Source organism: Mesoplodon mirus (assembly GCF_964341445.2).
Source record: "Mesoplodon mirus genome assembly, chromosome: 15".
Taxonomy (NCBI): domain Eukaryota; kingdom Metazoa; phylum Chordata; class Mammalia; order Artiodactyla; family Ziphiidae; genus Mesoplodon; species Mesoplodon mirus.
This window is the reverse complement of record NC_138991.1, coordinates 50,811,709-50,938,740: the sequence shown is the minus strand read 5'-3', so window position 1 is coordinate 50,938,740 and position 127,032 is coordinate 50,811,709. Positions and strand designations below refer to the sequence as shown.

Sequence of the window (127,032 nt, the reverse complement as noted above, 5' to 3'; positions counted from 1 at the left end):
TCTAGGTCAGTTCAGCTGGCCTTAGATGTGGTGGCTGAGAGGATTACTGAGGGAAGTCTGCGTGTGGATGGGCTAAGGGCTGTCTCACTCAGAGGGAGGAGGCCCCTGGGAGGGGTGCAGCAGTGGGGGCAGCATCTGGCCACCCATCTAGGAGACTAGACATGGTGTGTGAGCCCCTCAGACCCAATCCAGGGCAATTTGGGAATGGCTTGGTTAAGAAACAGGAATTTACCTCCCCAAGGTCAGACCCCAGTGTGGCTTCTACACAAGCTGAGAGGCCGTGAGAATCCAGTGAAACAAACTGGGACTGAATCCCATTCAAATCGGCACAGCCTCAGGCTCTGCTTCCCCAACCAGCAGGTCTCCGCTGAGTGCCAGCTCCTTCCTTAGGTGCTTTATGTGAAAGAGTATAATCTTGAAGCTCCAGGGCAGGCTTTTATAGAAAGACACTTACACCCATTTTTCAGATGGGGATCCTGAGGCACAAAGCATTAACCTAGCTGCCTGTGTGAATTCCACCACACGGTTGGCACTGGAAGTCTGAGCAGGCTTCTCTTGAGATTTACAGGGAGCAATAAGTTTTGGGGGGGTTACACTAGAGCAGGAGTCAGCCAACTTTCTCTGTCAAAATCCAGGTAAGACGCTATTTTAGGCTTTGTGGGGTGGGTGGTCTCTGCCACAATTACTCAACTCTGATGTAGTTGAGTAGTGGGAACACAACATGTAAACAAATGGGCATGGCCATGTGCCAATAAAACTTTATTTACAAAAACAGGTGCTAGGCCAGATTTGGCCTGTGGCTCATAGTTTGCTCCCTGCACTGGATGGTAATCATGAGACAGGGGACGGAGTTAGTGACATTTTAAAACCTTTTCAGGACTTCTCTGGTGGAGCAGTGGTTAAGAATCCGCCTGCCAATGCAGGGGACATGGGTTCAAGCCCTAGTCCGGGAAGATCCCACGTGCCGCGGAGCAACTAAGCCCGTGCGCCACAACTACTGAGCCTGCGCTCTAGAGCCCGCAAGCCACAACTACTGAGCCCACGTGCCACAACTGCTGAAGCCCACACACCTAGAGCCTGTGCTCCGCAACAAGAGAAGCCACCACAATGAGAAGCCCGTGCACCGCAACGAAGAGTAGCCCCTGCTCACCGCAACTAGAGAGGGCCCGCGCGCAGCAACGAAGACCCAACACAGCCAAAAAATAAATAAATAAATAATAATAATTATTATTATTATTATTATTTTTGAGGTACATGGGCCTCTCACTGTTGTGGCCTCTCCCGTTGCGGAGCACAGGCTCCAGACATGCAGGCTCAGCGGCCATGGCTCATGGGCCTAGCCGCTCTGCGGCATGTGGGATCTTCCCAGACTGGGGCACGAAGCCGTGTCCCCTGCATTGGCAGGCGGACTCTCAACCACTGCGCCACCAGGGAAGCTCCCAAGGACTCTTGATGGGGGCAAGATGCGGTCCTGCCCTTCTCTAAGAAGACTCTCCTGAGGCTGCAGTTACTCTTCCATGTTTTCAACCCTCCCCCCCAGTTTGAAATTTAAACTTGGCTCCTCCTTGCCTTCTTGTAACAGAGATGTTTTGTTTTCAACATGGCTTTCAACATTAGCTCTCTTTTGATAAAATAGCACCTCCAATTCCTTTTGGGAAGCCAGCTCTCAGCCTTGATTGCACAGAACCTGATTGGCTAAAGCAATCAGGCTCGTCTTCTGGCCAGAGTGATTGGTTAAAAGTTGGCCAAGTAACCTGGTACAGCCAGTGAGGCAAGAGGAGGTGACTGCAAGGGCTTCTGGGAAAGAAAGGCCCCTCATTCTCTTGAAGGGTGTAAGATTTAGAATTACCCTGGCCATTTTTGCTTCCCTAAGGGGAGAGACTGGAACTTCAGGATCAAGCCAACAGCATGGAGGCAGAGCGTGGACACAATGCCTTTGGTGACATCACTTAAATTCCTGGATCAAGCTGAGCCTGAAGGTAGATACCTCTGGACTTCTCAAGTCTATGAGTAAAGAAAAGCCCTTTTGTGTTTAAGGCAGTTTGGGTTGGGTTTTCTGTCACCAGCAATTAAATCAGTCTCAATGATGCATTTGCCAACAGAATGCCCCTGAGGGTTGCCAAGGGAGTGGAAGGAGTGTCCACCTGCTCACTGGAGGTTCAGTTTGAAGGTGGGACCAATGTGTTGGCAAAAGTGCAGGTGAGGAGGGGCTCTCCTACACTGCAGGTGGAGTGTAAATTAGGGCAGACTTTTGGGAGGGCCGTCTGAATACACTGTATGTATTAATCTGGGTCCTTTGAGAAGCAGGTGCCAAGATAAATTAAGTATATGCAGAGATTTTATTAGAGGAAATGCCTGTGTGAAAGAAAACAGGAAGGGAGCCAGGGAAGGCTGGTAAAGTCATCAGACTTGGATGCAAGTCTGACTCCCAGTGAAGGAGAGAACGTGGAGGCGTCCTAGACTGTCCTGCAGTCTAAGGCGAGTTCTCTCTCTCTCTCTCTCTCTCTTCTCCCTCAAATTATTCTCAGGCTTGGTTGCCTGGCTTCCCAGCCCACAGCATCTCAGCAGCAACAACCTAGAAAAGACGGGGGATTCTGTGGGCTGTCAGAGACTGGCACAGTGACACCCAGATATGATAAGAGGAGACAAAAATACCTGAAGTTGATGCAGCCCACATGACCCTGAGTCATCAAGAAAAGACTAATCCCCTTGAGTATCTTCTGTTTAAGGAAGCAGGAAAATGTATAACATAGTTTAGAAAGATTTCTATCCAAAGTGGAAGAAGTAGAGATAGTTGTGATGCTTGAGGAATGAATTTTAGTTTTCTGGAAACGTCACCTATGCAGAGCTCTTCATTTCCCAAAGCTGCCTGATAAATCAGTTAGAGCTGGAAGGGACTGTGTCTCCATGTTACAAAGGAGAAAACTGAAACTCAAGAGAGGTTAAACCACTTCCATGAGATCACATGGTAAGTGGCAATGGTGAGATTTGAACCAATGTCTTTTTTTTTTTTTAAGATTTATTTATTATTTATTTAATTTATTTTTGGCTGTGTCGGGTCTTAGTTGTGCACCCAGGATCTTCATTGAGGCATGTGGGATCTTTCGTTGTGGCGCTTGGGCTGCTCTCTAGTTGTGGCCTGTGGGTTTTTCTCTTCTCTAGTTGTGGTGCGCAGGCTTTAGAGCATGTGGGCTCTGTAAGCCCTGGAAGCCTGAATCCCATGTCCTTCTGATTCCAGATGTGGTAACACTGAGATGTACCACCCAGATCCCCACCTTCAAGGAAGGGGGCAGAGTGGCTTCCAGCTGTCAGCTCCTACAAGGTCAGCCTCAGCTGCAGAGAGCTGCCTTAATCAAAGTCAACTCCTTGGGACTTCCCTGGTGGCGCAGTGGTTAAGAATCTGCCTGCCAATGCAGGGGACACGGGTTCGAGCGCCGGTCCGGGAAGATTCCCACATGCTGCAAAGCAACTAAGCCCGCGAGCCACAACTACTGAGCCTGCATTCTAGAGCCCGTGAACCACAACTACTGAGCCCATGAGCTGCAACTACTGGAGCCCACGCGCCTAGAGCCCGTGCTCTGAAACAAGAGAAGCCGCTGCAATGAGAAGCCCGTGCATGGCAACAAATAGACCCTGCTCGCCACAACTAGAGAAAGCCCATGTAGCAATGAAGACACAACACAGACAAAAAAAAAAAAGAAAGAAAGAAAGAAAGAAAAGTCAACCCCTTTCCAGGGGAGCCCACATCAGTGACTGAGTGGAGTATGTGGCTAAAGGCCTGGCCATTTCAGTCCTATGAGGTCCACTCTGATTGCCTCTATTTGCCCCAGATCTCCCTGCCAGGTGGACCGATAATTTGTCAGGCTGCATCTCAATTCCGCTTCTTCCTCCGCCTTCCCTGCACAGGTACTTATCCCTAATAAACATCTTTTACAAACCCTGTCTCAGCAACTGCTTCCAGAGAACCCAGTCAGGAGCAGTCGAGGAAGCAAGTGACAAGATGGGGCTTAGAAGCTGGATCGTTCACCTCCAAGCTGGCGATCAGTGGTGGTGTGTGGAACAGACAGCCCCTGGCACGAGGTGGTGTTCAACTGTTCAAACTTCCATGGAGTGAACTGGGAGGGTGTACGGGAAGGGGATGCACTCGTAGGAGCGAGGTAGCAGGTAGTTGACGAGCAGAGAAGAGTACCTATAAACATAACTAGACTGTGGCTATTGCTAACACTTTGATATTCTACAGAAAGATAAAGCTGAGGGGCTTCCCTGGTGGTGCAGTGGTTAAGAATCCGCCTGTTAATGCAGGGGACATGGGTTCAGTCCCTGGTCCAGGAAGATCCCACGTGCCGTGGAGCAACTAAAGTCCGTGTGCCACAACTACTGAGCCTGTGCTCTAGAGCCCGCGAGCCACAGCTACTGAGCCTGTGAGCCACAACTACTGAAGCCTGTGCGCCTAGAGCCCGTGCTCCACAACAAGAGAAGCCACTGCAATGAGAAGCCCACACACCGCAACGAAGGGTAGTCCCCGCTCACTGCAGCTAAAGAAAGCCCGTGGGCAGCAACGAAGACCCACCGCAGCCCCCCACCCCCCCAAAAAAAATATATATATTATAATAATAATAAAATAAACAGCCGAGGACAAGTAACAGGTTCTTGCTCCAAGAGTGAAAGCCAAAGAGCCTCTTTGGTTGCAGACAAAGAAGTTCTCATCTCTTGTGGCAGGAGGCAGATCAAGCCTGGGACTCAGAGTGTCCGAACTTCAAAGGGAGTTGAGCTCTCAACCAAGGCAGCGTGTTATGCTACTGTCAAGGCCCTGGTTGGGATCCTGACAATGGGATGGGGTCATCTGGGTGGTGCCCCCAAAGATGTTCCCACTTTGGGGGCCATTATGAGTAATGCTACTATGACCATTCATATTTGAATACCTGTTTTCAGTTCTCTTGGGTATATACCCAGAATTGGAATTGCTGGGACCACATGGTATTTCTGTGTTTAACTTTTTGAGCAAGTGCCAAACTGTTTTCCAGAATGGCTTTACCATTTTACATTCCCACCAGCAACGTATGAGTTCGGTGATATTTTCCTTTTCCTTGGGGAACCACCTTCCTCCTTGGGCCCATGTGGTTCAGGTGATGTTGACCCCACCCCTCCTGCCCAGCCATGTGCATCTAAGCAGGGTCTAGCCGACCAGCATATGCCAAAGAGATTGCTTCAAGAATGGGCATGTGCCCTGAGCCAGGCCAGTGAGATTCAACTCTGAATCTAGAACAACCCCTGGACTTTTATTACTTGGACCAATAAATCCACCATCCTTCATTTATCAAGCCAGCTGAGTTGGTTTTCCTGTCACTCGTCACCAAGTGATCACTCTGTATCTTAAGATTTGCTTGTATAAAATCTCTGTCTGAGAGATTTGTCTCCTCTGTGTGTTTTACGTTTATTGAGTGTCGACTTTACATTAGGTACATCTACAAGTCGATGCTGGAGTTGGGCTTGCTCCGAGAGGGCGAGACTGGATCAGTGAATGGTCAGAGCTGCGATCTTGCAGACAAAGGGGAACTTTCGGCTGCAGGTGTTATCATTCCATGACCTCAGAGCTGTGATGGGAAAAAGCAGAGACTCTGCGTGAAGGTCCATCCACCACAGTAAAAGTAACCCTGCCATCCCACCAGAGTAAAAGTCCTCTCCCGTAGGCCTGGTGTCTACACTGGCATTCCTTTCTGCAGATGCTTAATGAGGCTGCTGTCCAGACTTACTCTCTCATAAGGCTAGTGTTGACTTGCCACTGTGGAGGAACAGGACAAGCCTCACCCAGAGTGGCCCAGCTCTGGCTCCCGGGATAGCAAGTCGCTGTGCCATGCCTCCCTCCCCTAATCAGAAAAAGAACAAGGAGCAGAGTGGGAATGGCAGCAGTTCAGCACTTGCATCTGGAGTAGATATAGGCTTGAAACCCAGCGCCATATCTGCTTGCTGCACAGACTTGAATAAATCACTTAACTTCTCCGAGTCTTGATTTCTTCATCTGCAAAATGGAAATATTAATAGTTTTTACTTCTTAAGATTGGTGTGAGCAGTGACGTTGTGGTTCACGATGATGGTGGTGATTGCTGATACCACATGCAAACCATTGCAGTCACTGTATGTCTCTTATCTTCTTTTTCCTTCACATCAACCCTGTGAGTTGTGTCATTAGCCCCATTTTGCAGATGGAGAATCTGAGGCACCAAGAGGTTAAGGCACTTACTTTGGGCTACACAGTTCATAAGTGGTTGAGCTGGGGTTCAGACAAGGACATTCAACTCCAGAGTCCATGCTCTTACCACTGTGCTGTATCAACTGTATCTCCTTCAATGCTCAGAACAGCCCTGTGGGTAGCAACGATTTTTTTTGCGGTACACGGGCCTCTCACTGTATTGGGCTCTCCTGTTGTGGAGCACAGGCTCCGGACGCGCAGGCTCAGTGGCCATGGCTCATGGGCCTAGCCGCTCCGCGGCATGTGGGATCCTCCTGGACCGGGGCACGAACCCGTGTCCCCTGCATGGGCAGGCGGACTCTCAACCACTGTGCCACCAGGGAAGCCCGCAACGATTTTTAAATCCATTTACAGAAGAGAAAAGGGAATCTCAGAGAGAATAAGTAATTGCCTGCAAGGACACAGAACTAGAAAGCAACAGGGCCAGTACCTGTACCCATCTGGGTACTCTTTTCACTACTACACATGGGCGCTCCTCCAGGCATCCCTTTGTTCTAATGTCCAGGGGCACGAGCCACCTCTGGTGCGTTGGTGAGATGACATAAAAGCACCATCCTCTGGTCTCTGTACAAGTTTCTTTCTTTTTTTCATGCTTCTATCTCTAATGTCTTTCCATCCAAATCACAGTTTGCATATCAACAACGCACCATTAAACATTGTTTAAAATGCATCCACCATAGGGAACTGCCACGCCCCTAACACCCCCTCACCCCCCTGTGACCTCTGGTCATTCTCCAAGGTGTTGAATAATTCACAGTTTCCTGGCTATCCCTGGCACCTCCCCAGCACCCCTGCAAGAGCCCTGGTCTCGAGGGCACCCACCGCTGGTGGGTCGGTACCATATTTGCACGCAGTCCTCCTCTTCTGGGTCCGCATGGATGCCATCGTCCGGCTGGCTCCCATCCCAGTAGCTATAGTCATAGGATGAGCCGTCTGTCCATTCAAACTGCCCTTCCTGGGGGGTTGCACCCAGAGGAAAGGAAGCAAGCCAAGGAGAGAAGGATCAGGCATTTGAGCCAGCTCCAGCTTGGGGTAACATTCTAATACCACCATATCTAACAGTGCAGAAGCCCTCACTTTTATCTGATATACTATTATTATTATTATTATTATTTTTTTTTTTTTTGCGGTACACGGGCCTCTCACTGTTGTGGCCTCTCCCGCTGCGGAGCACAGGCTCCGGACGCACAGGCTCAGCAGCCATGGCTCACGGGCCTAGCCGCTCTGCGGCATGTGGGATCTTCCCGGACTGGGGCACGAACCCGTGTCCCCTGCATCTCAACCACTGCGCCACCAGGGAAGCCCTGATATACTATTATTAACCACCATTACTGAAACTGAGCAGGACCCTACAGGGCCCTCCCAGGTACAAAAGCCCCTCCATGTTCCCTGCCTCTTGTTTTCAGAAAAGTTATAGTCTCCCAGACCTTCCCTGAGTCACAAAAAAGCAGGCTCAAACAGTTAATGATTAGGACAATAGAGTCACAGAATCTTTAGTTCCTTCCTGAAAGATATAGATCACAGTGTCCTATGCACATTCCTGAGTTGTTTTGCAGATATTATGACTGCCATCAGAGGGAAAAAGCTAACTGCATGATGACCAGACTGCAGCCATGACATAAGCTGCTCCATCTTGAGCAGTACTGAATCTATGGCTAGCTCAGTGCCAAGAACTGGCCTCAAGGAAGTGAGAACAAACTGACCCTGGAGTTGAAGATTATGCTTAAAACAATCAAAATGATGCTGATCCAACCACCGCATGACCAGTTTCAAGGTGATTGTCGGAGCTGGCTGTGCTGTTCTGCTCATAGCCCCCCTGCCTATGCACCCCTGAAACTCCCCTTTAAAGCCTTTGTCTCCTAACCAGCAACTGGGAGATGGTTTTGGGGATGCTAGTCCGTCATCTCCCCAGGTTGCCGGCTTCTGGAATAAAGTATCTTTCTTGTTCTACCAACCCTGTCTCTCGAACATTGTCTTTTGAGCAATGAGCAGCCAAACTTGAGTTTGGTTCTGGCTCTGGCTGGTAACATTACTAGCTGCCATTTGTTGAGGGCTCTGAGCCTCAGTTTCCACAACTATAAAATAGAGCTAATATTTCCCTCAGAGAATTATTGAGAGAATTGAATGAATTAAAAGCATTAAGAGACTTAGCTAGTGCCTGGCATGTGGTGCCTAGGCTTGAAAAGAAAACTATAAAAACAAGTCCTTTTACTGTATCATTTGTTATTATTATTCTTAGGTCTTGTTATACAAGTTCCTTAACTCTAAGTATATTCATAAGCCAATTTTAAAGTTACTATTATAATGGGACATTTTGGTTTTTTAATGTTACAACTTCTATACAAGTTTTTGCCAGATGAATTCTATTGATTTTTAAAAATATCTATACTGAGTCTGGCCACTATTGATATTTCTGCTACTTTTTTTTTTTTTTTTTTAATATTTGTTTATTTGGCTGCACCAGGTCTTAGTTGTGGCACGCAGGATCTTTGTTGCGGCATGCAGAATCTTTAGTTGTGGCATGCAGAAGCTTTTTTTTTTTTTTTTTTTTTTTTGCTGTACGCAGGCCTCTCACTGTTGTGGCCTCTCCCGCTGTGGAGCACAGGCTCCGGACGCGCAGGCTCAGCGGCCATGGCTCACGGGCCCAGCCGCTCTGCGGCATGTGGGATCTTCCTGGACCGGGGCACGAACCTGTGTCCCCTGCATCGGCAGGCAGACTCTCAACCACTGCGCCACCAGGGAAGCCCCATGCAGAATCTTTTAGCTGTGGCATGCAGGCTTTTAGTTGCAGCATACATGTGGGATCTAGTTCTCTGACCAGGGATCGAAACCCAGGCCCCGTGCACTGGGAGCACGGAGTCTTAGCCACTGGACCACCAGGGAAGTCCCACTTCTGCTACTTTGACAGCAACTTCAACCACCCTTAATGAGCTCTCACAGTGTGCCGAGCACAGGCTAAGTCCTTTACATACCTTGGCCCATTTACTTTTTACAACCAGGCACTATTATTGTCATCCCATTTTACAGCTGAGGAAACTGAAGCTCAGAGATGCAAAAAAAAAAAAGTCCCAGTCACCTACCATCCAGTAAGTGGCAGAACAGGAGCTGGAACTGGAACCCTATCTGAGGCAGGGCTGGAGGCATACATGCAGGAGAGATGCTCAGGATACAACTTCTCCATGGTAAGTGTGGAGACCAAATCTCCAGGTGGAGTGTGCCATGATATTGCCAGGTATGAGCTCTGGCCCAAGCCAGCCTCTTTGGCCTTATTCTCCACCATTATTCCACTCACCACTGCGCCACTCTGCATCCCAGACACACTAGTCTTTAATGTCCTTGAGTGTGCCGTGATCTCTCCCACCTCAGGACCTTTGCCCATGCTGTGCCCTCTACCTGGAATGCTCTTCCTCCGGCTGATTCCTATTTATCCACTAGATGTTAGCCTAAATATCTCTTACCCAGGGAGGCTGTAGCAGCTGTAGATGTGCACTGCTCAGAGCTCCTTCAGGAGGACCAGCTGAGGAAGCATGGCTGACTGAAAGCCCCTTGGACCCAGCACTGTATTCACAGTGAGACTGTGCTTCCTCCATGCTCTTCCCAGTTAGTGACTTAGCATGTCAGGGGTATTAGTGCTGGCTTGCTCCTGCCCAATGAGGGACTCCTGGAATGGGCATCCTTTGCCTGGGGACACCCCACTGGCTTAGCTAAGACTTTCCAGGGTGAGCTGTGATCTAAGGCTCTCCCCACTCAGCTGTTCCCTCCCCCTCTTCTTTCACAGGGCTCAGACCCACATCGTGGCCTGAAGGTCTTCCCTGCCTCTTCAACCCTCCCGTCTTTTTTCCTTCGCCAATGTTTTCCCTCAAAAGCCTCTTACCCATCCAATCACGTTTTTGTGTCTGCTTTTTGGAGAACCCAAACCTAAACAGAGGCCATCCCTGGCCATCCAATATGTTCCCATAATACCCTCTTTCACAATGATTATCATATTCTAACTGGGTATTATCGTGTCTGATCTCTCTGTGTGCTGGGCACATAGCAGTGACCTGGCACACAGGTTCCATGTGAAAGGCTGGTTAAATCAAAATGGAATCTTGGCTGGAACTTCCAAAAGGGCTTGATGGTCGGCACTTCCTCACCTGCCTGTGATCGTGAAGCCCTGTCCAGATGTCAGCTGGGATCCCAGGAACACAGCTGTTCACGAGGTCATACACAAAGACATTCTCCTCCCAGCTGCGAAGGTAAGAAACCCGGTAGCATGTTACTCATTGCCTCTTGCCATAGGATTGAGTTGAAAATGGACAGAAGTCTTTGTTAGCCCTCCCAGACCAAAGTAAATAGAGGATGTGATGCAGTCCTGCTTTCTCTTTTTCCTTTTTAAACTAAGGCACCCATATGGGCTGTCCTCTCAGGGGCATCTCTGGATTTGGTCCAAAGCAGGACTCAGCATACACTGTTACTCATCCTAGAAATGTAAAAACACTAGCAAACAAGGTGGATTATATTGAAGAGACAAAGAAAGGAGCTGACTTTGCATTGTACACATCAAATAACGAAAATCTCCACTGGATGTTTTTGCTCTTTCTCAAAAGCCCTCCTTACGGCGCCAGTCCTTACATAGCCTCCTCCCTCCTAATCCTTTCTCACAGAACATCTTCAAGATCTTTTGTTTTGCTGGAAAATTCAGCTCAAGGCCTGAAGCTGCATAGACGACTCAGCAAAACCAAATCCTGCAATTATCAGTCCACCCTCTTCAGCAGGTATCTTAGGCCATTCAGGCTGCTACAACAAAATACCACATACTGGGTGGCTTATGAACTACAGGAATTTATTTCTCACAGTTCTGGAGGCTGGGAAATGAAAAATCAGGGTGCCAGCATGGTCAGGTGAGGGCCCCTTCTGGGTGCAGACTTCTTGCTGTGCCCCCATATGGCAGAAGGGGGCAGGGGAGCTCTGTGGGGCCTCTTTTATAAGGGCACTAACCTTATTCATCAGGGCTTCACCCTCAGAACTTAAGCATTTCCCCAAGGCCCCATCTCCTAATACCATCACATTGGGCATTAGGATTTCAACATATGCATCTTGAGGGCACACAAACATTCAAACCATAGCAGAAGGCACTGGTGTCTTCTTGGGGGATTCTCACCTCCTATTTCAAAGAGCTTATAAAGTAATTCACCCAACAAAAGAAATTGATGGAGGACCCTGGAGGCAGTCTGCTGCCAAAAACAACAGAGAAATAGGGATGGATGAATGGATAGATAGACAGATAGATAGATAGGAGCACAGAGATTTTTTTTCTTCAGGTCATTAAAATGTTTCTTGAGCACTGATTTCATGCCAGGTACTATGCCGAATGTTTTATATACATGAACTCATTTCATCCTCACATCAAACAGGCACAGCGGCAGATGCTACAGGTTACCTACCTCACAGTCATTCCTAATCCTTTTGCCCGTTGCCTACAACCAAATTTAGGAAGGTCAGATTTCACTTTCTCAGCCTCCTTTGCAGCTAACATTGGCCATCTGACCAAGTTCAGCCAATTAGATGTATGGGGGAATTGGTAGAGGACGTCTTGGAAACATTCTCCTCCCCTATAAATGGAGAGTGGTGTGTGGAAAAGGCCCCAGTTTCCACCACTGCCTCCCTTCCTGGGGTTGTAGCTGTGTGTAGACATGATACTTGGAGCTGCTGCATTGGAGGCCCTGGAGGGGGGCCAAGGCAACTGCTCACCTAGTGCCTCAATATCCATGAATCTGGGAAATGTCATTTGCAGAGATGAGAAGGGTGGGCAAGGGATGTGACAGAAAACGAACAAATAACAGGCATGGTTCACTCAAGCAGTTCACAGACCCAGAGGGACAGATCCCACTGGACAAGGGATTCCACATTTTTGGCTTCCACATGACACTAAAAGGTGAACATTGGTGTGTTGAAGAAGTCATTACAAAGTAATAATAATCAGCCCCAGACCTAACAAACACCTAACCAATAACTCACTTCAAAACAAGACTATGTTGAGGTACCCTTTACATTACAACGGTGTATATCTGCTCCCATTGGCGTCTTCTAAATCAAGGGTCTCCAACCCCCGGGCCCTGGACCAGTAGCAGTCTGCTGCCTGTTAGGAACTGGACCGCACAGCAGGAGGTGAGCAGCAGGCCAGTGAGCAAAGCTTCATCTGCCGCTCCCCATGATCCGCATTACCGCCCGAACCATCACCCCTGCAACCCCCGCCCTGGTCCGTGGAAAAATTGTCTTCCACGAAACTGGTCCCTGGTGCCAAACAGGTTGGAGACTGCTGTTCTAAATGACCACTCTCTACAGGCTGCCACCTTGTCTAGAACACCCACCACTAGATTTCCTTTTGCTTGAGGCGTTGGTGGCAAGTCAAAGCACACATATCTACTCTCCTTAATTTTGTGTTTGTGGAACACATTCTTAATCCATCCCAGAAGCACTCAGAATTCTGGCTCTCAGAATCCTTCTCAACACAGTGCTCTAGGCAGTCACATGCTGGGCATTGCTAAACAAATATTGTTATGAACTGAATGTTAGTCCCTTGCCCCACAATTCATATGTTGAAATCCTAACCCCTAATGTGATGGTGTTAGGAGGTGGGGCCCTTGGGGGTGATTAGTTCATGAAGGTGGAGCCCTGTGAATGGGATTAGTGTCCTTATAAAAGAGGCCCCAGAGAGATCCCTCGCCCCTTCTGCCATGTGAGGACACAGCATGAAGATGACCATCTGCAAATAAGGGAGTGAGCCCTCACCAGAACCTGACCATGATGGAGCCCTGATCTTGGACTCCAGCCTCTAGAACAGTGAGAAATAGATTTCTATTGTCTATCAGCCACCCAGTCTGTGATATTTTTGTTATAGCAGCCTAAAAGGACTAAGACAGATATTATTAGAGGCAATGGAAAGGAAAGAGGGTGGGTGAGTCAAGGCTTACTTGCCCTCGGAAAGATGATCTGACGTGCGCACGCTAAGTAAGCACTGACCTCTTGAGACGCCCATAATTATAATTAATAAAAATAATAACAGCTCCCACCATGGAGCATTGAGTTACCCAAGCACTTGTGTAAGAACTTCAGATGCATTTTTATCTCCTCTAAAGCCCCTCAACCTTAAAGTCAGTGTGACTACTTCTATTTCCCAGCTGAGGACTCTGGCTCAGAGAGTTTGTGGGACTTGGGCGAGGTCGCCCAGGTAGGAAGTGGTGGAGTGGGGACCAGCCTAGGGCTGACTGACTCTAATGCCCTCAATCAATGCACATAACATTGCACAGGTTTCTTCCTTTTGAACATCTGCTGCCCCCATTCCCTAAGCTTCCCAAGCCTTCAAGATCCTGATCCAGGCCTAGTTCTTCCAGGAAAGCCTCCATGAGCACCCTCTATCCAATTCTTGCCCACCTGTAGCACAAAGTTTCCATGCTCCCCAGGGCAGGCTGGTTGGTTTAGTTTTCTATTTCTGATGGGCTGGTCTCCCCAAAGAGAGAGACCAACACGGACCCACACGACGCCTTTTTTCTATTTGACATCTTATCTCACACCATCAACAGGCTCTATTCAATGCCGATGTTCCAAGATAGTGTGTTCTGTCTAATATCAGAGTGGTAGATTTCTGGGGACAAAGTGCACTCCAGTCCAATGGGTCTTTGCCATTGGTCCTACCCAGCTAGGCACTGGCATCCCCAAGTGCCCCTCTCATGCACAATTCACGGTATCCTACATCAACTGCTGAACATGCATGGTGAGCGGTCATCTGGGGGAGTGGCTGCCCAGCCAGTTTAGCACTAGTGCCATCTTTGCTCGGTGGCACCTGCTCAGGAAACTATTTCAATATTTTATTGCATTTTCCCCATATCTGGTCAAAATAACTGGGAGATAGAAAGGCCCAAGGTGCTACTGCAAGTAGTAAGCAGAGATCAAATGAACTTAATTCAACTGTCACTTGAAGCAAAGATGGAAATTATTAGGTAAGCTGAAAGTATGAAAACCTTAAACTTTAATCAGATGCTCCATGAACATAAGTTGATAGTGTGCTTAATTATGAAGGAAAAGAACAAAATTACAAAGCATGAAAAAATGCCAGAATTAGAAAATTGGATTGTGTCTCAAAGACAAGATGAAATTAGAGATTTTATAATATTGTCTAGCTTTATGGGAACTGAACTTATAACAGATGAATGCGTTGTGCAAATTCAACTTTTCTACATGTTTTTGGGAAAGTATTATATACCAAAGTGGAAAACTACCTGTATAAGATAGGAAATGCTGGTATAACATTTGGGAAACGTTAGTATAAGAGAGAAAAAGAGGGATGTCAGGACTTGAGAAGAGAAGAAGGAGGTAAGTTTAAGCAGAAAGGAACAGGATCTGGGTCAGGGGCTCTTGGAAAACCCCTGAATTTGGCTGGAATCCTTTCTAATGCCTATTAAACCAAGGATAGATTACATGCACTGTGAGACAGGTTGAGCCGTCCTTCCTGTGGACTGGCCAAAGGGAAATCTTCATTTGGAATCACGTTTAAATTTACTGTTTATTACATATATTTCATTTTCCTCTGTAGGTTGGTTATTTTTGAGAACTTATTTTATCCATCTTTATAAATGCCAGTCACGTGCTGTGCTCTGTATCATAGGGGATTTGACCCCCAAAGATCGCCTTTCCCAGGCTTCCATGTCAGCTGCCCTCCATGTAATGGGAGGCACTGATGGGATGGATGGGAGGGAGAGAGAAGCCAGGGTATTTCTTTCCCTCTCTGCCTGGGGAGGTGCTGGCAGGGGCTGTCTGCCTTCTGTGGCTCTAGCTCCCATAGGACTGGCCCGCCCTCCAGTTAGGGTTGGAGTTGGCTTCCTGCTGGTGTGAATCTCTAGATACACTACTGCTTCTTTAAGTTCTCAGAGTCCATCACTTGTGTATGTATGAAATTCTCTCTGTGTTAAATGTTTGTAGTTGTTCCTGTTTTCCTGGTCAGACCCTGACTACCTCACTATATTCTTCAGCACCACCAAGGATGCAGTGGGTGCTCAATAAATCTGCTGGATGAGTTGATGCAAGGATTCAAGACTTCTTTGGAAACTAAGATTGAGGACCCCTTCCCCACTCTTAACAAAACTCAGGGACTCTAAAGCATAAAGAACCAACCGTCATTGTAACTTCAAGTCTCTGAGATTCTTGAAAAATGAGGTAAGATTGTAAATTTGTAGTTTAGTGGCAATGGAACACATCACACCTGGCTTCAAAGAACCCACAAATCAGCAGGGAAGACAGATGTGAAAAGAAGTCACTAAAGTGATGAAGAAAGTGCTCCTGGAGAGGTGGGTGGTGAGTGCAGTCAGGTGCCGTCGAGTCAGGGGTGATTTCGGTGGAAAGATGGCAGAACTGAGTCTGGAAGGTTAAGGAAGTGTCTCCCTGGAGGAGAAGATAGGGACGGGAATTCCCAGCGGAGGGAACACAATGTGCAAAGTATGCAGGTGTGAATGGGCTGGACCACTTTGGAGAGCTTCGAGATGGTGAGCATGGCTGGGGCTTAGGAGGCATGGAGGAACACTGAAGGAGGCCTTGGTGGGTGGGCTATGGAACCCAACTGCTCAGGTTCAAATCCCAGCTCCACCACTTTATAGCAAGTTACCTTCTTGGAGCCTCAGGTTCTGTATCTGTGAAATGAGGATACTTACCTAATATGGTTTGCGGGAACTTGATGCTTATAAACTCTTAGCAAATAAATGTCAGTTATTATGTCTTATGTTATGTTCTTTACATACATATTATGTGAGTTATATCATAGGGTCAAACCCCCTGTGATACAGAACAGGGCACAGCACAAGATCGGCACTTATAAAAATGGACCTTCCAGCCTGCTGTTTGCTACCCTTGCTAAATGCTTTGTCCTCTACTGCCAAGGCCAGTTTCAATGAGAAATTGGGCTGAATAAAAGCTGCAATTACCAAAGGGAAACGCCAGTGGGACACACCATTCTCCACACCCCTTTCCAAAGGGGGTGTTTGGTCGGGCTACAGAGGACAGAGGAGTCCACTCACCTGTGGATGGAGGCCAGTTTGGCGGACTTCCTGCCGATGGAGAACTCAGAGCAGTAGAAGTCAGCCTCAGCCCAGGTCTTATTGAGAGGGAAAAATCTATAGCAGTGGCCTTTGAACTCCATCCAAAACAGTGGGCACAGGGAAGCCTGGGGCAGCTCTGGCATGGCTGGGGGCAGAGAGAATACGGATTGGGAAGAAGATTGGCCGTGCAAACGTTGATGCTACAGCTTATGACATCTTTTTAAGAATGAAAGTAAAAAGTGTCGCCTTATGATTAACACATACCTAAAGTTTACAAAATAATAAAAGTAATATGTGCTCATTATAGAATCCTTGGAAAACGTTACTACATTAGAGTGTTTTTCTTCTTGTCATGTTGAATGCAAAGATTTTTTTAAAAATGCAGTTGTGATTATATTGACCATACACCCCTGTCAGTATTCTGATTTCTAAAAATTAAGAGTATAAGCATTTCCCCTCATGTCATTATAAATTTTTGTAAACATTGTTTCAAATAGCTCTTTAATATTCCCTAGTGGCCCCCCTAGAGTTTATTTAATCATTCTCCAATTTTGGGATAATTAGATTGTTTTCTCTTTTTAAAAAACAATTAGAAATAATCCTGAGATGAAAAGGCTTGCGCATAAAGTTTTTGCAGCATTTCTGATGATTTTCTGGGGATAGATTTTTAAGGCTTTGATACAATTTGCTAAGTCGCCTCCTGAAAGCAATTTATACTCCCACGGTGATGTCTGAGAGTGCCCACCACACAGAGGCCTTGCCTGCGCTGAGTGTTATTTAATGGCAATCTTTGCAAATTTTATAAGCAAAAAAATGGTATCTTATTTCAATCTGTACTTCTGGGCTCTCTGGCCAAGGTGTATATTTCCCTACTGTAGTCAAGACTATTTATATCTTTAGCCCGTGGAACTACTGGGGCTCAGGATGTGTTCTTAATTCTGAAAAGGGACAAATAAAAACCCCATGTTTGGGCTTCCCTGGTGGCGCAGTGGTTGAGAGTCTGCCTGCCGATGCAGGGGACACGGGTTCGTGCCCTGGTCTGGGAGGATCCCACGTGCCACGGAGTGGCTGGGCCGTGAGCCATGGCCGCTGGGCCTGTGCGTCCGGAGCCTGTGCTCCGCAACGGGAGAGGCCACATCAGTGAGAGGCCCGCGTATCACACACAAAAAAAACAAAAAACAAAAAACAAAAACCCATGTTTGAGACACTAAAGTTCTCCAAAGTCTCAGCCCCTCTGGAGGCCTCTTAGCATATACTTTTTTTGGAAACCACGACTGAAGATGACTGACTGGGGGAGAAAGGCATGCTGAGAACCTGCCTGGAACTCAGTTGGGTGGCTCATCTGTGAGTGCAGGCACCGGGCAGTGGTGACATTGTTAGACTGGGATCCAGAAGCCCGGGTGCCAGCTCCAGCTCTGCGCCTGACATGCCATGTGATGCTGGCACATTCCTTCCCTTCTCAGCTGTCCGACTGGAAGATCTTTGGGGTCCCTTTTGTGATGCCCAGGGGTGTGAAATCTTGCCTTCAAAGCCACTGTAATAGCTGGCTGGGCTCATGAATAAGGAAGTAGTGGACCACCTTTACTGAGCATTTATGATGCGTCAAGCACGTAGAGGGAAACTGAGACTTAGACAGGTTAAGTGACTTGCCTGAGATCATCCTGCTGGTAGTAGGCAGAGTAGGGATTTGAACCCAGGCCTCCTGACACCAAAGTCTTTGATTTTAAAATCCACATGATGGGCTTCCCTGGTGGCGCAGTGGTTAAGAATCCGCCTGCCAATGCAGGGGGCACGGGTTCGAGCCCGAGCCCGGGAAGATCCCACATGCTGTGGAGCAACTAAGCCCGTGCGCCACAACTACTGAGCCTGAGCTCTAGAGTCCGCAAGCCACAACTACTGAGCCCGTGTGCCACAACTACTGAAGCCTGCATGCCTAGAGCCCGTGCTCCACAACAAGAGAAGCCATGACAATGAGAAGCCTGCGCACCGCAACGAAGAGTAGCCCCCGCTCACCGCAACTAAAGAAAGCCTGGGCGCAGCAATGAAGACCTAACACAGCCAAAAATAAATAAATAAATAAATAAAGTAATTAAAAAAAAATGTATTCCTTGTAACATAAAAAAAAAAAAATCCACATGATACTTCATCATGGGAAACCAATAAGGCTGAGGATGGTTAATCATGTGTCAGCCCCTACTTCATCAGGTTGCTAGGTCAACTCATTGGGTCAAATAAAGTCACCGAGTGCTTGGCATATATGGATGCTCCATAATAGTACGATTATTAACGATTAGCTCAGGGTTTTATCACTGAGGTTAATGGGCTTCAGGGGTCCAGTGAATCCCTTGAAATTAAATGCAAAATCAAAAGTCTGTATGCATGTATGTGCACACATACGCATCTATATTAATTTTTCTGGGGAAGGAACGGGACAGTTGCTTTAGTCAATAGAGCTATGCTGGGACTTCCCTGGTGGTCCAGTGGTTGAGAATCCGCCTTCCAATGCAGGGGATGAGGGTTCGATCCCTGGTCGGGGAACTAAGATCCCACGTGCCGCGGGGCAACTAAGCCCGCGTGCCACAATGAAAGATCCCGCATGCCGCAACTAAGACCTGACGCAGCCAAATAAATAAATAGATAGAATTTACTTTAAAAAAATAAATAAAGCTTAAAAAAAAATAGAGCTATGCTAAGCAGGCAGCTTCCATCTGGGCTACCTGTCCCTGATGAGAGCCATTGGGCTTTCCTGTTTGATCAGAACCAGCCCTTCCCCCATCCTAGGCAGCTGCGCTGGTCAGTCCTGCCTTGTCTCACCTCTCCCCACCAGTCCCGGCCAACTGTCTTTCAGTGTGTGCCAGTATCCAAACTGGAGCCAGCTGATTCAGAATTTGCTCTCTTAACCCTCCCTTACATGGCAAAGGGAGAGAACTCTTGCTTATGGAGTTAGGGGGCTCAGGACCTCGGCCCTTCCCTGCCCCTCCTTTGACTTCGGTCTCCTCCTTTCTCAGTTGAGAGCATTGGTCTAGGAGGATGTTGCCTCGATGCTGAGAGGGCTGAAGGACCCCTTGTGATGCTGGGCGTTGCTGAGCTCCCTGTGGGGACTTTTGCCCATTCCTTCCACACAGAGAGATTCGGCTGAATCATTCCCAGGGGTCTGCTTTTGGAGCAGTTCCCCCTTTGCATGGATGAGAAGCAGCAAATCATTTCCATCTGCTTTCCACCCATCACTTGTAACCGAGGACACTCATTGGTGAAAACGTGGCCACGTCTGTCCAGGTGTTGGCTAGAATAGTTAGCCCAAGAGTATCATACTTGCTGGTGCTAAACCACTTTCCCCACTCTCACCCGTCCTATAATTATCTTGCACCCTAACTATTCATATTAGAGATGGAAGTAGGGGATGTAACCACCCCAGTTTGCCCAGGACTGTTCCAGTTCTAAATCTGAAAGTGCCACATCCCAGACCCCCCTTAGTCGATCACCCTGGAGCACCGATTCTCAACCAGGGGTGATTTTAATTCTCAGGGGACATTAAACAATGCCTAGAGACATTCTTGGTTGTCGAAAATAGAAGTCGTGGTGCTATTAGCATCCAGTGGGTAGAAGCCAGAAATGCTGCTAAACATCCTACAATGACCAGGACAGCCCCACAGCAAAGGGTTTTCTGACCCCAAATGTCAATAGAATCCTCGCCCTAGATGGAAGGCAGAACTCCAAAATGTAAAATAACCGCACAGGGCAGCAACACAAAACATCACAGCAAACGTCCACATTTCTCAGCCTATCTGTAGTTTCTTTAACAAAAATTAAGCCACACAACCGATTAGAAGTAGAGTTTGTGGGGCCTCCCTGGTGGCGCAAGTGGTTGAGAGTCCGCCTGCCGATGCAGGGGATACGGGTTCGTGCCCCGGTCTGGGAGGATCCCATATGCCGCGGAGCGGCTGGGCCCGTGAGCCATGGCCGCTGGGCCTGCGCGTCCGGAGCCTGTGCTCCGCAACGGGGGAGGCCACAACAGTGAGAGGCCCGCATACCGCAAAAAGAAAAAAAAAAAAAAAAAAAAAAAAAAAAAAAAAAAAAAAAGAAGTAGAGTTTGTGTTATTTTTCTAATTTTGGAGTTAAAATATATAACTATTATAAACCCATGGCTTAAAAGCCCCGGGGCATTGCTAGAACACTGTGTCTAAATTTAATGGTACAGACTTCACCAAAGGAGCTGCAGAGGGGAAGTCTTGCATTTCCTCCCTGAGTTTGGGAGGAAGCTGACAAATTTCATCATCTCTCTGACAGAGGCAGGATTGCCCCCTCCCCACTTGGCGTATCCTTTCCTGTAAGGTGGGACTCTTCACGGGTCTCCTCTCTGTGAGAGGGCCCGAGTCTCATCACTCCCTCCCTGGTGTGGATGTGAAGCCCGAGCTTCTGTATTAGGGAGGCTGACACCACACCCAGCGCTCTGCCGTGCATGTGCCCACTGCTTTGGTTTCCATCTCTAACTTTGTTTCCCGCCCCTGGTTGCCCTCCTCACTTTCTTGGAAGCCCAGCTTAATTTTCCAAGGATGTTTGTAAAGTTTATCTGTATTTCTGGATGTCTATAGTGGAGACGTTTTCTGTTCTCTAATTTACCATAAGGTCTGATCTGGAAGTTTCCACCCTCTTTGTCCTCTATCTCTTTTTCTTTTCCTTCACTTAAAAAAAATTAAACTTTTTATTTTCAAATAAATTTAGATTTACAGAAAAGTTGCAAAGATATTATACAGAGTCCCTGTATAACCTTCATCCAGTTTCCCCTGATGTTAACATCCTACATTCCCACAGTACATCTGTCATAACTAAGAAATTAATATGGGTACATACTCTTCAGTAAACTACAGGCGTTATTCAGATTTCACCAGTTTTTTCTTTTTCTGTTCCCAAGATCCAACCTAGGATACCCCATTACATTTGCTCTACCTTTGTGATTTATTTGATATCAAATATTATAGTATAGCTGTCTTTTTTTTTTTTTTTTTTTTTTTTTTTTTCTTTTTGCGGTATGCGGGCCTCTCACTGTTGTGGCCTCTCCCGTTGCGGAGCACAGGCTCCGGATGCGCAGGCCCAGCGGCCATGGCTCACGGGCCCAGCCGCTCCGCGGCATATGGGATCCTCCCAGACCGGGGCACGAACCCGTATCCCCTGCATCGGCAGGCGGACTCTCAACCACTGCGCCACCAGGGAGGCCCAGTATAGCTGTCTTGATTAAAGCTACTGTTCCTTTCTTTCCCCAGAAAAATGCACAGTGTACACACACACACACACACACACACACACACACACACACACACACGGCATGCGGGATCTTAGTTCCAGACCAGGGATCGAACCCGTGCCCCCTGCAGTGGACACGTGGAGTCTTAACCACTGGACCACCCAGGAAGTCCCATACACACACAGTTTTGATTAGACAAAACTGACAAGAATTGGCTGGAACTGACCAGAATTGTCTAGCATTGTTGGATATTTGCCCCAAATCATCTTTACCTCCTCTCTTTCCCTCTACGCACATCCAATCAATTTTTAAGTCGTTTATTCCATCTCCCAGCACCTCTCCACTTCCCTTCCTTTCCTTCCTGTCTTCCTCCCTCCCTCCCTCTCCCTCCCCCACTTCTGTCTCTGTCTCTTTCTCTTTCCCTTCCACATTCTTCCTCCCCCTGTCATCTCTCACGGAGACCTCGTCAATTGCCGCTTGGCTGTTCTTCCTGCCTTAGCTCACCTTCCAAATCCAGAGGGATCCTTCCAACACCCTGATCTCATCTCACCGAAGCCCTCCAGGAGTGCCCATCACCCTCAGGAGCAGGGCTCCCACCTGCCCCTGCAGCTTATCCCCTGTCGCTCACAACATGCTCCAGGTTTGCTTCAGCTCTTGCCATTTCTCAAAGTGTGTCCACATCTTTGCAGATACTTCCCTTGGCCTGTCTTCGGCCAATTCGAGTTTCTTCTTTGAGTCTCAGCCACATGGTGGCTTCTTTAGAGAAGATGAGGTAGGAGGCTCTCTAAGAGCTCCTAGAGCCCCTCATCCCTCCTTTCACGCATCCCCGTGAATTCTTGTTCAGTCTGGCCTCCCCCTGCACAAGGTCTGCTGTGATCATCCCTCTCCCCAGTGCCTGGCACATAGTAGGTGTGCAATAACTAGTTTTGAATGACTAAATGCATGCTAGGAAATCAAATGCTGCTTCTTTGGGTCAACTGCCCCTTTTGGGGGACAGTGGTGAGAAGGGTGTGGACACCGCCCATGTGCCCTGATGCCTCCAACCTGGTGTACCTTGACTCTAGGATGGCGTGCCTGGACTTTTCTAACTCAGCACTGAAGGTAGTTGACTGATCCTGGTTTTCCAGATTACTTAGCGCCATGACTGCTGTTTGGAGCAGTATCAGCCTCACCAGGGAGCTCGTTAGCAATGGAGAATCTCAGCCCCCACCTTCCCGCCCTTCTCCCCACTCCTGGTCCCTTTGATTTTCTCCACTGAGCAAGCGGTGGTTATGGATGCCTGGGGTGAAACATACCAGAAAATGGGGCTGTGACAGGTCACTGCTCAATTACTCCCCTTTCCACCTGGGCAGGCAAAGGCCTTTAATTGGGAGGACCTGGGAGGCAAAAAGGAGCCACTGGCTTGCACTGGGATGATAATGAACTCCACCCTGCCTGGCAACCCCCTACCTCTGGGATTTTAGAAACGAGGAATAGACTTAGGACTTTTTTCTTTTTCCTTTCTTTTTTAAAAAAAATATTTATTTATTTGTCTGTGCTAGGTCTTAGTTGCAGCATGCAGGCTCTTAGTTGCAGCACACAGGATCTAGGTTCCCTAACCAGAGATCGAACCCGGGCCCCCTGCATTGGGAGCGTGGAGTCTTAATCACTGGACCACCAGGGAAGTCCCTTAAAGGACTTTCATCAACCTGGAACCCAGAGTAGCCTTTGCTAATCTGTGTCTCTCTGGTGAAGAGATCTCTATAGCTTTATAGCTTGACACTCAGGTAGTGATGGTGACATTATAACCAGGGCCAACCCTACTGAGCTTCCGTCTGAGCCAGGCATTGTGTCAGGTGCTTTGTACATATCAATTCATTTGGTCTTCATACATCCTACAAGGTAGGTACCACGATCATCCCCCTTTATAGATGAAGAAACCAAAGCACAGAAAGGTTGAGTAACTTGCCTGAGGTCACACAGCTCTTAAGTGGCAGAGCTGGGTTTTGAAGCCAGGCTGTGTGGCTCCAGACCTAATTTAGAGATTCCTGCTGCATTTAAGCCCATTTCCTTTTGTCTCAATCTTGATGGTCTGGCTCTTCATTCATCCCCTTATTCATTCAACAAGTCTTATTTGAGCACCTACTTGGTCTCAGGTAGTTGGCTATGTGCTGGAGATACTGTGGCACACTACACAGAGGTGACCTCTGACCTCATGGATCTTACACTCTCTGGAGGCTGACATTAAGAAAAATAAGCACAGAAATAAAATGTCATTGATATGCAGTTAATATGGATTTGTGTCATGCAGGCAAAAACTTGAGGGAGCAGCGCTCAAATTATTTTAGAAACTGGTCTTCTCTTTGCCCCCTTTCTCTCCCTAGTTGAACTGGTGGCCACCCCAACCCTGCCTTCAGGGTGTCCACTGGTGATTATGACAGGACACCAGAGTGAGTCCCCTTCTGGATGGGGAAAATAAAGGTGTTGCCACAGGAGCACCTAAAAGTGGCACATAACCCAGATTTGGAGATCCAGGAGGCTTCCTGGAAGGGGTGATGTGAGACTGCCTACTGAGACCTGAAGGATGAGGAAGAGTCAGAGGAAGAGTGTTCCAAGTGGAGGGCACAGCATGTGCAAAGGCCCAGAGGTATGAGAGAGAAGGGAACATTTGGAGAATTGTAAAAGGTTCAGCCTGGCTGGGAATCTGAGAGAGGGATGAGGCTGGAGGTGACAGAGGGGAGGGGTGGAAGCGGGGTAGGGATGCACAAAGAAGCTTGTTGCTCTGGAAACCAAGAGGCCAAACTACATGGTATTTTACTTCAATTAGCAGCACCAAAGGCCCCCAGGGTCTCCCAGCTGGGGTGGGAGTCAAAGCCTTTGGAAGCTCTGAGCTTGTTAAGGAAAGAGGACATGCCACCGGAGTTCAGGACTTGTTTTTTTAATCTCTCTCTTTTTAAAAGAATAAATTGTCACCTTCCCACACCATCTGGCTGCTCGCTCCCCTGGCCCCAGTCCAGCTGCCCACAAATACACTACCCTGCCTCCTCCTGCCCAGATCAGCCTTGAGAGCCAGCTGGGAGTGGAGGGGGAGGCTCTGGGGGCCACATTGGCGGCCTCCCCGCCACCACCCACCCGTCACTACTGGGCCCCAGATGTCCCAGGGGGTCGGAAGTGTCTCCCAGTGTCTGGGAAGGTGGCCACTGGGAGGGCTCAGTCACCTTCATTGCCTGCTGTCTCCCTGGTCCACACATCCCACCCTCAGTGGGCCCTTCCCAGTGAGCCCTGGCTCTGGGGTGCAGAACTGCTGGTCCCAGGCCTCTCATGCCTCAGCTTTGTTCTCCCTCCTTCCAGGCTGCTTTTGTGGTCACATGATACAGAGGAGCCAGCACTGGGTGATTTTTTATATTGCTCATAACAGTGGCCATTCATTGCGTGGTTAATATAACCGTTGAGACCAAACTGGGAGGGGTATCTGTATCATCCCCATTTTATAGGTGCAGAAACCGAGGCTCAAAGATGTTAAGTCACTCGCTCCCACAGCTAGCAAGTGGCAGTGTCAGGATGGGATTCAGGTCTGATGGACTTGAAAATTCCTAAGCACTACAGTGCCTCCAGAAAACATCTTTTTCTGGTCTTGGTTTTCTCATTTGGCAAGACAAATATATTAAACACCCAGTTTAACAGCATTATGGACTGAATGTTTGTGTGTCCCCCTCCAGTTCATATGTTGAAGCCCTACCCCCCAGTGTGATGGTATTTGGAGCTGGGGCCTTCAGGAAATTAGGGTTATATGATGTCATAAGGGTGGACCCCCATGATGGGGTTAGTGCCATTAGGAGAAGAGGAGAGACCAGAGCTCTCCTTTCTGTGGCCATGTGCAAGCCAGGAAAAGAGCTCTCACCAGGAACTGAATTGGTCAACACCTTAATTTTGGAGTTCCCAGGCTTTAGAACTGTGAGAAATAAATTCCTATGGTTTAAGCCTCCCAGTCTATGGTATTTTGTGATAGCAGCCTGAGCTAACTAAGACCAACATAATTAAGTAATAATTCAATGTTTCCTGGGTGCTTATTTGGCTTGAGGTCTGTGCCCTCAAGTTGCTCACAGTCTGGAGGGAGGAATGCATAGCACACATGGCAATGAGTCCTCATATACTAAGGGACATTCTAGAAATATACAGAGGGCTCTGTGATCATAGAGGAGGGGGAGGGAATGGGTTAGAGTGTCCAGGCGGGGGTACTCTAGGATCTGACTCTATGATACAGACTGGAGGGTGGGGAAGGGTGTACTCTAGGAAGTAGGGACACTCAGTTGCCCAAGCCTCTGTGCTCCAGCCTCAGAGCTTAGACTCTGGAGTTAGATGACTCCAGTTAGAAACTCACCTCTTTGTGCTTCAGTTTCCACATCTGTAAAATGGGCATGATGATAGTGCCTACTTCACAGGGAAGCCAGTGCCTGGCTTATAGTAGGTGTTCTAGTAAACATGAGATATTACAACAGAAACAGCCTGGGCCCTGGAATAATCCTGGTGCTGAGTGCACAATACCAGTTTCTTGGAGGGGAGAGGAAGAGGCTACGGAACTTGACTGATTCTCCCTTCCCACCCCTGAAGCCCTGCAGAAGCAGGCACTGAGCATCAAAACGCTTTGCTAGAATTTCCTTTGCTGTGGAAAGTTCTTGGGCTCAGGAGCCAGGGAAAGGAAACTTTTTTATGGTTATGGTTGAAGAATCATAATAGCAAATATTTATGTAGCTTTTACCAGGTGCCAGGCCCTCTTTTAAGCACTTAATATTTGTTAATCCATGTAACCAAAGTGATCAAAGCCAGGTTCAGAGAAGGGTTTTAGGAAAAGGATCTAGTCTGGCTAAATCCTTCCCAGTCTTTCAGAAGTGTCTAAAGGTTTGTTTCCAAAGCAGATCTAAGGGTATGGCTGGGTTGCACTATTTGCATATATTTGCGTGTTCATGAAAGGTCCAGAGCAGTGGGATGAAGGATGGAATGACCCTGTTCTGTTTTGTACCTAAAGGCTCGGGATGCAGGAGAGGAAGAAGAACCAGGCCCACTTTCAGTAAGGAGGGCTATGGTTGTGCGCCCACCTTCATGGTCTGCAAGGGCTCACCAAGACCCCAGATAAGGCTTCCCTAGTCGCACATCAACACACACACTCACACGCACACACACACCCACTTGACACACGCACACACACTTAACTCACACGTTCTCTACTGCACTGAAATCACTTTCCTCTAGCAGATTTATCCACTCAGGCTTGAACTGGGCTTTCTGCTGGACTGGACGGATGATGACCTTGGCCAGATTATTTGGCCTCTGTAGGCCTCAGTTTCCACAGCTGTATTGTGGAAGGATGGGGCCAAGTGGATTTCCGGGACCCTTCCTTCCAACTCCAACTCTGAGGTGTACAAAGTTGCTGGGTTGGAAGGGATCTCAGTCTCCTCATCTGTAGAGTGGGACTGAGGCATGGGGCTAGATGTCTGGAAGTTCCTTTTTGAAGGCATTTTGTCACAGCAGAAAACTGTGTCTCCAGGTCAATTCTATCATAACATCAACAACCACAGTGGCAGAAGTAGTAAGGTAATAAGCCATTTTTCAAGTGCTTTCTATGTGCTAAGTGCTTCACTTGCATCATCTCATTGAAGATTCCCCAAAACGTTTGATGGACACCATTATCATCCTCACTTTCCACAGGAGGAAACTTGAAGCTCGGAGAAAGGTCCCATGTCCTCAAGCTAGTGAGAGAGAGAGGACCCCCTATCACTCCCACTCTCAAACTCAGCCTCAGGACTTTCCTCTTATGCTGGGCAGAAAGGCAAGATCTTGGAACACACAAATATCTTTCAAGGATATTTTGTCCAACTTCTCTCCTACTCACCCATTGCATGGACGAGGATATTGAGGCACAAGAGCAAGCAGGCAAAGACACTGTTATGGACTGAATGTTTGTGTGCCGCCCAGATTCCCATGTTGAAGCCCCAACACACAATGTGATGGTGTTTTCATGGGGTCTTTGGGAGGTGATTAGGGTTAGATGGAGTCATGGGGCCCCCATGATGGGATCAGTGCCCTTATAAGAAGAGGAAGAGAGACAAGAGCACTCTCTCTCTCCACCATGTGGCTACTTGCAAGCCGGGAAGAGGGCCCTCACCAGGTAACAGATCAGGTGGCATCTTTATCTTGGACTTGTAGCCTCCAGAACTCTTCCGGTTGTTGAAGCCACCCAGTCTGCGGTATTTTGTTATGGCAGCCCGAGCTGACTAATACAGACACTCAGAGAGTTTATGGCAGACCAGAGCCCCTGATGCTTGCCCAAATGAACTGACCACCCTTTATCTCCCATCACTAGGGTTACCAGATTAAAAAAAAAAAAAGAATTCCCAGTTAAATTTGAATTTCAAATAAACAAGGAATAATTTTTAGCATAACCTATATCCCATGCAATATTTGAGACACTTACAGTAAAAAATGATTTATTGTTTATCTGAAATTCAAATTTACCTGGACATCAGGTATTTTACCTTGCAATCTTATCACCCCACTATTTAAATTCCCCTCAACACTGTAACTGCCCAATAACATGGCTTTATGGGGATCTTACAGATGTTTTATTACAGTTAGTTTTATTTTAATGGGGACAGAAATAGTATCTCTGCCACAGAGTTATTGTGAGGATTAAATAAATCCATATGTAAAAAGTGCTTAAAACAGTGCCTGGCATATAGTGAGGGCTATATTGTTGTTATTGGTATTATTATAGTTTTTAAACCATGTTTGGAAAGAACCCTCCTGGTAGAGGTGACGGGCAAGATCTTCCACCTTGAAGGGCCTGAAGGACTCTGGACTCTTCCTACCCCAGAGTCAGCACCCTAGCCTCCCTCTTGCAAGGGTGAAGAAATTGAGCTCATTTGAAGCCCCGCGTCCCCCAAGTGGGACACTGGGAGGCCACATGCCCGAGCCTGATGGACCCCAATCCCTGGGGACACTGAATATCCGCAGAGCTGGGTGTCACAGGGCCAGGCCGCCAGGGAGGTCACTAGAGGGACAACTATGTCCTCCTGAGTGCCCAGCTCCCTGGGAACAGCTGTCACAGCCAAGGTGGGACTGCGGAGCCCAGATGCCAAATCCCTAACAAAAATACCATCTCCAGATCTTCCTGTGGTGCCAGGCACTTACCCCAGATTATCTCATCTCCCTTGCACAGTAGCCCCAGAGGGTGCCACTGTGACCACCGTTTTCTGAAGGAAACTGAGGCTCAGAGAGGTTAAGAAACTTGTGCCAGGTCATACAGCTTTGAAGATGCAAAGCTGGGATTTATCACCAGGTCTCTTTGCGTCTGGCCCTAGCACAATGCGCATGAGCTGGAGGGAGAGCAGCTGGCAGGGCTGGCAGGAGGCTCAGCTTGGCCCCCCAGCATTCCTTGGGTCAGGCAGGCCTGCAGCCCAGGCAGCGAGGCCTCACTGACAGCTCAGGCATTTGCGGGGTGTCCTCCTCTCCTCCCGGCCCTGGCCCCGTGCTCACCTGGGCTGATATTGATGTCCGTTTGCGGAAAGGCCTGTGCGGAGAGGAGGGTCAGGACGGCCGCGGCCCACAGTCCCCACCTCTGCATCCTGGGCCCCGAGAAAGCCACCTCACGGCCTGAGCAGAGGAGAGAGGCCCTGCCGTGGGAGCTCGGGTCCGGACGGCTCTCCTGCCCAGAGCTCAGGAGGACCGGGTAGACCCCAGTCTCCTCCCCCGCCCCTCCCCTGACTCCTGTTTCCTCCCTGCACGGCCTCGGCCAGCTCAGAGTGACAGCCTGAAAGCCGCCCCTGGCCGGCCCCCTTCGGGGAACTCAGAGGAAGCGCAGCCCTGCTTCCGAGCCACCGAGTGGCCTTGGGCACGTGCTTGCCTCCCTTGAGAGGAGTAAGATGGGACAATAGCAGCGCGCGCGTCCCTGCCTGGCACAGCAGATAAAGCATCCATCTCGGAGCCCTAGGAGGAAGTAGTACCAAAAGGTAAACATACAAGTCAGCATCTAGGGCAGAGGTCTCCTGGGCCAAAGCGAGCTCACCTGTGGATGTGATGTGTTGGGTCCGTGCTGTGCTTTAAAATTTCTAAAACTTCGTTGTCAGGGTGTAAGATCAGGAGATTTTAAGTATAAGTCGAGATCTCTGCCTCTGCTGAGAATCTGAAGATCTGACAAGACCTTGGCCTCCTTTGCACCTGGAAACAATTACGCGGAGCTGAGAAAGGGCTCCCCCTGCAGGCGGGGCCCCAACGTGTCGGCCCAGCTCCAGGGCATTGGATTCCCCAGAGCGAGGAGGAAGGGCAGGCGCGTCCGATCCTGCAGGGTCTCTTGGAGGTTAAAGGATGTGCCGGTAGAAGGTTCTCGACACAGAGGAAGTGTTCACCAAAAAGAAGCAAACGTTGTCATTAGTGTACAGTTCTAGCGTGTTCAAACTTAAAATAGATCCGCTGGTGTTTCATTGGAATCTCACTGCATTTATGAATTGATACCTCTAAAAATCAGTCTTTGTGTATCCTCTGCCTCTCTGAGTCTCACATTCCTCCTTTATAAAATAGGGGATAATAACAGTACCTACCTCACAAAGATTAAATGTAATAATTTGTAATACTTAGCATAGAAGCTGGCTAGTGGTAGGTGTTGAATAACTGATAGCAAATTTTGCTATGATTGTCATTGATCCAGTGCAGGTCTTTTCCTGGCTTTCCCTGCACACTCCCTCCTTTCTCTCCCGAAATGCTCAGCCAGGTGCCCTGACACTTCATGTGGCTGGCATTCACAAGGGCTCCAGCATGTCCCAGCCGCTCACTTTCTCTCTGGAACACCTGCTGCTGTGCATGTGAGGAATAAAACTCGTGCCCACACAGCGTGTTTTGCCGGCCCACACGGGGCTGAAAGCCTGCCAAGGCCTGACTCAGGCTACGAGCACAGCCCAGGCCCAGTTTCAGCCATGGCATAACTCATGTCTACCAGTTGTCTCAAAGCTTTGTGCTGATGCACCCCAGAGCATGCACATTTATTTATAAATGACATATGTTTATTATATAATTGATGTGCATCATGTCTGTTATAAAACAGCCCTCCCCCAAATTGACTTTTTTAAAAAGTTGATACAAACTATAAAAATGGAAGAAAGTTGGAAGGCTTTCTCCCCACTCCCCATCATCTGGTGTGCTGACTGTACTTTAGAGGCCCCCTGCTGTCATGGAAATCAAACACCCTCTGTGTGAATGAACCAGGGGGAAAAGGAGGGTCGTCAGACACAGGCCGCTGGAAATACTTTTGAAAAGTGGAGGCGGCATTTTTTTTTTTGCATTACGCGGACCTCTCACTGTTGTGGCCTCTCCCGTTGCGGAGCACAGGCTCCGGACGCGCAGGCTCAGCGGCCATGGCTCACAGGCCCAGCCACTCCACGGCATGTGGGATCCTCCCGGACTGGGTCACGAACCTGTGTCCCCTGCATCGGCAGGCGGACTCTCAACCACTGCGCCACCAGGGAAGCCCATGAAAAGTGGAGGAGGCTTTTATTTGGCAAATAAACCTCCTAAATGATCTGTGTTGATAATACAATATGTGATGGCTGGAGGTTTTGGTAAGTTGGTTCACGCCCCCTCTCTGGATGGAAACATGTAAAGTATTTGTGACATGCTCACTCCCAAGTGTGGTCCACGGACCAGCAGCATTGGCATCTCCTCGGAGCTCGTTAAAAATGCAGAATCTCAGGCTCCACCCCAGGCCTGCTGAATCGGAATCTGCATTTTGACTAGATCCCCAGGGAGTCATATGTACATTAATGTTATGAAGCATTGTTCTAGATGGGGGTAGGCAAACTTTCTAAAAAATTCTATTTTTTAAGAAAAATTGTTTGTATTTAAGGCGTACAACATGATGATGTGATATACATATATATAGTGAAATGATACCACAGTCAAACTAATTAACATATTATCTCCTCACAGGGTTACCTTTTGTGTGTGGTGAGTGCACCTGAAATCTACTCCTTAGGAAATTTCCAGTGTTCGGTACAGTGTGATGAACTATAATCATTATGCTGTACCTTACATCTCTAGACTTATTCATCCTACATAGCAGCAACTTTAAATTTTTTTCTGTAAAGAGCCAGAGAGTAGTGGCTTTGCAGGCCACATGGTCTCTGTCACAACTCTGTGAAAGACTTTGGGAATGGGTCTGGCCAGGTTCCAATAAAACTTTATTTACAAAAATGAGCAGTGGGCTAGATTTGGCCCACGGGCCATAGCTTGCCACCCCTTGCTCTAGACCTCAAGTTTACTGGCTAGGAAATAGACAGTTTATTCACTTAACAAATAGGATCTTTGCTGCCATTTGGAGGTTGTAGAGGTCTCTCTGTAACACAGTATATATTTTCTGGGTTCTTAAAGACGTTACTCTTCCCCCCCGCCCCGGGCCCACGCATACACACGCTGTGCTCATGGTGGCCTGGGGGTTGGGTGAAGATCTATTTCTTTCTTCCTATCATCTGTCTGCCTATCTATCTATCTATCTCCTTTAGTTTCTTAGCTTTTTTAAATTGTCATTTATTTACCAGTAAGTAAAACAAAGTTCCCTTCCCCTCACCACCATTATAAAAGGGACAGTAGAGGCTAGTTTATTTCATGCCTTTCAATCCAGGCACATCTCTATCTGTGTTCAAATTCCAGACCTGCTTCTGTGTGACCACACACTGATTATTTAATCCGTCTTAGCTTCAGTTTCCTCATCCGAAAAATGGGGACAAATCAATACTTTTCCTCATACAAGTGCTTAGAACAATGCCTGACACATAAATGCTCAATATATGTTAACTACCATTACATCACTATGGAACCTTCAAAAATACTGAATAGGAAGGTATGAAATTGAGAAGCAAAACAACTTCCCAAAAGTTAACCCCTGCCACCTTCAGGGCAATGTCTTCCAGTCTCTTTTCTAGACATAAGTTTTAAATTTTTACTTAGTGGTGCTCATTCCTGAATTATTTTAAATGGTATTCTTGAACATGAAAAAAGAAAAGGTATCCCACGGGTGGTGGAAGACAGGCCACCCAGAAAGGAAAGGAATTCTTCCTCTTTCCCTGCAGGGATTCCCAGCTTTCTGGGAGTAAAATATCAGTACCCAAAATAGCTGTTCCTGGTGCCCTGGGAACCATCACATCTGGGCAGAGCTGGGCAGAGGTCATAGCTTCTGTCAAGTCCCAGGGGGTAGACTGGAGTCCTGAAGGGTTCTGGAGTCCCCAGAGATGAGACAGCTCAAGATGGGCCCTGGGAAAATAGATGCAGATTTAAAACTTCACGCCACCGCTTCTACTCTACCTCCTTCCTTTGAACTCAGGTCCCTGCACCCCAAAGAGGGTGTGTAGGTGGCCCATGCATCTCCTTTCTCACCTCCTGGCTGAGGAGAAGGAGGATGCTAATTAAACCGGGTAGGTGGCCCACAATAGGGCACCTGGGGTCCAGGTTTCTATAGAAACCAAGTTATTTCTTCACCTTTCAACACATTTCCCTCATCTCCTGACAAACTATCCTTGGAGACATGGATGGCTCTGACATCTGTGCTTGTGCTGTTCTCTCCAGTCACTCAGCAAACATCGCCTGATGTGTGCCCAGTAGGAATGGCCATCAAGTGCTGTGTGTTAAGCCTTTGCAGGCATTATCCCGGCTAACCCTCACATCACATACAACCCTATGGGGTAAAAACTGTCATCCTATTTTCAGATGAAACAGCCCAGCAGAGCGGTCAGCTACACCAGCTCTGTATAAGTTTGTCAGGGTTGCCGTAACAAAGGACCACAAACTGGGTGGCTTAAATAACAGAGCTTCATAGCCTCGTAGTTCTGGAGGCCGGAAGTCTGAAGTCCAGGAGTTGGCAGAGTTGCTTCCTTCTGAGGCTGGGAAGGAAGGAGCTCTCCTTGGCCTGGGTCTCCAGGCCTCGCTCCTTGCTTGTAGATGCCGTCTTCCCTCTGTGTGTCTGTCTCTGTGTCCTAATTTCCCCTTAATATAAGGACACCAGTCGTATTGAATCAGGGCCCACCCTGATGACCTCATTTAATCTTAGTTACCTTTAAGGACCCTACCTCCCAATACAGTCACACGCTGAGGTACTGGGGGTTAAGGCTTCATGAAGTATGTGAGTTTGCGGGGAGATACAGTTTAGCCCATACCAGGCTCTAGAGTCAGCTGGGCCTGGGCCAGCATTCTAGCTCTAATGCTCGCTTGCCACTTAATCCCATGAAACCTCGGCTTCCTCATTTATAAAAGAGGAATAATAACACCTCTCACGTGGGTTGCTGCATGAGGACTAAATGAGATGCTTAGCACTTGGCACGGTGCTTAGTCAGCCCTGTGGTTATCGTAAATCAGGGGAGCAGATGCTGGGGATGCCCCACTCCCAGCCCTCGGCCACCTGAGTTCCCCCGATGCTGAGGTGGGCTGGGCCATGCCGAGGGACAGCTCATTTGCTCAGGCACATGCCCCTCATTCTCTGCCCGGGGGGAGTTCTCGGTGCTACCCCAGCTGGCTCAGCCCACACAGGACAGTCCTAAATTGCCAATCATTGAACGCCTCCGGGGCTTCACCCTCCGGCCCTGAGAGAAGAGGGGGCAGTAGTTAAATAGTCCAGCTTCCCCACAGCGGTCATTCTCAAGCGTATTCTACGTGGGACCCCAGCATGACTGAGCCCCAGCTGCCCACAATGCCAGTTAAAGCAGCCTTTGCATTTCTCCTTCCCCTGACGTATACTTCCACGTATGCTTCCTGGGCTCACCTCCCAAATAAACCATTGGCACCCAAGTCCTTGCCTCAACGTCGGCTTCTGAAGTGTCCAATGTAAGATAATGAGTAAACTGAGGCCCAGAGCAGCTCCGCGGCTTGTGTGAGGGCACAGGTAGGGTGTGCTGGGCCTGGGGTTTGAACCATGGCTTCTCTGGCCCCGAAGCCCACGGGCCCAATCACCATATAACCTCACCTCTGGTCCCGAATGCCTGTCCTGTTTCTGTCTTTCCTCATTCTGTTTGTTCTCTCATATTTTTATCCTCTTCTGTACAACCATGGGAAGGAAGCCATTTTATAGAGAGGGGAACATTTCTCCTTTTGTATCCTTACAAACATAACCTAACTCAACCTCCCTGCCTTTCCCCCTTGACCTTCATGCCATCTCCACTCCAGAGTGAGAGACACCAGAGGGACCCACGAGGGGACCCTGCAATGCCCAATGTGGCCAGAAGGGGTGAAGCCATCTCAGCCCACAGGGGGTTACCTAGGTCAAGCCCCTTTTATAGGGCATGGCCAATAGAAAGCTAAGTAGCCATGGCTCTTGCCCTGAACAAGCAAATAGTTTTATAGAAAAAAGCGTTACTTTCCTTACCTGGAAAATGGGGATAATAATAGCTTCTTCATCAAAAGGTTGTTGTGAGAACTAAACAAGACTGTGCAGGTATTGGGCTTAGCACACAGTAAGGCCCCAAGAGTTAAATAGAAATATAAGCTTCTTGTGGGGAGGACAGGAAGCAGCTGTCAGTTTAAGCTGGGTCTTGATGATAAGTATGAGGTGGAACTATTAAGCTGCTGGTAACCATGATGCTCAGTGAATGGGGAGAGCCTGTCCAGGAGATAGCATGATCAACAAAGCCCTGATTGCTTCATTTGAGCCCCCGGATCCAGCTATGCCTGAAGCCAGGACTTCCTTCGTTGTTTAAACTATTTTGTGTTAATTTCCTGTTGCTTGCAATGGGAGGGACCTAACATAAATCCTCATCTTCTTTTTGCACTGGTTCTCCTGTCAGTCGTCAGATGAACATATCTTAACGTTTAGACTGTTCTTCCTTCCCAGACCACACACTAATCTTAACAACAATGTCCAGCGTGACCGGTTGTCTGGTTATAGCCACTGGGGCCCTCAAGTCTTCCAGCTGAGGCTGTAGGTATCATGGGAAAGAGACAAGCCATCCCTGTGTCTGGTCTGAATTCTGGAGCCACAAAATCTGTGAGCATAATAAATACCAGTGCTTTGAGTCATTGGGATGATTTGTTACACAATGGTAGGAACTGAAATACCCTCCTACCCTCCATGCCCATGTTCACGAAGAAAAAGATAACTCAGATACATGGCACAAATAGATAATCTTTAATGTCAATAAACAGCTCCCCATCATACCAGACAATATGCTGTGGGAAAAGATACAGAAGCATCCAACAGAGAGAGAGATCTGTTCTAACTACACTAATTTCTTAGCATGAGAGAAATGACTTTGGTTCACACACAAACACAGAGCGATCCTCAGGGTGTGACAAGAAGGGGTATCGTCTTGGATGGGGGGTGCAGCAGCCGTGGTGGCCATTTTATTCCCTGTAACTGTCCTTTGCCGGTCTTCTGTGAGTCAGAGTCGCCATGATTCGGTCAAAAAATGTTACTTCTGTTCTATCATATTTTATTTACTTGACTTACACACACGCTACTGTTACTGAAGGTGGGGTCTTCACAGACGGGAGGACGCTGGGTGAAACTTCACTGACGGGCGAGGCAGACAGAAGGGAGTACTCAGGACTGAGGTCCCGGCCCAGTGCCTTGCTCACTAAGGGGACACACAGGCACACACACGTGCTCACCTGAGGGCACACACACCAGAACATCCACATACATACCCACAGGGAGTCCCCAGAATGAAAGCTAACACAAGGACGAGTTAATTAAGCCAGGAGAGCCTTCTTACACTGGAATATTTTTTGTTGCCGTTTGGTTTCTCCAAATAGTCTAATCTATTTATCACATCCACTAAAGAGAAGACAGAGTACTTACACTTTTGGGGAAAGGTACCAGGTTTGAAGAACCCCTAGGAACAGCAGCCCATTCAGAAGTCACCCAGTGGGTGTGCATTTTGGGCATGGGGGTCAGGCCTCCCAACACTGGCCAAACTCTTGGAAAATTTTGTCTCAATGGAGGTTGGCACCTTTGGGGAGGCCCTTTCTCTGGCCTGAGGTTGAAAGTGCATTTTGGGAAAGGGGGAACCACAAGAGCAAGCACTGCCCGTAAGTCTCAGAGCAGAGCCCACTCAGCTCATGACCTATGGATGGGACTTCTGGAAAGTTCTCGGGCCTCGCTCCTTGAGGGTGGCCAGTTTGTGATCAATAGTCAGCTTCCTTTCAGTTCTGAGAGGAGTTGTGTGTGTGTGTGTGTGTGTGTGTGTGTGCGGTGATGAGTGTGTGTGCAGGTGTGGATGTAATAGTATACATATATGGCATATTTTTTGTCCTAAGTTTTCTTCCTTTTTTCACAAATGAAAGCTGCCTTCCCCACAGCCCTCAGGTCACCTCCAGTGAGGCAGGGGACACACGGTCACACTCAGCCCGGGACCGCAGGCTGTGCCACTGCTCCACGGCCGTGCGGTGGGCACTGAGCATCCGCCGCCAGTGGTTGGATTCTGAGGGGCCCGAAGAGTACTGGCCGATGACGATCCTCCCGATGAAGTCGTTGCTGCTCTTCATGTTGTGGCCGAACACTAGCCAGAGGGGCGAGAGGAGGAGGGGGCAGGACAGGAGGCAGGAGCAAGACAGAGGCGTTAGTCTCCATACTCCTCAACTGCAGGTGCGAGGTCCTTGTCTTCAGGACACTGTTACTTTTAACCATGAGAATTCCCTGATTCCCTCATCATCCTCCCACGAGTCCCTTGGCTGCAACTTTAAACTTCCGACCCATAGACTCACCACACTGTCCTCAGGGCACTACAGCCGGACAGTCCTGGTGGAACTGCCAGCCACCACTGGAGTCCAGCTGAGCACTTAAACCAGGGTTCTGAAGCCCGGCACTGTTGACATTGGGGCCTGGATAATTCTTTGTGGGGCATCCTGTGCACTGTAGGAGGTCCAGCAGCACCTCAGGCCTCTACCCACCAGATCCCAGTAGCACCCACCGCCCCCAGCTGTCAAAACCCCAGAGTCTCCAAACATGGCCTGGTATCCCCAGGAGCTCAATTCATCCCAGATAAGACCCACTGGGCCATGGGGCCAGACATCCTAGGTGAATCCTGGCTCTGTCATTCAACAGCTCTGAGACCCTGAGACAAGCAAAGGAGCCCCTCTGACACTCAGTTTCCTCCTCGGTTACACAGGAATCTTAACAGTACTTTGAGAGCTTTCAGTGAGATAATGCACACTGTGCCTGGCACTCAGTAAGTGCTCAATAAACACTACACTGCTCTTTCGATCCTCAATTTCTACCTCTTGACCTTTTACAAAAGGGACCTAGGCAACAGAGGCAAGTTTCCTGAGAGAAAGGGCTCCAGCAATTTCTCCTCCCCTTGTTGCACTGCATGTCTCTTTGGAAGGCTGTTAATTCCCATTCAAGCTTAATTTGTGTATTTCAAGCCTAATGAGATAGCTTGATTTATCTTCCCAGCCAGAGTTCTGCCTAATTCCTTATCTGCATGTGGGTAGTCCAGGCATGCCATCTCACTAACGGGGAAGCAGGCTGTGTCTGTGTTATAAATGAAAGACTACAGAATGGGGACTATCACAAATTCACCCAGCGTGAGCAGAGCACAGGCAGGCTGGATCCCAGGAGGGATGCCCATTATCAAACAAACCAGCTAAAATATGCAGCCCAAAACAGAGCTTGAATGCTAACAAATCTCTGTTTCCCCTGTGGGGCTCACATCAAGAATTCCAAATGTAAAAATATGGGGAAAAAAGAAAAGTGGAAAAACAAAACCAAAAATCTCATCCATTGTCTTTAAACCCAAAAAAGACCTAGAGTGAACCAGGCTAAGTGAAACGCTGTGCCATCTCCATCAAGAGTGTCCCGTACCTGTCAGCTCCGTGAACAAAAATTGGACCAGGTATATTTTTTGTACATTTGGTAAAGTGTTCACTTTGCATAGGTAGACCTTATTTATATGAAAATCCCTTATGGAAGAGAAAAATTAGGAAAAGAATCTTTGCTTAATAAAGGAAATTGCTGAGAAGCTCTCTGATGCATCTGAAAAAAAAAAAAACTTTTTTGAATAGGTAACATTCAGGACTCTTGAACTACACCTAGTGGGCAATGTAAGGTTTAATTTTCACCAAATGAAAACAAGTTACCAGAGTCCCCTTCCCCGTGGGCCTCAAATCGAAAGTAAGACATTAGGAGACCATTTCAGGCCTCATTTGGCTTTCTTTCCTGGGGGCAAAATGTTCTGTCTTCCTCTGCCTCTCCAAAGCTCAAGAATGAAAATGCAGAAACATCCTAGTCAATAGGTGTAGGTTTTGCTTCCTTGGCAAGTGGTTCTAAGAGGAAATCTCAAAGGTTCTCAGGCACTGTTGGTGAAAGAGGAAGCATGTTCAACTTTTGGGGGAGGTTCACAGTATCTGCTCAAAATAAGAATGTCATTACTCAAGATTCAGCAATTCTACTTCTATGGATCTGTCCCATAGAATTATCTGCACAAATGGACAAAGATAAACATACAAGAATTATCCACTGTAGCAGGGGTTGGCAAATTAGAGCCCTCAAGCTAAATCTGGTCTGTACCGGTTTTTTGTAAATAAAGTTTTACTGGAACCCAGTCAAACCCATTTATTTACATAATGCCCGCAGCTGCTTTTGTGCTACAGCAGCAGAGTTGAGTAGCTGCAGCAGAGACTGTGTGGCCTACAAAGCTGAAAATATTTACTAGCTGGCCCTTTACAAAGAAGTTTACCAACCCCTGCTCTAGAACATCATTTGTGAGAATGAAAAATGGAAATAACAAAAACACTTCATGATGAAGTGTGGCTGAGGCTTGTTGGTACCCTGCCTGCCCCCTCAGCCCACCCCAGAGGCTACCCATAGCTTCTGTTGCTGGCATCCTTCCATGAGCGCCCAGTGCTCTCTGCCTGGGACATGCCAGTGTATGCTGACAATGTGACTTTCAGTAGGGGCCTTGGACCACTCAATAGAAACTTGACCTCTGAAAAGGCTGGGGACTAGGGTCAATCCAAATCCTAGACACCAAGGCTTCAGTGCTCTTCCCTGGTTGGCGATCCTCCGAGCATTCTGCCACACGTCGTTACTGGGAGAATTAAGTGCTGTCCATACACAACTGGAAACTCACGGCCGGTCTCTCCTGGACTCTGCCTTTTGCTGATTTGAGTCTGTATCCTTTCACTTCAATAAACCATAACCAGGAGTATAACAGCTTTTCTGAGTTCTGTGAGCCCTTCTAGAGTATCACTGAACCTGACGGTGGTCCTGGGGCCCTCCCGAGCTGCAGTTACCCACGCATCAATCGTCCTTGATTGGGGGCTTCCCTGGTGGCGCAGTGATTAAGAATCCGCCTGCCAATGCAGGGGACACAGGTTCAAGTCCTGGTCCAGGAAGATCCCACATGCCGTGGAGTAACTATGCCCGTGTGCCACAACTACTGAGCCTGCGCTCTAGAGCCCGTGAGCCACAACTACTGAGCCTGTGTGCCGCAACTCCTGAAGTCCATGTGCCTAGAGCCCGTGTTCCGCAACAAGAGAAGTCACGACAATGAGATGCCCACACACCACAGTGAAGAGTAGCCCCCGCTCGCCACAGCTAGAGAAAGTCCGTGCACATCAACAAAGACCCAACACAGCCAAAAATAAATAAATAAGTAAATCAATTAATTAATTAAATAAATTAAAAAAAAATCATCCTTGATTGGCCTGCCTCCCTTCCTGGTCTCACTTCCCCAGCCTCTTACTGGTGTTTCCTGGGATCACCTTCCTAGTAGCCTGCTTGCACCCATGTCCTTGTTTTAGGATCAGATTTGGGAGCACCCAGACTAAGACTGGAGAGGACTAATTAAATAATTTCTGATGTGACGATACCATGGAAACCAGAACCACGGTAAAAAATGAGACAGACCTATATATACAAGATGGAAACATCTCCAAGACATATTGCTAGGAGACAAAATCAAGTTGCAAAACAGTATATGTAAACACAATCTCTTTTTGCTTAAGAAAATGTTAACATATAGAATAGAAAACAGTATCTGGAAGAATATTCACAAAATTGTTAAGAGTAGCTCTCCCTAGAGAGAGAAAACAGAGAACTTGCCACTTTTTCTACTTATTATATAAGTATGTACCGTTTGAACTTCTTACAAGAATATATTATTTTGGAAAGGAAACAATAAGTTGATATTAGAGAATCAACATCGAAATTACCAGAAGGCGCAGAAGGATGAATGGCGATCTGATAGCCTACGTTCCTTCACCCAATGTGCAAAGTAACTGGCCTTGGTAAGTCACTCAGCACTTGAAAGGTGGTCGCTCCTCAGTGATTCAGCCCTTCTGATGGGAAGCAGTTGCTGCTATGGCCATCTGACCTGATGGGCAGGCTTTGGGACTTGCAAATCACTTGGTAAAGTTATGGCAATCTTAACAGTCTTTTAAAAACCATACATTTAAAATGCAAATTATAACAAGCTGAATAAGACGAATGACTTCTATCATAAAAGTTGCCTGGGCAAGTATCAAGATTTGCCATCACTGTAAATTCTAGGGAGTGTGAGAATAGGGAATTAAGACTGGATATTTACTGAATCCAGAAAGGGGCTCAGAGACAGGAGACCAGATACCCCTGACCACTCCACTTTGTAGATAGGGAAGCCAAGTCACTGAGCAAGCTGGTGAGACACTCACAGTATTTGCAGCAAAAAACCTGTAAAGGAAGCAAATTCCTCATAACTGGATCCCTACCTTTCTCCTCTTTAGAAACAATAACACCTAGAAATTTTGTTGTGAGGCACCCCAAATATCCCCACTGGCTGTTATGGGGGACTCGTCTTACTGCAGTCAACAGTATATACCTGCAAAATGTATAGGCTCTAATTTACCCTCATCATCTGGAGGGAACTTCAAAACAACTTTTACAAACCAGAGAGTGACAAAAAGGCATAGATGTCAGCAAGGACCTACTGTATAGCACAGGGAACTGTGCTCAATATCTTATAATAACCCATAATGGAAAAGAATCTGAAAAAGAATGTGTGTGTGTGTGTGTGCGTGTGTGTGTAACTGAATCACTTGGCTGTACACTTGAAACTAATACAACATTGTAAATTAACTATACTTCCATTTAAAAAAAAAGGCATAGATGTCACAAAGTCCATGCACAAAACCTGTGAAGAGGGCACCTCACATTTTCTCTTAGATCCTATATACTCTTCATGGCTTTAGACGTAATTCAAATAAACTTGGTCATGTGGTTTCCCCATCTGGAGTAATTTAAATTAATCTGGTAGACTGTGACTACCAGACAGATACCAGAACTTAAAAAAGTACAACAGAATCAGGGCCATTTGGTGAAGGGGCAAACAACCCTTTCCTCCTTCATAGAGCCCGGGGAAACTCACTGTGTGATCATTAATTTTTATAATGAAGATTCTGAATCAGTAGGAAAGCTCAACGTCCTGGTTAATGGGTCAAAGGAAGTACAAACAGTTTTCTATCAAACAGTTAAAACTTTAAAGCCTTTTTTTTTTTTTTTTTTTGGTACGCGGGCCTCTCACTGTTGTGGCCTCTCCCACTGCGGAGCACAGGCTCCGGACGGGCAGGCTCAAAGGCCATGGCTCACGGGCCCAGCCGCTCCGCGGCATGTGGGATCTTCCCGGACTGGGGCAGGAACCCGTGTCCCCTGCATCGGCAGGCGGACTCTCAGCCACTGCGCCACCAGGGAAGCCCCTAAAGCCTTTTTTAAAAGAAAAATTAATTTTTGGCTGCGTTGGGTCTTCTTTGCTGCACGCGGGCTTTCTTTAGTTGCGGTGAGCGGGGGCTACTCTTCTTTGCGGTGCGCGGGCTTCTCATTGCGGTGGCTTCTCTTGTTGCGGAGCACAGTCTCTAGGCACGTGGGCTTCAGTAGCTGTGGCACACGGGCTCAGTAGTTGTGGCTCGCAGGCTCTAGAGCGCAGGCTCAGTAGTTGTGGCGCACGGACTTAGTTGCTCCGCAGCATGTGGGATCTTCCTGGACCAGGGCTCAAATCTGCATCCCCTGCATTGGCAGGTGGATTCTTAACCACTGCGTCACCAGGGAAGTCCCTAAAACCTTTTTTAAAGTTTAAGGGGAACGCGTTTGGCGAGTAGAAAATTTACTCACACAAAACCCCTTTAGTGCCCCTCCCCCAGTGATCAGAGAACAGCACCGGGCATGCCAGGAACGTGCTCTGTGCCCTGTCACACTGTTCTCTCTCTAACCTCAACAAACCTCATGCACCCTGACGGCTACAGTCTCCAAGGATCACCCTCTGTGTGGACCAGTGAGTCACTGAAGTCCAGCTCTATCCTCAGACGCTGTGGACACACCTGGCATATTCTACTTTCTGAAATTTAAAGAATCACCAACATATTGAAACCATGTACAAGCCCCTGCATCCTTGTCATGTTGCAGCAAAAATAGAAATAAGGTTTTTTTCTTTTCTGACAAACAAGGAAAATAAAGGAACAATGGGTAGGCTAGGGAAACAACATAAACTGGCCTGAAAGAGTTAAGCAATCCTAGTTTTACTTTAACTGTTACTTGTCCTTCACAAAGCTAACTCCTTAAACACTCTCTGACTCATGTAAAGTACATCCTGCACCTGGTATTTACATCCCCTACACTCCCTTGTAACAATTTACCCCTTGTAGCATTCTTCATTTCAGAAAGGTCCCCAGCCATAACCCAGAGATGAACAGAACTAATTACTGGGCTGCCTGATGCCAGCTGTGACTGTTTTAACTTTTTGCAAAAAAAAAAAAAAAAAAAGAATACAAGGCCGTCATTGCTTTGATCCCTATCACCTATCCCAGACCTCAGACTATAAGACCTCTCCTGGGACTCCACTGGTGGCACAGTGGTTAAGACTCCGTGCTCCCAATGCAGGGGGCCCGGGGTTCGATCCCTGGTCAGGGAACTAGATCCCACATGCGTGCCACAACTAAGAGTTCCCATGCCACAACTAAGGAGCCTGCCTGCCGCAACTAAGACCCAGAGCAACCAAATAAATAAAATGTCGAAGAGAAATGCACACTTCGATATACATCCCAAGGAGGGGGAAAAAAAAGACCTCTCCTAATTCCCCGAAGAGGGGGGCACAGTTCTTGAGGCGCTAGCCTGCTGTGTTCCCTTTTTGTCTGGCAAAGAATAAAGCTACTCTTTCTCCTCCGAAACTCTGTCTCTGTATCTTATTTCAGCATCCGTGTAAAAAGAGCCTATATTTTGACATCAATATCTGTCTGCTTCTGTGGTGCTGATTGCCATGGCAATTCAGGTTAGGGAAACACAACTGGCAAAACAAAAGCATGATGAGAGGCACCGATGGGCTCAAGGCTTTGAAGGAACATGGAGAGTACCACTGCTTTATGAAGCACCTACTATGTGTATGGCTCAGGGCTAAGCATATCACATGGATGAACTCAATCTTCATATCAACCCACTAGAATGGGGTTTCTCACCCTCAGCACTGCTGACATTTGGGGCCAGATTGTTCCACGTTATGGGGGCTGATCTGAGCACTGCAGGATGTCCAGCAGCACCCCTGGCCTCTGCCCACTGGATGCCATTAGCAGTCCTCTCCCCAGCTGTGACAACCAAAAGTATCTCCAGACACTGCCAAACATAATCCACCCCCTCCCCTTCCACTGAGAACCACTGCTCTAAGGCAGCTGCTGTCACTGGCCCATTTTACAGCTGGGGAGCCCGAGGCCCAGAGGTGCAGGGAGATCCCTGCTCCAGTCAACATCCACGTGCCCTGAGTGAGTCAGGGGCAAGGTGAGGCTTTCACGTGTTGATATGTGCTGTAAAAATGATTTTGTTCTTTCCCACAAGAGCTAAACTCTTTTGGTTGCTAATTTAGTTTGCCAAGGCAGACGGTTCTGGCAGGGAAGCTGGACGACTTAGAGTGTGGGTGTGATAAACACTGCAAATGAAAAGGAAAGAAAATCTTGATCTTTACCAGTGGGAGCAGACTTGGCAGCTGCCCAGTTTGCAGGTTCGGTTCACAAGGTGATGCCCCCACCTGCACAGAGACCCCCGCCTCATGGAACCCCACCTCGTCGCTGTCCCCTGCAGTCCACCTCTTGGGTGCTGGATTGAGCATGCTCCCGCATTTCTGAAAAAGCTGCACTAAGGGCTCCCCTGGTGGCACAGTGGTTGAGAGTCTGCCTGCCGATGCAGGGGACACTGGTTCGTGCCCCGGTCCGAGAAGATCCCATATGCCGCGGAGCGGCTGGGCCCGTGAGCCATGGCCGCTGAGCCTGCGCGTCCGGAGCCTGTGCTCCGCAACGGGAGAGGCCACAACGGTGAGAGGCCCACGTACCGCAAAAAAAAAAAAAGCTGCACTGAGCTACCAAAACCCATCCTAGCAGTTTCACAGTCCTCCTGAACTCCTCACTGTGGAGGGATCCCCACGCTTAGTCAGGCTGTTCACGAGTGATCTCAGCCCTTGGAGGAGCCCAGTCTACACGCCCCTGCTTCCTCCCCTTCCCCCTCCCCACAGGCCACTCCACAAATGGACCCATTCTCTTTTCAACTTTTGCAAAACTTCCTCAAATTACAGTTGGTCCCCTGCATCTGTAGACATGGAGGCCATTTCATATAAGGGATGTGAGCATCCACGTAGTTTGGGATCCAAGGTGGGTCTGGAACCAACTGCCTGCAAATACCTCTTTTTTCTTCTCTCTGGAACCTAGAAGCTGTTTCAGGTTTTTCTTTAAAACCAGGTAGATCATATCACTTCCCTGGGCCTTGGTTTCTCCATTTACACAATGAGTGGGTTTATGTAGGATTTAAGGTCCCTTTCAGCTCCGAGATTTCTTAAGTTCTAGTATCATCCATGATTTAAGGGTGACGTTTTTCATGCTTTCTTGGCTCATTCTGTGATTCATAGCAGCTGCATGGACGGAATTTTTTCTCCATGTTTTTCCTTCTAATAGTCATCGTGACAATTTAGATAGCAGTATTACAATAATTTAAAATCAGCAATGCCAAATCCTGACATCTTTTTACTAGGCACTGAGCAAAGTACTTTATATACATTTTTGACTTAACCAACACCACCATCCTATTAGGGAAGGTGCTATTTATACACCCAATTTGCAGATGGGGAATTAGAGGCTCAGAGGGCTTAGGAGGTTGAGTGTCCAAGGTCACACAGCCAGCATGGGCATAGAAGGAATTGAAATTCAAAGCTCAGCATCATTTCTCATCCTTCTGTCTCAGAAAGAAGAGACTTCTCACCCATTCCCCCCTTCCACTGACCCTGACACAAGACAAAGACAAGATTAGGAACAGAAATATACACAACAGGTCCTCAAGTCAGCATGTCAAGGCAGAGGTACCAAGAGTCAGAATGGGCCTAAAACCCCCTCATGACAGTGCCGTGTGCAACCCAATGTTCATTGCAGCACTATTTACAATAGCCAGTCATGGAAGCAACCTAAATGCCCGTGGACAGATGAACTCATAAAGAAGATGTGGCACATATATACAATGGAATATTACTCAGCCATAAAAAGGAATGAAATTGGGTCATTTGTAGAGACATGGATGGACGTAGAGACTGTCATACAGACTGAAGTAAGTCAGAAAGAGAAAAACAAGTATCGTATATTAATGCATGTGTGTGGAACCTAGAAAAATGGTACAGATGAACCAGTTTGCAGGGCAGAAGTAGAGACACAGATGTAGAGAACAAACGTATGGACACCAAGCGGGGAAAGGGGGTGGTGGTGGTGGGATGAATTGGGAGATTGGGGCTGACATATCTACACTAATATGTATAAAATAGATAACTAATTTTAAAAAAAGACCTCTTTAAGTAATAGAAGACATGAAGAGATGAAAAATAAATAAATAAAATTAAAAAATAAAGTACAAGGCCCAGGGTAGAGGCCCCTTTTGCCCAGGTCTGCAGGCAATGATGGCTTAAAGTGTTGGATTCCTTTAATCCAGTGGTTCTCAGCTGGGGCCAATCCTGCCCCCCAAATTTGGCAATGTCAGGAGACATCTGGATTGTCACACTGGGGATGGGGGGTTACTACTGGCATCTAGTGAGTAGAGGCCAGGAATGTTCCTAACCATCGTACACTGCACAGGACAGCACCACATCAAAGAATTATCTGACCCCAAATGTCAACAAGTGCCAAGGTTAAAATTCCTGCCTTAAGGGAAAAGCACGCATTTTAGGGTTTCCCTTCATTAACACCCAATCCATTGTCACCAAAGGAAAGTCTCTGTGACCCAAGTGGCTACAAAGATCTGCAGGGAAAAAGAGCTGGGAGGGGAGAGGGAGGGAGAGAAGTCACCTCTCTGAGATAAAGAGTGTTTGGGAGCTCAACAGAGAAGAAATTCCAGAGCAAATTCAGGGCGAGAGGAAACCCGGGAGTGGGGGAAGGGACTGCTGAGAATGTCGCTGTGGCTTATGAATCAGATCTTCCTCCTTGCCCAAGAGAAAGAAGTCAAGATTGTAATCTGTTTTAAAATTCCTTCGGACCACGGGCCGGACTACTTCTTTGTGTCTGTGTGGAAACTGAGCCATGTGGAGCCTGCGTTTACAGGGATGACATATGGGTTGAAGAATCACGTTCAGATCTGTGTGTGGATTACAGTCTAGGAGGAAGCATTTAAAAGTGTGACTGTAATGTAATGTGCTTGTTTTTACATGAACAACTGAAACTTACACGTCTGAATGAGGATCATCTTTGTAATATTTGTTTAAGAGATGCTGGCATTGCTTTGAGAGAGAATGTTCACTGCAAACTGTCTTCCGAGCTAGTTATAAGACACCCACTGAAGCTTTAGAAGATGTCCCTCGTCTTCTAAAATAACTGAGAAAATAAAGGGGAGATACCACGAACATGAAAATCACTTGGAAGACTTTTAAAAGTATCAGTGCCTGGGCCTCACCCCAAGAGATTCTGTTGATTGGTTTAGGGGTGGGGGACTGGATGCCAGTGTTTTTCAACTGTTCCCCAGGTGATTCTCATATGTGGTCAGGTTAGACACACTGTATTAGGAGCAGATCAAAATATCCACTGGACTGGTGGCTTAGCTGGGGAAAAACCCCACACGTTTGGTGTCAGAAATGTTGTGAGTAGAGAAAAACAGACAGTTTTTTCTTTTCACTGTGTTCCAGTAAAACGTTATTTATAAAAACAGGGACTGGGCCAGATTTAGCCCATGGGCTGTGATCTGCCAATCCCTGATCTATCTAGGGCAGTGATGTTCAAAGTACAGACCCCAGAACACCAGCTTCAGCATCACCTAGAGCCTGTTAGAAATGCAAGTTCTCAGGTGCCATCAAGGATCTACTGAATCTACTGGAGATCTACTTGTCCTACAAAATTTTTCCTTATTCCCCAACAGAGTCTCTTTCTTAACCTTCAATGCGGGTCAATGCAGCAATTGTCTTGAATCCTGGCTCAAGACAAGGTGTCAAATCCTAGTGATAGGTGGGCCCCTACTCTTAACCTCTCTTGGCATTTGCAGCATTCTAAATCATGCTTTGAAAGAAATGATGCTGATTTGGATGGGCACATTCTAGTATGTTTAAATATCAGCCTACTTTTAGAATAGATACATAAATTGTTGTATAGTTACACGCTGAAATACTATATTAAAAATGTGATGAAAGGGGACTTCCCTGGTGGTCCAGTGGTGAAGACTTCGCCTTCCAATGCAGGGGGTGTGGGTCTGATCCCTGGTCGGGGAGCTAAGATCCCACATGTCTCGCGGCCAAAAAACCAAAACATAAAAAACAGAAGCAATATTGTAACAAATTCAATAAAGACTTTTAAAAAAATGTGATGAAAAACCACAAGTACACATAATTATATGAATAAATTTCATAAGGATGATGTTGAGTGAAGGAAGTGGTATGATTCCACCTACACAAAGGTCAAAAAGAGACAAAATGAATGTATGATAAGAAAAGTCAGCACAGTGTTCCCTGGGGGAGGGAGTAGTAATTGAAAAGGGCACGAGGAAATTTCTGGGAATGCTCTTTTTCTTGATCTGAGTGCCAGTCACATGGGTGTGTTCGTTTTATAAAAATTCATGAATTGTATCTTTAAGATTGATGTACTTTTCTATATGTATATTACACTGCAACAAAAAGTCAACTTTAAAAAACAAACGAATGGGACTAATGTCTACAACTGACCTTGAAATGCATAGGAAAAAAATGAATCAAGAGATAAATAAATGGAGAGACGTGTGGTAAAGCAAGCAGAAAATGTTCAATGCAGAATCTAAGTGGTGGGAATACGGATGTTGACAGGACCATTCTTTCAAAAATTTTTAAAGTTTCTTAATAAAAGGTTGGGATTTAAAAAAACCCAAACACACAAACAGCTTAATTGTCCTAGTTTGACATTTTATAGCTTTCGCTTGCTTCTTTATACCATAGAAATATCAGTTTCCAGGTCTGTGTGCCCATTCAGTTCACAGGCTGGTCACGGGGCTGTTGGATCCTGCAGCAGGGAGGCAACTTGGTGAATCATCCGGGACACAGGAGCGAGCAGGACAAGACTCTGGGGAGACGGTGACGACCTCCCAGTGGGTCCTGCCAGCTTATCCCAATGACCACAATAACCAGACCACACATGGCCAGAAACACTGTCCTGCGCCTGAACCGAGGGGTCTCACACCCTGATGATCTGTCTACTCACAACACCAAACTAAAGGTTCAAGTTGACTTTGGACCACTGACCACAGAGCAAACCCCTGCCTTCAATGCCTTCCTCCTTCTACATGATCTACACCACAAGTCACTGGGGAAATGCAAATTAAAAGCACATCCAGGGGCTTCCCTGATGGCGCAGTGGTTAAGAATCCACCTGCCAATGCAGGGGACACGGGTTCGATCCCTGGTCCGGGAAGATCCCACATGCCGTGGAGCAGATAAGCCCGAGTGCCACAACTACTGAACTTGTGCTCTAGAGCCCACGAGCCACAGCTACTGAAGCCTGTGTGCCTAGAGCCCATGCTCCACAACAAGAGAAGCCACGACAATGAGAAGCCCGCGCACTGAAATGAAGAGAGCCCCCGCTCGCCGCAACTAGAGAAAGCCCACGCGCAACAACGAAGACCTAATGCAGCCAAAAATAAATAAATTAATTAAATAAATTTAAAAAAAAAAAGCACATCCAGTTGTTTCATTAAAAAAAAATTACCTACATAGAATAAAATCCATCCATTTTTAAGTATACGTTTTCTCCCTAGTACTTAACATCATTTCTACTTGGCATAACTCAGCTGTTTTGTTTATTGCCTGTTCTGTTTACAACATTCAAGCACTCACCTGAGGAAACTGGGACTTTTGTCTGATTCCTTCACTGATGTATGTACAGAGCCTGGCTCACAAGAGGTACTCAATGAATATTTGAGTTGAATGAATATATACATTAATATGGAAAAATATCCAAGATCTATTATGTGAAAAGAGTAAGTTGCATGAAAGTATATTTATATATTTTGGATGTTAACAACAGAGGATGGAGATCTATGCGTACACACATGTGCACACATGTCACACACACACACACACACACACAGGTGCGTACATTCCTGGAAAGAAGGCTACAATAAGTTGTTAAGAGTAGTTACCTTTAAGTAGGGGGACTTAGGGATTTTTACTTTTTATTCTGCTCTCTCCTGTATGTTTGTATCATACACACATATGTATTATACATACATATATGAATATACATTTACGTGTACATATAATAACAACATAAAAAAGCCTCCAGTACTCCTTGTCCCATGTAACCCCTTCACGTCACCACATGCAGGTGACATGCACCCATAAACCACAATGTGGGGTGGAGTAGAGACCTGATTGAAAAATACTCCGCTCATCTTCCCAGGAGGGTTGCCCAGCCCTGTCTCCCGCTGAGCCAGGCCACAGTGATCTGCCCAGGCCACACTACCTGGGACATGGGGCTCGTCTGCAGAGCAAGATGTTTCTGTCTGGCCCAATGTTTATGGGCAGAAACAGGGAAGCCGTTTGAAACCCTGCACAGATGAGCACGAATTCAGCCAACAGGCTCTGCCCTGGAACTCTTCACACTTAGGCAGCTAAAGCGAAACTGCTGGGAATGATGAGAGGTTAAAATGCCACAAAGAGAAGAAACATGCCCCAAACAAGCGCATTACAGGAGCAGACTGGCTCCGAGCCCACACCAACCTGCCCTTCACAGCTCCTGGCAGAGGCCACCACCTCACCTGCGAACTCCAAGGAGACCAGCAGAGCTGCTACTCCAGCTCAGGGGGTCCCAACCTCAGCACCCCTGACGTTCTTCTCTGTCTTGTGCAGTGTAGGATGTTTAGCAGCATCCCTGGCCTCTACCCATGAGATGCCAATAGCTTCCCCCAAGTTGTGACAACCAAAAATATCTCCAGACATTGCCAGATGTCCCCTACGTGACAAAAATCAGCTCAGCTGAGAACCACCCATCTAACAGCTTTTCTACTTGAGCAGGTGCCCGGGGCTTGCCAGCCAAAAGGTATTTGGTGAATATACTGCAAGGACTTCTCTTGTTAGGCTGAATTCCCCAAGCCTGGAATTTGGTGGTGTGGGATCGCCCATTGACACTGATCATGAACTAAAGTAACAGGTGCTCAGAGAGGCAGGGGAGCAAACTGGTTCAGGGTCCAGGCTGGCTCTTTTGTTTGCCTCTTGGGTGCCCGTGGCAGAGAAAATTGTGTGGTCTCCAAAGCCTTTTCTTCCTGGACAAGCAGCTGGACTACATTTCCCAGCCTCCCCTGCAGGGAGTTGTAGCCAAAAGTGTCTGAGTCGAAGCGGAAGTGATATTCATAACTTCCAGGCCTGCCCCATAAAAATTTCCCATGCAACACACAATCCTCAGCTCTCTCTCTCTCTCCCCCATTCACCAGCTGGAGATGAAACCCTCCAAGGCCTGAGAAGATGGCAGAGCCACAAGATGGAAGGGGCCCGGGTTACTGAATCACCGAGTGGAAGGCCACTTGTGAGAAGACCCACAAAGGATCAGTGTGCAAGAAATAAGGGCCAAGACTCCCTCTTGCAAGAGCACCGGAATCACAACTAACTGCTGAACAATCATCAACAGGAAGACACTGGAACTCAGCAAAAAAGATAACCCACAACCAAAGACAAAGCAGAAGCCACAATGAGACGGTAGGAGGGGCGCAATCACAATAAAATCAAAACCCATAACTGCTGGGTGGGTGACTCACAAACTGGAGAACGCTTATACCACAGAAGTCCACCCACTGGAGTGAAGGTTCTGAGCCCCATGTCAGGCTTCCCAACCTGGGGGTCCAGCAATTGGAGGAGGAATTCCTAGAGAATCAGACTTTGAAGGCTAGTGGGATTTGATTGCAGGACTTCAACAGGACTGGGGGAAACAGAGACTTGCCTCTTGGAGGGCACACACAAAGTAGTGTGCGCATCAGGACCCAGAGGGAAGAAGCAGTGACCCCATAGCAGACTGAACCAGACCTACCTGCTAGTGTTGGAGGGTCTCCTGCAGAGGCAGGGGGTGGCTGTGACTCACGGTCGGGACAAGGACACTGGCAGCAGAAGTTCTGGAAAGTACTCCTTGGTGTGAGCCCTCCCAGAGTTCGCCATTAGCCCCACCAAAGAGCCAGGTAGGCTCCAGTGCTGGGTCGCCTCAGGCCAAACAACCAACAGGGAGGAAACCCAGCCCCACCCATCAGCAGACAAATGGATTAAAGTTTTACTGAGCTCTGCCCACCAGAGCAACACCCAGCTCTACCCACCACCAGTCCCTCCCATCAGGAAGGAAGCTTGCACAAGCCTCTTAGATAGCCTCATCCACCAGAGGGCAGACAGCAGAAGCAAGAAAAACTACAATTCTGCAGCCTGTGGAAGGAAAACCACATTCACAGAAAGACAAAATGAAAAGGCAGAGGACTTTGCACCAGATGAAGGAGCAAGATAAAACCCCAGGAAAACAACTAAATGAAGTGGAGATAGGCAACCTTCCAGAAAAAGAATTCAGAATAATGATAGTGAAGATGATCCAGGACCTCGGAAAAAGAATGGAGGCAAAGATCGAGAAGATGCAAGAAATGTTTAACAAAGACCTAGAAGAATTAAAGAAAAAACACCTAGAAGAATTAAAGAACAAACACACAGAGATGAATAATACAATAACTGAAGTGAAAAATACACTACAAGGAATCAATAGCAGAATAACTGAGGCAGAATAACAGATAAGTGATCTGAAAGACAGAATGGTGGAATTCACTGCCATGGAACAGAATAACGAAAAAAGAATGAAAAGAAGTGAAGACAGCCTACGAGACCTCTGGAACAACATTAAACACAACAACATTCGCATTATAGGGGTCCCAGAAGGAGAAGAGAGAGAGATAGGACCCAAGGAAATATTTGAAGAGATTATAGTCAAAAACTTCCCTAACATGGGAAAAGAAATAGCCACCCAAGTCCAGGAAGTGCAGAGTCCCAGGCAGGATAAACCCAAGGAGAAACACGCTGAGACACATAGTAATTAAATTGACAAAAATTAAAGACAGAGAAAAATTATTGAAAGTAACAAGGGAAAAACAACAAATTACATACAAGGAAACTCCCATAAGGTTAACAGCTGAATCTCAGCAGAAACTGTACAAGCCAGAAGGAAGTGGCATGATATATTTAAAGTGATGAAAGGGAAGAAATTGCAACCAAGATTACTCTACCCGGCACGTATCTCATTCAGATTCGATGGAAAAATCAAAAGCTTTACAGACAAGCAAAAGCTAAGAGAATTCAGCACCACCAAACCAGCTTTACGACAAATGCTAAAGGAACTTCTCTAAGTGGGAAACACAAGAGAAGAAAAGGACCTACAAAAACAAACCCATAACAATTAAGAAAATGGTAACAGGAACATACATACCAAAAATTACCTTAAATGTGAATGGATTAAATGCTCCAACCAAAAGACACAGGCTCACTGAATGGATACAAAAACAAGACCCATATATATGCTGTCTACAAGAGACCCACTTCAGACGTAGGGACACATACAGACTGAAAGTGAAGGGATGGAAAAAGATATTCCATGCAAATGGAAACCAAAAGAAAGCTGGAGTAGCAATATTCATATCAGATAAAATAGACTTTAAAGAATGTTACAAGAGACAAGGAAGGACACTACATAATGATCAAGGGATCAATCCAAGAAGAAGATATAACAATTATAAGTATATATGCACCCAACACAGGAGCACCTCAGTACATAAGGCAATGCTAACAGCTATAAAAGAGGAAATTGACGGTAACACAGTAATAGTGGGGGACTTTAACACCTTACTTACACCAATGGACAGATCATCCAGATAGAAAATTAATAAGGAAATACAAGCTTTAAATGACACAATAGACCAGATAGATTTAATTGATATTTATAGGATATTCCATCCAAAAACTGCAGATTACACTTTCTTCTCAAGTGCACACGGAACATTCTCCAGGATAGATCACATCTTGGGTCACAAATCAAGCCTCGGTAAATTTAATAAAATTAAAATCAGGGACTTCCCTCGTGGTGCAGTGGTTAAGAATCCACCTGCCAATGCAGGGGACGTGGGTTTGATCCGTGGTTCAGGAAGATCCCACATGCTGCAGAGCAACTAAGACCGCATGCCACAACTACTGAAGCCCGCCCACCTAGAGCTAGTGCTGCACCACAAGAGAAGCCACAGCAATGAGAAGCCCGCGCAACACAATGAAGAGCAGCCCCTGCTCTCCACAACTGGAGAAGGCCCATGCACAGCAACGAAGACCCAACACAGCCAGGAAAAAAAAAAAAATTACTACCTTAAAAATAAATAAATAAATAAATAAATAAATAAATAAATAAATAAATAAATAGATGAAATTGAAGTCATACAAAGCATCTTTCCCAACCACAATGCTATGAGATTATAAATCAATTACAGGGAAAAAAATGTAAAAAACACAAGCAGATGGAGGCTAAACAATACGTTACTGAATAACCAAGAGATCACTGAAGAAATCAAAAAATACCTAGAGACAAATTACAATGAGAATACGATGATCCAAAACCTATGGGATGCAGCAAAAGCAGTTCTAAGAGGGAAGTTTATAGCAATACAAGCCTACCTCAAGAAACAAGAAAAATCTCAAATAAACAATCTAAACTTACACCTAAAGGAACTAGAGAAAGAAGAACAAACAAAACCCAAAGTTAGTAGAAGGAAAGAAATCATAAAGATCAGAGCAGAAATAAATGAAATAGAAACAAAGAAAACAATAGCAAAGATCAATAAAACTAAACGCTGGTTCTTTGAGAAGATAAAGAAAATTGATAAACTTTTAGCCAGACTCACCAAGAAAAAGAGGGAGAGGACTCAAATCAATAAAGTTAGAAATGAAAAATGAGAAGTTACAACAGACACTGCAGAAATACAAAACATCATAACAGCCTACTACAAGCAACTCTATGCCAATAAAATGGACAACCTGGAAGAAAGGGACAAATTCTTAGAAAGGTATAACCTTCCAAGACTGAACCAGGAAGAAATAGAAAATATGAACAGACCAATCACAAGTAATGAAATTGAAACTGTGATTAAAAATCTTCCAACAAACAAAAGTCCAGGACCAGATGGCTTCATAGGTGAATTCCATCAAACATTTAGAGAAGAGCTAACACCCATCCTACTCAAACTCTTTCAAAAATTGCAACCAAAGGAACACTCCCAAACTCATTCTATGAGGCCCCCATCACCCTGATACCAAAACCAGACAAAGATACTACAAAAAAAGAAAATGACAGACTAATATCACTGATGAATATAGATAGAAAAATCCTCAACAAAATACTAGCAAACAGAATCCAACAACACATTAAAAGGATCATACACCATGACCAAGTGGGATTTATCCCAGGGATGCAAGGATTTTTCAATATATGCAAGTTAATCCATGTGATATACCATATTAACAAACTGAAGGAGAAAAACCATATGATCATCTCAATAGATGCAGAAATAGCTTTTGACAAAATTCAACACTCATTTATGATAAAAACAGTCCAGAAAGTGGGCACAGAGTGAACCTACCTCAACATAATAAAGGCCATATATGACAAACCCACAGCAAACATCATTCTCAATGGTGAAAAACTGAAAGCATTTCTTCTAAGATCAGGAACAAGACAAAGATGTCCACTCTTGCCACTATTATTCAACATCGTTTTGGAAGTCCTAGCCACAGCAACCAGAGAAGAAAAAGAAATAAAAGGAAAATTAGAAAAGAAGAAGTAAAACTCTCACTGTTTGATGACATGATACCATACATAGAGAATCCTAAAGATGCCACCAGAAAACTACTAGAGCTAATCAATGAATTTGGTAAAGTTTCAGGATACAAAATTAATGCACAGAAATCTCTTGCATTCCTATACACTAACAACGAAAGATCAGAAAGAGAAATTAAGGAAACAATCCCATTCACCACTGCAACAAAAAGAATAAAATACCTAGGAATAAACCTACCTAAGGAGGTAAAAGACCTGTACTCAGAAAACTATAAGACACTGATGAAAGAAATCAGAGATGCCACAAACAGATGGAGAGACATACCATGTTCTTGGATTGGAAGAATCAATATTGTGAAAATGACTATACTACCCAAAGAAATCTACAGATTCAATGTGATCCCTATCAAATTACCAGTGGCATTTTTTACAGAACTAGAACAAAAAATCTTAAAATCTGTTTGGAGATACAAAAGACCCCAAATAGCCAAAGCAATCTTGAGGGGAAAAAATGGAGCTGGAGGAATCACACTCCCCGAGTTCAGACTATACTACAAAGCTACAGTAATCAAGACAATATGGTACTGGCACAAAAACAGAAATATAGATCAATGGAACAGGATAGAGAGCCCAGAGATAAACCCACACACACATGGTCACCTTATCTTTGATAAAGGAGGCAAGAATATACAATGGAGACAAGACAGCCTCTTCAATAAGTGGTGCTGGGAAAACTGGACAGCTACATGTAAAAGAATGAAATTAGAACACTCCCTAACACCATACACAAAAATAAACTCAAAACAATTAAAGACCTAAATGTAAGGCCAGACACTATAAAACTCTTAGAGGAAAACATAGGCAGAACACTCTATGGCATACACACCAAGATCCTTTTTGACCCACCTCCTAGAGAAATGGAAATAAAGACAAAAATAAACACATGGGACCTAATGAAACTTAAAAGCTTTTGCACAGCAAAGGAAATCATAAACAAGATGAAAAGACAACCCTCAGAATGGGAGAAAATATTTACAAAAGAAGCAACTGACAAAGGATTAATCTCCAAAATATACAGGTAGCTCATGCGTCTCAATATCAAAAAACAAACAACCCAATCCAAAAATGGGCAGAAGATCTAAATAGACATTTCTCCAAAGAAGACATACAGATGGCCAACAAACACATGAAAGGACGCTCAACATCACTAATCATTAGAGAAATGCAAATCAAAACTACAATGAGGTATCACCTCACACCAGTTAGAATGGGCATCATCAGAAAATCTACAAACAACAAATGCTGGAGAGGGTGTGGAGAAAAGGGAACCTTCTTGCTCTGTTGGTGGGAATGTAAATTGATACAGCCACTATGGAGAACAGTATGGAGGTTCCTTAAAAGCTAAAAATAGAATTACCATATGACCCAGCAATCAATCCCACCACTGGGCATATACCCAGAGAAAACCATAATTCAAAAAGACACATGCACCCCAATGTTCACTGCAGCACTATTTACAATAGCCAGGTCACAGAAGCAACCTAAATGCCCATCGACAGTCGAATGGTAAAGAAGATGTGGTACATATATACAATGGAATATTAGCCATAAAAAGGAATGAAATTGGGTCATTTGTAGAGACGTGGATGGCCGGAGAGACTGTCATACAGAGTGAAGTAAGTCAGAAAGAGAAAAACAAATATCGTACATTAACACATATATGTGGAACCTAGAAAAATGGTATAGATGAATAGGTTTGCAGGGCAGAAATAGAGACACAGATGGACACCAAGAAACACGTATGGACACCAAGGGGGGAAAGCGGGGGTGGGGGGGAGTGGTGGTGGTGGGATGAATTGGGAGATTGGGATTGACACGTATACACTAATATGTATAAAATGGATAACTAATAAGAACCTGCTGTATAAAACAATAAATAAAATAAAATTCAAAATTTCAAAAAAAAAAAGAAAGAAGGGCCACAAAACCTCAGCGTTTGATCTATTACAGCTGCTCGCCTTACCTTAACTAATACAATACAGTGCCTTTTGAGCAGGTCACTTGAGCTCTCTGACTTTCCTCCTCTGTAAAATGGGAATAACACTAGTACGTTCCTCATTTGGTTGTTGTGAGGATCAATTGAGAGAGTGCCTGGGACAGAGCCTGGAACATACTGAGCCTTGATAAAGGCTGGCTATTATGATAAGTGGGGAGAAGAGCTACAACTGCATTCCTGCCCCTCCCATTAGCTCTTCTGTGAATTCTTTTCCAAGTCACACTCAGTAACCTGGAGAAGAATGACTTGCTGCCATCCTGAAATGCCTTAGGGACACACTGGGATTTTAGGGATACTTCTTGTAATGAGGCTGGGAACCCTCATTTTATCACCCGGTTGTCCAGGCATCTCTTAAGTATCTTGGCCTCTCCGTACCAAAGAGGCCACTGAGAAGCCAACGTGACCCTGCACAAGGGTGGAAGAGGACCCCACCCACGAATCATCCACAGGCTGCCTCTCCTCTGCTTCTCCAGCCCCGATAAAATGAAGTAGAATAAAACCTGAAAGCAGACACTTAATGGGAAGCTTGGCACCAAGCCAGTGGACACCCTTCCCAGATGCTGTAACTCAGGATCCTAAAGGGAGTGGCTGAGAGTTAAGCCCCCAAAGACCCTCCCTTCCCGGCCAGTGTGGGCACCAGCTCCAAGAGACAGAGGGAAGGATGAGCCCTCCTCCCACTCTGCTTATTCTTCACCCACTTGTATGCTTTGTTGTTGTTGTTTTTTCTGGTAAATTATGCCCTTGCCTAAGGCCATCTCTAGAAATAATTGCCATAAGTCAACTACATTCTGTCCTGATTTAATGCAGAGGGCGGGGGTCAGGCAGACACCCAGGGAAGCAGTTTTCATGTCAACTTACAAACAGGGAAAGAGAAAATTACACCCACTGAGCATCTGCTGTGTGCTAAGTGCCCTGCACTCGCGTCAGCTCACCCATCCTTCGTGAAGGCAGAGCCACATCTGCCTTGCTCATTTCTGTTTCTCCGGTCCTAGGCACACAGGAGGTTATCATCTAAGCTCCTGACCATGGCCCCTACTTATCACTCTGACCTCACTGCATAAGTCACTCCCCTCATTAACTATGCTCTCGCCACTGTACCGTCTTTCTTTTCTTTTCTTTTCTTTTTTTTGCCTGTGTTGGGTCTTCATTTCTGTGCGAGGGCTTTCTCTAGTTGTGGCAAGCAGGGACCACTCTTCATCGCGGTGCGCGGGCCTCTCACTATCACAGTCTCTCTTGTTGCGGATCACAGGCTCCAGACGCGCAGGCTCAGTAGTTGTGGCTCACGGGCCTAGTTGCTCCGCGGCATGTGGGATCTTCCCAGACCAGGGCTCGAACCCGTGTCCCCTTCATTAGCAGGCAGATTCTCAACCACTGGGCCATGAGGGAAGCCCCCGTCTTTCTTTTCTTTGAACATAACAAGCTCATCCTTACCTCAGGGCCTTTGCATTTGCCATTTCCCCTGCCTAGAATGTTCCTCTCTCCCATCTTTGCAGGGCTGCTCCTTTCTCAGCTTACATTACCCAGTTTAAAGTAATGCTCCAGGCCCTCTCTGTTGCCTTACTTTACTCATCTTTAGGTGTTTATTTATTTCTTGTTTGTCTCACCCCAACTAGAATGCCAGCATCGTGAAAGGATGGATTACTTCTGTCTTTCTGCTATCTCTCCAGCAACTAAGCACAGCACCTCAACATAGTAGAGGCTTGATAAATATTTGAGGCTGTTAAAACCCAGCGACTGAGAGCCCACATTCTGGATCGAGATGACCCGAGTCGGAATCCTGGCTCCAGGATCTTGAACCAGACGCTCATCCTATTGCTGCCTCAGTTTCTTCATTCCTCATTAAAATGATGACGATGCCCATGTCACAGTGTTTCTATGAGGATTAAATAAGTTAATTCATGTGAAAACAGTTGGAGTAGTTCCTGGCATGTAGGAGATGCTGTATATGTATTTGCTATTATTATTGTTAAAAACTGAATGAACAGGGTCGGGGAGGGGAAGGGGGAGAGGAAGAAAGAAGTCAAAAGGTACAAACTTCCAATTATAAGATACAGAAGTACTAGGGATACAATGTACAACATGATGACTACAGTTAACATAGTATGATATGCAGGGAAGTTGTTAAGAGAGTAGATCCTAAGAGTTCTCACCACAAGGGGAAATTTTTTTTCTTTTCTTTTTATTGTATCTATATGAGATGATGGATGTTAATTAAACCTATTGTGGTGATCATTTCACAATATATGTAAATTAAACCATCATGCTATATGTCTTAAATACATACACTGATATATGTCAATTATTTTTCAATGAAACTGGGAAAAAAAGAAATCTAAAATAAGAAACCAGGAAAAAAACCTGAACAACCCCAAGGTAGATTCTGCATCTGAAAAATGGAGAATGGAGGCTCAAAGGTATTAAAAGGTCCTTCACAACATGATACAGCAACCAAGCTCTGGAATCTGGTTTTCTCATTTCTAAGCCACATCTATTTCCATGACGGTGAAAGCTCTCCTCGAAATATAGAGAGACAGGTAACACTATAGCTTGTGCCCTGCAGGTCCTGGCATTTTAAAGGTTAAGCCTTCTCCAGCTGACTGGCAGCTCTGGGTTGGTGAAGTCAGGACAAGGCAATGGACAGAAGGGATATCTGGAAAGGATACTTTCGATTTCTGATTTTACTTCACGCACAAGCTTTCACCTCCACAGCCCCCGGGTGCTGGCCTTGGCTGCAGGGCCTGACTGCTTGCAGCCAGCACTTAGGCACAGGCGAGGCTGAACCTGGCCTCCACTGGCGCCCCCTTCTCACTCCATGTAGCTCAGGCCCTGCAGGCACACATATGGCTGGATAAATTCCCAGCCCCCTGATGGTCTCCCCCATGGGGACTTGCCTGGAACGAGGCTTCATCAAAAGGCACCAAAATCATTAAAAAACCATGCAAATGGAATAAACCCCCCCAGGAACCCTGGCAGCTGGCCTGGTCTTCAAAGGCTGCCACTGGAACCCACAATGAATGTTTAAGATCCAGCCAAGTTTTACCACCTGGGTGGACTCCGGCAGCCTCAAGGAGCTCTCTGGAGAAGAGGCTAAAGTGCGGGTGCCACTGCGGACCCTGTGCTCTGCCAGGGGAGCCCCAGGGTGACGGGTCTCAGCTTCCCTCTCCTGATGACTTGGCTGGAGTTCTGCGTCTGCCCACATCCAAGGTCAAAGCCACGATCCGCAGAGCCCTCACCAAGCACTGTGCTAAGCATGTTACATACAGGATTTCCTTTTGTCCCTGCAACACTCCACTCTGTGAGGTGGCAACTGAGGAAATCGTGGTTCAGACTTAAGTAACTTGCCGAGATAGAGGATGGTCCTTTACCTCTAATCCACCAGCACGTTCTGTTGACTCTGCCTATGTAGTTACATCCTAGCACGTTACTTCTCTGAAACCTTTCTGCCACCTCCCTGGTCCGAGCCACCATCACCTCTCCCCTGGACCAGCACCACAGCCTCGCTCCCCATCCTGCTCTCCTTCAACCCAGCTCAACAGCTGGAATGATACTTTAAAACGTTATCCAAATCCTATCAGTTCCCGGTCAAAACCCCTCCAAATGTGTCTGGAAGCACTTAGAAAACAATTACAAGCTTCTTGCCCTACAGCCTCTATTTGATCTGTCCTCTGCTAATTCTCCAAACTCATGTTGCCTTCCTTGCTCTAGATGTATTGGGGTAACGTGGGAGAACAGAGGAAAGGCCTTCTTGCTATTCAAACTGTGGTCCTCACACCAGCACTGGTGTCATCCAGAGCTTATTAGAAATACAGATGCTCAGGTCCCATCTCAGACTTCCTGATTCAGAACCTGCATTTTAACAAGATCCCCAGGTGATTCATACACACCTAAGTGTACGATGAACAGTCAGGAAGGCTTTGGAATCAAACAGATTGAGTGGGAAGCTCAGCTCAACCACTCACCAGCTGGGTGACTTGGCACAAGTGACTAGTTACTTGCTGTGCAGTGAAGAATTCACCTACCCAAAGCGAGGTGTGGTCAATGCCCTTGGCTCCTGGGAGGTGATCGCCAGGCCCCTGGAATGTCCTGTGGAGTGCCTTTGTGTGTCTCAGGGCTCTGGCCATGGGACTAACAATGTGATTTATGATGGGAGCTTTTGGCCTCGCAGTTCAGTTCAGACCCCTGGAGAAAGTGATGACTAAGACGTGAGCTGGACCTCCGGGAGGCGCTCGAGATGGAAGGTCAGCTACCGGACAGCATGTGATCAAGCCCCAGTCAGAATGCTGGACATCAAAGGCTCGGTAAGCCTCCCTGGTTGGCAACACTCTGTGCACACTGTCACCCTTAGTGACCAGGAGGAGGTACCGCTGCCCATGACTCCATGGGGAGAAGATGACGGGATCCTCTGGACTCTGCCCTGTGTGTCTCTTTCCTGGGCTTATTTTATTTTATTTTATTTATTTTTTTGAGATATGCGGGCCTCTCACTGCTGTGGCCTCTCCCGTTGTGGAGCACAGGCTCCGGACGCGCAGGCTGAGCGGCTATGGCTCACGGGCCCAGCCGCTCCGTGGCACGTGGGATCCTCCCGGACCGGGGCACGAACCCGCGTCCCCCGCATCAGCAGGCGGACTCCCAACCACTGCGCCACCAGGGAAGCCCTCCTGGGCTAATTTTAATTTGTACCCTTTCGCTATCATAAAACTGTAGTCATAAGTAGTGCTTTCCTGAGTTCTGTGTGTCATTCTGGTAAATTATTAAACCTGAGGGTGGTCACAGGGACTGTGAACTTGTAGCCAACTGGCATAAAGTGAGGGTGGTCCTGGGGACCCCTGAGCTGGGGACCACTGAGCGTGAAGTGAGGACAGTCTTGTGGGGATGTTCTCTCAGGCTCTGCAGTTGACTCCATTCATTGCACTTCCCTTCTCTGAGCTTCAGTTTCCCCAACTGAAAAATGGCCATCAAAGAGATCACACCTTATATGGTTGTTGAAAGATTAAATGAGATAATGAGTACATAGGAGCCTCACGATAACGACAAGTATCAGTATTATTGTTCCCATTGTTCAGACAAGGAAACTGAGGCTCAGAGACATAAAGCAACTTGCCTACAACCACACAGAGTGTGAAGCCAGGTCTGGCTGACTTTGTCCACAATGCAACATTGTCTACTCATGACTTGCTGATGTTTTCTGGGAAGGGAAGGACAGTAGTGGTCCCGCTGAGCTGGGGTTGTCCACCCTCATCCCAATGCTCCCCACTGTTTCTCTTCTCTCCTTCTGGGATTCATGTGACATAAATATTAGACTTCTTAATATTTCTCCATAGGTCTTTTTTCCCCTTCTTTTCGTCTTCCCCCGCCCCCAGAGAATTTTTTTTATTCTCTGTTGTTCAGATTGCCTAATTTCGCTTGATCTCTCTTCAAGTTCACCAACTCTTTCCTCTGTTTTCTCCAGTCTGCTATGGAGTCCATCCAGTGAATATTTCATTTCAGTGACTGTACTTTTCAGTTCTAAAATTTCCATATCTTCTATTTCTATATCTGTTGATCTGCTGTCTTTTCCATCTTATCATTCTTTTTAAGAGGGATCACTCTTACTTCCTGAAGCGTGGTTATAACAGCTGCTTTAATGTCTTTGTCTGATAATTCCAATACCTGGGTCATCTTGTGGTTGGTGTCTGCTGATTATATTTACTCTAGGAACTTGCCAGATTTTCTGGTTCTTCATAAACCAGGTAATTTGTATCCTGGGCATTTCGATCTTGTATTATGAGAGTCTAGGTCTTGTCAAAATCCTATTGAATATGTTGATTTTTTTTAGCTGTAGCAGGCAATTGATCAAAGATTAGGTTCAGACTGAAAGTTCTAACCTGCCTTCATGTGCTGTTATTCCGATGCCAGTTCAGTGTGCAAAGCCTTTGCAGTGCTATTCCTATGTGTGCCTCATGTGTGTCCCCCAGGGGTCTACCCTGTGATTCAGTTCTCAAAGTCTCTGATACACTGTGTAGGGCCATCTCCACTCACGTGCAGCTTGGGATGAGCTCAGAAGTTTATACATAAGCTTATGGGATCCCTCCTGGAGTGCCTCCTCTCTGCAATCTTTCTCATTCTGGCTTCCAGGGGCCCACTTTCAAGGCCCTCTGGCTAGAAAGTGGAGGCTTTAGTCTTCCCACTCTGCCGCTCACTGCCCGTGACTGGGTCTGGAGCCAAGTGCCTACTGCCAGCCCCGCACATACTGCCAAACCCAGGGCACTGAAGGCAGCACAAGCCGGCCTGGTCCTGTGGCTGAGTCCACACAGCTTCAGTGTCCATTCCTGGCTCCTGGATGCTGTACCAGCGGCAGCTTTGGGGTGATGGTGATTAGATGAGGGAGACAACCACAGGCAGCTGGGCTGAGCTAGTAACCTCAAAAGTGCCAGCGTTTCAACTCACACACACTGCGATGATTAAAACAGCAGGTATGGATTTCTAAGTGGTCACTTCTGGGATGGACAGGTCCACATGATGACCTGCCTTTAATTCCTATAATAGGAATGATTTGCTAGATTTTACACAAGACAAAGTTGGGACTCAGAGAGGTGGAGTCATTTGCTTGAAGTCACACAGCTGGTTAACAGTGAGGCCAAGATTCAAACCCAAGTCTGTGTAATTCCAGGGTCCACTCCTCTATGGCAGCATCCATTAATCTCACTATCATCATCAATCTGGTATTTTTTTTAATAGATTGATTGATTGATTGATTGATTGGCTGCATTAGGTCTTCTGTTGCTGTGCGCAGGCTTTCTCTAGCTGCCGTGAGCGGGGGTCACTCTTTGCTGTGGCGTGAGGGCCTCCCATTGCGCTGGCTTCTCTTGCTGCAGAGCACAGGCTCTAGGCGCGAGGGCTTCAGTAGCTGTGGCTCGAAGACTCTAGAGCGCAGGCTCAGTAGTTGTGGCGCACGGGCCTAGCCACTCCACGGCAATGTGGGATCTTCCCGGACCAGGGCTCGAACCTGTGTCCCCTGCATTGGCAGGCGGACTCTTAACCACTGCGCCACCAGGGAAACCCAATTTGGTATTTCTTGAGCACTAACTATGTACAAGGCACTGCCTAAAGCCCTTTTTTTTTTTTTTTTTTTTTTTTTTTGCGGTACGCGGGCCTCTCACTGTTGCGGCCTCTCCCGTTGCGGAGCACAGGCTCTGGACGCGCAGGCTCAGTGGCCATGGCTCACGGGCCCAGCCGCTCCGTGACATGTGGGATCTTCCCGGACCGGGGCACGAACCCGTGTCCCCTGCATCGGCAGGCGGACTCTCAACCACTGCGCCACCAGGGAAGCCCCTAAAGCTCTTTATATGAATTGTTGAGACTGGAATGTTATAACAGGGGAGGAAACTGAGGCTCAGAAGAGGGATATCAATTACCCAAGGTCACAGGCACTTGCTGAGTGGTAAAGGTAACATCTGAACCACATTGCACCTCACTTCCATCCATACTCTGAGTGGCCATGCGACCATCTCTCCAGGAGGCAGAGCTAGGCCTGGTACCGAGTGAGCAGGGCTGGGAGAGGAGGAGTCAGAGCCTGCGGAGGGTGCAGAAAGGGGGCGGGGCATAGGTGGGCCGAGGCCAGATGCTGGGGAACATCTGTGCCCCAGAGCAAACCCATAGCATCTTGATCTCAACGGAGTTTCTGGCTCTCACAGAACGGCTATGCCCCTCTCAGACTGGCTTGCCCTTCTCTCCTCGGCTAGAAACCCAGCGCTCCACTTCTCAAACCCCGACACATTTCCAGCATGTCCCCTGTTGCCCATTCAACCCTGAGGTCTTTCCAGATAAGAGGGCGGCACACTGTGCTCCAGACCTCCCCTCTCATTCTCCTCCACGCTTCCCCACCCGTCTCATCTCACCAGCAGATACAATTAACCAATTTGATGCTACAGCTGCAGAAAGCCAAGCAATTATGGAAAACAGACCAGGTGCCTTGGAACTCACTCTCACAGAGGGGCCTGGGAAGCCTCCAAGCAGACAGTGGGGTTGGGAGGGAGGCAGAACAGGACAGGCAAACGCTTGCCAACCCAGGCTGTGCAAGAGATCCACTTGGGAAGTTTTGATAAATACACACACACACATCCACACACACCCCAGATACAAATGCCCTGACTGATTCAGCTGCTCTGGGCCAGGGCCTGGGCATCAGGATCTTTTTAAGTCCCCACGTAATACTAATGTACAGATGGGGTTAAGAAATCTAACGATGTGCAGAGGTGAGGATCACAGCTGGAGAGTCTGATTCTTTCTAACACAGGCAGAAAGACTGTCACTCACCCTGAAGCACTCTCTGGGTCTCTCCATATCTGCTCCCCAAAGCATGGTCTGCAGACCTGCAGCATCGGCACACCCGGCTGCTGTTAGAAATGCAGAATCTTAGGCCCTGCCCCAGACGGAATCTGCATTTTAACAAATCCCTGGGGAACGCCTTTGCATGGGAAAGTTTGAGGTGCCATGTTCTCTAGTCCTAGCTAGAGACGCTAAGAGTTGGCAAAAAGCTAGGCGTGTCATTCATTGCCTGGCTTCCCTTCCCCGGTGTTCTGCAGCCGCCCGGCACTGGTTATCACTGACAGGCCCCCTTTGAAGCCTATGCCCAGGCCAATTCCTGCAGCAGCTGCCTTGAGAAATTCTAACAGGACGGGAGGGCAGCAGGGCATGGGTTAGCGCCCGTTAGCACCAGGCTGAAACGTGACGTCGGCCTCAATTTCCCCTCCAGCCCTGCCTGATCTCCAGCCCTGCCTGATCTCCCCTCCCTCCCTACACCCTTCAGCTCCCAGCTCACATGTCACCTCCTCTCACTCCCCAGACTGGCTCAGGCACTTCTACAATAGGCCCTGCTTCTCTGCTTCATAACCCTTAGGCCAACGCACAATTACATCGCTTTGCTGTGGCATTTGATTGACGTCTCCCTCCAGAAGAAAGCTCCATGAGAACACGTGTCATGAATGTCTGGTTGTCTCCCGAATAAGGATCATCTAGCACAGTGCCAGGCACATAGTAGGTGCTCAAAAAAATTCCTTTGGTGGGGACGGACACCTGGTTAGCTCCTGTCTTGGGCAGCTGGACCCTGCCCGCCCCCAGCTCTGCCATCAGAGGCTGCCTGTAGGCAGCGGGTCCCCACTCCTGTTGCTCCCAGGCATTGGGAACCTTTTCTAAGCTAAGTGCCTCCTGACTAAGGTCACCAGATGAGTAAGAGCTTTGAATGCTTTTCAGAAGGCCAGGAAGCCCAGGGTACTTAGGGGAAACAGACAGAGGCATAGGGCCAGAGGAGCACGACATAAACTTTAGTTCCTTCTAACCTAGCGATCTCCCCCAAACTTCACCTCCAAGCAGACAGAGGGTCTTCCTCTGACACTCAGAAGGAGAGGGACAGGAAGAAGAGACAATACCCCACCCAGGTAAGTCTGTAAAATAAGTCCTTCGCTTTTTGGACTTTCCACAGAATCTCAGACTCTAAATTGACAAAGTGGGTAGAACATATTATTTATTTATGTATAATTACCCGTCTTCTTTCAGAAGCTTTAAGATGGCATCTGGCTGCATAAATCTGGTGTCTATCAAGTAGCAATAATAGTAGCTAATACTGAAGGAGCACTTTCTCTGAGCCAAGCACCACTCTAAGCCTTCACATATATTAACTCATTTCGGGCTTGACAACATCTACTGAAGTAAGGGCCACTGTCCCCATTTTACAGATGAGGAAGCTGAGGCAAAGAGAGGCCAAGGAAAGTGCAAAGATCACGGAGTGAACCCTGGGCATCTGGCTCAAGGGTCTGGCCCCTAACCACTGCATTCACCCCCTCAGGGAGGACAGTCTGCAAGGGTCTGGCCTCAGCATCCAGGAACTACTCTGAAACACTGGGGGTCTGCGGAGCTCAAGCTACATTTCTTGTCTCTCTCCTTTTTTTAAATTGTGGTAAAACACACGTAACATAAAATTTACCATTTTAACCATTTTAAGGTATACGGTGGCGTTAAGACAATTCACATTGTGCAACCATCCATCACCACCATCCATCTGCAGAATCTTTTCATCCTCTCAAACGAAAACTCTGTACCCATTAAATACTAACTCCCCATTCTCCCCTCCCCTCTGCCCCTGGTAACTCTATTCTACTTTCTGTCCCTATCAATTTGATTACTCTAAGTACCTCATATAAAGGGAATGACACACTATTTGTCCTTTTGTATCTGGCTTATTACTTAGCATAATGTCCTCTAGGTTCATCCATGTAGGAGCATGCGTCAGTTTCCTTCCTTTTAAGGCTGAATAACACGCCACTGTATAGACACACCACATTTGTTTACCCATTTATGCATCCATCAGTGCACACTTGGGTTGCCTGCTCCCACCCCCGCTCTTTTTAGCTGTTGTGAATAAGGCTGCTTTGAACACGAGTGTACAAATATGTCTGAGTTCTGCTTTCAATTCTTTTGGGCATATGCGCAGAAGTAGAACTGCTGGATCATATGGCAATTCTATTTTTAATTTTTCGAAGAGCTGTTATCAAGCTATGTTTCCTTTTTTCTTTCTTTTCTTTTTTCCTCCTACTTCCAATAAGCCCAGTGGCCAACTCCACTTGACTACCTGGAAGGACTCTGGACCTCAGGCTGCCGTCTCAGGAGTCAAAAAGCAATTTTTCCCCTCTTTTAAACTTCAGCTGCAGAAATCACCTGATTGCAAACTGCAGAAGAACCCTCATCCCACACAGGAAAGGAACTGCTCAGAAAGCCCAGCCCACCAGCTAATTACAGACTTTTACCAGGATTCTTCAATTGCAGATCAACCTTCCTTTTGTTAGGAAGTATTTGGAAACATGTTAATGGACTGGCTTTCAGATCCTTAGCCTAGAGGTGACAGCTCTTTCCCCCAGTTGATAAATAAAGCAAGTTAGAACCTTATGCATTTGAATTCAGGAGAATCACAGCTTTGCCTAGATAGATACCAGCTTAATCCACATTTCTTTATTATTCCAGCCAGTGGCCTTTATGTAAAATGCCACCCCAGCTGGGATTTCCATGCAAAGCTGTGGCTCGGAAGGTTGACTGAGCATTAGAAATATCTGAGGGGCTTTAAAAATATAGATTTTTTTTTCTTTCATAGTTACATGTTTTATTAATCACGTCTGAGAAAAGTCATTGATTTTCATTTTCTACAGCATTATCTTTTTTGTTGTTTTCTTTTTTTTTTTTTACATCTTTTTTGGAGTATAATTGTTTAACAATGGTGTGTTAGTTTCTCCTTTATAACAAAGTGAATCAGTTATACATATATATACATATGTTCCCATATCCCCTCCCTCTTGCGTCTCCCTCCCACCCTCCCTATCCCACCCCTCCAGGCGGTCACAAAGCACCGAGCTGATCTCCCTGTGCTATGCGGCTGCTAAAAATATAGATATTTATAGAGAGCCCAGGACCCCGGCTTAGCCCAGCTGAATCAGAGTCTCTGGGGTGGCATCTGGCCACTGGTAGCAGTTTAAAGCTCCCAGCTGATTCTAAAGTACAGCCAGGCTTGAGAATTCCTTGCTTAAGTGGGCACAGAGGCCTGCAATCCTTCCTGCTCTACAAAGAATATTTTCAATGGGCTTTTAACCTGAGGAGAGAAACCCGAGCTAGGGGCCTGAAATGCCAGCCTTTAAAGGAGAGAAGCAGGTCTTCCACAAATGGAGAGCACAGGCCTTGCTGATGGCCGCAGCTGACAACTGCCCCCTAAAGTTGGGGGAGGGGGGATGTCAAATGAGAGATGTACGTTGGGGAGGTGGGGCTGGGAGCGCCACTCCGGTTTGAGGCTTCTGCCGAGGCTTCTGCCGTATTGGCCTCACAGATGGGATTCAAGGGGTTCAAAACACCTCTGAACTGTGTGCAAAATTTTCTGTCCTTCTGTGTATTTTTCTGGGGAGTGTACTCCAGAGTTCCTATCACATGCTCTGAAGCTCTGTCACACACTCCTACCCCTGCCCCCAGAATGAATAACCTTGGCTTTTTATCACAGTATACCATGTGATGGTATATAATGCAGTTATTAAAAACAAAGAGTTAGATCCATTCATATTTGCATTGACCTGGAGGGACTGAACACATTCACTGTTAATGAAACAGAAGCAAGTTTCACAGTGACGTTCACAGAATGGTCCAGAAACCCCCACAAGAGCAGGGATTGCTTAATACACAGTTCTGGAATTAATGAATAACTTTTTAAAAGAACTGACTCTTCCATATGTGGTTGATATTTGTGTGAACAAGGGGAAAAGTGTGGAGTGAGACACACCAGGACGTTAAAGGTGGCGACTTCAGGGAGAAGGGCCTGGAAGGAGGGTGAGGAAGAGAGTAAAATTTCCTTTTAATAATAGCAAACAGTTAGCTGAGGGCTTGCTTTGTGCCTGGCACAGTGCTCAGCATTGACTATGAATGGATCTCATTAATCTACGTAACGGTCCTTTGAGGTCTTCTTGTATGGTTATTCTGGTCCATACACATCCTTCGGTTGTATCACTCACAAGCATGTGCTACTTTTGTCATAAAATTTTAAGTAAAATACAAAAGTGTCAGGACTTTCCACACGGGCTCTCTCAATGCAACTTGCCCCCTGCCCGAACCCCTTCCTGATCTAAAGGTGCAACGTTAAGACCTTTATTCTCAGAAGGGATGTAGGAATCGATATTCCATACTTGGATCCAGTCTTGGTTCAACATGGTTCCCACTGCCTGCTGGCTACTTTTAAGGAGTCAGTGGAATCACTGTCTTGTCTTGACCTGAAACCTTACAGGGAGTGGGGTCCTTGTTTGTTGGTAACTCAATCTGGACAGAAGCCATCACAGGCTCTATCAGAAATCATTACATCTGCTAGGGCAGGTGGCCCTGATTCGAGGCAGACGCTCTGGGTGACAGGTCTTGAGAAAGCCCAGAACCAGCCTGCCTCGGAGGGGTCTTGGAGCACCGAACATTAGCAGTCTCGGGGATGAGAAGCAATAAGTTTGTGCAGCAGAAGGATTGCATGCAAGGATTTTTCAGCCATGGCCTGCTTTCTTGGGACACCTGCACCAAGGATTCTAGACTGGATCTAAACAGATGAAGGTTTCCAATTACTCTGGAGCAGGACTCCTCAAAGTATGATGTCAGATTCCTAATGCCAGCACTACTTGGGTGCTCGAAGAAATGCAGATCCCTTGATTTTAGGAGCTAGCAAGACCAGAGCTTGAATCCTGACTCTTACCAGCTTGAGACTCTGGGTGGACTGCTTATGTTTTAGGCCTCAGTCCCCTGCCCTGTAAATGGATGAGGATGATGTTGACTTGACAGGGTGGACTATGATGAATATTAGCAATAATAGAGGTGAGGTCTGTGAAAAGGATACAGGAAATAATAACCATTACTTCTACTAACTACCTTGTGCGGGTGGGGGCAGCTTCTAAATTGGCTCCAATGATCCCTGCCTTCCAGTATCCACACCCTTGTATCCTCCCCTCCCCTTGAATGTGAGCTGGACCTAGCGAATTATTCACACCCTTGTATCACCCCCTCCTCGTGAATGTGAGCTGGACCTAGCAAGTTGTTCACACCCTTGTATCATCCCCTCCCCTTGAATGTGAGCTGGACCTAGCGAGTTGCTCACACCCTTGTATCCTCCCCTCCCCTTGAATGTGAGCTGGACCTAGCGAGTTGCTCACACCCTTGTATCATCCCCTCCCCTTGAATGTGAGCTGGACCTAGCGAGTTGCTCACACCCTTGTATCATCCCCTCCCCTTGAATGTGAGCTGGACCTAGCGAGTTGCTTCTAATGAGTGGAATATGGCAAAAGTGATAGGACGTCACTTCCAAGACTGGGTTACAAAAAGACTCGAGCTTCCGTCTTGCTTACCCTCTCTTACTCCCTCACTTGCCCACTCTAATGGAAGCCATCTGCCATGTTGTGCACTGCCCTATGAAGCAGCCCATGCGGGCAAGGTCACTGGCTAACACCCAGGAAGGGACTGAGGTCTCAAGCCAACATTTTGCAAGGAACGATTCCTGCCAACAACTATGTGAGAGATCTTGAAAACAGATCCCCACCCTACCTCCAGTTGAGCCTTCAGATGAGACTGCAGCCCCCGCCAATACCTTAATTGCAGCCTTGCCAGAGAACCTCAGCCAGAAGCACCCAGCAAATCTATGACTGGATTCTTGACCTACAGGAACTATGAGATAATAAGTGTTGATTATTTTAAGTCACTAAAGTTTGGGGTGATAACTAATACACTCTGGAAACAGTAGATTAAATTACACACTGGAAACAATAGATTCAGCCAGAGTGTGGCACCTGAAGCCTCTACTTAGATACCATGTCCTCTGGGAAACCTTTCAAAATCCTCCTCTCAGAGTTAGGTGATCCTATTTTCTCATGTCTCCCTATTAGACCATAAGCCACTTGAATCATCATACTGTCAAAGCTAACACAGCACTTACTATTATCTCAAAGACACAATTTACTTAATCTTCACGACAAACCTATGAAGCAAGTACTATTATTGCTCACGTTTTATAGATGGAAGAAACTGAGGCTCAGAGAGGCTAAGTCAGCGGTCCCCAACCTTTTTGGCACCAGGGTTTCATGGAAGACAATTTTTCCACAGACGGAGGTTGGGGGTGGAACAGTTGTTCAAGTGATAATACGAGCGATGGGGGGGATGGTTCAGGCAATAATGCGAGCAATGGGGAGCAGCAGTTGAAGCTTCGCTTGCTCCCCCGCCGCTCACCTCCAGCTGTGCAGCCTGGTTCCTAACAGGCCGCAGACCAGTACCGGTCCGCAAACTGGGGGTTGGAAGCCCCTGGGCTAAGTAACTTGCCCAAGACTTTAGTAATTATGTGGAAGTGCCAGGAAATCTGGCTCCAAAATTTACATTTGTAACAATTATACTTTGTGGTTCTATGAATCTTTTCCAAGTCCACAAATGGTGAGTTCAAACCCAGGTAGCTGAATACCATATGAGAAGTTCTTAAACATCACCCTCTCTAGATCACCTTCTATCCCTAGGACAATACATTGAATACGCCTCACCTGCAGTTCATTAATGTGTGGAACACTACCTACCTGTAAACACTAGGCTAGCATTTTCCAGTTCTTCTTGGGGAACTTTGAAGCTGAAGGATTCATTGTAGAAAGGATCAATTGTGCCTCTTAAGAAGGATGTCTTCTTTGTTTTCACAAGCTTGAGTCCATGTACCAGCTGGATTTTCACAAAGGGATCTGGGAATTGGATACAGAATCATAGCGTTGGCGATCAGGAAACCCAATCCATCCATCCATCCATCTATCCATCCATCCACCCACCCACCTATCCATCCAACTTCCCATCCATTTGACAGCCCAACCACTGACCCATCCTTTCATTTCTCATCAGTCCATCCATTCCAGGTTTCCACTCCTCCTTTCATTCATCCATTTTCCCATCTATCCATCTATTATATATTCTTCCTTTTTCCCATCCAGCTGCTTATCTGCTCATCCCTTTCTCTCTTACTCTAGCCATCCAAAATTTATTGAGCTCCTCCTGTGTGTCAGGCATTGAGTTCATTTTACAGATGAAGAAACTGAGGACTCAAGACAGGAAATGATTTGTTTAAGATCAGGCTAGTGGAAGAAGAGCTAGACCCAGAGCCTGTCCTAGTTTTCTGCCCTTAGAGACCCATTAACATGTCAGTGAGCCCATAGCCCGTACAGGGAAAAACAGAATTATAACTATTATTCTCAGATCACTTTATGGTTTACAAAGAGATTCATGTACATTATCTAATTTTGTATTTGTTTAAACAACCCAGTAAGATGAATACTGTTATTATCTCAATTTTTCAGATGGAGAAATTGAGGCTTATAGAGGTTAAGTAACTTCCCCAAGGCCACATTATTTATAAGCAGTAGAACTAGGCTTTGGTTCCAGGCAGTTTGACTCTGGAGCCTTTAATCATTTTATCATACTGACTCTCCCATTGTGGTGATTCTGAAACTCTCCAGCCTTAATACCATTCCCTCTACTGGCCCCTTCAAAACCTGTTTTTATAATGTGTGGGTTTTTTTGTGTTTTTTTTTTGCGGTATGCAGGCTTCTCACTGTTGTGGCCTCTCCTGTTGCAGTGCACAGGCTCCAGAGGCACAGGCTCAGTGGCCGTGGCTCACGGGCCTAGCCGCTCCATGGCGTGTGGGATCCTCCCGGACCGGGGCACGAACCCGTGTCCCCTGCATCGGCAGGCGGACTCTCAACCATTGCACCACCAGGGAAGCCCTATAATGTGGCTTTTGAGAATACAAGTTGTCTTCTAAATTCAGCTGTCACTTTATAGCAAAAGTAATTTATTTTAGCTATTGCACTTAGAGAAGACTGTACTTCCACTACTGAGCAACCATGGCTGCTTTCATGATAATATCCTTTGCTGTCATGGAAAGCTACATACAAATGGAATGTAATCTGTTCTATTTCATTAAAAGTCACGTTTGAATTGGTGTGTTATAGGCACTTTAAATACAACAGTCTTTTCAGAGCTGGGATTTATAAAGACTTATGCTACTCTTGAAAAGAGCTGGGAAAAGAACCTCAGGGTGTGTCCACTGCTCTCACAGATTAGAATGCATGGTCAGTGCACGCTACCGCCACCTGGAGCATGGTGTCTCCATTACATGCATAGCATCTGGAAAGGCAAGTAACTTCTTTGGGGCTGCATGTGTACAAAGAGGATCTAGATTTCAGTAGTTATCACACCTGGTCTCGGTCAAACCCCTGCTTCAAATGGAGTAACTGGAATGGTATCACTTACCTGCCTCATCCTAAGAAACAACCGATCGTTTATTCTTCCTCTTGAACTAACATCCTAGATCTGGATGCTATTTTACCCTCAAAGGGTCGTTATTAATTAATAATATCCAGGATGCAGAAAATCAGGTCCCTTGTGTCAAACAAACATAGATGGCTTGCTAAAGAAATGGGGGAAGGAGAGGCCACACAGTACCTGAACCTTGGCTCACATCTGTCTGAAGAAGTTGCTTGGCTCGAATGACATCAACGTTCAGTCTCCCAGCACTCGGGAGATAATTCAGTGACAGAAGCAGCTCCCCCAGCTCTACCTCATTCTGCGGAGGAAGGATATGGTCAGGAAGGTGCATTTTTTTGGTATTCTTTTTGTACCTATCATGCAGGAAACTGATTCTAGCAGCTCACAAATGGACTTCTGTGGGTGGATCAGCTGACAGTAAGTGCCTCTTTCTTTGACTTCTTTTAGCCTCTGTCCCCACTTATTTTCTTCCATCTATTTCAGAAAGTTTGTTCTGCTCTTAGAATGTTTCAGAGCAGCCACAATATAGTAAGAACAAAAGCATCAATAATGATAATAAATAAATGCTACATGTCGAGCTCTGTGCTAAGTGCTTAACATGTAATTATTAGTTCAATCTTCATAACGAGTCTGTGAGATATGAGTGTTACATTTAATAAGAGAGGAAACTGAGACTCAGAGGAAACAGAGGCTCAGAAACATGTCCAAGACCACCCACAGCTAGAAAGTGGTAGTGCTGGCACTTGGAGCCAGGGAGGCTGATTCCAGATTCTCTGACCATTGTGCTATTCTGCCTCCCTGCAGGGTAACAGGGAGGAAGACCACCCTGCAGGGAAACCATCCAGGTGAGAAATCTGTTCTCAACCTACAGGCTGAGTCCACAACAAAGCCCATGCATCTCGCCTCACCAAGGCAAGCTCAGACTGTGACATCCCTTGTTAAAGAGTACCCATTCCTCTGCTGTCAACACTACCACACTCATAGGAAATTCACATACGCACCCAGTACATGACTCCATACTTCCAAAAGTACCTAGAAACAAGAGGGCCCCACCTCTCTATCCCTTTAAACATTTTTTTAACTGTAGAAAATTTCAACCATATACAAATTAAATGTGCCAGTTCAATGAATCTCCATATAACCATCACCCAATTGTACCAATTATCAACATTTTGCTGAAGGATGTTTAATCTTGTTTTAGTCCATACAGGCTGCTATAATAACAAAATACCACAGACAGGGTAGCTTATGAACAACAGAAATTTATTTTTCACAGCTCTGGAGGCTGGGACATCAGGGTGCCTACATGGTCGGGTGAGGGCCCTCTTCAGGGTTGCGGACTTCTCACTGTATCCGCAGCAGAGGGCTGGAAAGTTCTCTGGAGTTTTAGTAAGGGCACTAATCCCATTCAAGGGGGGCTCTACCTTCATGACCTAATCACCCTCCCAAAGGCTCCACCTTCTGACACCATCATACTGGGTGTCAGGATTCCAACACGCAAATTTGCAGGTGGTGGGGAGGAGAACACAAACATTCAGGTCATAGCACATCTATACCCTGACTTGTGAAAATTTTTACCTGAATATTTTAAACCAAGTCCCAGACATGACGTCATTTTACCTATATCTCTTTCAGAGTGCATTTCTAACTGATAAGGACATTAAAACAAATATTTTTAGTATGGGAAATTTCCAATCATATTCAAAAGAAGGCAGAAGAGTATAAGGAAACTCCTCATAGCCACCATCACTCAGCTTCAACAATTATCATCACATGGCCAATCTTGATTCACCTATCCCCTCGTTCAACTCCCTGTATTATCCTGAAGTAATTCCCAAACATCACATTATTTCATCTGTAATATTTTAGCATGTATCTCTAAAAGATCAGATTGATCTATCTGCCTATCTATCTATCCACCCATCCATCTATCCAACCGTTCTTCATCCACCAACCCACTCACACACCCATAATCTCTATCCCTTTTGGTGTCAGTCATTTGAGCAAATTAATGCCAAGTGGCAGCTCTAGAACAATGCTCCGTAGATACTCAATAAAGATTTGTCGACTAGATGAAGAGTCAAAGGAAAAGATTTCTGAACCGAGTGACTTAGTCCCCAAACAAGAAACAACCTTGTAAATTAACTCAGAGGTTGCAGACTGGCAGCCTGTAGATGCGTTTTGTTTGGTTCACATCATGTTTAAACAGATAATTCCTTGTTAATAATTATAAAATTTAAGAATCAAGATTTTTCACACTAAAAAAAGTCTGGATTTCTTGTCTTTCTTGAAAAACAGGAAGGTCTGGCAAGGCTGGGCCCACATTCCCACCTGGCAACATCTGGCCACAATGCAGTGCCCTCTAGATGGGACCTGCCTCTTCACGTCATTGGGTCCCCACCTGTCCTCCTTCGCCCTTTAGGTTCCTGCTGTCCAGCTCTGGGCACATAAGCTTGCAGATTTTTCAAGAAAGAAACGGCCAACTCAGTGTCCTGAGTAATCAAAGAAGTTCAGAGCCCTTTACGCATTCGCTAGGGGTTTCATTCTTGTTCTTGAAGGCCTGGAAGATGCCGCATCTTCAGAGCATGACCCTGAAGACATATTTGTCCTCAGGCAAAGAATGCTGTGAATTATGCTGGTGCCCAGGCCATGGAGAAGTCATTCATGTCCTGTGGACTTTTTGTTCCTCCCAGGTTTATAAGTCAGAGTGATGCCTTCCCTGCTTCTTAAACAAACCAGCATCTCCTTTGATGATGTAGCTGTAAAGACAGCGATCAGGACTTGTAATTCAGTCAGCTGAGCTGCATAAACAGGGCAAAAAATAGATTCAACCAATCTAGTTGTCGAGGGTAGTTTGTTTAGGGATGGGCTCAACTGAGGAACAATTTAGGATGGCAAGAAATTAGCCTACGTACACAGACCAGTGGTTCTCAACTGGGGACAATTTTGCCCCCAGGGGACATTTGCCAATGTCTGGAAACATTCTGGGTTCTCACAACTGGGGTCAGGGATGCTCCTGGCACCCTTCCCTTTGTAAGATACCCAAATCTAGTGTAACTCCCGGACCCCAAACAAAGAATGATCCAGGCCCAAATGGCAACAGTGCAGAGGTTGAGAAACCCTGGATAGACAAGAGAAAGGGGGGTAGATGTCTCTTTTGTGATAACAAGAAAAGAGTAAATATTCTTTAACCCAATAGTTCCATTCCCAGCAACGTACCCCACAGATATCCTCAGACGTGTGTGTTGGGATGTGTACACACAAGGATAATGAAGACAATATCATGGCTTCCATAGATTGCTTGTGGGCCTACTATGTGCCTGGACTGGGAATGGGATACGGTCCCTGCCTTTGTAGAACATATACTCTGGTGGTGAAGACAGACAGGAAACAGACTAAAAAGGTCATGAATGAGGTGATTTCAGATAATGTTGAGTACCAGGAAGAAAACTCCTGCAGGGTACGGGAGGTGAGGGGCCTTTCTGGGGATATGGAAATATTCTGTATCTTGATTGTGGTAGTGGTTACACAGGTGCATTTGCCCCCAAATCAATAAACTATATATTTAAAATGTATGTATTTATTGTATGTAAATTATACTTCGATAAAGTTGATTAAAAGGAAAGCTCTAAAGTAAGCAAGTAGCGCAGAACATTAGCCCTTGTCAAGTCTGGGAGATGGGTACGTGGGTGTTCGTTTTATTGTTTTATGTTAGAAATATTTCATTTAAAAACACAAAATAAATATTTAAAAAGAAAGCAAGAAAAGTCAGGCAAGAGAGTGGTGACCGATGGGGCAGACGTGGGGACCGCTATGTGAGCCAGGGTGGTCGGAGGGCGAGGCCTCTCTGTGAGGTGAGCTTGGAGGTGGGGGACACGCCAGGCAGAGAGAACAGCAAGTGAAAAGAGGGAGAAACCAAGCCTGTGTGTTCAAGAACAGAGGGAAGGCCAGTGTGGCTGGAGGGTGAGAAGAGGTGGATTCTGGAAGGGTCCCCAGAGCCAGAGAAAGCTGCCCAGCGGCTGACCGGGTGGGAGCCTGCTCACCCCCGGTTGCCAGCTCCTGAGCCCTCAGCGCCTAAGAGGCCCTCAAGCCCTCTCTAAGTGGAGAGTGCTTTCTGGAGTGGAGAGAGCTAGAGAGCTGCTCTTTCCCTCCCCTGAGGCCACTGACTGAACCCTCAACGAGGCAGCTTCCTGGTGTCATCACCTTTCTAAGAAGGTTGTTTGTCATCTAAGAGCTTCTTTTAGTCTTCCTTCCCTTAGTAGGATACAAGCTCCCTGTGCCCTCCCGGTGCTCCGCCCCCAACACAAGCATATCAAGGTTTTCATGTTCTATTTTTCCAGGGAAGCCATTCCATTGATCGAGCCCCTCTTTCCCTCTGTCTTGGGAGTGATCAGTTTGCAAGACAGCTGTCTGGAATTTGGGAAACAGTTGGTAGAAATAGAAAAGAAGGCTAACTGAGCAATATCGAAGGGCTGATTCATTTAACAAACATTTATTCAAGTTACTGGGGTCTGGGCCTGGAAAGTCATGAACACGGTAATTACAGCAAACCTTTATGGAGAAATCACCCTAGGACAGGCACTGACCCCGGCAAGTTAAGGCTCAATCTCATTTCTTTCCTTCAATAGCCCTAGAAATTTCCATTTTACAGACGAAGGGATTCCAGCTCAGAGAAGCCAAGTGACTCAAGAAATCATAAAGAAGGACAGGATGCAAGCTCAGCCCCTGCATTAACTCTCACACCATGTTGCTGCCAATTAAAGCATAATCCCAGCCATCAACAAGTCAGTCTGTTGGGGAAGACTACGGAAGGTATAAAAAAATAAAAATTCCAGGGGCCTCATGCTCACTAGGATGGTTATTTAAAAAACAAACAGAAAATAACAAGTGTTGGCACAGATGTGGAGAAATTGGAATCCTGTACATTGCTGGTGGGCATGTAAAATGGTACAGCTGCTCTGCTGTAAACTCTAAACAGTTTGGCCATTCCATGAAAGGTTAAACATACAGATACCATATGATCCAGCAATTTCACTCCTAGGTATATACTCAAGAGAACAGAAATATGTGCACATGAATTTCACAGCTGCACTATTCACAGTAGCCAAAAGGTGGAAACAGCCCAAATGATGAATGGATGAATGGATGAACAAAATGTGGTCTATCCATACAATGGAATATTATTCAGTCATAAAAAGGGATGAAGTACTGATACATGCTACAGTGTTGTGTAGGTGAACCTTAAAAACATGATGCTAGGTGAAAGAAGCCAGACACAAAACCACATCTTGTGTAATTCTATTCATGAGATATCCAGAATCGGTAAATCCATAGAGACAAAAAGCAGATTAGTGGTTGCCAGGATCTGGGAGGAGGGGGAAATGGGGAGTGACTGCTTAGTGGGTACAGAGTCTCCTTGGGAGTGATAGAAATGTCCTGGAAGTAGAGAGAGGTGATGGTCACACAATGTTGAGAATGTACTAAATGCCACTGAATTGTACACTTTCAAATGGTTAAATTGACGTTATGTGAATTTCACTTCAATTAAAAAATGTTATAGGTCCTAACTGTTAATGAGCCATATGAACCAGACCTAGTGTAAGACTGAAGCACAACCCACTCTTGGGAGGGGCATGATTAGAGAAGGCTTCACTCAGGATGCATTTGAGTTAATCTCTAACAGATAGATAGGATGTGTTAACTAAGCTGATCACGGTAGTCACTTCAAAATGTACACATCTATATATGTCATCACATTGTACACCTTAAACTTACACAATGTTCTATATCAATTATATCTCAATAAAGCTAGAAAAAAGAAAGGTAAGTAGGATTTTTTTTTTTTTTTTTTTTTTTTTGGTACACGGGCCTCTCACTGTTGTGGCCTCTCCCGTTGCGGAGCACAGGCTCCGGACGCGCAGGCTCAGCGGCCATGGCTCACGGGCCCAGCCGCTCCGCGGCATGTGGGATTTTCCCGGACCGGGGCACGAACCCGTGTCCCCTGCATCGGCAGGTGGACTCTCAACCACTGAGCCACCAGGGAAGCCCAGAAGTTTATAGTTTTAAAGTGGTAGAATGCATTTATCTTTTTCCTCTATGGTTCATACTTTATGACTTTTTCAGAAATGCATTGCTATTCTTAGGTCATAAAGATATTCTCCTTTTTTCCCTTCTAAAACTTAAAGTTTGGCTTTTCAAAAAGTCCTTGGACCATCTGGACTTGGTTTTTGTGTATGGTGTGAGGTAAGGCTCTGTTTTCATTTCTGAGGTAGTGACCCTCTTTTCTCCTATCTTTCTGCCCATGAGGCTGTCAAGGGTAGTGATTCTATGTTACCTCCGTCCATCTCCCCAGGTATAGAACAGACCCTGGGTGAATGCTGGCCAAGAGAAACGTTTGTTTATATCCTGTGTATGAAGCTAAACCTTCCAGGGGAGATGGGAGAGAGGCTCAATCTTCTCATGTCTGAGAGTTTATGCCTAGTGCTCAATGGCTGTCCAAATCAGATCAACCTACTTCAGATCCACTCAAGCATCTTGAAAGAGTGAGATACTGACTCTATTCTAAATTGGGCCCCCAGTGAGCATCTTGTAGCAAAGACAGCTGTTCTAGCAGAGATGCCGCCATAACATGCAACACTATCAACCCAAACCTGAATGGCAGACATGAAGCCCTGTCTCCAGCTACCCAGTGTCCATAATGAAGGACCAACAGTGGGCAGTTAGGGAGAGTCCCCCTTTAGTAGAAGCAGCAGCAGCAGCATCCAGGATGGGCCAGGGCACTTGCAGGCAAGTGGCTGGGAGAAGCTCTGCCAGCCAAGGGAGGGCTTTCGAGTCAGCAGGGTCCAGCCCCAGACCCTTCTTTCGTCTGCTCATCCCACTTCTGCACAGAAAGCCCCCCTCTGCTTCTCTGTGTCTTAGTCACCGCATTAGACCACCCCCTACCCAACCATCCAGTCCACAGGTATGTATAGCATGTCTACCACATGTCAGGCACAGGGCTAGCATACAGTAGGTGCTCAATAATGATCTGTTGACTGGGCAGTCATGCTAGACCCAAAGGACACAGCAGTAAGCAAGACAGTCAAGGTCGCTGTAATGCAGTTCCTGATAGTAAACATTATTTAATGAATTATTATGCAGAACTAATTAATAATCAGATGATTTAATTAGCACTGTGGTGTGTGCTATGAAGAATAACAGGGTGCTGTGGCAACCGACTTTCCTAAGACTCCCCTGCAGAAGTAGGGACAGGAGTTAGAGGGCCAAGGAGTTAGAGGTCCAAAGAGCAGGTCCACTGAACAGCAGAAAAGGCCTATATGGACAAGTAAAGGGGGAAGGGCTGGGGTAGGGCAAGGTGCAGGGCTGAGGCTGGGGGAGAAAGCAGGTCAGCTCATGCCTTGCAGCCAGGTAAGGAGTTTGGACTTATCCTGAGGAATAGGGAGCCACAGAAGGCTTTAGACAGAATCACCTAATTCAACATGCATTTTTAAAAGATCTCTCTGGCTGCACCTCCTTCCTCTTCCGATGGAAGCTGTCTCTCCTTCTGACTCCCTCTTCCACTCATGTTGTAATTATTCACTTCTCTGCACCTCTTGTAACAAACTCTTTTACGAGGCTATTTTACTTTTCATGTACTATCATTTCTCCAGGGCAGGGCTGCACTTTCTATGTTCGCCCTTACCTCTCTTTCCTACCCCAGTATTTGGAGGTAGGGTGGTTGGTATACGTTGAATTGTGTCCCTCAAAAAGATCATGGAACCAAATCTCCCTCAAGGCCTCCAGAAGGAACCCGACCCTGCCAACACCTTGATTTTGGACTTCCAGCCTCCAGAACTGGGAGAGAACACTTTCCTGTTGTTTTAAGCCACCTGATCTGTTGTCACTTGTTACATCAGCCATTGGAAACTGATACAGTGGTGGTATAAGTAGGACTGAGCCACAGCCCTACAACCCAATGCCAGCTCCACCACATACTCACTGTGTGGCCTTGGACATGTTGCTGAACCCCTCTGAGCCTCTTTTCCTCTCCTCCTGGGGAAAACGGGGGCATAATAGACACCCCACAAAGTTCTAGTGGAGACCAGCTCTTCCTGCAATTCTGTCGCCATGCACGACAGGGTTCTCACCTACCTTCCCTCTCCCTCTAGCTTCTGTTTCCTGGTCTTCATAGTTCCTAATCCTTCTCCCCTGCCCTTAAATTCAGTTTTCCCCAGAATTCAACTCACGGTCACCTTTTCTTCTTACATTATACAGTGTTTCTTGGTAAATGCTGTCGATGCCTAGGGTTTCAACTATCATATTTTCTGTGTGTCCCAAACATGCTGATTTCTTTCGAGATCTAGTCCTGCCTAAGCCTTATATGTTTTCTTTCCTCCTTCTCCTTTCCTTTCTTCCTTACTTGCTTCTCTTCCATAAATATTTTTATTGAACATCTATTACGTACCAGGCACTGGAGGACCAACAGTGAACAAGACAGAAAAAAATCCCCATCCCCTTGATCTTCACATTGTAGTGGAAGGGAGAGATAATAAAGAAATCAGTTTGCAAAGTCTGCTAGTGGTGAGTACTGTGAAGAAAAATAAAGCTGCCTAAGGGGATAGAAAGTGATGGGGCTACTCTTAAAGAGGGAAGTCAAGGAAGGCCTCTCTGAGATGGTGACATTGAGGGCAGACCTAAATGAAGAAAGGAGGGAGCCATGCAGGTATCTGGAGGGAGAGCATTCCAGGCAGAGACAGCAAGTGCAAAGGCCCTGAGGCAGGACCATGCTTGGTGTGTTTGAGAAACCCAACAAAGTTGGTATGGCTGGAGCAAGTGAGGGAGGCCACCAACAGGGAAAAACAGGTTGGAGGGAGAAGGGACTGGGTCTTGTTTAGGTTTTACCTTGAATGAGATGGGAAACCACTGGAATGTTGGAAGCAGGAGGAAGACCTGAGCCGATATACATTTTACTAGATTCCCTGGCTGCCGTGTTGAGAATATATTGAGGTAGGCAAACGGATGAAGCAGGGAGACCCATGGGAGAGTTACGATAATCCAGGTGAGAGGTGAAGGTGGTCTGGACCAGACAGTCGGAGTGGAGGAAACTGGAAGTGGTTGGTAGGGCTGGCATGGTTTGCTGATGGTTGAAGGATAAGACTCCTAGGTTTAGGGGTAAATGCTGATACCACTGATGGATATGGAGAACATGTGTGGAGGAGCAATCTGGGGAGAAATCAACAGTTCAGTCTTGAATGTATTATGAGTGAGGTGACGGCCAGCCATCCAGGCAGGGGACAGGCCTAGGCTTACAAAGTTCCATGTTTCCATAGCTGCCCTCATCAGAAGCATCCCTGGGGGATTTACGGGGTCTCCCCAAACCTACTTGATCAGATTCTTCATAGGAGGGGCCTGGGAATTCGTATTTTAAACAAGTGCCCCAGAAAAACTGATAACACAGGTGTTTCAAGTGATGGGATCAGACACAATCACTTAGGGAGTTTAACTTTAGTCCACAGGAAATCTCCACATGGATGCTTAATGGTCATCCTCAACCCCGGCATCCCAAAATGAACTATGCATCACCACCCCCACTCATCCCCACCTGTTCCTCACTGCCCAGCTCCCCCAGCCAGCAAGCCCCTCAAACTGAACAAGATCCAGGAGGCCTCCTTCACCCTCGACCCTCATGTCACTTCCAACAACTAAACATCCTCGACTCCGAACCCACCCCTGCCCTCAGTCACAGCAGGACGCCTCGCCCACTAGTTACAGGCCACCCGCCTCTGCTCTCACACTTCTCTCAACCAGTGCTTCTCAATCAGGCTATGTGCCTCCAGGGGACATCTGGCAGTGCCTGCAGACAGTTTTGGTTGTCACAACTGGGGTAGGAGGTGCTACTGGCATCTAGTGGGTAGACACCAGAGATGCTGTTAATAATACTCATTCCCGCCTAAAAGAGAATGATCTGGCTCAAGATCAGTAGTGTTGAGAGTGAGCTCTAACCTATCTGGTCTAAACACCCCAGAGGATTAGCCTAAAATGCAACCCTGGCCAGGTTTCTCTGCTACTTATCATCTTTCAGTGGCTCCTGCCCCTATGCCCCCCTCAGGATAAACGCCATCTATGAGGTTCTTCACTCCCCAGCTTCAGTTTCCCTCTATCTCATGCTGTGAAATTCCTTGTAGGGTCCCACTATGTGCCAGGCAAACGGAACATCCCAGACCACCCAACCTCCCTCCATGCTCCCCCCCCACCCCCAAGTGGGGACAGGGGCCCCTCCCACAGGCCTCAGACGTCAGAGGAAATGCTACCAACAGGTCATTCATTCCACAAACAGAAGCTCTGCTCTGAGCCAGGCGCTGGCACAGCACTGGGCACAGAGCAGTGAACATGTCCCCCAGGAACCTCAGCCCAGGGAGGTCCCAGCGCAGAGCACAACTTAGGACACTGGGTTCTAACTGTCTAGACCTTCTGTCTAGACTGAGAGTCTGCACTAGAGCTGGCACGTGGGAAACCCTGCTAACATGTTCGCTAAATAAATGAACAACTGCAGTAGAAAATATTGACTGAATACTTCTGTACCACACGTGGGGTGGAGCATGTGGCATGTATTATCTCATGCAGTTCTCAAAAGAACCCGTTGATAATGATAATGATGCCGATGATGATGATGGTGATGATGTTGATGATGCTGATGCTGATGATGTTGATGTTGATGATGTTGATGTTGATGATGTTGATGATGATGATGATGACCAACACGACTGAGAACACACCACGTGCCAGGCCCTGAGTTCTGAGCCCTTTCCTTTACTTTCCCATTTAATCTTTTTTTTGTGTGTGTGGTACACGGGCCTCTCACTGTTGTGGCCTCTCCCGTTGCAGAGCACAGGCTCCGGACGCACAGGCTCAGCGGCCATGGCTCACGGGCCCAGCCTCTCCACGGCATGTGGGATCTTCCCCGAGCGGGGCACGAACCCATGTCCCTGCATCGGCAGGCGGACTCTCAACCACTGCGCCACCAGGGAAGCCCCTCCCATTTAATCTTTACTACAACCCTCTGGGAGAGGGACTGTTATTATCCTCATTGCACATATGAGTACACTGAGCCACGGGGAGGTTAAGACTTGTGCCTGACCTTACATAGTGAGCAGGGAGCAGAGCCGGGGTGTGATACAATGAGAAACACATATCTGGTCTTTGTGCCCAGTTCCTGGCATACATCTCCTAAAACTCTTGGGATCTCTGAAGTGATGAGTATCTTCTGTATGCTAATAAGATAACTGATTTAGGCTGGGGCTCCCAAAATAGCTTCAAGATGGAGGCTGGTCACCAGAAAGACCAGGGCAAGATTAGAGGGGTGGAACTCTCAGCCGCAACCCCCATCGTCTGGGAAGGGGAGAGGGTTTATAACGGTTCAGAGAACGTCTGAGCTGGTGAACACACTGAGGTACTGGGAACGTGGTACCCCTGGAGAGGGCATGGACGCTCTCTGCCCTCAACCCACACCCAATACCTTGCCTTAAGCATCTCTTCCATTTGGCCATTCTGAGTTGTATTCTTTATAATAAACTGATAATAGTAAGTGCCTTCTGAGTTTTGTGAGCCATTTTAGCAAATTATGGAACCTGAGGAAGAGGTCGTGAGAACCCCTGATTTATAGCTGGGTGGGTCAGAAGTATGGTTGACAATCTGGGACTTGTACTGGGCATCTGAAGTGGGGGCAGTCTTATGGGACTGAGCCCTTAACCTGTGGGGTCTGAGCTAACTCCAAGCAGTTCGTATCAGAATCGAACAGACTTGCAGGACTCCCAGTTGGTGTCTAGAGAAATGGAGAGTTTGCTGGCTCCAGACTGTGCCTTCTTGACAACTATGCTCTGGGGCTTTTATCCCCATTTCCCCCACTGAAAACTAAGGCTCAGAAGAGTCAAGTAACTTTCCCAAGGTCACATAGTAAGTGGTCCCTATGACAACACTAGTGCCCTAAGTGCTCAGTAAATGTTTATTGAATAGATGAAGGCGCACTTACACTTAGTCAAGTCTGGATTAGAGCTCAGGTCTCTCAGATGTAAGTCTAATACATCTATTGATGGAAGGGAGGAAGGAAGGGAGGAAGGGAGGGAGGGAGGAAGGAAGGAGGGAGGGAGGGAGGGAGGGAGGAAGGAAGGAGGGAGGGAGGGAGGGAGGGAGGGAGGAAGGAGGAAGGAAGGAAGGAAGGAAGGGAGGAAGGGAGGGAGGGAGGAAGGAAGGAAGGAAGGAAGGAAGGAGGGAGGGAGGGAGGAAGGAAGGAAGGAAGGAGGGAGGGAGGAAGGAAGGAAGGGAGGAAGGGAGGGAGGGAGGAAGGAAGGAAGGAAGGAAGGAAGGAAGGAGGGAGGGAGGGAGGGGGGGAGGAAGGAAGGAGGGAGGGAGGGAGGGAGGGAGGAAAGGAAGGGAGGGAGGGAGGAAGGAAGGAAGGAAGGAAAGGAAGGGAGGGAGGAAGGAAGGAAGGAAGGGAGGGAGGGAGGAAGGAAGGAAGGAAGGAGGAAGGAAGGAAGGAAGGAAAGGAAGGGAGGGAGGAAGGAAGGAAGGAGGGAGGGAGGGAGGGAGGGAGGGAGGGAGGGAGGAAGGAAGGAAGGAAGGAAGGAAAGGAAGGGAGGGAGGAAGGAAGGAAGGAAGGAAGGAAGGAGGGAGGGAGGGAGGGAGGGAGGGAGAAAGGAAAAAAGGAGGGAGGGAGGAAGGAAGGAAGGGCATTTCCTTTCTTACACCTGCTGCCCTTAAAAGCTCTCACTTATGAAAATCCACACTTTCTCTCAGTCTTAGGTTTTGGAGGGGCCCTATAGGATACATCTGTTATTTCTTTCTGTTTAGCATCCCTCCCACTTATCAGAACCTCTTTGGCTGTGGTTTGGGTGGGGCTAACCCTGGGCATTTGGCACCCGCCCACCCCCCACTAGAGTAACTCCTCCTCTCGCTGGCCAGGTGATGGGCTCAGAGATGGCCATGTGACCAAACCACCCAATCAGAGTCCTCCTCCATGGGGGATGTGGGAGATCCAATTCTAAGATGGTCCCCAAGACTGGTGCACAACCCCCCCCCCCGCCGTTTACCCTCTCTGAACAATCAATCCCCTCCCCTTGAGTGGGTGGGACCTGTTTAGAGGATCCGACATCACTCTCATGATTAGGTTACATTAACGAAAACGTAAAGGGAGTCTGCAGATGTAATTAAGTCCCTCATCAGTTACTCTGAGTTCACCAAAAGGGAGATTATCCTGGGTGGGCCTGACCTCATCAGGCGAACCATTTAAAAAGAGGATTTCAAAGTCAGAGATAAGGAGCAACAGCAGACACTCTCCAGTTCAGGTTCAAGCTGACCCTGAAGAAACTGCCGTCTGTAGAGAAAGCCACAAGGCAGGAACTGCAGGAGGCTTCTAGGAGCTGAGGGCTCAGTCTACAACCACACAAAACCGAATTCTGCCAATAACTAGGGAGTCTGAACGAGGACGCCAAGCCTCAGATAAGATCAAAGTCCCAGCCAACACCTTGATTTTAACTTGGTGGGACTCTGAGCACCCAGCTCGGCCGTACCTGGGAAGTGTGAGATAAGGAAGGGGTGCTGTTTTAAGCTGCTAAATTTGTGATTGTTACGGAGCAATAGAAAGTGAATACAGGGTGCCAGGCTGTGAGCTGGCTGGTGGCTGTCTAATGATAGAGTCTATCTGAGGGATGGAGAAAGAGAAAGGTGGCCCTGAGAACAAGGTTTGAGCCTCTGGATCCAGTTGTGCCTGAAGCTCAGGAAACTCCAGGGGTTCTTAATTTCCTGAGCCAGAATCTCTCCTCCCATCTCCTATAAAGGAAGCCTAAGTTGGGGTTGTGTCCCTGGTGGCCCAAAGAGTCCCGACACACTTCACAAATGTCACAGGAGGCAAGTCCCAGCCCCCATTCCCACCAGAAGATGAGGGGCGTCCGGCCTCTCCGTGCTGCAGATAAGCAGTCTCTGTTAGCACCCTGTTGCCACACAGAAACCAACTTTCTCTATCACACAAGCTTGAAGTGAAGGTAGTGTAGTCACCTGGACCATCCAGGGGTGGCCGGGGCCTCAGTAGGGCCTGGTGCCATGGGCCTTGAGAATGTGTGAGGGGCCATCTAGAGAGCCCTGGATGGTGGGGAGTTAGAGCTATTCCCCAGCGGGTTCCCCCACTAGGATGTACAGCCTTTCTTCCAGATGTGTCTGCAAGTTGATCTGACCTTCAGCCTCCGTGCACCGACCTGTCTGCCTAGTTTAATTCCTGTGCCAGTTCAAAGGGGCACCTGAGCCAAGGAAGCTGGCAGAGTCACCAGTGTGGGCAGAAGCACTTCAGGAACTAAATCCTCCATCTCATCTCTCCCTCTCTCCTTTCCCCCAGCACGAGGATTACACACAACCTGAGGCCAAAGCCAACTGAAGTAACTGCCCAGATCAAACAGGGCCACGCCTTCTGGGGGTGACTGACAGCACCTGCCCAAGACACCCAGCCCAAGGTGCGGGCCCACTGGATTCCCTGTGTCCTGGAAATTTGAAACTGGAATGGAGAGAGAGAAAGAAAGCAACCCCACGTCCTTGGATCCAAGTCAATCCATCTTCTTGCTCTAGTGCTGCGCTGTCAGAACAGACACCACCAGCCTCCTGTGGCCACTGAGCATCTGAACTATGGCTACTCCGACCTGAGCTGTGCTGTAAGCATGAAACAGACAATGGAGGCCACGATCTAGTGTAGAAAGAAGATGTAAAATTTCACACTAAAAAAAAAAATTCACACTAATAATTTCTGATGATTACACATGGAAATAACATTTTAGTTATATTAGATTAAATAAAATAGTACAGAATAAATTTCATCTGGTTCTTTTTTTAAATGTGGCCACTAGGCAATTTCAGATGACATACGTGGCTCACGTTATACTTCTGGACAGTGCTGCTCTAGAAAGAAGTTTGTGGAGATCTGCTCCAAAGGATCCCAGAGCTGCCTGGGAGCCTTCAGGGTTCAATTCCTCCTTTGCTTTTATGAACTACTCCACTACCCTTTCTATACTGCCCTCTTTTTCTCCCAGGGAGCCTGGTATGAAGCCTGGCTCTGCCATTTACTGTGTGACCTTGGGCAGGTTCGCTAACTCCCTGATGTCCGTTTTTGCACCTGTACAATAGGGACAGTAAGAGCACCTGTCATATATAATTGATGAAAGAATTAAATGGGTTAACATATGGGAAGGGCTTAGAGCCCAGCATTTAGTAAGTGGCTCTATTATTTTATTTATCATTTCCCTTCAGGTGGCCACAGTCAGATTTGCTGCTGCTTGAAACGAACAGACCGTTCTCCTTTGGTCCCACTAATTTTCACCTTGTATCATAGTTACTGATGGCCCTGACTTGTTTCTCAGAGGCACTTCCAGGTAATGAGGAAGTACTGAGCTCCGGAGTCACCTACGTTCAAATCCCGGCTCCAATATTTATTCCTTGAACACCGAGGCAAGTCACTCATCGACTCGAACCTCAGTTTACTCCGGTGTAAAATGATCACTGTACCTCACAGGCTCATATGATTCAACAGGATCATGTATGGAGAATGCTTCATGCAGTGTTAGGAAACAGGGAGCACTGACAAATGCTTACTATTGTTATACAGTCGTTCCTTGGTATCTGCAAGGGACTGGTTCCAGGACCCCCTCAGATACCCGAATCCATGGATGCTCAAGTCCCTTATACAAAATGGTGCAGTAGAGTTGGTCTTCTGTTCCGCCTCTGCAGATTCAACCAACTGGATCTGGATTCAGAACTCCTGTATATGGAGGGCTGACTGTATTACAATGAGAATCTTAAAGGAAGGGATCAGGTGGCCCTCATGTTGGTAGCCCCAGAACCTGCCCTCTGCGTGTGCTCAAGCAATCGGGACAGCCCGCGGAAATTTTCAACCTCTCCCTCTTTGAAGAGGGCCCCAGCATCCTCTCTGGGGTGCACCGCCAGATGCCTGGACCACCCAGCCTGCCAGCGACTCAGAGTGACAGTCTCCTCTTCTCAACCCCAGCTGGAATGGATGAATGGCTCGGTTGGCAAATGTTGCTTTAATCTCCTTGGTCAAACTGAGTCGCAGTCCCTCGGCTGGGAAGATTTCAGTGCAATCATCATGGTAACGATTGACAGTGACATTTACTCAGTGCTTACCAACAGTAAGCACACGTCAACTGAGGCCCTGCCACGTGCAGGGCCTGTGTGAACAGCACAGGCGTTATCACATCCCACCCTAACCACAACCTTTGAGGTCAGGGTTGCTATTCCTGCCATCTTCCAAAGAAGGAAGATGAACCTCAACGAGACAGGGTGGTGGCCAAGAGCAGATGCTGGGATTTGAATGGAGCGTCCTTCCTTCACTGACTGCATGGCCTTGGGCAAGTTACTCAAATTTTCTGTCTCACTTTCTTTAACTGTAAAATGGGGAGAATGATAGTCCCTGGTGGTTTTCTGACTTACACGGAAAGCCCCAGAACAGTACCGGGTCTATGGGAACCACTCAGGAAGAGTCAGCAATTTCCATTATTACCAGTGACCCAAGGTCACACCGCTGGAAGTGGCTGGACTGACTCTGGCCTGCAGATTTTGGGACTGCTGGGTCGTGCTCTTGACCACGACATGGCACCACTGTATACACGTGTCAGGCTCTGCTCTGTGGGGGGCAGAAGGGGGAGGCTCTGATTACAAACGCTACAGCATCTGTCAATTTCATACACAGTGGCTGATTTTCAATCTGCCAGTGTGAAGTCAGCGGGTTTGTGAAATTCCTGAAAATAACAATTGGCTCTACAGGCCAGTTCAAGCTGGTTCCAGCGCACCACATGATTCCCATTTTATAGACAAAGAAACTGAGGCTTAGAAATGATAAAGTTAACTTTCCTGGACCCACATCTGTAGAAGGTGGCAAAGCTGGGACTTGAACCCAGGTCTGTATGACTCTAGGGCCTGTGTGCTCTTAGCCACTATAGATCCCTTCCCTTGTGGGGTAAAGCAGTATGTGCTAGTAGTAAGACCTCCTGCCTGCTGATCCGGTGACCTAACTCTGGTCTCCTTTCTGTCACTGAAAGCTGTGTGACCTTGGATAAGTCACTCAACATCTCTGTGCTGCAGTTTTCTCATCTATAAAATAGGATTGGTTCAAATCATCTCTGGTTCCCCTTCCAGTTCGCGTTATAAACTAGGAATCAAAAGCTCACTTTAAGGCCTGAAATGTAAACTACATTTGTATTTTAGGAGGAAGAAACAAGAAGGACCACATAGAAAGAACCTTCTAGTTAATGCTGCCTGGTGTGCGCCCAGCCCTGGCTGCACAGTGGTACCAACACTGCTGTTCACCAACCTGGGCAGGAAATCCTTTTAACTAACACGCGCAGAGGACAGGTTTCTGCCGAGAGCGTCAAGGCTGACAACAGCTCAGGACAAGTTAAAGACAGTTTCTCATTAAAAAACTGAATATGCCTTGTCAAGGGCCTTGCCTATTTAGGTATCAGGTGGTCAGTGATCACCAAATACAGTATGCAGTCGGGAGAGGCTGGGGCATGTACGGCCCCAGGCAGATTCCAGGTACTAGGCCCAATCAGCACATGCCTCTGGGTACCTCAAAGCATCACCATTTTTGCTATTAAAAAATGTCCTAAATTCCTTCTCACTTCGTTTGCCTGGGGCACGGTTAAGACCAAAGTAGCACATACTGAAACACGATCGGATTCTAAGGCCAGTTCCTCATGGCTCAATCTCAATTGCTCCCCAACCTCTCCTCCCTCGTTTTGCCCTCCTCCCTCCTCAGTTCCCTCCCCAACCTCCTGGTGCCTGAGCTCCTGGTCCCCACTATTCAGTGTATATTATACGCCAGGTGCTTTGCGTGCCAGATCTTGGTTTATCAAGAGGCAATGTAGTGCAGTGGAGTGGCTAAGTGCACAACCCTGGAACTGGACTAGCCTGGGTTCAAATCCCAATTCTGTGGCCTTAGGCATGTTACTTAACGCATGCCTCAGTTTCCCCATCCATAAAATGGGATGCTGATAGTAGTGAATACAATAGAAGCCTTAGCACCATGCCTGGCACATGGTGAGTGCTATGTAAGTCAGATGTTGCTATTGTTACCTTCACAATGTTCCCCCAACTCTCCACGCAGTAAGCATTATTATCCCCAATTTAAAGGTAAGGAGTTGAACCCAAGTTCATTCAGCAGTAAATGGTGAAGCCAGGACCTTAACCAGGTCAGTCTAACTCAAAAGCTAACACCCTTTACACAATGATATTTATTTAATTCAAAAAACACCTATCGGGCTTCCCTGGTGGCGCAGTGGTTGGGAGTCCGCCTGCTGATGCAGGGGACATGGGTTCGTGCCCTGGTCCGGGAAGATCCCACACGCCACAGAGCGGCTGGGCCCGTGAGCCACGGCCACTGAGCCTGCGCGTCCGGAGCCTGTGCTCCGCAACGGGAGAGACCACAACAGTGAGAGGCCCGCGTACCAAAAAAAAAAAAAAAATTAAAAAAAAAACAAAAAAAACCCCACCTATCAAGTTCCTTCTAAGTGCCAAAGCTACAGAGAATAAATAACAAAAGCTGATGTTATGGGGGGTCTGGCTAAGCCTTTAGCTGTGCGTGGACAGAATGTGGAGGGGGACTTTTCCTGTTGATGCCAGAACTGGCTGCCTGGGCCCAAAGCTGGGGACTAGAGAGAGGCAGCAAGGGGCTGACAAAACCTGGGCCCAACACCTCCCTCCGGGATTTTTAAGAGGCAGAGACCTGGTCCTGCAGCTTTCAAAACCATCCTCCTTTCCCACCTCTATAAGCAGAGGGGAGGTACTGGCCGAGTGGGGAGAGCTGGGGATTTTCCCTGCCCACCCACTCAAAACCGAGAGAGACGGCTGCCAAGAGGGTCACTTGCAAACATCAGGCGCCTCCTCAAGAAGGGGAGACCGGCGCCTTTTTCTCCACGGGCATCCACTTAGCCAGGGGTCTTGCTCATCTGCTTTGCACCTTCCTGCCCAGAGGAAAGAAGAATGGAGAGGGAAGGGGGAACGTGGAAGATCCTGCACTCGGAGGCTTCGACGTGACAAGGTTAAGTGTGGTGATGCTGAGGGTGCAGCCCAGCCCCCGGCCCTGACCAGCCCTCAGACTCTCTGCCCAGAGTCTCAGGCCACCAGGGTCCTCTTGAAACACAGTCCCCCTAAAACTGAGTACCTCTGCTGAGTTTATGATAACTCTCTCTATCCAAAACTTTACTCCCTTTCTTTTCCTGAACCTGTTCCCCTCCAGATTGAGGACTACCAAAGAAAGGGGGGATGGGAACCATATACAAGCCCCTTTGAAGTAAAAGCCTTTTGCTTTAGTTTCCCAGGCCTCCCTTTGATTCTCTAAAGGCTGGCTCAAGACTTCATGATTAGGAAACGTGAAGATGTAGAAACAGAATAGCTACGGGGCCGGGAAACTGGTACCAATTTAGACTATAAATCCGCCACACAGCAGGATCACCCAACTCCCAGTCCCCTGAAAGACACAGATACAGGCCTGACACACAGTCCTAAGCTGTTTTTATAGGAAGCTGACCCCCTCCAGATGGAAACTGCTGATCGCAAGAACATAGACCCTGGTTGAAACCAGAAGGCTGATGATGCTTGAAACTTCACCTTGATGCCGACCAATCCGAGAATTGTGCACGAGCTGATCACACACCCTGCAGACCCCTCCCTCCCACTGCCTTTAAAACCCCTTCCCTGAAAGCCATTGGGAGTTCGGGTCTTTTGAGCATGAGTTGCCCGTCCTCCTTGCTTGGTGCCCTGCAATAAATGCTGCACTTTCCTTCACCACAACCCAGTGTCAGTGGGTTGGCTTTAGTGCTCGCAGGCGAGTTGACCCTGGTTTGGTTTGGTAACACTCTCTCCTCAGATGCATAAGGCAGGCTGGAGGAGCCCGGGGAGTTAAGCGCTTCTGGAAACATCCTTCAACCTGTGCCTGCTGGGGGCTGGTGAACACATGCCCCAGCGCCCCCCACCCCTGGGGAAGCCTACACCGAGAGCCCAGGAGGGTCGCGATCCAGATGCCCACAGTGGGGACTTGCCTGATAACACTGGTTCTTCTTGGCATCACCCCCCAAATAGAATACTTGCACTCAAATCTTGATCTCAGGGTCTATTTCTAGGGGAGCCCGACCTAGGCCAATAGATGACTCTCTCAGGGGGCAGTGAGCCCCAGAGAAGGGAGCTGGGATTGGACCATCTGACTAGGGCCCACCCTCCAGGGCTGCTCCTCTCTGAAGGGACCCCAACAGTAAGAGGCCATGGGAGACACTCTCAGGGCTAGGAGTCCACCCACCCACCACCAGGACGTTCCAAATAGTTGACACATGCCTGCCACCAGGGCCAGCTCTTGAACCCTGCCTGCCAAGTTCTTTAGTGGGGACATTAGCCAGAGAAGCTTCAGCAATAAAGAGAAAACTGTGGCCATGGCAGTGAAATAAGGAGACAGTCATGCTTCCTTCTCTGAAACTGCACTCCTTCCCACTTCAAGGCCTCCAGCCGTTGTGAAAAGCCACACTCCACTGTGCATGAGGAGGGCAGGATGAGGGAGGCCAGGCCCCTGAGAATCCTCCCTGGGACTTCTGGAACTTTCGGGAAAGAGGATCTCTCTTTCCACTGGTGTGGCCCAGCTGGCAGGAGGTAAGCCTGGGTTTTGCTTCCCTGGGGAAAGGGGCTTCCTGAGAAGAAAGACAATGGACGAGGGCGGTGCTGAGGAACATTCCAGCTGAGAGATTCCCAGGATACAACCTGGACCCCAGACTCAGTGGAGCCTGGAGCCCACACAACCACAGACTTTCCTCTTTGACCAAAGCCAGTTTGTGATGGGTTCTGTCGGCTGTAACCAACATTTTGGGAGCCCCCTAAGAAAGTAAATCTTACTTCAGAGTCATGCAATTTTTCTTCTATTGCTCAATCAAAACAGCAGTCCCCACACTGACAATCAACTTGGTTACCAAATCAGACTGTCCTTTGGCCTCTTCCAAAGATCCAATCAGTTTGGTGCTCCTGAAGAAGGCCACCAGCTCACCCCTCAGACTCTGAAGGCTCTCCTAAGGGGCTCCAAGCCAACACAGAATTCCTCTGAATGGCTCCAAAGGTGGAAAGAAGCAAGATACGCACTGATATAAAAATCTGGGTAGACTTATGAGAAATACAGTCTTATCACATCCAAGTTACACTGGGTAAGTCAATTTACGAAGTCCTCAGCCAGGACTTCCTCCTAAATAGATTATTTCATAGCGGTTATGGATATGGGCTTGCAGTCAGTCTCAGGTTCAAGTCCCTACTCCAGCTGTGCAATTTTGGGTAAGTTTCTTAACTTTCCTGAGGCTCAGGGTCCCCATCTATAAAATGAAGGTGCCAGTGCCATCCATCTGGTGGGGAATCGTTAAGTATTACACTGAGCCCAGGGTCTGGTACGTGGTGAGAACCAGAACACGTTTATTGCCACCACCTCTGACTCTTATGCTGCAAAGGCAACACACACAGACTTCACTTCCTAAGCCACGGGGCCCTGAATTATAGGCATTGAAGGTCTAAAAGGCGCTCCTTTGGCCAAAGCAAATCTCACATTAAAGCAGTTTTCAGAAACATAAATATCCAGCAGCCAGATGTGCAAATATCACTTTTGACTAAGCACATTTTCTTTTTCTGGGCTCAAATCAAACATTGTTCCTTAGCAGGCAATGTGGCTTTGTAATAAAAGATACTACACTCCACATGACTCAGAATTACCCCCCAAGAACATCTAAGAGCATGCTACCTGGAGCCTGCCCCTTTCCCAGATGGCTCCATAAAATACCATCTTAATGGCAGCCTAGATCGGGCTTGCAGGCAGCCAGGCCAGGTCGCTAAACCAACACAGCAGCCAACCAGCGAGACCACATCTCAGACCTGTCTGTCCAGCTGCAACAGCCAAGCCCCTGCAGCATTCCACTGGCCATCCAAGTGCCTCCCAGAATGAGGTCCGTAGTTCACTTACGTCAGACTCTCCCAGCACATTCACTCAAGTGCAGGTTCACCCAAGACTTAAGAAATCGGAATCCAGGAGGCTGAGGTCTGGGAACCCCACAGGCACAGCTCCTGGCCGATTCTGATGCTCAGGAAGTAAGACAACAGCAGCATCCCCTGTTTGAGAATCCCCCCTCTGTTTGAGAGCCCTCATTTACAGCACCTCTGAAGCTGGAGTGTAAAGGCTAAGGGCTGGCTCTGGGGATCACAGACTCTGCCTTCAAACTGTCTCCCAAGCTGGGCACTTGTCCGCTCCCCTTCCCACCCGGAAGCCCGCAGCGTATTACTCCTAACTGGTGTTCCCCAACATTTTCTTTTTTTTTTTTTGGTGGCCTCTCCTGTTGCGGAGCACAGGCTCCAGATGCGCAGGCTCAGCGGCCATGGCTCACGGGCCCAGCCGCTCCGCGGCATGTGGGATCCTCCCGGACCGGGGCACGAACCCATGTCCCCTGCGTCGGCAGGCGGACTCTCAACCACTGCGCCACCAGGGAAGCCCCCCAACATTTTCTTATGAACGTTATCAAATACAGAGAAGCTGAAATAACTGTACACTGAACCCCTTTAAATATATCACCGAGCTCGTACAATGAACAGTTATTAATTCTGCAACTAATATTTTGAAAATATGCTATATTTGCTTTATCGCACATCTATCAATCTTTTTCTGAGAGCATTTTAAAGTAAGTTGCAGGCACTAGAGACCTGAACACTTCAGCAGGCATATCATTAACCAAAAGTTGATGTTTATGGCTCTTTTATTTTTCAGATAAAATTTATATGCAATGAAATGTGCAAACCTTAAGTGATGAGTTTGACAAACGCATACACCTGTGTATCCAACGCCCTATCACTATTAGTCTAGAAACTTCCCTTTGGCCCCTTTCCAGTCAATCCCCTTCCCCAGTCACCACCACTGTTTTGATTTTTCACCATAGATTAGTTTTGTCGTTTCTTGAACTTTATATATATGCAATCATCTATATGGGCTCTCTTGGGTCTGACTTCTATTTCTCATAATGGTTGTCAGCAGGATGTTCTACTTAGCATAATGTTTGTGACATTCATCCACGCTGTATCAGTCCCTTTTCCTTCTTATTGCTGAATAATGTTCCATTATATGAATGGTACATATGTTATCAAACTATGCTATCATAGTTTGTTATCCTTTATCCTGTTGATGGACACCTGGGCAATTTCTAGTTTGGGGCTATTACATGTAGAGCTTCTTTGAATATGCGTGTACAAGTTTTTGTGTGGACATAACATTTTCATTTCTCTTGGGAGTGGTACTGCTGGATCGTGGGGTAGATATTGGTTTAGTTTTACAAGAAACCACTAGAATTTCTTCCTAAGTGGTTACATCACATGATATACCCACAGCACTGCCTGAGAGTTCCAGGGGCTCCACGTCTTCACCAACATTGGATGTTGTCAGTCTTTGTGATTTTAGACATTCTGGTAGGTGGGTTGTAGTGGTATCTCACTAAGGTTTTAACCTGCATTTCTCTGATGGATAATGAAGTTGAGCACTTTTCTATGTGCTTTTAGACCATTTGCATGAGTCTTCTTCTGTGAAACATCTGTTCAAAATTGTTGCCCATTTAAAAACTGGATTTTATCTTTTGAGTCATTGGAGGTTTTTTTTTCTTTCGCTTTTTTAAAATTGGGGTATAGTTGCTTTACAATGTTATGTTAGTTGGAGTTCTTTATATATTTTGGAAATAAGTACTTGTGGGTCTCCCAGGAACAGTTCTCTCCAGGCAGCCTGGCTGGGTCACCCCTCCTTCTCAAAATACTCCAAGGCTTCCCGTCACCCATAGGAATAAAATCCAAGTCTTTACCTCAGCCTACAAGATCAATGTGATGGGGCCTTTTAAGCCAGTTCAACCTCAACTCCTGCTGCTCTCCCCTCACTCACTCTCCTCCAGCCTTCAACACACTCTGCCTCAGGGCCTTTGCACGTCCTGTACTCACTGTTTGGAATGCTCTTCCCCTGGACATCCTCCAGGCTTACTCCCTCAACCCTTCCAGCTCTCTACTTAAATGCCATCTCCTCACCCACCTAGAACAGCTTCCCCACTCTCACCACTCAGCCACCCCTCTCCAGCCCCTTATCCTGCTTTATTTTTCCTCCTGGCAGAGACAATGCCAACAGGCATGATGTGTTAATTCATTCACGGAGTATCTCCGTCCACTAGAATGTAAGCTCCATGAGGGCAGGGGCTCTGTTTTGCTTCCTGTAGAGAACCAGTCTAATGTCCTGGTTATGGTACATCACTTTTTAAGCCAAAGAGCCTCAGTTCTACCACTCAGCACAGAAAGATTACTTAACTTCTCTCTGCCCAGTTTCCCCACTTTGCAAAATGGGCCCTTGTGAAGATAGACAAGTGAGCACGTGTAGAACATTGCCTGGCTCATGGTAGACACTCAGGAAACTCAGAGTGAAATTAGTAGCCCCAGCCCCTAGAACATGACAATCACCTAACAAATATTCATTGACTAAATAAACGGATAGTTTATAGATGTACAATATTTTTATTGTATATTTATAATGTACAGTATATTTATAATTTTCCTCAATTCGAGGGACTTTCATAGCCAGCAGCTACTTTCTCCTGAGAAGAGTTTATAGCCCTAGAGATGCACTGCAAGGGAGCGGGCAGCAGGTACCATGTCTCCACTTGACATGAGCAAACCAAGACCTACGAGGTTACATGACTCCAGTCCCAAGGGAACTAGTGAAAGGGCTGGAACAAGAACTCTGGTTCCTCCTAATGCTCTGTGAGGTTCTGGCATGCCCACGGGACCTCTGCTCTTTCCACCTCCCTCCCCCTTCCTTCCCCAAACCACATGATCTCAAGAGAAAACGAACGTCCTTCATCCTGAATATTTTTCTGGCTCAAAAAAAGGTTGAAGAAATAACTGCACACCCCTGTTCATAGCAGCATTATTCACAATAACCAAAACGTGGAAGCAACCAAGCATCCATCAATGGATGCATGAAAAAACAAACAAAACGTGGTCTGTCCACACAATGGAATATTACACAGCCTTCAAAAGGAAGGAAATCCTGCCACATGCTACAACATGGATAAACCTTGAGGACATTATGCTAAGTGAAATAAACCAGCCCCAAAGAGACAAATATTGTATCATTCCACTTATATGAGGTACCCAAAGTAGTCAAACAGAAAGTAGAGTGGTGGTTGCCAGGGGCTGGGGCCAGTGGGGTGTGGGGAGCTATTGTTTAATGGGGACACAGTTTCGTTTCTTGCAAGGTGAAAAGAGTTCTGGACATGGGTGGGGGGCGATGACATGTGTGTATGTACTCAATACCACTGAAAGATGGTTAATTTTATGTTATGTGTGTTTTGTCACAATTATTAATAATTTTTTTAAAAAAGAGTTGAGACTACATGGATTTCACCTCTAAATGGCCAAAGTATCAATTCACTTCAATTCACTTGGATGAGAGAATTTCTCTCAGTGGCCACTATAACTTCATACCACATCAATCACACCACACACTTTGGTATTTCTCTGTCTTCATTTCCATTATCTTTTGGCCCAGCGTTCTCAATGTGACCAAAAATCTGCAGTAGATCCATTAGCTGCTAATTTCCTGAATGTCAAGATCAAAGACACAATGTTCAAAGGCACAAAACAACTGGGACGTTCTGCCGTGAGCCAGAAGATGCCTATATGCTGGCCCTACAAGCCAGCAATCTATACGTCCCCACGGGGTCTCCACGGCAGAGACTGTAGAACTAATAAACCCTCAGAGTTGCTCTGACCCGCATACCGCGAAGTCAGGCTGAAAACGAGAAACTGCTTCCACCCACCGCCCACGCAGCCGCATCTTCAGAGCGCTCTGGTGAAGGCAGACGCCTGTCTCCAATGGAAATCAGAGGTGATGGCCAACCTAACCGCCTGGGCACACCGTGTGAGGATTTCATTTTCTGTCTCCAATGCAGGCCTATTTTGCTTGATGTGGATTTTTGTTCAAAACCGGTATCTCCTTTTTCACATTGGGAATGAAAACCAAAGCAGCTACCTGGAGATCTGCCCCTCACATCATCTTCCCCTTGGCCCGACCCCGACCCCTGACAACTGTCTCTCCCTGGAAAACCCTCCTTCCCCAACAGGGAACAGCCCAGCTCCCGTCTTGCCTGTCATGGCAGACCCTGCTCCGTCCCCCCAACCTCCATCCTCCCCTTCACCCCACAGCAGGCTTTCTCACCCTCAGCACTACGGACATCTAGGGCCAGATCATTCTGTGTTGTAGGGTCTATCCCGTGCGTTGCGGGATGTTTAGCAGCATCTCTAGTCTCTACCCGCCAGAGGCCAGAAGCACTCTCCCATCCCCCAAACCCAAAACGTCTCCCAGCACTGACAAATGTCCTGGGACCAAAACTGTCCCTGTTCAGAACCACTGTTCCATACTATAGAGGCTTCAGGGAGGCCCAGGGCTGCCTGGCTGAAAATCGGATTTCCCAGTACGGTCCCCGCCAATGGCTGACGATGTGGGCTGGCTGGCTCCCTTGTCTGAAGGAGGAAATGCTGCAATGAGATCCAGGACCCAGAGTCCCCTCCCCACCACACACCAGGCTGAGGCTCAGCCTTGCTTAGCTGTCACCCTTCACCTAGACCACTTCACACCCACCCCTGCAGGGTTTTCTCTTGCGTCCCATTTTGGATTGAATTGTATCCCCCAAAGGTGTGTTGACTTCCTAGCCCCCAGTACCTCAGAATGTGACCTTATTTGGAAATAGGGTCATTCCAGATGTGATTATTGAAGATGAGGTCATCCTGGAGTAGGGTGGGCCCCTAACCCAACATGACTGATGTTCTTACAAGAAAAGACACAGACACACACAGAGAGAAGGCAGGCTAAGTGAGGGGGAGGCAGAGATGGGAGTGATGCAGCTATAAGCCAAGACTGCCAACAACCAGAAGCTAGAAATAGGCAAGGAAGGATCCCCTCTAGGTTTCAGAGGCAGCACGGCTCTGCCAGCACCTTGATCTTCAACTTAAAGCCTCCAAACTCTGAGACAATACATTTCTGTAGTTTTAAGCTACCCAATTTGTGGTGCTTTGTCACAGCAGCCCTAAGGAAACTAATCCACACTGAAATCCTATCTCAAGCTCTGCTTCTCGGGACCCCAACTGCAGACAGCTGACCCTCCCACTCAAAGAGTATAAATTCCAGAGCAAGCTTGAGATGGCAGATATGAGTCCATTCTTCCCTCAATTTCCATGAGCCTTTCTTTACATGAGAAAGAAGAAGAAGAAGGAAGGGAGGAAGGGGGGAGGGAGAGAAGAAGGAAATTTACTTTGGGGATCCTTCTTTGCTCCATCCTCCACTCACTCAATAAATATTCCTGAGCACCACCACCTGCCAGGCACTGTTCCAGGAGCAGGGGAGAGAGCGGTGAACAAACAGACAAAAGTCACTGCCCTCACAGGGTTCACATACTAGCAGGGGAGACAGACCATAAAATGTACGGTCTACGGGATGATGACAAGTGCCATAGAGAAAACTAAAGCAGGAGAAGGGGACAGGGAGTGCCCAGGGCGGGGGCTGCCTCTGGCGTCTGATACAAGTGCTCCCATGGTCCTGTCTGGGCGAGGTCTCAGCTCAGGCAGAGAGCAGCACACCCGGTGCACGCCAGCACACTTGGGCTGCTTGGCCCTTCTGTGAGGTTTCGGGAGCCCACCTGGCCAGTGTGCTAGGACGGGGTCCATGCCCATCCCAGTGCCAGAATGGCGACCTTCAGAACCACCACTGACTCTGACGTTCCCGCCTTCCCTGTCTCCTTCTCAGCTCTCACTCCTGCTTCTTGGGATCACCTCCTAAATTAACGATCTGCACCCAGGCCCCTGCCTTGGCCTCAGCTTTCAGGAGAACCAAACCAGGGCAGATGGGCCAGGAAGACTTTCCATTTCAGGCAAGGTAACCTTTCAGCCAAGACCTAAAAGAGCCGAGGTATGGGGATGTCCAGATTCTCCACCTCCGGGGCCTTCCACTGATGTGAAGAGCGGAGCTGGCAAATTTGGAATTTATTTTGTCAGGTGGGCCTCCCTGTTTCAACATAATTTTCTTGACAGTGGAAAACCGAGTGATATCAAATATCGAGGAGGATACACAGAAAGCACCAAATATATCCTGATCATGTGACGGGAAAGAGGATTTGGGATTAGAGCAGACATTGCCAACATCGTGCCCACCTTCTCCTGACCGTGACCACTTCAGCCTGCCAGCTCCTGCACTTTTTTTGCATTTGTGGATGTCAAAAGTCTCTGTACCTGCCAGCGTAACAACAGGACAGAAATACCAGGAAATGAACATCCCCATCCCCCCAGCCCTCATTCAGTGGCTGATAGGAGGTGCTGTACAAAGACCCCAGGTCCCTCACCCCTCAGGTGGAAAGGCTCTTAGGTGTGTGTCTGACACTGGCTCCCAGTTCCCCCAGCAGGTTTCAGCTCCAGTCACCCACAGTGGCGGTCGGCTCAATAACTGCACCCTTCATGTGACTTTCCCACCCCCTCCTGGTGTTTCCTCTGGTGTCACCTCCCTATTAAATGACTTCCCCTGCCTCAGGGTCTTCTTTTTCTTGGGGAATCCAAACTAAGAGAGTGATAGCTTTGAAGATGTACACACACACACACACACACACACACACACACAGTGGAACAGCCCCTCCAGGCCTCAGGTTTAACACCTGCACCCCAAATGTGATGCTAGCTTATCAAACCCTGGCCAGTAGAGCTCAGCTTTAGAAGCACCTTGATGTATTTGATGCAAAACAATCCCATCTGCATTACACAGGATCATTGTCCCCGCATGGATGGTCTAGACCAGCCTCCAAATGGTGGGGTTTTTTCCTTCCCATACACTCCCCTCATATCTTTCCACCCACAGTGGGGGCAGTGCTGTCCTCCAGCCCACAGAATGCCCAAGGGAGGGACCCTAAAAGCCCACCGGTGAGACAACCTGGTCCATGGGTGGCTCCCCAAGCAGCCAATTGCTCTCCCCTGGGGTGCAAGAGGGAAGGAAGCTAATCTCACAATTTGCCCGAAAAACATCCATCTATCATCCCATTCTTCAGCCTTCATTTTATTTTTCCCAAATCAATTTCGGAAAGTCAAAATGACTGATAGCTTCATACCCTGGACAATCACTCTCCTTAGTAAATAACCCAGCATCAATGACAAAGAGCTCCCAGGGCAGTGGTGGCTACATGAACCCATACACATGGTAAAATTTCATAGAACTACACACACACACACACACACACACAGAGGGAGGTGCATGGGAAAACTGGTGAAAAATTGCATAGGGTCTGTAGTTTAGTTACCAACATCAGTTTTCTGGTATCGCTAATGCACTCGGATCGTATCAGATTTATCATCGGGGAAGCTGGATGAAGAATACACAGGACTCTGTACTGTTCTTGCAACTTCTTGGGAGTCAAAAATTATTTAAAAAACCAAAGGTTTTAAAAATGCAAAAACAACAAAAAAAGTTAAATACTGAGAGAAAAATAATCATTTTTTAAAAAGCTCCCAAGAGGAGACGCTGCCAACCCACCCCTTACCTGAGAACTAGGAATCAGCGCCTTCCACCAGTGTCCACCTTTCACCAAGTCGACCTCGCACAAAGGCACGGCCACCTTGCCGATGACACAGTGGCGTGAGAACTTATCAAAGTCCAGCACGGTCAGCAGCAGGGTCCTCCTCTGCGCCTCCAGGAAGGGGATCTCAAAGGTGTAGCGCTCCTCGAACACAGGCTTCTGGGTCTTGCGTTTGACCCCAGTCTGCTTGGAGTTCTTCTGGTCTGGCAGGAGGCAGATCTTGACGTAGGGGTTGGAGTGCGCCATGTCCTGGCGCGTGCCGTCGTGGGAGATGGGAGGTGGCAGGTCCCTGGCCTCGATCACGCGCACTGTCAGGTGGTTGTGCAGCAGGTCGTACTGGGTGCTGAAGTGCAGCATGCCCAGCTGGTACTTGGACAGGATCTCTGCGTCCGTCAGAAAGTCCACGTCGTCGCTGTTGGAGCTGAGGGAGTACAGGTGGGGCTCGAACTTTCTGAAATAGTCATCCGGGGTATAGGTCCGTCTGAGCACCGAGGGCTGGATGGGCTCCTTCTTGGCGCTGAGAACGCCGAACTCGATGGGTTTAATATCGATGAGCGGCGAGCTGGGTCGTCTGGACTCGAGACCTACACATCCATCAGAAATAACAATGAACACCACACCAAGTACCGGACCGGACCTGGGCCGATCTGTGAGACTGACGACATTTCCTGGATCCTCACACCTGTTCGCTCTGCTTCATAATGCTCTTTGCCAGGTGCTCTCCATTCCCGGAAATCCTCTTATTTACTCCATGGGAGGCAGCCTGGAGGTACAGCCATCCCCATCGCCATCATCACCACAGCTAAGCGCCAGGTACTGCCCTAACTGCACTGCATATATCCAGTCATCTAATCTTCACAAGGTATTAGCCAGGGACTGTTATCTCCACTTTACAGATGAGGAAACAGAAACTTTAAGTCACTCATCAAAGGTCACACAACCTAGTAAGAGGAGGAGCCAGGAGTCAAGCCCCACCTGTCTGGCCCCAGAGTCTGGCTCTAACCATTACCCTATACTGCCTCCACTTTCACAGAGTAGGCTCTGGGGCCAGAGTGCCTGGGTCAAATTCCAACCCGGCTACTTCCCAGTGAGTGTGAATCTCTAGTAATGAGCCATGTGACTCCAGGCACACTTTACACACTCGGTTTTCCCATCTGAAACATGGAGTCAATCACAGCACCCATCTCAGGGACTGTGGTGAAGATTCACTGAGCAATGCACAGAGAGGGCTCAGCACAGAACATGCACATGGTTAAGAGGCACTAAATGGTAGCTATTGCCCATCTTCAAGGATCACATTCACACCTCGTCACTTACGGGGTACCTCTCCCCGAAAGCAGCAGAGTTCACTGCTCCCAGGCTCATCATTCCAATCTCTGCTCATCCCTCTATTCTAGCAATGAGCCCATGGCATTCATTTTTCATTTTTCAAGCACTTAATTGAGGCATGATTGACATACAAAAACCTGTCTATATTTAATATAAAGAACTTGATGAGTTTGGAGATAAGTTTGTACCCATGAAACTGTCACCACAATCTATACCATAAACGTATCTATCATCTTCAAAAGTTTCCTCCTGCCTTCTTTATTTATTTAATTTTATGTGTGTGGTAAGAACATAAGATCTACCCTCTTTTTTAAGTATTCCATACAGTACTGTTAATTTTATGCACTCTGCTGGACAGTGAATCTCTAGAACTTACTCATCTGGCATAAGTGAAACCAACACCCGCCTGGTTCCAGCTCCCCCTGGTAACCATATTCTACTCTCTGGGCTTAGGAGTTTGATTATGAGATGCCTCGTATTAGTAGGACTGGTATTTGTCCTTTCATGGCATCTTGTTAATTGCCCAAAGCCTGTCTTGCTGGCTAAAATCACGAGCCTTTGCCGGTGCGTGGCTGCACTCTCTGATAAATATGTGCTAAATGCAGTCATCTCTGTATAGAGCTGGGCACGAGATATAGGAATCATCTAGACTAGCGCCATCCAAGAGAAAATAAATGTGAGCCAGATACAGATGTTCCAGCCACAAAGGTAACTTAAAATTTTCTGGTAGCCACAATTTTTTAAAACTACAAAGAAAGAGGCAAAATTAATTTTAATGTTTTATTTAACCCAATATATCCAAAATATAATCATTTCAATATGCACTCAATATAAAAACACTTTAGTGAGACACTATAAATTCTCTTTTTCACACTGGCTTCAAAATCCACTGGGTATGTAACAGGTGCGGGGCATCTCAGCTCAGCCACATGGGTGGTGGCCGCTGTATGGCACAGCGTGGGGCAGGTCAGCCCTCTCATTCTACAGATGGAAAGACTGAAGCTACAGAAGCCCGACATCCCTTCCGTTTCACTATTTCAAGCCCTTGAACTTTACTTCCTTCTTCTTCCCCACCTAGTCCCGGGAAAGACCAGACATCAATCATTTCCAACTGAGTGGATTAGTTTCATGAATTTAAGCTTTTTCCCTGTTAAGTGAATTTCAGACATCAGCTGAATGAGACAGAGGAGACCCATTTGGGGAGTGACAGGAGATTGGGAGTCTCTGGGCTTTCTCCTCCACACCCAAATCATGCCATCTGGTCAAACACACAGGCTATACATCAGAGTGGACAAACTGAGTGGCCTGAGGGCCACATTCAACCCAGAGATACATTCTGTTTGGGTTTAAAAGTAAAGAAGTTTCATATAAAAACCCAGACTGCCAGTTTCTCTTTCCAAAGATCAGGCAGTACAATCCCACATGGCAAGAGCTGAGTAGTAGCTGCCCCCATTCAATGAGACGTTAGCTTCCTAACTGGCCCCAATCCCCACCCTGCCCTAGTACAAGGCCAAGAGTCGGCTGCCATTTGTCACTGCATTAGGGTGACATTTATCTCTCTCCAACCCTCTGCACTCAGTCACTGACACAATCCATTTGGCCCCTGAAGTCACTTGAATTTGCAAGACCTGCTACGTAACACGGTAACTAACACTTGCCTTTTGGGGTCCGAAATGATATATGCTGACAATGTCATCAACTGAGGCAATTCAATGAAACTTGTGATCAATACTACAAAAATCAATCAAAATGATCGCTTCTTACTGAACCTGGAAGAAATCAGGTGCAATGCCCTCCTTTGTCACACTGCCATTATCTCTGTCATCTTGTCTCCTGGACTGTCACACCACTCCACCCCCTCCCCAGAGATGACCCTGTCCTGCACGTCTTTCCCGGGGATGCTCCTGAGTGTCTGGGAATGCCAGCTTTCTCCATTTGTCCTGGGGACCCAGATAGCGGGGGTGTACTTCACAGGACTCTGAGTGGCAGCTGAGCAGCAAGGCTTGCTCGAGCCAGGACCCTTGACTGTCACGGCAGAGACGCTTACTTGAAATCCTCCGGGTCAGGCTGTATGTAGACTTAGATGTGTCCGAGGATGAGCATCTCCGATCTGGGGAGTTGGTCCGCGGGGTCAGCGGGACATCACTGCCTGTGTGGACAGAGTCCCCGTCCTTGTCACTGTTCCGGCTGGTCAACCTGTAGGACAGAAGAGGTCTCAGTGATTGTCAGAGAATCCCCAGGGATTGGCATCTCTGTCCCGTGGGAGATAGACCCATGACGAAACTGCTCTCAGACCCAGTTTATGCAACTTGGAATAATGCAAATTTGAAATAAACTCTCAATAGCCGTTAACTCTCAATAACGTCTTACTTGTTGCACAAAATGTGAAATGATATAAATGAGTATTTCCCAATTTAGAACAATCTGCCAAGAATTTGCATAATTTCAAAGTTGAGGCTGGGGTGGGGGGAGGGATATGTAAACTTATTCGGGATATTGCCACACGGAGGGCGCCACTTTGACTAAATCAAGACAAGACCTGTCTGTCAATCTTCAGTCTGGAAGGGAGAATGTGGCTGTTTATAGGCATCAGAACTTCTGCAAGTGGCTTTTGGTAAGAAGTGTCCCGCTATTTCAACAGTCACAGTGTCTATAACATCTTTAAAAAATATCCTATAACAATGTCACTCAAAGTTTCTTTGAATGGCAAGGCTACGGCTACAAAATGGCCCTGAGAATCAATGATTTAAGAGCAACATTTTGATGTGTAGAAACAGCTGCGAATTAGCAGCAGCCACAACTCAATGTGCTCCCAATAAGGATGAGAAATGCTGAAAAAATGGAAAGCGCTTCGGGGGGTGGCGGTACAAGGTAGTAATTAAGAGCTAGCTCAAGGCAAGTCCCTCCCTCTCTCTGTGCCCCTGTCTCCCCATCTGTAAAATGGGACTAATAATAGTACCTACCTAAAAAGAAACAAACAAACAAACAAAAATAGTACCTACCTTACCCAGTTGCTGTGAACACTGAGTTAACAATATAAAATGCTTAGAACAGTGGTTGGTATGTTGCAGGTAAGTGCTCAATACATTTTAATTGATGTTATTATAGCAGAGGTGGCTTTAAGATCCCCCAATACTCACACAGCTACTAAGGATGCTGGGAGGGGGAAGGAGCGGGGAGACAGCTTGCAAAGTGGCCATGAGATTGATGCTGCCGATAGCAAGCCCCTCAGCCATACCTTCAAGACTGCATCCCCCAACTTGATATTTAAACCTGAGGTGAAACTAGTCTTGAAAAATTCAACTTTCAAATTCTATAAGGCCTGCAGATGCAGCCTGGGCATGACATGAGACTGATCTGATGTTCCTCCAAAGCTAGGGTCACAGCCAGGACGAATGGGCACGTTATGGGGTGAAACTCCCAGCCCTTGTTTGCCTCCTACTCCTGGTCTGTAAAAGAAGAATGGAAGGGCTTCCCCGGTGGCGCAGTGGTTGAGAGTCCGCCTGCCAATGCAGGGGACACGGGTTCGTGCCCCGGTCCGGGAGGATCCCACATGCCGTGGAGTGGCTGGGCCCATGAGCCATGGTCGCTGGGCCTGCGCGTCCGGAGACTGTGCTCCACAACGGGAGAGGCCACAACAGTGAGAGGCCACAACAGTGAGAGGCCTGCGTACCGCAAAAAAAAAAAAAAAAATAGTACCAGGTGCTGAGCACCTACTATGTGCCAGGTACTGTGCTAAATGCTCTGTATGAACCATCATTTCATCCTTGAAACAATACAGGAGTTAGTCGTTATGAACCACCCCCACCCCCTTTACAGACAGGGAAATGGAGGCCCCAATCGGGTGGAGGGAGGGATGGAGAATTGACCTGCACCACTGTGAAATGGCAGAACCCCAGTGGAATGCAGCAGTACCAGACTCCGGATCACATGCCCCACGCTACAGAGCTGGGTATCCCCTGGGAGGCCTGTAAGAGCCCTGCACTTAGTAGGTACTCAACACATGCTTGTTGGACAAAGAAATAACCTAATTCACTCTTCAGTGAGGGTCTTTCTGGCACTGCCCCAAAAGGAGCCAGTCGGATTGTACCATTTTTCTGACCCTCACCAGCCCAGTCCAGCCCAGCCCAGCCCAAGAAAGCTGGGGGACCCACGTGATGGAAGCATATGTGACAATTAATGGTGTGTCCCCCCAAATCACACACACAAAGGGCCAGCTCATCTGCCACATGCCACCCCACAGAGAGGCATGTTCTGTGGTTCTTGGTTCAAACGTCACAGTAGGAACAGCATTACAAGGCCTGTACACTTGACATTTCTACTCCCTGCCTGTTTGATAACATGCAACTGCCTGCTTGGTAAATAAACCTGAGGAAAGCACAAGCTGTAAATTCTCTTTTTGAAGGATTTAACCGACCTCCCCTTTACAGATTTCTCTTAATATTTTGCATGATATTGACAGTCAAAAATGTACTCAGGGGCCTCCCTGGTGGCGCAGTGGTTGAGAGTCCGCCTGCCGATGCAGGGGACACGGGTCCATGCCCCGGTCCAGGAAGATCCCACATGCCGCGGAGCGGCTGGGCCCGTGAGCCATGGCTGCTGAGCTTGTGCATCCGGAGCCTGTGCTCCGCAACGGGAGAGGCCGCGGCAGTGAGAGGCCCACATACCGAAAAAAAAAAAAAAAAATGTACTCAGTGTGCCCAGGATTCAAGGAAGACCTGGGTCATTTTAGGAAGCACGAAGGCCATATACAGCTGCTCAGACCGCACACTGCACTACTCTAGGTGGTCCCATTCATAATGACCACCACGTGAAGGGCACCTCCTGAAGCTGTGTGGTGTGTTGGCTCTGCTGAAAGGTTCCAGCCCACTTCTCTGCTTGTGGCATAACCAAAACAAGTGTCTTGGGCTTCCCTGGTGGCGCAGTGGTTGCGAGTCCGCCTGCCGATGCAGGGGACACGGGTTCGTGCCCCGGTCTGGGAAGATCCCACATGCCGTGGAGCGGCTGGGCCCGTGAGCCATGGCCGCTGAGCCTGTGCGTCCGGAGCCTGTGCTCCGCAACGGGAGAGGCCACAACAGTGAGAGGCCTGCGTACCGCAAAAAAAAAAAAAAAAAAATGAGGCAGAGAAGAAAGAAAGCTTAAGAATGAGGCCAAAACAGAAGAAACATAAAGAGAGTGAGAGCACGTACATGCACGCCCATGACATCATTTGAGCCCCTGGATCCAGCTATGCCTGCAGTCATTCTCCCAGGATTTTTCTATAACAAAACTCTATGCAAGACCGTCATATGGGTGTGCAGGGTGTGAATACACAAACTGAACTTATATATCTGCTGTATCTCCTATACTAGAGTTTAAATCCCCTGAGCATGGGAACAGGACTCTATCTAGCCTTGTAGGGCAACCTCAAGAAAAAAACTATCAAAGAAACTGAGATTAACTTTTCAGTAGCATGACTGGCACTTTCAGGACTCAATTTCTGCCTGCAGGTTAGTCAGTTGGTCAACAGCGATTTTTTGGAATGAACAAGATAGCCCTGCCATAGCAGAGCTGGAGTTCTTCTGAGCATGGCTTTAAAGACACCAGATGGGCTGAGCCAACCTCTGTCACTGGAAAATGGGAATGATCCCTTGATTAACGAGTTGGTTTCACCAAACATCTCAACTCTATACACACCTGCAGGATTCAGGCTACAACCTGTGAGTAATGGAAGGTTCCTTAACATTATCTTTATCAGTTTAAAGAATCTCTATCTGTACCTAATAATAATACAGATGAATACTTACTATTGTGCTCAGCACGTTATGTGCATATCTCATTACTCTTTTTTTTTTTTTTTTTTTTTTTTTGATACGCGGGCCTCTCACTGTTGTGGCCTCTCCCGTTGCGGAGCACAGGCTCCGGACGCGCAGGCTCAGCGGCCATGGCTCACGGGCCCAGCTGCTCCGCGGCACGTGGGATCCTCCCGGACCGGGGCACGAACCCATGTCCCCTGCATCAGCAGGCGGACTCTCAACCACTGCGCCACCAGGGAAGCCCATCTCATTACTCTTAACAGCGACCCTATAAAGTAAGTTCTATTACTTTTCCTACTTTACAGATGGGGAAGCCCAGAATAGGGTAAAAAGAATCACTTAACGTCTATGATTACCAACAAGGTATCAAGCAGCCCTAGGTACTTTTCCATACACTAATTCATGCAATCACCACAACCACCCTATAAGATAAATACTATTCTTTTTATCATCCCCATTTGACAGATGGGAAGTCAAGGCATAGAGCGACCAAGCAACTTGCCCAAGGGGACAGAACTAGAAAAAAGTAGGAGAAACAGGATTTGGACTCACAGAGCCTGACACAGAGCCATTTTGCTACGGAAATATCTGATACTTGCTTCTAAGAAAATAAGAGGACTGAGGCATGACCCCGGACTTGGAGGCAAAGATGGGGCGCCAGAGGCTTCTGGAATCTTAGCCCAAGGATTTAGCTGAGACAGCACTGGATCCCCACTGAGGCTCCAGCTGTGGGCCTTCACACTGTCTTCCCACCTCTCTGAGCCTCCCCTCCGTATCGTGAGAAGTGGCACTTGATGATTCCCAGGCCCTGGCCCTCTAGACTCAACCCAGACTCTCCGGCCACATTCCTCTCCCAGCCACAGAGAGGTGGACCAGACACGTGGCTGAGAAGCTTCAAAACTGCGTTCCCAAAATATCTGAGCGACTGGCAGATGGAGATGTTGTATGCAGGCGCGGGAGGAAAACGAATTGGAAATAAAACGAAAGATGCCAGAGAGAACATAAACAGTGAAGGAGGACACGATGGCGACTGGAGGTGCTTTTCTGCGTCCCTGTGTCTGAAGTTCCTGCTCAAACCAGCAGAGAGGCACTTGTTTGTTCATGCTATCCACACCAAATACTCACTGAGCATCTGGCATGAGCCAGGCACGTGCCAGGTGCTACGACAGTCTGTCATACTGACTTGGATTGAAACCTTTACAATTTGGACATCCCTTGAAGAATACAGACGCTCACAGATCTTTTTCTGCTTGGAACGACACTCAACGTGATTAAAAGTGCCCACATGCTTAGCATTACACAGTTCATATCTCAGAAGGCCCGATGTGAAACCAGCTACACTGAAGCCCCACCCCCAGCTGGTCTCGCCAGCTTGCCAAATGCAATGAGGCACAGAGCACATCCCATCCGCCACTAAGAGGTCGATGGAAACTCAGCCTTTCCTGCTTTCATACCCCAAATCCTCCTTCCCGTGCCCCAAACCCCCTCGCAGAAACGGAGAAAAGGAAGGTCTTAAGATTGCTTTCCAGGAAGTTTGAAGCAGTTTTACTTACAGCCAGGGAGGAGTCTGGGCAGGGAAAGGTCCCAGAATTTCAACTTCATCCTCACTCGACTGGCAACAGCTGGATTCACAGCACTTCTGACAGCAGTGCCGGCAAGTCCATCTGCAGAGCAGCAGATCGGAGATTCTAGAAAGAAAACCCTGAGGCCATTGGGGGAGGTGGGTAGTGGAGAGGGGTAGAGGGGAGGTGGAAAGGGTGGAGAGGAAGAAGAGGAAAAACACCCAAAATTACAAGCAGCTGATCCCTGATGAGAAATAACGACATTCAGGAGGTCTGTCTCCGCCACTGATCACTTAGGACAAAATGTTTTCCACTTCTATTTACCAACTGCAGGCACAAAGATGGCAAGCACCAACCGTCCGGGCCATTAATAGCGAGCAAAATATTTGCAGGTATTTTTTGTGTAGTTTATGTGACCGTCTTTCTTGACATGTGGGTGGTTTATTCAACATCATGAGGGCTATGCAATATGTTCTCAAAACACAATGAATATTACTTTGTCTTCTTGAAAGCAAAGCAAAAATATTAAAAAAAAAATAATCTCATGACATGAAAGTAAACAGAGATAATCAAATGGCATAAGTCGGGGGTGGGAAGGAAAACTTATGTCACCAACTAGTGTCTCTTCACCGGGATCTCCCTTCCGTAGAAGGGGATCGAAACTGTGCCGTTATCAACATCCGGTTGCTGTTTAATATTCAATATCCCCGCAGCCCCACATAAGGCTCCAAAATGACAAGCAAGCATTTCTTGATTAGAAGCCAGACCAAACAAATCACCGAATTAACTCACCTCGTTTAAAGGTTCCAACTGCCCTTTTAGAGATCCACGTGAAGCCAAGGGGCGCAGAGGGCGAAGAGGGCGACAGAGAGAGAGAGACAAGACCAGTTTAGCAATATTCCAGCAACCTCCCCCCCCAAAAAAAAAAAAAAAAAAAAAAAAGCCCTGCTTCTTTCCACTTACCATCCTGGGAAGGGAGCTGACCTCCTAACAAGGTGTTGCTACCTTCAGGGTTGCTGGTAGCCTCCTGGCTAACCAACACCGAATAAATGGGAAACTTTAGCATTTCGATTTGATTTGCACCGTATGCTGTTATGAATCAGAGCGGGTGGATAGATAGTCATGCTATCCAATGCAGCCACACTTCAGGAGAGGAGTAAACCTTCCTATACAGAAATAGCCATGAAGCCAACCCAAAAGGACATGATTAGCTAACATGCAGGCAGGCACAGCGTGGATGTGACTTGGCTCCACCGCCCTCCCCGAGGCCCTACCTTCCAATTCTGCTCCAATGGTGGGGAGCTTCACATGACCACCCACAAATAGAGGGAGCCAAAGAAAAGAAAGCCATAGTCTGGTCCTCAGGGAAGAAGGGAGGGGCTCCCTCCCTTCTCCAGCCCCACCTCCACCCCCGTTTCTTCTCTCGGTTCCGAAGGCACAGGCTCCCGCCACCCCCTTCTGGGAAAGAGTCTTAATGGCTTTCCAAACGGGCCAAGTAAACCAGGTAGGTTAGGAGGAGTCTCCCATAGAACTCAGAACTTTGAGTCAAGAGGGAGAAAGTTAACTGTCTTTTTCAATTCTCTTGCAAGGAGGAGAAACTCTTAATTCGGTACCATTGTATGTGACATTTTTCTAACAGTTGCAAATCCCATCCCTCCTTCCTTTTTAAACAGAGAGCAGACCCCATTTCAGAGCCTTGGAGACAGCCTACCCATCTAGAATCCAAGAATGTGGCATTATTCTCATTGTTTTCCTGTTGCCTTCTGTTTATATCACGTGACCCTGGTTTTCTATTATGGTAATAACATAAAGATTCCTTTTCATACTATTTTTTAAAGTTAAAATAAAGTGCAAGTCCATTTATAGAAAAAAAATGAAGTGAATAACAGCACAGGTGGTTCGCAGCTCATGAAAAACTCAAAATCCTTGAAGTGATAAGCGATTTACTGCAGCTTGGCAAACGAAGTCTTGGGCACTAATCACACGGAGGGGGGTGAGGGGGAGCGTACGAAACTGAGTGAAGAAGCACTAGTCCTGGCCTCACCAGTGGCCAGTCATGTGACTTGGGCAAGTAGGGGTGGCAGGGGGGGCACTCTGAGCCTCAGTTAACCTCTTTTCTTTAGTGGAAGGGCTAAGCTAGGACACTATGAAAATGCTTTGTCCTGCCCAGCTGCACAATATCTGAACCCTTTCTGTGGCTTATGAGAACCAGACGGTTTGTCAAGTCCAGTTGGAACCTGCTAGGCACCGGGGACTGTCCTGGCCAATACAGCGGTGAGGTGAACAATGCAGCAAAAAGCTATGCCCTCGTGGGGCTTACATGAGAAAGTGCTTTAAAATGCTTATGGTAAAGTGCAAGGATAAAGTGATGCTTTTTCACAACAATCCAGGCTCACAGGGAAGTGTTTCTTGGGTATGTAGTGATCCAAAGAGAACCATTTCTAAAACCATGATGAGCAGAGGCAAGGCCACCTCAGGGGCCCCAATGAGGTACAACCACGCAGCTTTCTCAAGGCCCAGGTGCAAGGTGACTATCAGGGTGGCAAAGAGAAACCAAGGAAGATGAAGAAAGAGGAAAGGGAAGATGCTCTGAGGCTCCCAGGCATGCCGAGTCTTTGAGGCTCCGTTTCATGTGTTTGACCCAATGGAGGAGAACTGATTCGAGCCAGAAAAAAAAGGAGGAAGGAGGAGAACCCAGATATTCTAGAACAGGGGGTGCAAGCTATGGTTAGCAGACCAAATCCAGCCTGCAGCCTGTTTTTCTATGGCCCTCCAGCTAAGAATGGTTTGTATATTTTTATTTGGTTGAAAAAGAAATTTAAAGATTAATACTTCTTGATTGATACAAAGTATATGAAATTCAGTTTCAGTGTCCACAGACTTTTATTTAAACATAGCCATGCCCATTAATTTACTACTGTCTATGGCTGCTTAGTGCCAGAGTCAAGAGGTTGTGACACAGACCACGCAGCCCTCCAAGAAAAAAGAAGTATTTACTATCTAGCCCTTTACAGAAAAAGTTTAACACCTTGTTCTAGGAGGAAAGTCAACATCACCGGGCCATCCTCATACCAGATGCTTAACAAATCCCCCACTGATCTCCACCAGCCCCGCCTTTAGGCCTCACCACGACCCCTAAGCACCTGTATGGCCTTGGGCAAGTCACTTAATTACTCTGTGCTTGAAGGCAGTCATTAAGACCCGTAGAAGCCCGGTTCTAACATTGTTCCTTTCTCACTGCACTGTGCATTCTGAGGGGCAGGGACCTGCTGCTTTCTCAGCTGTGTCCCCACTGCCCATACATAGTAGGTGATCAGCCAAGTGTCTGTTGAGCAACTGTCGAACAGCGCCCCTCCCGACAACATCCACACAGTAGGTGAACAGTAAATGTGACCTTCATTGAACTTGAAAAGATGACCTAGGGATTCCATAAAAGAGAAGTCAATGGAGCGAATCTAAGCCAGGAGAGGGATGTGGAGGCTATGGCCTAGGTGGCAGAGCAGAGTTCCTGGCAGGTGGAAAAGTCTAAGGACATGATGAGGGGATGCGTGAGCCAAAGGGGGACGAGGGGACCAGCAGCAACCCCAGCTGTAGCCGAGGGGAGACGTGAGCCCAGATGCACCCTGACTGTGGGAGCCTGGAGGCTTCTCTGCCAGGCTGAGAGGAGCCAACCCCAGAAGCAAGCAGCTCTGCGGGTCTGACTGCATGACCTTGGCGCTGACCCGTCGCCACTTCCCCGCCATGTATTGAGAAGAAAGGTCTTTCAGTCAAGCAGCGCCCCCTCACCCCCCGCAAAGAAGGTGCTTGTAAATTATTTCAGCCTAAGGATTCTTGGGGGGTATCCCCAAGATGATGGTGGTCCACAACTCCCAGACCCCAATGCAATGGCCCAAAGTAATCGGCTGCCCCCCAACACCACCAGCGCGCCTCTGGTGGGTCCCCCACCGCTCAACACCCAGTGCCCGGGAGAGACGACGTCCTTGTCCCTCCTGGCCGGAACAGGCTCCCTCCGCCGGCCAATTAGCCGGAGCCGTCACCAAGGCAACGGCAGCTGGCGGGCCGGGCGGCTGGCGCGCCCCGGGCCGCCCTGCCCGCGGCCCCTCCCCTGGGGAGGGGTGCAAGAGGGAGGAGGTGGGGGAAGGGAGAAGAAAAGTCCGCCCCACCCCCATTCCTTCCCCAGGAGGCGAGGGCGCGCGTGAGGAGTCCGCTTAGGGCTCTTCGTCCTGGGGTGCGGGGGTCCCCAGCCTCTTCTCCTGGGGCGCACCCCCCACTGCTGCACAGGTAGCCTGTGCTCAGACACCCTTTTTCTCCAGGCAAGTTTGTGGCAGCGCAGCCGTCTGCCCTCCCTCCCGCGCGCTCACAGTCGCAAGGGGCGCGGCACCCCTCGCCCACACCGCGGACCTGGCCCCCCGGCCTCAGCCCTACCTGAATGTACGCCATTTTCGCCCGCGCGCACTCACTCCGGCCCGGGCATGGCGCCGCCACGGCCACTTTGCCCTCGCCAACCCGAGAGAGGGGAGAAAGCAAAGGGGGAAAGAAAGAAAAAGGCAGCCGGGTGGCCCCAGACGTGACTGGCGTGGCTGATGAGCGGCTCCCGCCCCTCCGTCGGCCGCCCCGTCCTTGCCTTCCCCTGCGTTCCGGCTCCCGGAGTCGGGGCCGCCTCCCAGGTTGGGAGAGCTCGGGCGCCCAGGGCCTCCGCCTCGGCCTCCCTCGCTGTCCCGCGCTCCCCGCGAGGCGCTCCCCAGGCTTGCTTAAGGCCGGGGCGCCTGGGGAGGGAGCCCGGGGCAGCCACGGAGACTGCAGCGACCCCTGCGCGGGCGGGGCCGGAGACGCTGGGGCCCGTGCGCGCCGGAGGCGGGGGAGGGGACCGCGATGGGGAACGGGGTGGGAGGGGGCGGTGCGCGGGTCAGCCCATCCGGTCGGCACCGAGGCTGGCACCTACGAAGAGCAGGGCCTCCAAGGCAGCCGTGAAGCCGAAGGGGCACGGTCCAGCCCACCTTGTAGTCTGGAGCTGGGAGAGTCCTCCCCATCCAGCCCTCTCCCAGACCAGGTTGGAAAAACTTTATTCCCGCCCCCAGCCCGACGCGCCTAGAACTGTTGCGGTGAGGAACGCAAAGCCCAAACGAATGGGAGCCTCAAGTTAAGGTGGGGCCTTGGGCTCCCCGAGGGAGATACAGCGGCCAGGGTGGCAGGGGCGCGCGGAGAGATCGGTGCGTCCTCTTACCCTAAACCTGCCGGACTTGCGCCCTGGGCGCAACAGGTCTGGCGCGGGACGGCCCAGCAGCGCCACCCAGCGTCGCGCCCAGCGTCCTGCGTCTCTGCCCGTTCGAAGCTCCACGCCAGCGAGCGTGCGCCCCCGGGCGTATCCACCCGCCAGCCTGCCAGCCCTCGTGGCTGGGACGCTCTGGGCATGGAGGCCTCCTCCAAACCGGTCCTCCCACCCCAAGGCCGCAGAGCTGGGGCTGGGTCTCCACTGAGGGATATGAGGTGGAACACTGCCCTTCGCCGGTTCTCTTTTTAAAATGCCCAGCCATCTCCAGTTGCCAGTCACCTCCAGTTGCCAGTCACCAGTTTACCCGCTTTTTAAATCTCCCACTGCCTCTGTCTTTTCATCAGTAAAAATAGCATAAAATCTCTGCCCTGCCTTTCCTCCAGGGCTGTCTTGTGGGAGTAAATGAGAAAATTAATGCGGAAGTTATAAACAAAAGGTGTAACATACATGTGTAAATATTTTGTGTAAATATTTTGTGTAAATATCTAGCATACATATACATTTCTAAGTATGATGTACTATTTCATTTGTAGCACATGGCATGTAACACATGTTGAGCGATTATAATTCCGCAGGCACCGTGCTCAACCCTTCACAAGCATTTCATCTTGTCCTCCTCTGCCTTGCGTACTCCTGTACATCTAGCAGAGTGCTTGACTCCTCTTAACTTTCTGAGGGAGCTGCTGCAACTATCCCCAGTTTACGGATGGGGAAACTGAGGTGCACAGAGGTAAAGCCACTCTACCAAGTCATGACAGCTGCCAGTTGGTCACACTGGCATTTGAACCCACATGGTCTGTACTCCTAACAACTTCATGGTATGTATCCACAATGTTTCTTTAACACTGATGGGAAGTGTGCTTGTTCGGGAGTGGGCTTCACAGAGGAGGGGTGCCCACTGGGATAGGTGCTCCTTGAGGGGACTTGAGGGAGGTGGAGGGGTTAGCCAGGTGTTCTCATGAGGAATAGCTAAGCTTTTTGAGGCTGTGCCAGGCAGGGCTTTAAACCTTTTAAAACCTTTTACATCAAATTCAATCTTTTAATTCTCTGATATGCTTGAGGTGGGCACTATTACTGTCCCACTTTTCAAATGAGAAAAAAAGGAGGCACAAAGCAGTGAAGTTGCCCAGGGGCTATCTATACAGCGTCGAGGAGCTGGAATTCAAACCTAGACCCCTTAAACGGAAATCCTTCCCTAGCCACTGCCCCACGTTGCCGCATAGTGCTGGATATTGGGTGGAGGGGGATGAAATCCTTAGGGTTAGTTTGGTACCTTAATCGGTAAAGACTTAAAACTGTCTCAGAATACCAAGCACCCCTCCTCCAATGAAGGGGGTTATTTTAAATGGGGATAACAGAACCTACCTCTGGGATTATCAAATACTTTCATGTATGTCAAGCACCGGCATGTGATGGGCACTTAATAAATGCTTGTTGAATGAACAAATGGATGGTATCAATAGCTGATATGGGTGCCTCCAACTCTTGAGTCATTATTATGATCGAGGGCTGATCCCTTCACGTGCATCCTTGTGTAATCCTCACCAGAGCCCTGCAAAGTGGGTACTGTCATCGTCCCATATTACAGGCGAGGAAGCTGAAGATCTGAAAGGGGAAGGGAGTTGCCCAAGGTAAACAGGTGAGAAGTGACAGAGACAGGAGAAAAATGCAGATCTGGTTAGCTGTAAAGCCCATTTCTTTAGGGCTGCACCATCCTGCCTCCAATGAAAGAAGGAACAAGAAATCGGTCCTAAGTCATTCATCAGGGGAATGTCACTTCAGGGTCCCCGGCTCTATGAGCCTCTACCTGCCCAACAGGGGACCTGCGGTCCAGCTTTGAGGTGAAACCTGGACTCAGACCAAGGCTGTGCCTGGTTGGATAAGGCAGCTGGTACCTTCACGGGTCTCGGCGGAGAGGCCCCCAGGCCAATACGCTGACAAATTCATGGAATTGCATGTAACCTGTGGTGTGATAAAGGGGGCTGTTGGGGTACTGAGGAGGGGCCCTAACCTAGTGTGGTGAGGGTCAGAGAAGGCTTCCTGAGGGGTGACCTTAAGCTGAGTCCCAAAGAACCGAAATGGGGAGATTATTCTAGAGCCCAGTGGTGCTTAATTGGGGTGGAGGAGTCCATGAATTTAGAAAGGCATAAAGTTACATCTCCATGGTCACTGACCTGGGACTTTGTCACCAGTAGAAATCACATATATTCCTATCACATTACAGTTGTTGCTTATAACTTGACTTTTCATTGACACTCTTTACTGTTTGAAAATTACAGCAGTTATTAGGCCTCCACACTAGGTCTTTCTATTTAATGCATTATTGAAGAAGCACATGCATTACCATAGTTAAATTTAAATTGGTTTTAATATTTTGATAAAGGTATATCAATATATTATAATTTCATTATAATTCCATGTATCCTGCTCTATGATTGAAAAGACATTATTTTGAGGTGGGGTCTATAGGCTTCCACAGACTGGCAGAGGGGTCCATGGCAGAGAAAGGATTAAGAACCCCTGGAGGTCGCATGTACATTAGCTTAGAGGTGAGAGTGGGAACTCCAAGTAGCTCTCTAGCTGAAGTGAGGGGAGGGTGGTACCAGCTGAAATTCAACAGGTAGGAGGGACCAGGGGCCAGGTTGTCTGGCAGCCTTGTGAGTTACCCCATAGAAGAGCAGGAAGGGTCAGGCTGAGACAGATTTCTGGCATGTCTGTGTGTGTGTGTGTGTGTGTCTGTCTGTCTGTCTGTCTGTGTATCTGTGAGCACCGAGTAGACAAGCCTGAAGGCAGGGAGGCTGTTGCAGCAATCTGGGTAAGAAGCAGTGTGAGTCTGAACCAAGGTCATGGCAATGAATCAGTGGCTGAAACTGAATAAGCAGTGATGAGGTGTGGAAGGCAGGGGAGGCTGGAGGAGGGCAGGTTTGCTGGGGGAGGAATTGGGGTTTTGTGTTTGGTTATGTTGAACCTCAGATGTGTATTGTCTAGGGTTCCTGAAAGAAACCTAGTTCAATCCAGCTTGAGCGAAAAAGAGCTGATGGGCTTATTAACTTGGAAGGCCAAGGGCAAATCCTACAGAGATGTCTGGATTTAGGGATGCGGTGAAGTCATGAGGACTCACTCTCTCTCCGTACCTTCTCTCTGAACACTGGATTATTTTTCCCCCTGGAGTAAGTTTGCTTCACATGGCAGAAAAATGGCCACTAGTGCCCTAAGCTTATATTTTAACAGTTTATGCTCCAAAAGGAAGAGAGGCTTTGTATGAAATCTTAGGGAAAAACTCTAAATGGTCCTGCTTAGGTCACATGCCTACCTCTGGACCAGGCAGCGTTTCCAGAGGACCCAGCACTCTGCTTGAGTCAGCCTGGACCAGGTGACCAGACATATGTGGGTATCATTAGCCATGACCCCATAAGGACCCAGAGAGGGGCAGGAGGGGTTCTGTAAGAGATTACAGGAGACAAAAATGCGCACAATGATACGGCAGTGGAACATCCAAGTGTAGATGCCCAATGGGCAGTTTCGATGGTTCCAGAGTTCAGCCCCTCCTAATGCAGAAAGACACTCAGAGTTGAAGATCAGGAGATGAGGCTTCAGTCACCTCCTGGTGGCACTCCCAGGCTCATCTCAGTCTACAGGGTCTACAAGGAACCTGGCCTCTCACATTCTCCCCTCAGAGACCCAGCCCTGGATGGCAGACACAGGCACATAATAATGGTTTTCTCTTCAGCATCCTTAAGAAGGTAGTTGGAGTTGGCACTGCAAACCACAGACCCCACGATACCTATTATAACTAAAAAGCACCAGAACAGCAAAAGCAGTCACTGGCATCCATATGGGCAACACACATTCTGGTTAGGTGACTTTCTATTTCTGCCATACAGGCTGACGGCATTGTCTCCCAAGTCAATTTTAATTATACAGCTTCCAGAACATGCCATTTAGCTCCTGTTTTAGCTGTGCCCGTAACCCTGGGCAGTGTTTCTGAACACCACGGAAGTAAGAAGGCTCCAGGCTAATTAAATAGCTGGTCTGGAAATAGGAAAGGCGGCCCCAGGGCTGACATAACAGAGCAACCCTGAGTGACCCTGCATTGGAGCCAGACCCCTTTCATCTCCATCCTCACCAGGGGTAGTGTGGTTTGATAGCTTCAAGTCCAACCTCACCTACATAGTAACTGTGTGGCCTCAGGCAAGCCATTTAATCCTGGGAACCTCAGTTTTCCTCACCTGCAGAAAGGGTATAATGCTTTCCTCCCAGGGCAGGTGTGAGATGGGGCCAATGAGAAAAATGCATGTGAAACACCAGCTCATAGTTCAAAACTAGTGGCTTCTTTCCCCCATAGCATACATTTAATCTGCAGCCACGGTGCCTCTTTCCCTATTTTACAGTTGGAAGGGAAGAGTATGTCGGGGGGAGGAAGGGATAATGTGGAGGTTAAAATCCTGACCTCTGGGCTTCCCTGGTGGCGCAGTGGTTGAGAGTCCGCCTGCCAATGCAGGGGACACGGGTTCGTGCCCTGGTCCGGGAAGATCCCAAATACCGTGGAGCGGCTGGGCCCGTGAGCCATGGCCGCTGAGCCTGCGCGTCCAGAGCCTGTGCTCCGCAACGGGAGAGGCCACAACAGTGAGAGGCCCGCGTACCGCAAAAAAAAAAAAAAAAATCCTGACCTCCGGAGTGAGCCGGGCCGGGGTCTAAGTCGTACCACCTGCCACTTAGAAGCTGTGTGACTTCACACCTGTCTCTCTGTGCGCCTCACCTCCCTCCTCCATGAATGGGATGCTAACAGCCACTATTTCATGGAAGTGAGGATTCATCCCTTAGCACAGTGCCTGCCACCAAGGAGGGTCTCAAGAAATGCTAGCTATTACTATTTTTTATTTTCAAAATATATACACACTACACAGACAAGTCACTATTTTTACTAGTCGCTGTACTAGATGCTTTGTTTACCCTGAACCATTGTCCTTTTCTGTTCATGGCCAAAAAGGAGAAGAAGGAGAGCTGTATCACACACTAGGACATTCATTCTCAAACCTGACTGCACAGAAGAGCAGGATGGGGGCTGTCTTGTTAATTTCCCATTCTCAGACTCCTCAGCAGAGATTCTGGTGCAGTGGGGTCTGGGGGATCTGCATTTCCTAACAGGCCTCCTACGGTAGGCTGATGCAGGTGGTCTAAAGTTTGACCTTGACCTCCGTACACTATAACATCATCTTTGGACTTCCCTGGTGGCACAGTGGTTAAGAATCCACCTACCAATGCAAGGGACACAGGTTCAAGCCCTGGTCTGGGAAGATCCCACATGCCATGGAGCACCTAAGCCCGTGTGCCACAACTACTGAGCCCGAGTGCCACAACTACTGCAGCCCACGCACCTAGAGCCCGTGCTCCGCAACAAGAGAGGCCACTGCAATGAGAAGCCCGCACACCGCACGGAAGAGTAGCCCCTGCTCGCTGCAACTAGAGAAAGCCTGCACGCAGCAACAAAGACCCAATGCAGCCAAAAATAAAATTAATTAATTTTAAAAAAAAGAACATCATCTTTATGTTGGTCACACACTTCCTACCGAGGAAGATGGTCACCAGCAGCCAGGCTGCCCCATGAGTGTCATTCCATTGGCTAGAAAGGATCGGTGGAAGATTGCATGGAGGCAGGGGTAGGCCTGATGGTGTCCATAATCCCTCAAGATGTTTGACTCACCGGTGATGCTTGACCTCCAGCTGATCCCTGCATCCCACTGGACATCTCCTTATCTTGCATGCTGTCTGCTGGCATCACTTCTAAGGGTCTTGCTCAGATGAAGGAATCTGAAGGCCTAGCCTTTGAAACCCCACTGAAGTCCCCAACCCATAATACCTCCAGCCCTCACACTGGTTCAAGAATTTCTACCACATATGCTCCTGACTAAGGCTGGTAGCTATAGTCAGCCAAACCCTCTCCTCCCCGTGATTCAGAAAAGGGTAGCTAATTATTTAGCCTTGAAGAAGGAAAATCTGAGGGTTTAATAATGGGCTGCAAACATATGAAGAGTTATTAGCAGGGAGATGGTGACCACCTGTTCCCTCTGTCTGCCATGGCTAGGAGAAACGGAGATGGGATTTAACTGCAGAAATAAAACAGCACACCAGGGTAGTCATGAGCGTACATCACTAATGTGATTTCAAGGGGCAGCATATAAAATCTACCTTCCTAGGATTTACGGCAAGGAAAGAGCTTTGGATCTGATGTGTTGTCTCCCCGCAGAGGCCAGAGAAAGGCCTGAAGCTGTGAGCCACTTCAAAACAGGGATTTTGTCTTACTCGGCCCTGAGCCCTGGCACTGGGCAAACCGTAGACCAGCGGTTCTAAAAGCAGGGTCCCTGGACCAGCAGCAGCAGCAGCATTTGGGATATTGTTAGAAACGCAGGATCTCAGACCACCTCCCACATTTACTGAATCAGAAACTCTGGGAGTTAACGGGGACCAACAAGCTATGGTTCAGAAATGATCCAGGTGATTCCGATGCCACTACTGTGTGTTCCACTAACCTGGGGGTCTTATTAAATACAGTTTCTGATGCAGTAGGTCTGGGGTGGGGCCTGAGATTCTTCATTTCTAATGCGCTTTAAGTGTTGCTGCTACTACTAGTCCATGGACCAAAGTTTGAGCATCGAGGATCCAGGACAATTCAGCTCATGTCATTCCTCTGCTTAAAACCCTCCAATGACTACCTTCTCATTTAAAGTAAAAGTCAGGGGCTTCCCTGGTGGCGCAGTGGTTGACAGTCCGCCTGCTGATGCAGGGGACACAGGTTCGTGCCCCGGTCCGGGAGGATCCCACATGTCACGGAGCGGCTGGGCCCGTGAGCCATGGCCGCTGAGCCTGCGCGTCCGGAGCCTGTGCTCTGCAGCGGGAGATGCCACAACAGTGAGAGTCCGATGTACCGCTAAAAAAAAAAAAAAAAAAAGTCAAAGTCAAAATGCCCCACATAACCTGGCCCCCATTACCTGCCCTGCTGTGCTCGTCTCTTCTCCCCTACACCTTGCTCTCTCTACTCCAGCCACACTGGCCACCTTGCTGTTCCCTGAACACCCCAGGCAAGCTCCCACCCAGGACCTCTGCATTTATTCCTTCTGCCTGTTACACTCTTCCCCCTGGGGTCCCCCATGACTCACTCTTTCATCTCTAGGACGGGCAGCTTCTAGGATGGTCCGTAGTGATCCTGCTTCCTGGTATTGACACCCTTTCATAATCTCCTGCCATTGAGTATGGGCGGGACCAATCACAGGCAATGAGACGTCAATTCTGTGATTAGGTTACATAAGGCAGTAATTTCTGCCTTGGTAACAGATGCTTTTCCTTGCTGGCTTTGATGACCCAAGTTGCCATGTTGGAGAGACCCACATGGCAAGTAAATGAGGGGTGCTTATCTAGGAATTGAGACCCTTAGTCCAATAGCCCTAGAGGAACTGAAATTCTGACAACAACCATGTGAGCTTGGAAGCAGATCCTCCCCCAGCTGAGCCTTTTGGTGAGACCCCCAACCCCAGTCGATGCCTTGATTGTGAGAGACCCTGAAGCAGAGGGTCCAGCTAAGCCATGCTTAGCGCCCTGACACACAGAAACTGTGAGATTATAAATGTGTGGGGTTTTTAAAAAATTTTTTATTTTTTAGATGTTTGTGGCAGATGTATACAAATGGATTGCTTTTAGTAGATTGATCTATTTAGCAGCCTTGATGAACTCCTACTTGCTTTTAAATTCTTTTTTAAAAAAATATTTATTTATTTATTGACTACATTGGGTCTTAGTTGCAGCACATGGGATCTTTCACTGTGGCAGGCAAGCTTCTCTCCAGTTGTGGCGCACAGGCTGCAGAGCACGTGGGCTCTGTAGTTTGTGGCACACGGGCTCTCTAGCTGTGGCTCGCATGCTCAGTAGTTGCAGCGCAGGGGGTTAGTTGCCCCGTGGCATGTGGGATATTAGTTACCTGACCAGGGATTGAACCCGCATCCCCTGCATTGCAAGATGGATTCTTCACTGGACCACCAGGGAAGTCCCATAAATGTTGTTTTATAGCAGCTAAGGCTGTGGTAATTTGGTAGACAGCATTAGATACCACAACCTGCTTCACGTTTGGCTCAAATGTCACCTTTTTAATCTGACCTTTCTGACTTTCCTCTATAAAATAGCAACCTTTCCATTCTGCCAAGAACACCCTATTCCTTTGCTCTGCTTAAATTTTCCCCATAATACATATCACCTTGTGACTATATTTTTCATATTTTTATGGCCTGTCTCTCCAACTAGAAGTAAGCTTTCTGATCTCAGGGTTTGTTTTCGTGTTTGTTTTTTGTCTTTTTCTCCCATACCTATATCCCTAGTACCTAGAGTACTACCGAGCATGTAGAAAGCACTCAGTGATTTTGTTGAATGAATGAATGAATTCTGCCGACAGTCTCCCTCCATACAGTGGACAAGTAGCAGTAATGGACACCAACCTTAGTTTTTCACTATAGCAACCCCGGTGAGAAAGGAGGTTTTTCCAGACATTTTTATACAGTCGTCCTCACTTATCTGTGGTTTCAGTTACCAGGGGTCAATGGTGGTTCAAAAATATTAAATGAAAAATTCCAGAAATAAACACTTCATCTGTTTTATATTGCATGCTATGAGGAGAAGTGTGATAAAATCTCGCGCCATCTGATTCCG

At 47.6% G+C, this 127,032-nt stretch overlaps 2 protein-coding genes across 2 annotated transcripts; both read right to left on the bottom strand.

Moving 5' to 3' along the window:
* Positions 1-5,514: 5,514 nt before the first annotated feature.
* On the bottom strand, positions 5,515-29,162 carry CLEC19A (C-type lectin domain containing 19A; the record flags this gene model as incomplete). The annotated part of the gene is made up of 5 exons (XM_082644762.1): positions 5,515-5,594; positions 7,073-7,205; positions 10,387-10,480; positions 16,300-16,465; positions 29,075-29,162. 5 exons carry the CDS (start codon positions 29,160-29,162, stop codon positions 5,515-5,517), a joined length of 561 nt encoding a protein of 186 aa, XP_082500888.1.
* Positions 29,163-36,871: 7,709 nt separating this feature from the next.
* Positions 36,872-114,234, bottom strand: SYT17 (synaptotagmin 17; the record flags this gene model as incomplete). The annotated part of the gene is made up of 8 exons (XM_082645884.1): positions 114,030-114,234; positions 113,859-113,881; positions 113,058-113,206; positions 107,757-107,905; positions 104,345-104,964; positions 74,886-75,006; positions 72,977-73,132; positions 36,872-37,068 (listed from the first exon to the last, which is right to left on the bottom strand). Exons 1-8 carry the CDS (start codon positions 114,130-114,132, stop codon positions 36,872-36,874), a joined length of 1,518 nt encoding a protein of 505 aa, XP_082502010.1. The 5' UTR covers positions 114,133-114,234.
* Between the last annotated feature and the right edge of the window lie 12,798 nt (positions 114,235-127,032).